At 38.3% G+C, this 144,179-nt stretch overlaps 2 protein-coding genes across 6 annotated transcripts; one reads left to right on the forward strand and one right to left on the reverse strand.

The window, feature by feature from the left end:
* Window positions 1–16,173: 16,173 nt before the first annotated feature.
* LOC135652685 (protein CHUP1, chloroplastic-like) lies at window positions 16,174–20,882 on the reverse strand. Of its 2 annotated transcripts, XM_065173821.1 has the most exons (10): window positions 20,743–20,882; window positions 20,518–20,664; window positions 20,365–20,435; window positions 19,519–20,286; window positions 17,413–18,750; window positions 17,205–17,336; window positions 16,950–17,131; window positions 16,757–16,868; window positions 16,505–16,648; window positions 16,174–16,389 (listed from the first exon to the last, which is right to left on the reverse strand). In XM_065173821.1, exons 2-10 carry the CDS (start codon window positions 20,612–20,614, stop codon window positions 16,291–16,293), a joined length of 2,943 nt encoding a protein of 980 aa, XP_065029893.1. In that variant the 5' UTR covers window positions 20,615–20,664; window positions 20,743–20,882; the 3' UTR covers window positions 16,174–16,290. The 2 variants fall into 2 exon arrangements, with proteins under 2 accessions (XP_065029893.1, XP_065029894.1); XM_065173822.1 differs by lacking the exon at window positions 20,743–20,882 and having other exon boundaries at window positions 19,519–20,283; window positions 20,518–20,731.
* Window positions 20,883–22,403: 1,521 nt separating this feature from the next.
* Window positions 22,404–58,415, forward strand: LOC103972783 (uncharacterized). Of its 4 annotated transcripts, none has more exons than XM_018821117.2 (12): window positions 22,404–22,576; window positions 22,661–22,723; window positions 23,015–23,149; window positions 23,996–24,098; window positions 25,343–25,413; window positions 25,487–25,591; window positions 46,257–46,290; window positions 54,443–54,543; window positions 55,637–55,696; window positions 55,832–56,029; window positions 56,124–56,216; window positions 58,220–58,415. In XM_018821117.2, exons 1-11 carry the CDS (start codon window positions 22,439–22,441, stop codon window positions 56,211–56,213), a joined length of 1,098 nt encoding a protein of 365 aa, XP_018676662.2. In that variant the 5' UTR covers window positions 22,404–22,438; the 3' UTR covers window positions 56,214–56,216; window positions 58,220–58,415. The 4 variants fall into 4 exon arrangements, with proteins under 4 accessions (XP_018676662.2, XP_009385422.2, XP_009385421.2 ...); XM_009387147.3 differs by lacking the exon at window positions 58,220–58,415 and adding an exon at window positions 57,349–57,981; XM_009387146.3 differs by lacking the exon at window positions 58,220–58,415 and having other exon boundaries at window positions 56,124–56,632.
* Window positions 58,416–144,179: the final 85,764 nt, after the last annotated feature.

Here is a 144,179-nt window from a genome sequence, read left to right on the forward strand (position 1 = left end):
TAGCTTTTGATATCGTAACGCAACTATTTCAAGTGTTTATCAATTGTAGCATTTCATCATATTGCATGATATCGACATGTAAAGCTATGAAGCAAGATTTTGATATCATTTCATGATGTACACATTTCGAATATTTTAACAAGTGTAGCATTGCATCACATGGTAAGATATCAGCTCGTACGATGCAAATTTTTGTTTGATATCTTGATACAGGGCATATAGCAATGATAGCAATCATATATTCCTTGGTGATGCAAGTATGGCCTAATCATAGCAATGATAGCAATCATATATTTCTTGGTGATGCAAGTATGGCCTAATCACAGCATCAGTGATAGCAACCATATCAACATCAGTGATAGCAAACATATCAACATCAGTGATAGCAAACATATCAGCATCAGTGATAGCAAACATATCAACATCAGTGATAGCAACCATTAGTGATAGTAAACATATCAATTCATATATTTCTCCCCCTTTGTCATCAACAACAAGGAGAACGATATAAGCAAATTTTAAATATAAGTGCGATGCCATAAGTTGGTTCATGTCATTTTCCAACAGTGAGTGATAGGATACCAGTAATGCAAACATCTCGAGGAAAACATGACATGGAGATAGCTTTTATTGCTTCTTCCTTTTTATTTGTTATCTTTTTCCATGAAGGAGGAAAGCCATATGTGAAGTTCAAATCGATAAGATATTAAAGCACACTTCATTTTTGCAAGGATTAAGATATGTAAGTGAGTCAAATCCTTGTATATAAAAATATCATCCTTTTATAAGAGGGAATCATCAAATATGTTTCTCGAAAAATATTTTTCCCATGATAAGTGCATTTGCTAGATGATTCCATATGTCAAAAATCAATGATGTGAATTAAACTAGATATGACATATGCTTGTTAAGTTCGGAAGAGGATAATGTATCAAGAAAATCCGAAAATAAAATTTGACACTTTCATACATTCGGACAGGGTTTTACTAGAGATATTCAATTACAAATCATGAAGGTAAAACATGCTTATTATCATGGAAATTTTTATATTCAAGCACATAATTTTCAACATGTAATCATGGCAAGTAATTGTGTAAAATTATTATGGCAATCAAGTGATTTGATCATTTAATCAAAAAAGTCCGAAAAATAATTTTAACAGGTTTAATCATTCGGACAGATTTTTGCCATAGTTTTTCAGATATAATCATGAAGATAAGGCATGCTCATCATCATGGTAGTATGATAGCAAGTTTACCATATTCAAGCTAGCAAAAAATTTCTACATTTTAAGGCCCGCAAGCTAGCAATTTTGAGATGTTCAAGAAAGCAACTCTTGCTTCTTGAAATATAAGTTTTGCTAAATGTGCAAGTTAACTTTTTGCTTCTTGAGATAGGCAAGATAGCATTCCTTGGTGATGTTCAATATAGCTAAGTTCTACATCATGCAAGCTAGTGAATTTTATAACATTTTAGAACATGCATAATCACCAAAGCATCATAAATTTTAATGATGTGCAAAATTACAAATTTTGCATGATTGCATTTGTGTGTCTTGAGATTTGCAAGATAGCACTTCTTGGTGATGTTCAAGATAGCAATTTCTTCTCTTTTGAGAAGTGTAATTTTTGCTTTCTTCTTGAATTGTGCAAGCTAGCTATCTCCCCTTTTGTCATTGTCAAAAAGAAGGGAAAAACCCTTTACATCAATTTTTAAATCATGACAAAGGTTAGTATCAATCTCATTTGTGCATCATTATATTTTCAAATTAAAACATGCACATTTTTTAAAACATATAAACTCATTATTATATGCATGATTCCAAATCATCATTCATATTATTTCAATCATTATTTCACTTATCACTATAGCTTATCATGCATAATATGTAAAACCATCTAACATGATATAAACATTTATTTATTTAATTTTTTTTAAGCATTCATGATACACATCATACATTATCATAATAAAAAGCATATGCATCATTCCAAATCATAAATATTTCAAATCATCATGGTATTAATTTGTCACGTTGCATCCTACCATGCATGATCGAAAAAATAAATTCATGAATATCTCATGCATTCATATCATCACTTGAGGAATATTGAAAAGAAATAATTGAGTGATGAGATAAATGTTTCATGAATACAAGGAATTGCATAAAAATCATATCATGAATACAAGGAATACAAGTCACAATCATTCAAGAGAAAAATCATTATTCATTTTCAATTCATTCAATTTGATAAATCAAGATCATGATTTTGATAAAACTCATTTCAATTTTAAGTCATAAAAATCATTTCTATGGCTCACAAAACATAAATAGATTCATGATTTCATTGATAATATATTTTTTCCCTTTTTAAGTGTTTCATTTTAAGTGATCGATTTCATGTTAGCATGCCTTTTCATTTATGAAAACATGCATCAATTTTTTTTTTTTTAAAGCCACTATTATTATCATGAAAATCGATAATCAGGAATCACCATAATTTCAAAAATATATACTCATTAATCATAACTTCAAATTGAACATGATTTCATATACTCAAAATCGAGAAATAACAATGGAAATCAACATGATACACATTATTACTTCTCAACCACATATAGCATGATTTCATAATGTATTTTTAATCAAAATCATTTTGTTTATCATAAACAAGCAATTTTCATGATTATTTTCAAAATTACTAGAATGATAAGCATGATTCCTAATTTTTTGTATAAAATTATTAAACATGCAATTTTCAATAAAAAAGAAAAATGCATTATGAAAAGCATTATGTAATTTCAAAGTAAATTAAAGGCATTTTGATTACCTCAGCGTCGAAAGGCGTAAAGGCGTAGTTTGCCACCTCGCCTTTGTTGATTTTCTCCTCGTCTTCGGAGGAGCTCGATTCATCCCAATTTTTGTTCTTCTTCTTGCGTTCAAAGCAAGTAGTTCCGTTCTTTTTACTTTTTAATTTTTGTTTCATTTGTAGTTTAAGTTCACCATCACTTGAGCTTATGCTCGAGTGGTCTTCAAATGTTCTATGTCCCAAATCCTTCCTGTTCTTTGGAAGGTGGTTCTCAAGTTCTTCACGTGCATTGCACGTCATTTCATATGTGATCAATGAACCAATTAGTTCTTCAAGTGGAAATTGGTTCAAGTTTTTCGATTCTTGAATAGCAGTTACTTTTGAATCCCAAGTTTTAGAAAGTGAGCGCAAAACTTTGTTAACGAGTTCAAAGTCCGAAAAGCTTTTACCAAGTGATTTTAAACCATTGACGACATCCGTAAAACGGGTGTACATGTCAACAACGGTTTCGCTTGGTTTCATATGAAAAAGCTCGAAATCATGCAGTAAAATATTAACTTTCGAGTCTTTGACTCTACTAGTTCCCTCGTGCGTGATTTCAAGAGTGCACCAAATAGCGAAAGCCGTTTCGCACAAAGAAACCCGATTGAACTCATTTTTGTCCAAAGCGCAAAATAAGGCATTCATAGCCTTTGCGTTTAAAGAAAAATACTTCTTCTCTAAATCCGACCATTCGTTCATCGGTTTAGTGGGAAGTTGAAAACCGTTTTCAACAATATTCCATAAATCCAGATTTAGAGAGATCAAGAAAACTCTCATTCGAGTTTTCCAATAAGTGTAGTCCAATCCGTTAAAGAACGGTGGATGAAAGACCGAAAAGCCCTCTTGAAGAGCCATTTCTCTCGGGTGTAAATCCGAAATGAGAAATACCCTGCTCTGATACCAATTGTTAGGATCGAGAGCACTAAGAGGGGGGGGGGGGGTGAATTAGTGCAGCGGAAATCTTTCAGCGATTAAAAACGAAAGCTGCGTTCGTTCGATAAAAACTATTTTGATGCAAAAGCCGATTCTAAGATTACTTATGATTAAGTGCAGTTTATGTCTAAACACAGTTTGCGTCTAAGCGCAGTTTGCGTCTAAATGCAGTTTGCGTCTAAATGCAGATTGCGTCTAAGCTCAGATTGCGTCTAAGCGCAGTTTACGTCTAAGCGCAGATTGCGTCTAAGCGCAGTTTGCGTCTAAATGGAATCAAAACGTAAACGTAAACTGCAAAGAAACTCGTTCGTAAAAGCGCAGAAGACAGTTTGCAGTTATAAATAGAATCAAAACGTAAATGTAAACTGCAATTTAAAGATCGTACAAAAACACCGATTTACGTCTGAATGCAGATTCGGAAAGATCAGAACTTAGAAACTTGTTCGTAAAAGCGCAGAGAGCAGTAGCTATGTAGGAGGTTTGCAGTAATGATAAAGTGCTCAAAATAAAAGCAAACCAGAGATTTAGAGTGGTTCGGTCAGTCTTGACCTACTCCACTTTTGGTTTCCTCCACCGACGAGGTCACCGACGTCAACTAGAGGCCTTCCTTCAATAGGCGAAGGCCAACTGCCCTTTTACAGTTTCACTCCTTTTGACAGGCTCAGAAGATAACCCTTACAGAACCTTTCTCTCCTCTCTTTACAACTCAAGACTTGAAGAACAGAAAGAGGAGAACTTTTGGACTTTACACAAATTTGAGCTCTTAGAATCACAAAAAAGATCAAGAATTCGGTGTAGGTCTATATCTTTTCAGTGCTGAATGGGTGGGGTATTTATAGGCCCCAACCCAGTTCAAATTTGGAGCTCAAAACGATCAAATCCCGGAATTCCGGGATCAGGCGGTTGCACCTCCTGACTGGGGCGGTTGCACCGCCTGGCAGAGCTCGAAGACTGAGCCTCTTGGCGGTGCTACCTCTGTCAGGGGCGGTTGCACCTCTCTGCCAGAGCTCGAAGACCGAGCTCAGGCGGTTGCACCTCTCTGCCAGAGCTCGAAGACCGAGCTCAGGCGGTTGCACCGCCTGACTGGAGAGGTTGCACCGCCTGGCAGAGCTCGAAACTTGAGCTCTGGCGGTGCTACCTCCTGACAGAGGAGGTTGCACCGCCCAGTCTCGCTCGGAGACTGAGCCCTGGGCGGTTGCACCTCTTGGCTGGGGCGGTTACACCACCCAGTCTCGCTGGGAGACATAGCCTGGGCGGTGCTACCTCCCTGCCTGGGCGGTTGCACCTCCCACAGCAACCTGGGTCCGAATGGGTTGAACCATTCGACCCAATTTGAGTTCTTCAGGGGCCCAATTGCCCCAGGATTAAGCTAATGGGATCACCTCCCATTTCTAACTTAATCAAAGTGCTAACTACGATTATTTCCTAAGACATATTCTGCAGCTTGCTTCGGTGCGTCACTTGCTTCTTCCGGCGACTTTCCGACGAACTTCCGTCGATCATCCGATGAACCCTTGGTGATGCTCCTGCGGACTTCCGGCAAACTCCTAGACTGCAACGATCCACTTGGCAAGTTTCGTCGAGCTCCTTTGGCAAGCTTCTGGACTTCTCGGATTTGTTCCCGCAGAACCTCCGATGACTGTCCGAACTTCCGTCGAGCTCTCGAACTCCCAACGTGATCATTGTCATGACTCCGGCGCAACTCCTGTTGCATGTCTTACTTTCATCGTAGTTAATCCTGCACACTCAAAACAAAAACTTCGATCGAGACAATTAATCCTAAGCAATTAACCAAGTTGTCCGGCATGTCATTGGTCCTTCGACGCTTCGTCCGATTCTTCGGCGCATCGTCCTTTCCTGTAGCCTATTGCCCAATCGGCCAGTTGACTCCGCAACTCCGATATCCTTGGCACAATACCCGCTCTTCTTGGCCCGATGCCCGAGTCCACGGCCCGAAGCCTTCTGTCGATACGTCGACCGATCCACCAGTCCGACGTCCAATCTTCTGACATGTTCCTCCGGCACAACATGATTTTCCTGCTTTAATTGTCTCATCCTGATCGAGGCATCCTGCGTCACTCAAAATGCAGATTAAATCATAAACATATATCAAGTAGTTTCATCATCAAAATACGAGATTCAACAGAATATCCCATGTGTTCTCGCTCAGACAAATCCCTAGCCAGGGTCATTTGGGTTGAGAGAGAAAGAGTTCTCCGGGAGAATCCGATTAGAGCGAGACTCAAGTAGAAACCGTATGGGTCTGACAGCACCATGCTCGATATACGGTCTTTGGGATATTAGATGGATGAGGGACTATAGGTACACGGTAACTGAGGACAGACAGGTCCAATGGATTGGATTCCCCTGTATCGTCTGGGGACTACGGCGTAGTGGCATAGTACATCCGTAGTCGATGAGTCAAGTGAATTATTACAAAGATAATAATTCACAGAGTTAGAAGGAGTTCTGACGGGTATGACTCACGGCCAGCTCGATATTGGGCCTAGAGGGTCACACACATATGGTAGGCATTGCGATGAGTAGAGGTTCGGATATGAGATATCTGACGGAGCCCTTGTCTTATTGGATGCAGATCCAATACCCACTAGGGGAGGACCCATTAGGGTTTTGATAGGGGACCTCTATAAATATGAGGGATTCATAGCCTCATAGGCTAGAGTCTTTGCTTGTCTTTCCTATTCTCCTCTCCCTCTCCACCTCAGAGCAGGCCTGGAGTTTTGAGGAGCGTCGTTGCAACCCTGCTGTGTGGATCACCGCTAAAGAGGAGGACGCTTGACCTCCTTCACCCTCTCCTAAGGATCTGCAAGGAAACAGGGATATACGATCTCCCTAGGTAACACAATCTACTCTATACGCAGTTTTAAGTTTCGCAGATTTTGCGTACCAATCTTCGCCCGACGACGAACATCTCTTTGGGAATCGGGGATTTTGTTTTCTTGTTCTTCCGCTGCGCATATGATGTCGCCCCCAAGATTTCCAAACAATTCTTCCTTCTATTTGCAAAGGAAGAGCCTTGATTGATAGATCTTTGGATTAATAACTTGATCTTTTATGCGATAATCAATTCCTATGAATTATTCTTCTTTCTATTTACAAAAAAAGAGATTTGGTATGCACATTTTAATCTTTTTGATGAATCCTTTCTCTTTGCTATAGTAGAAGCTTGATTCAATGAAACTTATTTTTCATGAATTTGGTTCTTATAACTTGATGTTTCTTATGATGAATGAATTCCTCTCTTCTTCTTCTTCCTCTTTTTTTTATTTTTCTGATAAAAGGAAGAAAGAAACTTACACATCTCAAGAAGAACCAAAAAGTGTATGCATATCTAAAGCGATAATGCTAGCTTGCACATTTCAAAAAACAATAGAAGTTATCTTACAAGCTTAACTTCTCATTTCACAAATTTGCTAGCTTGCATAAATTAGTGTAAAACTTACTTGAATAATTTAAAATATTTGTATAAATTATTGGATGATTTTTTTTTTTTTATGACAAAGGGAGAGAAATGATAAATTAATGGTATCATGACCAAAATGTTAATTTAATTTTGGTATCATGCATGAAGTGATAAATGCTTAAAATTTTAATGTATTAGCATTATGTATGTTATGTCCAAAATAATGTTAATTTTGGTATCATGAATGCTTTAGCATCATGTATGGTATGTCCAAATGATGTTGATTTTGGTATCATGAATACTTTAGTATCATGTGTGTTATGCCCAAAATGATGTTGATTTATTTTTAGTATCATGCATGAAGTGATGATGAAATATAATGTTTTGAAATTGTGCATGTTACATTTTTGATAATTTGAAACTATAATGATGCACAACATATGAAAATTTTGATTTGATTTATTACATTTGATCATAGTGATCGAAATTATTTCACTTGAATTCAAAGGTCATAATTCCTTTTGAATTCAAGTTTGCTTTTATCTCAATATAGATAGGGAGAGTTAAGGTTAACTCCGTCATCAATTGATTGTCATCATAAAAAAAAGAAAAAATTATTGAATCTTGGATTTTGATGATGAAATCAATTGATAAATTATTGATCTAATCCATATGTTGAGAAGAGTGTTGCATGATTAACTACGATAATGAATAAGATATAAAGCAGATGTTGGGCCAGAGTCAAAGATCGAACGATATATCAAAGATTTGGATAATATGCCAGAAGCTCACTAAGAGTTCACAAGAGCTCGCCGATAGTTCGTCTGGAGTTTGCTAAGAGTTCATCGGGAGTTCACCAATAATTCATCTAGAGTTCGCCAAAAGCTTACCGAGAGTTCACCGAAAGTTAGTCAAGATTTTGCCAGAAGAACAATTGACATACCAGACAAAGATTACTTAGTTAATGCATTAATTGTCATAGTTAGAACTTAGATTGAGTTAGTATTGGGAGGAAATCTCATTAACTCAATTAGGGGCCAATTGAGTGACCTAGGCTGGACTGATGGCCCAAATAGTGACCTGGAGCCCAGTCAAGCGGTGGCATCGCCAAAGCTGGCGACGGAACCGCCTAAGGCCCAACCTCATAAGTGGTCTGGGCGGTGGCACCGTCGGCCATAAAATGGTTGTCAAGCGATGGTATTACCAGAGCCCAGCCTTCGAGGCTCTATCAAGATGTAGTACCGTCAGACTGAGCGGTGGTACTGTCTAGTGTCAAAGTGTCATACGGTAGTACCGCCACTACCCTAGAAACATAAGATGAGACACTTTTTGGCTCCATTTTTGAAGTCATCGGGGCCTATAAATATCTCACTCTTTCCTGCATAAAAGAGTAACAAAGTGTGAACGAAAATCTTGAAGTGTTGGGGTGTGAAAGTGTTGTAAAAGTACTAAGTGTCCTCCTCTTCCCTTTCTAAGTCTTGTGATCATTCAAGTGAGATACGAGGCTTGTAAGAGTTTTCTCCTAAACCTGTGAAAATGAAAAAGTATTATAAGAGGGTGGTTGGTCTTCATCCATTTAAGGAAGACCATTGGTGGATGCCGATGACCTTGACATAGGAGGAATCAAAAGTGGACGTAGGTCACAACGATTGAACCACTATAAATCTAGTGTGTTCTTTCCTTACTGCTTACTTTCATTACTTAGCTGCACTCTGTATTGTATATTTACTTCATGTCGACATCTTCTTGATACAATTTCTTCATTACATTTTTATCAACTCGAAAAGATTTAGAATCACAACCATCATTTTTATCGCTGCACTAATTCACCCCCCTCTTAGTGTCATATTGATTCTAACAATCGAGAGTGGTAGCCAACCTTACGAGGGCCATTGAGTGTCGATAGAGGATCATCCACTCTCAGTGTCATGAAAGGAATATCCTATATATTCTTGCTCAGACAAATCCTTAGCTAAGGTCATTCGGATTGAGAGAGAAAGAGTTCTTTGGGAGAATCTAATTAGAGCGAGACTTAAGTAGAAATCGTATGGTCTGACAACACCATATCTAGTATACGATCTTTGGGATATTAGATGGATAAGAGACTATAGATATACGATAATTGAGGATAGACATGTTTCATGGATTGGATTCTCCTATATTGTCTAGGAACTACGATGTAGTGGCCTAGTACATTCGCAGTCGATGAGTCGAGCGAATTATTATAGAGATAATAATTCACTAAGCTAGAAGGAGTTCTGACAAGTATGACTCACGGTCAGCTCGATATTGGACCTAGAGAGTCACACATATATGTTTAGCATTGCAATAAGTAGAGGTTCGAATATGAGATATCCGTTAGAGCCCTTATCGTATTAGATATCCAATAAGCTCATGAATTATTGGATCCTATGAATGAGATCTGATAAGGGCTATTAAGAGATTATTAGATAGAGATATACTAATTTAGGAGGCTTGGGTAGTTGGATGGAGATCCAATACCCAATAAGGTAGGATCCATTAGGGTTAAGTTGACAAGGGATCTCTATAAATATGAGGGAACTAAATGTTCATAGGCTAGAGCATCTCTGGGTTATCATCTCCTATTCTCCTCCCCTTCTCCTCCTCAGATAGCAGGTCTGGAGATTTGAGGAGCATCGTCGCAGCCCTATTATGTGGATCACCGCTAGAGAGGAGGGTGTTTAACTTCATTCATTCTCTCCTACAAATCTATAAGAATTTAGGGATATACGATCTCCCTAGGTAACACAATCTATCTCACACATGACTTTTAAGTTTTATGAATTTTACGCACCAATCTTCGCACGATGACGAACACATCTTTGGAAATTTTGAAGATTTTATTTTAATATTTTTCTACTGTGCATGTGATGTCGCCCCCCAGATTTCTCTATACCTCATCCATCTAATATCCTATAGATTGTATACCGGATATGGTGCTGTCAGACCCATATAGTTTCTACTCGAGTCTCACTCTAATCGGATTCTTTTGGAGAACTTTCTCTCTCAATCCGAATGACCCTAGCCAAGGGTTTGTATGTGCAAGAACACTTGAGATATTCTTCTCATGACACCGAGAGCGGATGATCCTCTATCGATACTCAATAGCCCTCGTAAGGTTAGATGTCACTCCCGATGACCGATTGTGCTAGATCTGGAACGTTCATGCTTATAAGTTCGGTATCAAAGAGTGAAGTTCTCATACATGACATCATTGGTGTCTCAAGTCTAAGGACCAGGTACATCATTGGGACAACGGAATCACTATCTAACAATGATGTATCATTAACTATTTAGCATTCCGTAAGTGGATCAATCAGTGAACTCATTCTCCAATGAGCACTTGCACTGTAGCTATAATGTCCCCACACGAGCAACTATGAGACTAACTGCCTCCATCATATGGACGGGTATACAACACACCAATCTGTCCGGTTATCTCGATGTTCTTCTTGAGTAATCTATGACCAGGATTATTTAGGGTCTATGTTTAAAGGTGAATCAATCTCATTATCGTGTTCTCATTACGATCCGATTCTCATTGCACCGATCCATAAACATCACAATATATATGTGCATATATGTAACAAGTAATATAAAGTGATAAAATATCAAATAATATAATGAAAAAAAAAATATCATGTCACATGTATCATCACTTACGTGAGTGACTTATAGTGAACATCATAATATATATGTGTATATATGTAACAAGTAATATAAAATAATAAAATATCAAATAATATAATAAAAAAAATATATCATGTTACATATATCATCACTCACGTGAGTGACTTATAGGGTATCTATGACTAGTAGATTCAAACAATCAACGGAGAAATTATGGTTGAGATTTGTTCCAAAATGGGATAAGTTATATACCAGTCAACTTTGACTTCAAATAACAAAAATCTGATGGAACCAATTTAATTGGTCTACTCAAATTTTCACAAAAAAATAAAAAATAAAAGCATATCAATCAATATTTTTTTTTTCATTTTAAAAATATAAAATTTTATAGATAATTTGAAAAACAAGTGATACTATTTGAAAATCAGATTTTTCTTAAAAAATAATCATAAGAATTAAATTATTTAAAAAAATATTAATTAACCTAGCTGGTAAATATTTTGATAATATATCTTTTAAAAAAAATCCGATTCTAGAGGTCGCATGCGGAAAAAATTATATGTAGAAGGGCAAATCGGCAGAAGTATTTTAGAAGATCACTATTTAGGCGGGTTGTCCGTTGCGTTCGTTCCGCTCTCGCTCTCGCTCTCGGCCGTTCCGAAGAGACGACGCTGGCAGGGAGCAAAGAGACAGAAGCGACCGCAAGATCCTGGGCGCCGGCCGACTAGCTCTACCGCCTCCGTGACACCTATTTACTTCGAGACCCGAAGGAGAAGACCTCCAAGCTGAAGACCCTAGCCGACGCGGCTCTCGCCCTCGTCGATTCACTCTATTCGAGTATGATAACCCTTCTCCCATCGCTCTACGTCGATCTATTCTCGTTCGTGTCGGTTTCAATGAACAATTGGAAATTTCACGCTTGAAATGGAGGTAAATCAATGTTTTGAGGTTGCTATTTAACAGATTGCCATGAATGTTGTACATGATCCACTTCTAGTCCATACTGCCACTTTAGTAATTAAGATCTTAGGTGCGATTTGCTTGAAAGATTTCTTTATTGAACTTTTCCTAGTATTGATAACGTGTGTGAAGACGCACAGGACCAGCTCTTAATCTGCAGGTGTCAGTAACAAGAGCAATGAGAAATATATAAGCAGATTGTCACATTTTAATACATTTCAATTTAACTTCGAACTTAAGTTTTTAGACTAGAAGTTGTTAAATTATTAAGTAGTAATCTTTAGACATATATGTACTTCAAGAACATGAAGATTATTAGTCCACAAGTTTCTCATTCTGGACAGCTATCATTGTGAGGGTAAGTCCTGAATAATGATTTATTTGGCATGTGAAACTTATCATATTTTGGTAAATAGTATTATTATGTTGATGTAATTCTTCTACCTGGTATTATGAAGGGAACGACAGGAAACCAACATGACTACTAACTACAGTGCATATTTTAACACATGGTCCTGCCTTGTATATCTGGAAATATGTTACAATGATTGTGGTAGTTCTATATGGTCATATGGGAAAATATTGTCTGTGGAATTCTGTTTTCCTATATGACTTCCTCATGAAAAAAAAAATCTTAGGTGATTATTTACTAATGCGTTTTAGTGAAAGCTTTATCATCTATTTGGATCAGCATGCCATTTTCATTTTGATAATAATGTCTTTCATTCCTTCAAATCACACACACAAGAGGAAGTCACCATTGCACAAGCCACAAAATATGAATATTTGAAGGGAAAAATACTAGATGTCTTTCCTGACTACAGAAAAGAAGCAGCAGCTCATTTGTTGAAAGCTTTATGCAATAATGAAGATTTTCATGTTGATATAATGAATTTAAAAGTCAGGCTTTGTGTAAAATTTGTGTTGTGTGCTTCACATTATTTTGAATCCATCTCTTGCAGATGTTTGGTTATGCTTGGGCAATTGCATTGGGAAGAAAGGGGATTTGCCATCAGCAGAAAACTGCTCTTCTTTAGCACTAAGCAAGATGTGCAGGCTCTAGACATAATTCACTAGGTCGCTGAATTCCTATTGTTCGTAGTACTCAATCAAATAGCTTGGCCTTCCAGTATATATTTATTCAAGACCAAACTCATTTCATGCAGAGCCCTAACATTGTCAACTATTAATGCTCAAAGGAAGTATGGCCCAAGGCAAGCAAATCATCCTGTCTGTGCACATTTTACTTGCAATTTAATATGCTAATCAATGTTGCATAATATGAGCATATGACAAAGTTACTAAAAGGAGATTTATGACAGATAAGGGAAACATGACTTTAATAGATTATGTTTTATTGGAAAATTATTGGAACATGAAGTTTTTGAAGTCGAGTTAAGAAGCCTCAAATATCTGAATCTAGTTGGGTAGTTTATTATTTTATTATATATATATCCAAACATACAATACAATAAGATACTCGATTTGTCTACTACATTATGTGTCACTTGTAAATCATGGTATATCTTCAGTTTCTAAATTTCATATGTAATGTGAACTTTGACTTCAAATCTGTGTATTGTAAGTTTTGACTTCTTAATTAAAGATCTCCATGGTTCCAGTTTTGGGGTTATAACAAGTCAAATAATGTCCAATACACCTATCCAATACAAATTGTGCTTGTCTCTATGTTGGTGCTTTTCTCGTCTACTTCCTGAAAATTTCTTTCGTTTAATTCTTGATCCTTGATTTGAGTTCTTACCTTATTTAGATTGTATCCTCATGTTTGTGCCATATGACCCAATATCTGGTTCGTCATAGATCATACTAAACTTAAAGCAATTCTGTAAGTATTTGTGTAGTCAAATGCTCCCCATTTTTGTCTAGACTATGCATGATGGAATATTTGTTTTATTTATTTAGTTCTTTCCAAAATATTAGCTAAGGTTTGTGCTAAGAGATCTTTACTCTATCTATTTGAGGATTAATGTCCAATACAATTACATGTAGATACAGAGAATAAAACAGTCTTGATTGTTGAAAGCATCAAACATGCTGGATGTCGAGATGGAAATTCTTAGTGTAAGTTCTTTTTCACAAAAGAAGTATGATTGAGATTATATTTGAGTGTCCACATTAACATTTACAAATTGCCATCATGGTGCAAAATGTTTAATATGGTGGGTATGAAAAGACATGACTATGACAGAGACTGGTAGGAACTGATTAGCATTAAACAAGTTTATAGCCAACGGTAATACGAAACATACAAATTTCACTTCATATTTTGTTATTCTAGTTGTGGTTTGTGTCACTGATTTTCATATTTTTATTTATCTCTCTGTGTTTCTGCCTTTCTTTCTTTTCTTTTTTCTTCCTTTTTCAATTGACTTCTGTTTTTGCCTTTTCACTTTTCTTCTTTTTTCCTTTGCTTCTGTGATGGTAAGCATTTGTTTAGTTGTCCCTCCTTCTTAGTTTTATACTACTGCTGTTTTAAAAGTTTTAACTTACTCTCTAACTGCCGCCTCCCTTTTTTTCTTCTTATTTCACTTCTTACACGACTGTTTTCTGCAGCTGCTTTTACACTGGATAATACTATTTAGGGGTAGTAAATCTTCTTATTGATTGACACTCCCTTTATATAAAACATGACAACAAATACCCGTCACTTCTCTAAGGTATTTGCCTTGTGCCTCATGTATCATGTGTCATCCCTCGTGCATCGCAGTTAGTCTTCAGTAGAGCTTTTAGCTCCTTAGTACTCCTTGCGCCCTTGGTAACTTTAATGTGGCTCCTTATATGATAGGCTTGCTTTAATAGAATAGATCATGCTTTATGATTAAGCAAGTATGTAGATGGTGATTATGTTAGCAATCTAAGTATACTGCAGTTAGATGCACTTGAAAGTGACACCAGTTGAAGTTATTGTGTATGAAGTTGATGGACCAGTTTATCGTTGCTCACATCACTTATGGTTCTCTAGTTAAGCTTTTGACACTTCCCTTTGTTTATTCTTGATGTCCCTATGCTCGGTTTTTCAAGTCGCTTCTTTCTTTGCTAATCCAACAGGACAAATGAATTTGTATGTCTTGTATACTAAATGAATTAACCTATCTGATGATTGATTATTTGCATTTCAGTGAACTGCTGATTTTAGATTAAATTTTAAGTTCTGAGTTCAGACTGGTTATGGGAAATATTAGTTCAAAGTTCCTTTTGAGTTTTGACCACTATTTTTTGCTTCATTTACTATTTTGATATTCCTATTCTATAGATTTTCAACAAGTTGCATCTCTCTGTCATGGTTTGGTAAGTCATATCCAAGATACTGGAACAGACTGATTCATTGATCTCCTTCAATAAAATGTGGCTTGTGCATGTAGGTTTTAGATCCCCACTTGTATTATTAAAGATTCATCACTATCATAACTGATCTTGTACCATCTACAGCCTGTATAGTAGGATAACGCAGGACTTATTCATATCGAGAAGGGAGCAGATCCTTGTTGCATTCAGCCTCAGCTTGTATTTGTTAACATAACATTAAATTGCATGCACTTCTGGCAGCAATTCTTATCTGTTCTCTGATAGTTTGTTTGATATGAATCAGCACTGTCACTTCCAGTCTATTCAATATTCATGTTGATTTTGTGGAACAAATTCTTGTTAATGACAAAGTCCTAGTACCTCATCATTTTGCGGGCCTGCATATGTGCACAGCATGAAGCTTGAAGGTGAAACCCACTGCAAAATTTTGTTTACATAAGAGTGTCTGTTGTAGTTTGATATCTGTTGATGTTTGCAGCATGTAACTGGAATAACCATGATGGATTTTTGTTCATCGTCTTTCTTTACCAAGGTAACATTTTGATGTCTAACGTTAATGTGCTCCTTGTCTCTTGAAGTATTAAGCATAAATTTTCAGTATTTATATTCCTTGTGCTTTGTTTCCAGTCATAATATGGACTTGTTTTATGGAAGATTGGTTGGGTATAATATTGATTATCTCAACTAGTTAAAATTTTAAATCTTGATAGCCTCAAATCCTACCAAGAAATAAAAACTTTTTGCTTATTGTTTAGACCGTCCTATCTTAATTGATCAACTTGAACCTGAGATAGTTATGTGATGGTTCTTGTTTATGTCCTCGACTTGAAGGTGGAGTTGAGCTCAAAGAACCACTTCTCGGCATTGTACTTCCCCGTAGATGATTTTTCTGTGAATCAGTAACAGTATCAGCTTATGGCTGTTTCTTTAATTGCAATTGCAACAAGTATAATCCTGTAGATAATTCCTTTTTTGTGAAGGTTTTTGTAGTATGTATTGACTGAACTGGTGATTTACATAAACAAATAGACCTTAATATCATGTTTGTTTTTCTTAGTGACCATTGACATTGTTCAGATCATTATCTCCAGAATAATATTACAGCACGAGAAGTCAACAAAGTAGAGACATGTAAAACTCCCCTCAAGCATCAGACTTCTCAGCCACTTCTGTTTGCTTGTTGACCCTGCTTCTGAGTTCTTCAAAAGCACGCATGCTTTCTGCATCAAATCCTCCAGCAAACTGCAAGTTCACACAAAATGAGTCATGACATGAAAGAAACAGGTGTGTTTTACCTTGTGAATTATCAGCTCTTCTAGTTGACGTTTTTATCATGAGACAAGCATGAGAACTTTACCTGATGGACCCGGAATGCAAATCTTACACCTTGCAGAACCAAAAACTCTCTGTTTGGCTCTTTGTCGCTGCCACTGAGAGCATCAAGTTCTGAAGAAACCCTCTTCATGTACTTCCTTGCCAGCTGAACTGTTGACAGTTTGATCTGCCAAAACATCCGTATGTCTTTGAGCTTATTCTTATTTCCAGCTCTTCAAGATCATAATTGAAGCACAAAGTATGTTGTTAGATTAATCTTTATATGGTTCACTACCTTGCCCACCACACCAGAGTCCAGCAGCCAATCAGTTGGAATCCCGAACTCCCTGTAACGAGCAATTGCCATGTCTCGAGTTCGCAGCAGTGCATACACACTTTGCTCCATTCTGCAACATCAAGGTCACAAGCTCTGAGAAGGCGGCCCAAAAGTATCACCTAAACCACTCTGCATACCCCGATGTACTTACTTCTCGAGCAGAGAGTACATCTTCTTGACAGCAGCCTCGCAGGGCAGTTTGGGGTCGTCTTCGAAGGACGAAACCTGTTTCTCCAACTTCATCAGGTCTTGGTACTCGAAAGCTGCTTCTCTCAGAGCATCAGCTTTGCTCTCTGGCCAGTCGAAGTGCTTCAGAACGGCTCTCTCGTCCACCTGCGAATCCAATCGATCATGACAACAGAAGATGAACAGCGTCAGGTATTTGAGCTCAGTGGATGTTGCCTACCAAGAAGGAGAGTTCTTCATCTAGCCAGTTGACGAACGCAACAAGATCCTCGATGTTGGTGAACCTTGCAGCTCTGACCTCGGCGGCCAAGGATTCAACAAAGTCGCCCTGTGTCTCGACATCAGCTTTCACCTGCATCAGCACCAAGTAGATATCGTCATTGAGTCCAACAGATGATGTGAGTAGCGAAGGGAATCGATGTGCTTACAGCCAACAGGAACGTTGATCGGTTGGCGATCTCGCCCAGCATGTTGTTCCTGGCATCTGCTACGTTGGATGCAGTGACGAAAACTGTTGATGGCTCCTTCTTGGCCTCGCGTTTCATGAGAGACTGGTAGAACTCAACCAGCTCAGGTGCTCGATGGACCTTGTCGCCGCCGGGCGTCTTCGATAGCCCACCGGGGGGAGGAGGAGGCCGCGGTGGAGGAGGCGGCGCGCCAGGACGTGGTGGCAACGGTGGAGGTGGTGGCACACCACTTGAACTGTTGGTGGAGCTCGGAGCACCACCACCAGATGATGGCTTCGGAGGCGGTCGGGGCACCCTCGGCGCCCTCTTCTCGATCTGTGCAAGCTGCATCTTGCTCACCACTGAGCTATCGATTTTGCTGCCGTTAGGTTGCTCACCTGGTTCAGTGGCTGCAGGTACCTTCTCCTTTATCAGGGCAAGCTTTGGAGGCAATGCTGCCTTCGTCCTCGACTCTGTGCATGGATTCAGAGCCGAGTTGTGGCTGAAACGTTCTGCTCGAGCTTGCTCGGCTTTCTCCTTGATTTGCTTCTCTCTTTCCATTGCCAGCTTATGCCGGTCTTTGAACGCAGGATACTTCTCTTCAGCCACTCCCTCCACCGACTTTGACATCAAGTGGAAGGACGCAGCGACATTGTTCAGCTGCTCATCCGAGGAGACCTGCGTCCTAATGCGCGGAAGATTGGCTTCCTCCAAGAACTCATTCGGGTCCTGCTCCTTCTTCCCGTAGGTGGTGATGGCGACGCCATCTCCGGCGTTTCTGAGCATGAGCGTCTCCAATGGCCCTCTCGATCTCTGGCTGCTCCTCATCGGGGAGCGGTCGCCCAGCGAGCGCGTCGGGGAGGAGGAGACGCTAGCGTCATCCTTGCTCTTCCCCCACCTCCTCAGCTTCTGGATCAGACCTTGCTTCTTGCTCACGGAGCTGAGCCTACTGGAGAAGCTGTCCACCGAGGCGTTGTCGAAGTCTTCACTTCCCGGAGAAGAAGGCATGGAAGAGACGCTCTCCATGTCAGTGTCGCCTTGTCCGCGCTCCGATCCGGCGTACTCCATCAGCAGCCGCTTGGCTTTCTCCTGAGACTTGGGGCTGAGGCTCTTGTTGAGATCTCGAGCTGAGACTTTGCCGGAAGGTGTTTGGTGGTTCCGGAGCTCGTACCTCAGGCATGCATTGACCCACCTCAGGTAGACCAACTCCTCCACTTCACTGAACCTGTTCATCTGTAGGCCTTCTACTTGCTTGGATAAATCTTCATTCGCATGCCTTAGATTATTAATCTCCTGCCTGGCCTGAGCCACCAGTTCGGTCTGCACATGCAAGAGGCAACATGATCATAGTTTGAGGAGGATATCATGACTTGAAATAATCTGCTTCTGATAAATCTTTCTTTTGAGAAATACTAGTGTGATATCAACTCATAAAACTTTGAGATCAAAAGAACAATCAAGAGAATCAACAATTAAACATGAATAATTATGTAAGATTTGTTTTTGGCATATTTTAATATGACTCCATTTAATAAAAAAACTTCTACATAAACTGAATCCAAGCACAAACTTTCTATACACCATTTTATAAAAATAATAATAATAATAATTTTCTCTTTTAGTCTCTCTAAATCAGATATATAAATCCTCCTCCTACACAAAACTTGACATGCCTAAATTATTTTATAGAGCATCCAATCTTTAATTTTCAAATATTTCTTTCATTTATATAGAAATATTTTTTATATTTGTATATATTTCCTCCAAAAAGCCTGATTCTAATTAAGAAATAAAAAGATGCTTTTCAAACCTAACAAATCATAACCTTTCAACACCAGCCACCTGCATTATTATTTGCTCATTGTAAAGATTTTGAACTTTATCAATAGCAGAAAGTATAAATAATAGTTCCAGGACCCACTTACAAAAGACAAATCCAAGATAAGTTTGTCGTAGCAAAACATAGAATGTGGATAAAGCATAGCCACAGGCATGGCACTCCTACAGCCACAACGTTTCTTCCATCTCATGAACACAAGAAGGAGCACAAAGAGCAATCTTTTGAAGCCAGCATTGAATCCAACATACCTCTGTCATGTTGGAAAGAGCAGCCGCTTTGGCTTCAGCTGCATCCAGCTTCACGACCAGCTCTCTCTTCTCATGTTGCAGTTCCTTGTTCTTCCTCCTCAGTTCCAGAACCTCCACCTCCAAATCCTTCACAGCCTTGAGCCTCTTCTCCACTTCCACCTCCTTCTTCGCAGCCTCCTCCTCCTTCGCCTGGAGGCTGGTCACCTGCTGCTTCAGCAGCAGCAGCTGCCCCTTGGTCTGGCTTGCAGCCTGCTGAATCTGCCGCTGCAGTTCCCTGATCTTGCTCCTCGCCACCTCCAGTTCCTTCTTTGCCGAGACGCCCTGCGCGACCTCGTCTTGGAGCTTCTTCCTCTCGGCTTGCAGAGAGTTGATGGTGATGTTGAGCATATCGATCTCTACTGTCTTGATCTTGAGCTGCTTCTGCAGCTCGACCACGTCCGATTCTTGCTCCTTGAGGCCGTAGTACTCCAGCAATTCGCCTTCCAGCTTCACCTCTCGCTCCTCCAACTCCTTCACCAGTCTGCGAAGCCTCTCCAGCTCGGAGGCATTGATTTCCATGTCGATGTCGTACTGGGATCGATCCTTGACGTCGAATTTGTCACTGGTTAATGGCAGCTCAACCTCTCCAGATAGAAGGTCTTCGAATTCTGGCAGGATCTCTTCATCTTCCAGGTCATGGAGAGGAAGAGCGATCGGCGCCGGGCTTATCACGCTGCTGATCGTTTTAACCTTCTCTTCCTCTTCTTCTTCCTCCTCCTCCTCATGCTGCTACAGCAAGAACAGTATGCTACCATCAAAAAGAAGATGAAAGCTATCAAAGAAAGAAAAAGAAGGAAATTAACTAACATGAATCTTTCTATCGGTAGCGTCGTAATCTCCTTCTTCTGAGTCATGCTTTGTGGTCTCCTCAGCTTTCTCTGAACTCACAGTTCATGGCAGTTGTCCAAGATTGTTAGTTCTCATGATAGGCCATCAAAACACAGGTGATGCACGTACTACCTGATGGCTTCAGGCGAGGAGGTCTGGATGTGTTAGCCTGCTTGACTGCATACGCTGCAACGGAGGCAGCAACCAGGAAGCTAAGTCTAGCAAGCATGAAGAATCCTTATCTGAAGTCCTCTCCTTCATTCATCACCTCCTCACAGCCTGCTAATACAGCAATCATCAGACCAGACTCAGTTGAATATGAGAAGAAGAAGAAGAAGAAGAGCTATGTGCTCTTACCAAGCCAACGACCAGCACATATCTGATAAATAGAAGCGGTTCAGATGGATAGCCAACCAGAAGTCATCATGTTGGAGCAAGGGAGCACCACCAGTTCATGTGGCTACCTTTCTCTATCCAGATTTACTTCAAGGTCACAGATGCGTGTGACATGAGAATTGCTTTTCCAAGGAGAGAGAGTTGGGGAACAGACAAAGAATATATTTGATGGAGGTTAAAATCCATCATGCGCTGTTTTGATAGGCCTTTGATGCACTGTTTGGCTATAGGTGCTTCTTATACAAAAGCATGGAGGAGGTGGGCTGTTCCCCTTCACACGGTTAGATAGAACAGTTGTGCTGGTGATAAAAGGTCGGAATTGTCTTTTAATTCTCAGCCAGTTACTAGTTTGAGAGAGAGAGAGAGAGAGAGAGAGAGTAATGAACCAATCTCATGGGTTGATTGATAAATCCTTAAATTCCAATTAATGATATACCCATTAATCCCTTATAAGTAGTTTTACTCACTCCCTGATAAAATTTGGGGTATTTACACACTACTCATGTTTTGATTAAATTTGGAGGTATTGATCTTTCTATAATCAAATTCTTACATAGTAGTGCTCGTGAGGTTTAGCTTATTAGAGACTTCATATTACTCAAGTCTTTTAATATCGAGTCAATGACCCTAATATTATTATATTTAATACCGAGTCGACGAACCTAATAAAATTATTTAATCATAATAAAATAATTTATTTATTAAATTTATTTAGTATGAATCACTGATCCAAATTATTTAATCCAATCTTAATAATAATATGCTTATCAAATTCTTTTTAAGACATAATCAATTCAATTATACTCTGCACATGTCCAAAATTATATTTCTAATTAAGTTAGGAGGGTTTAGCCTAATGAGATATATAGTCCAATTCTAAGACCATATCGAATCAGTAGTAGATATTAAGAAAATGTACATTCAATCTTGTAGATCTCACATTATCGGAAGTTGATCTTCTCATTTCACAATTAGGGTTATGATGCAAAACCTTTTTTTTTTTACACGACAAAATTATTTTGGTTATTTTTTTCAGAAAAATAAAATAAACTTCTGTTACATCAAATAACATGACATTAATATGTGCAACGTGAAATCTATGACTTATGTAATAATATATAAACTTATTCAGATATCTCAAAAGAGATAAAATTATCTTAAATTCAGTATAACTGAAGAAATATCGGTCCAACAAAACAAAGAAAACATGTTAGACTAAAAGAAAACTTACTAAGTACAAATAGAGTTCATATATATTCTCTTCGTTATTCTCTGCTCCATCTCCATGTATATTTTCGTTTACGAATTTAAGATTTTTTAGTCGTTTAAAACATTTTAATAACATAGAGTGATTTTTCTTAAATATTTTGAAATTTGAGACAAATTGTTGACCTAAATATTCTCTTAGCTCCGTCAATAAAATATATAAGTGATACAACATATATTAAGAATCGTACTATTCAATTGCTATGTTCAATTATATAATACATACAGTATCAAGCCTGTAAAAGTACACCGAAGTGGATAGTAAATATGTAGCAGATAATATACCGTATCCGATATGTCGACCGATATGAATGATGTAACGGTTTCTAACCCTCCCTACAAAACCCGATCCGACCGACGGGTAAACAACGGGCGAGAAGAGAAGTGAGAAATGCGAATCGATATGCTGCCTCCTCCGCTCTCTCTTCGCCGCTTCTGCTGCTGTTGTAGCGCTCTTGAGGCCGCCGCCGCCGCCGCCGCCACCGTCACCACCACCAAGAGGAACCTCGTCTTCCTGGGCTCCCCACAGGTCTCCTCCCCCTCACGCCTTCTTTTTTCTTTCTTTGGATTCTATAGCTTGCATCTCGTTTGACTGGCATCTACTGCTGCGCAGGTGTCTGCTTCCGTTCTTGATGCGTTACTCGACTCGTCTCAAGCTCCCAATTCGATCTTTCAGGTATTTGATAATCCCGAACAAGTCCCGACCTATTAATGTATATTACCTCTGTAGTGATTTCCTTGTGTTCAGACTTTCCAAGTAGCCACATTTGGTATTTTAGCTGGTTATTGTTAGTGCAGTTTGGTTGTAGTGCTCGAATATGGTATTGAATATTGTTTGTTTGATCCAATCTCAGAAGTTCTTGATTCTGAACTTCTCAGAGATGCCCCTTTTAGTGCCGGTTTGTAATTTTGTTCAAAGTGGTTTTTTTTAGTTGATAATATCATTGATAAACAACCTTTTTTTTAGCTCGCAGCAATTGTCACCCAACCACCGTCTGGAAGGGGTAGAGGGAGGAAGTTGATGCCGTCCCCTGTCGCGCAACATGCCATAGACAGAGGATTCCCTCAAGACCGCATACTCACACCTGAACGAGCTGGGGAGGTATTGGCTGATTGGAATGATTGTTTGTGTTCTGTTGCAAAGAATATCCATGCTATGTCATTTGCATGTCTGGCTATCTCAGTCTAGGACTGACTTCGATACATGTGTTTGTGCTTCTGTGCAGAATGCACGTGACATTGCCTTATTTTGAAATACTTTTTGGTTTGACTGTCTGATCCTTAACTATCATGGCTTTTGGCAAATCTATTAGAAACTGTGTTGGACCATGGACATGTTTGCTGAAAGGGGCATTTTTGCCCAGGTATATCTTATCATAGATATAAACTGGGAAGTAAAAGATTTTATCTGATCATTTTAACTGAATATATCATTCTGTAATATTTTTCTTGAATATTTGGTAAACCCATTTGGCCATCTTGGTTTATCATTTTAGTCATTTTTAATCCACAATCATCTCAATCATTTGTTTGACTATTGAAAAATAAGTAAATCAACATAGTGTTGATATCAAATCCGGTGCTTTTCACAGTCATGCATTTGAGATAGGAATATTTTACTGAATTTAAAGTTTGATGAGAATGCACCAATTTCATTTTGAATATGTGCAGATAAATTTAGTCATGCACCAATTTCCTTCACTTTCATATTAAATAAAATTGTCATTCCATTATGATTCTTCAGAGTTATGATATTAAATGGACTTCTTTTATACATGGATTTACCTATTTACATTTTAGATGTGTTTCATTGTCTGTATTAGAAAGTGGTGCTTTAATATTTTATCATTGTTTGAATTATCTGCTGTCAAATCCAAATGCATACATTTACATATGACAAAAGAATAGTATACATGGAAGGTCCTTTACAGTTTTGTCGTTCCTGCAGGAGACTTTCTTGTCTGATTTAAGGGCTCTAAATCCTGAACTTTGTGTTACTGCAGCATACGGAAATATATTACCTAACAAATTTCTGGAGATTCCACCATGTGGTAAGCAAATAGTTTGAGTCACGAATTGGGTGGAGTTTCAGTTTATATTCTTAAGAATATTTCCAATGTCTAGTGATATTCATGATGCCTGCAAGTTTATTCTAAATTTATGAATTTGAAATTGAATAATTGATCTATCTCTTGTTACTTAACATTGATAGAAAGTGGTGAATTTATAATGGTGTGTGGATTTATATACCTTTCTTTTCCATGAGCGTGTGCCTGTTGTCTTTAAGTTGTATTTGAGAACCAGAAACTATGCATTTTCAAGTAATTATAAAAGTAGTAATATTAGTTGAAGTAATATAACAACAAGCCAAAATGCCTTCATATTAGTGGAAGCAGTATTGCTTCAATAGATATTACAGTGGAGCAGCAATAGAAGCAGCACATAGCAGTATCCAAACAAATATATATATTTTCTCTATATATAGCAGTAGCAGAGACAATGACAAATGATATAGCTACAAAGCAGCAGTAGTAGCAAGCAAAGTGGCGAAGCAGAATAGAATAGAAATAAGAACTGGGAAGTGCTGAGGACATATAATTTAAGGTAGTGTGACAGATCAGAGGACTATGCTTTGATTTGGGAGTGGTGGAATTGACACAGGAGAGAGGTAAACACTGGTTGGTATGCACCATAATGACCAGTATTTTAAAAAATGCTTATCCACAACCATATATAAGTTGGTACTTCTGTTTTGATCTGCTGAATTGAATGTTAGGTAGGTAGCTGCCTGAGGATCTAGGGTGCATTTCTGGTATAATGTATCTATCTGATTTTATTTGTTAATGGCTCAAATCCATACATAGCAGTTATATGAGAACCTGTTTTGCATGGCTATACATGCGAATTGCAAGAATGTGAAATATTGGGAGTTTTTAAAATTCTATAATTATATACTTCATGTTTTGTATATTGTTTGATATTGAAGTAGTATGATTGAAGAGTAAAGCATTTGACTTGTGCATGAGTTCATGGATAGAAATACCACATTTTGGCTGTATGGATAAAATGTTCTCCTTCTGTTTTATTCTGTTGTTCTTCTAAAATAGGTATAAATAAAACTGCAGATTCTTCTTTTACCAAAAGTTTTAGAAGTTATCATTCATGAAAAGGAAAGAATTAGCTTGAGTTCACTTTCCTCTACTGTACCTTTGCTTCTTGAAATCTAATTAGGTAGGTGCTTAAAGATTAGATGTCTTTGACTTTCATGTTCATGGATTTCTGTTTTACTTGTTAGGTACTGTTAATATACACCCAAGTCTGCTGCCCCTTTATCGTGGTGCTGCTCCTGTTCAAAGAGCATTGCAGGTTAACTAGTCCCCTATGTGATTTTGGCTGTCATTTATTTTTGCATGTACCAATATGTTCATTGTCCGGACAGGATGGTATCGCTGAAACAGGAGTATCACTTGCATATACTGTTCGAGAATTGGACTCTGGACCAGTCATTGCTTATGAAAGAGTGGTGGTTGATGACATTATTAAGGTACTATATTCTTTGAAATGTGTCATCTAAGTTGCACAGTTGGTGTCTTAATTTTCTTAAGACCTCTTTGGGAGTTGGATACTTTTTCAGTGATAGGCGAACTAGTGCAACAACGTAGGTTGTCCTTTAAGTCATAACAGATTGTAATTTGCAGTTGTCATTAGATCATCACCATATTTTAAGGATGCAGACACCATGTTCTTGGTTAATTAACTTAATTCAAGATAATTTTTCAGTGATAGGCAAACTAGTGCAACAACGTAGGTTGTCCTTTAAGTCATAACAGATTGTAATTTGCAGTTGTCATTAGATCATCACCATATTTTAAGGATGCAGACACCATGTTCTTGGTTAATTAACTTAATTCAAGAACTTGTGACTTAGCTATACTTGGGTTTCCGTCTTGATAAATTTTAAGGGGAAATGCAGAAACATAGGTTAAGGCTTTTGAACCTCTCTAAACATTATGGTGGCAGGAACCTCATGCTCTTATTTATTTTTTGCGTTTTCTTTGAAATCCTAAAGATATAAGAAGAGAGTTAAATGGTTTGTTAAATAGGTTCTCTCTCTTTCTCTTCTTGTCAATAAGTGAGTGACTCAAGGAAACAGAGATGTCCCTGACCTTTGATGATGGAAATCTATTGTGTACCCAGGTGCTCTAGTATGTAACCTCTGTATGGCTAGTACCTCAACGAGACACTCATTGATTTGAGCTTTCATTTATGCTGGATATACCACAAGGATCTATAGTCATGTGAAGCAAGGTTTGCGATTTCGAATTGTACTGCCCGCTACCGGGCGATCCGCCCGATACGACTTGGCTGCAGAAAGGCTGAGGGAGAAGTGTCGAAGAAGGAAGAAGAAGGAGAGGGCGTTTGATGAAGAGGGAGAATTGGGAGAACCTCGACGCGAACTTGTTTCCATGCCCTTTCTCGATCTCGATTCGTCGTCGCCCTCTCTCGACGATCCCGATCCAAGAGGTAACGACAAGGAGAGTTGTAAATATGAGGATCTGGAGGCACGGGGATAAGGGTAGGAGGTGGCTAGAGTAGTGGAAGAGGTGGTCTCCTTCATCGCCTCGTTTGTGGCCATCGACGTCTTCGCCGCCTTCTTCGTCGAATGCCGCAGACAAGGCGACGAGGAGAAGAGGAGGAGGCGATGCCGTCGAGGCCGTGTACGCCTTTTTAAAAAAAATATTTTTAATATTATTTTTTTTATTTTTTATATATTAATTTTTATATTATATATATATAGAGAGAGCAAGGTTCGTAATTTCGTACCGTACTGGTATATTGAGCTTTCTTCGATACAGTATGATACAAGTGTATCGCTCGGTACGTATATATTAAAATATAAAAATTATTATATAAAAATATAAAAATAATATAAAAAAGGAGGCGTACATTGCCTCCATGATGTCACCTCCTTTTCTTCTCCTTGTTGAGTTAGACGAGGAGAAGAATGTGTCTTCTCCTCATCTATGGCATTCGACGAAGACATTGAAGGTCGCAGACATCTCTGACCTTTGGCAAAGAAGAAGTCGAGCTGTCGCCTTTTCGTTACCTCCTGGATTGGGATCGTCGAGGGCGGGTGGCGCCGGATCGGAAAGCATCGAGGTTCTCCCTCTTCTTCGAGCGCCTTCTCCCTCTTCTCCCTCGACGCTTCTTCTTCCCTCGTTGCAGCTAGACTGATACCGCCTAGTGGCGGGCGGCGACAATCGAAATCGACTGTTACCGAATAGGTCGGTAACGGTCGAAATATCGACCGCTACTGCTAGATACAACCTCGTATCGTTCGATATGGGGCTAGATCAACGGTATACCGGGCGGTATCATTCGGTATTGTAATATTTGATATATAGGCACAACAGACTGGTACGTGGACCGCCCGCTACCAGACTGTCATGAACGATCATTGCGCACTCGCAACAACTTTGTTCAACAAACCGTTCGTTGCTTTTGCATGCTTGTACAGATACATGGTGCATGTTTTGCCTTGGTTTTGTGTTTTTACTTGAAAAATGTAAGCAATGATAGTTCGCAGCGCTGTAGTGCGATCGCTCATCGTGTCGGGCCAAACTGCTCCAAAATGGCTCCGTTTTCGCGTGTCACAGCTTGTTTTCTGTAGACCGCAGCCTCACGCAAAACGTCAGCCATCTCAGCACTCTGGAACCCCTCGGGTGGCACTAGAGGGGATGGGCTTCGGGGTAGTGTCAGGCGTTGAACAATCTTCATAAGTTCACACGTTAACTTGACGGGAACTTGTCTTTGTGCCTGACACCCGGTGAGCAGTTGTTTGCGGACTTGCAACTGTTCGTTTAACCCTCTAAAGTCCTTGTTTTCTCCTTCCTTTCTTTTCTCTCTTGCTCTCAAGGTGCTCGCTGAATTGCTTGTAAAGCTTCCCTCTTCGCGAGACGTCGGGACTTGTTCGTCGCTCGTTTTCAAACTAATCAACATTTTGTTTTATAGGTCCTTCGGGACTTGTACGAGGTTGCAACTAGGCTGACCCTTTGCGGACGCATATGTCGTAAGGGTACCTCATGACGTAGGCAATCCCAGCTAAGTCCGAGGAGTTGGCGCAAGGGTGCTTCACGACTTAGGCAACTCCAGCTAAGTTCGTGACTTTGTCGTAAGGGTGTCTCACGACTTAGGCAATTCCAGCTAAGTCCGTGACATTGTGGTATCAGAGCGGGCAAGCAATTCGAGCAAACAACGAAGAAACATCGCAATCTCGCCATGTCAAAGCATCGTGACAAATCGAGTAAGACGGGGCAAGCTTGACCATTGCCCCAAGCAGTCGTAGGTGGGCTGCAAGTGCAAACTCGCTCTCATGTTGTTGGAGCCGCTCTGGAGGAGTGTGGTAGCGAACATGACGAGCGAGAAGTTGACTACTCTCTGCGAGCGGAAGAGGCGCAATCTGGAGGGCCAACCGGGAAAACGAGCCACGAGGAGAGACTCACGGCAGCGGAAATCCGTCTGGATGTTCTTAAAGCTAGCTTGGAAGAACTCTACTAAGGCCAAAGAAGGCTTCTTGGGGTGGAGAGCTCGCAAGAAGCGAAATCTCGAATCGACAAGGTCGAGTCCTAAGTCGATCGATTGACGGAAGACACTAAAGACACTGTACAACATCTGCACGAAGTCGTGGCAGAACTCACTTCTAGAGTGACAATGCTCACAAGGGCACTAAATGCGGGAGGGAGCAACACTCACATTGCGTCGCCACAAAACTTGATGGCACCTGAGCCTCATTGCTATGGAGGTGCTAGGGACACAAAGGAGCTCGAGAATTTCTTGTTTGACATAGAACAGTACTTTTGAGCTATAAGGCTCGATTATGAAGATACCAAAGTTTTAATAACAACTATATATCCGAATGGGAATGCAAAACTTTGGTGGCGAACATGTTGGGAGGAGATCCAACAAGATTGGTGTCGAGTGGACACAAGGGAGGACTTGAAGCGAGAGTTGAGAACTCAGTTCCTACCTGAGAACACAGAGTTCGTCGCAAGGAGGAAGCTGAGATAACTCCGCCAAAGTACTTTGTTAGGACTCTAGCTAGGAGAGCTAGAGTCCTAATAGAGAGGGGCATTCATGTAAAACCTATGTAAGCCGACCCCTATTAAAGAGGTGAAGAGGCCGGCTAGGGTTAGGAGGTTGTTTCTTAGAGAAGAATTAGGAGTTGTAAAGGAATATGAGTCTTGAGTAGGAGTCATATTAGGAGTTGGTTAGAAGTAGAAGTCTTGAGTAGAAGTCCTACTAGGAGTTAGGGTTTAGAAGCCCTATAAATAGCCATATATTCCTCATCTTTTGATAAGCAATAGATGAATCTTTTCTGCAGACTTTGAGCAGCAACTTGGAGGGAGCAACCCCTAAAGAGTTCCAAGGAGGCCGATCCTCTAAAGAGATCAACCCCAAATTTAGAATCTGCAAGGGTTCTATCACCTGGTATCAGAGCAGTATTCTTGGCGTCTCGTTGCCCTTCCACAGCCATCCATCAACCCTCCACATTCGCCTAAAGCAATTCCCATAATTGCTTAAAAGATCGTTGCCGAATTCCGCCGTCATCTCCACCATCGCGGATCATCCTTTGATCTCCTCGTGAATTGCAACAGGTTATGGTTTCCTACCTTATTGCTGTTGCAATTTAGTTATCCTTATTCGAAAAAAAAAAAAAATTGTTCCTATATTACTGTATAAACTTTTTGTCACAAAGTTTTTATTTCTACGACGAAAGATACATTGCAGAATTCCAGCCGCATAACACAATCTGTTTGATCTTGCTACTGTGTTTTTTCTGTCCAAATCCCTACAAAATTTTTTATGACAGCTTTGACATTTCCTAACAGCGGATTTCTCTTTGGTTTCGTCAAAAAATTCTCAATATAAACTACTGATCTTTTACGTCCAATCTGCTACACTTGAAAATCTGTGCCGCAGAAAATTGCAGCCGCATATTGTTGCCTTAACCAATCTATTTGTAATCCATTTTGAACGAAATTTCTTATACACTTCATAGATCATCTTGGCTTCCATCTAAGATTGATCTATTGAGGAATTCATCTCTAAAAACGTTCTTGTGTTGCTGCAAATTTTCATCGCAAACCGCTAATATTTTTCGACGAGAATTCTGCTATCGCAACTTGCACCAATTTCCTTGTCGTTATACTACCGAAATTTTCTTGATTAAATTGGTCATCCTTGCTGTCATATAAACTGAGATTTTGCTGTAAATTCCCTCCTTAAATCTCTCGGTTTTTTTTGAAAATTTCATCGAGAAACCGCTATTTCTTCGACGACAATTCTGCTCTTACAAGACAACATATACCTGCAGCAACTTCCACTGATTTTTATCAAACCTTTGCTGTCATCTACCACAGATCTAAACTTTTTTCCCTAACCTTCATCCACTATCATCGCAGCCCTAAAACTCCACCAAACCACACCCTCAAACTGCACCCAAAACAGCCACAAAACAAGCCTAAACCGCAGCCTACATCCACCAATCCACCAACCCTTTCGACCATCACTTCTCTCAACCTATACATGCCTTTAACCCGACAACAAAAGAGAGATCTTAACATCACAGATTTGGAGACATATACTATGGCATTTGAGGAGGCAATCATTACTAAATTCGAAGCCTTCGAGGTGCGAATGGAGGATAAGATTCAGACGCTCTTTACCGAACTCAAATTGGGCCAACCACCAAGCTCGAAGAAATCATATCAAGGAGAGAGCTCTGCCCAATCACACTAAGCCCGAAGAGATGACTTCCAAGAGACGAGAGGCTCTATGACCAACCCCAACTATTCACGCATGAGGGTGGACTTCCCTAGATGGGAAGAAGGAGACCTGATTGGTTGGATCTCGTGCGCAGAGCGATATTTTCGGTACCATAAAACCACGGACGCATTTATGGTGGAAATTGCGGCTATACATTTTGAAGGGGATGTCATACGGTGGTTTGACTGGTTTAAACACACTCATGGAGTCCTCTCATGGCAACAATTCAAAGAAGGACTGCTGATCCGCTTCGGACCAACCGATTACGAGAACACTAACGGACAACTAGCAAAGATCTGACAAACCTCCACCATTCAGGAGTACTAAACCAGGTTTGAAAGGTTATCTAATCAAACTCATGATTGGTATGAAAAATAGCTATTGGGGATCTTCATTGAGGGCTTGAAGCTGGAGATTCGGGGAGAAGTTAAAGCGCGACAACCGTACACGCTTATGGCAGCCATCTCTTTCGCACGATTTCAAGAGGAGCGATTGAACCATGAAGCCCGGATGACTAGGGTTGCTCCTCGACTAGCAATACTAAAGCCCTCAGCCCCCCCTACTGTCAACCAAGTCCCTGCACCAAAAAGGTTGACAAGAGAAGAGCTTCGGGAGCGATCTGCGAAGGGGTTATGTTGGCACTACGACGAGCCGTGGAGCCGCAAGCATCGTTGTAGAAAAGGGAGACTTCTTATGATTGAACCAGTAGAAGAAGAGGTCATTGAACATCCAGAAGAGAGCCTTGAACATGAAGAAGAAGATGCAGAAGAAGATCCACAACCGATCGACGTTACGGTACACGCACTAGCCGGCTACTCAAACTCGCAAACGATGAAAGTTGGAAGCCTTCTCAAACAACAACCGATCACTGTTCTCATCGACACGGGCAACACTAATAACTTCATAAATAGTAAGCTTGCTGCTCGGATGGCGCTCCACATCGAAGGTTGCAGCAAGTTCGACGTAAAGGTCATCGACGGAAGAATCCTAAAGTGCGACCAAAGATGTCCGCAGGTGAAACTATTACTGCAAGACCAAGAAATTATCATCGACTTTTGCCTCCTACCAATTGGTGACTATGAGGCCGTGCTTGACATAGAACGATTGACGACGCTAGGTGATGTCTCTTGGAACTTCTCCAAATTAATTATGAAATTCTACTGCAAAGGCAAACAAATCATCCTACGCGGAAAGTGCGGAAGCAACGTAACCACCGTTTCGACCCAACAAATGGAGAAAGTTTTGCACAAGGTAAATGGTGGCTTTTTGATGCATCTCCAGCATCAACTAGAGGGGAAGAAAATAGAAATTGAAGATCAAAATCTTGCCCAATTGCTTGCTGAATTTGTCGACATTTATGCTGAGTCGCGCGGTCTTCCTCCTACGCGGCAACATGACTATCGGATTCCAATCCTTCAGGGCAAGCCACCAGCGAACACTCAGTCGTACCGATATTCTCACCTCCAGAAGGATGAAATTGAAAAGATCGTAAAGGAGATGCTTGAAACAGGGGTGGTTCGGTCAAGATGCAGCCCCTATTCCTCACCGGTGCTACTTGTACGCAAGAAGGATGAAACTTGGCAGATGTGCATCGACTACCGAGCTTTAAATGACATCACCGTCAAGGACAAATACACTATTCCAGTAGTATATGAATTGCTAGATGGAAGGGAACACGAATCTTCACAAAGCTGGACCTTCGATCCAGGTATCATCAAATACGAGTGTGCGAAGAAGACATACCGAAAACCACCTTTCAAACACACAACGACCACTACGAATTTTTGCTTTCTTTAACAGAAGGTGGAATATCTTGGGCATATTATATCAGAAGAAGGTGTGGCAGTGGACCCCTTCATAATTGAAGCAATGCAGAACTGGCCGACCCCGAGGAACATAAAATTGCCACATGACTTTCTGGGTTTAACAGGCTACTACCGTAAGTTCATGAAAAACTATAGAAAGATCAGTGCACCACTTACTTCCTTGTTAGAAAAAAATGCTTTACAATGGTTGGACAAAGCCACCACCGCCTTAGACGAACTTAAAGCCGCAATGACGACAGCGCCCGACTTCGGCAAGATTTTTGTTATTGAAGTTGGTGCCTCCGGAGTCGGAATTTGACACGGGAGTGTCTAATTTACTACAATATGATCATATGATCCTTGATTATGATATGGTATTTTTTTCAGCCAACAATGATGCCTCATAATCTTTAACTCAGCCCACTCAAATATGATAGTTCATCAGTATATTCCCTGTACAAATTTAAAGCTGTTTCAAGGTGGTTTTCTTCATGACAAAGGAATGCATTAAAGGAGTTGGTTAGCAGTTGTGAACATATCTTCGTGACCAAGGAATGCATTAAAGGAGTTGGTTAGCAGCTGTAAACACTTAATTTCGAAATTTCCTATGCATGAAGGGTTGTTTCATGCATTAGTATTTATTTTGTTGTTTAAGACCTAGAAAGAACTTTAGAAACTGATAATATCTTGGCAGAAGCTCTCTTGGAGAACTCCCTTAAACTCTGTATCTCTTGGATGCGTCCTTGAGTGGTGAGTCTTTTGATTTCTGTTCTGTATCCTTGTTTATAATCCTTGGGGTGGTGAATTTTTGTATCCCTTTGTGATTTTAACTTGGTGGTGAACTATTTTTTGATATTCTTTAAGTTTTATCGTGAGTTCGTACTTTTTTCTATTCAAAACACTCATTCCAGCAAATATAACTGTACTGCGACTTTTTTTCAAGAGTTCGTTCTTAGTATACTGTGACATTTTCTATCTGAGAAACTATTGCATTGGTTTTCTTTCGAAATCCATTCTGCATTTTACCCTCCTCGGTATCAGTTTGATATCAGAGCTAAAGGGTAGAGATCATGCCAAGGCGGAATGGAAAAGATATAGTTGGAGAAGGTAGCGACCATGAAAATGATGCTGAGTCGTTGAGACTACAGCTACGAAGATTGCTGCGTAGTCTACAAGAAAAAAATGAAATAATCGAAGAACTTTAAAGTAGACAAAACCAACATGAAAATGATGTCTATGAATATACTTCTGATGAAGATACACCTCCTCTCCTAAGGGAGTCGAGAAGATGTCAGACAAGAAATGAAATCCAAGACGAGTGACAGAATAAATATAACCCAAGATTGGAGATTCCAGAGTTTGAAGGTAAAATAAATGTTGATGACTTTATCGATTGGCTTAATATAGTAGAAAGAATTTTCGATTTTCATGAACCACCAGAACAAAAGAAGGTCAAACTTGTGGCACTCAAACTCAGATGGAATGCATCTTTTTGATGGAAAAATATGAAAAAACAAAGAGAATGTGAGGGGAAGAGTAAAATCGTGACATGGAAAAAAATGAAAAGGGAGCTGAAGAGAAAATATTTACCTCACAGTTATAGGCAGGAGATATTTCTCAAAATCCATGATTTCAAGCAAAAAGATCTTAGTATGGAGGAGTACACTGCAGAATTTGATAATTTGATATTAAAAGGAGAGTTTGTGGAATCGGAAGAGTAAACCATTGCAAGATACTTAGGAGGTCTGAAGTATGAGATTGCTAAAGTTGTTCAACTGCAGCCATATTGGTCTTTAAATTATGTGAGCAAGCTAGCATTAAAAGTTGAAAAGCAACAGAAGTTTGAAAAGAGTTCTCGGTACGGCTCAAAAGAAGGCTATACAAAAGGAGGAAGTTCCAAGCTTACTGTCCAAAGCAAGGTGATATCGAAGGTGCAAGAAAAGGGTGAAGAATCTGCTGGCAGCAAAAAAACACCTAATTCTTCTACCCCAAGTGATCGAAAATGCTTCAAATGTCATGGTTTTGGGCATATTGCTTCAGATTGTCTAAATAGGAGGATTGTAACTTTGGTTGAAGATCATAGTGATGGAGGAGAAGACGAAGCTGACGACGAACCAAAATATGATGAAGATGAGGAAGATGTTACTTATGTAGATCATGGTTTGTCTATTGTATTGCAACGTAGCTTGCAAGTGTCTTATGTGGCCGATGATGAAAGTTGGGTGCAAAAAAATGTGTTTCACACTAAATGCACTTCTCTTGTTAAGGTGTGCTTGGTGATCATCAACAGCGGCAGTTTTGAGAACGTGGTTTCTTTGGAGATGGTGTAGAAGCTGAAGTTGGACACAATCCCTCATCCACATCCATATCAATTATGTTGGTTGCAAAAAGAAAATGACATTGAGGTAACTAAAAGATGTTTAGTTTCATTTTCTATTGGCAAGTATTATAAAGACAAAGTGTGGTGTGATGTTGCTCCTATGGATGCTTGTCATTTGCTGTTGGAAAGACCTTGGCATTATGATAGAAGGGTGTTGTATGATGGTTATAAACATACTTATTCTTTTAAGGTGAATGAAAAGAAGATTATCTTAGCTCCATTACAACCTTCCGAAATCAGTGCACCAAAGAAGGAAGTTAGTGCTTTTATGTCTTATAATGAATGCAAATGTGAATTAGACAAGGGTGGTCATGTTTTGGCCCTAATGGTAGTAGAGGAGAACGAACAACATAAGGAGACACCGGAAATCATGCAACCGATCATAGAGGAATTTCAAGATGTTATACCGGAAGAGATTCCACATGGCCTTCTACCTTTGAGAGACATTCAACATCACATTGATCTTTTTCCGAGAGCTGTTCTATCTAATAAGGCTGCGTACAGAATGAGTCCCAAGGAACATGAAGAACTTCAAAGGCAAGTTGATGAATTAGTGAAAAATGGGTTAATACGGGAGAGTATGAGTCCTTGTGCAGTTCTCGCCTTGTTGGTGCCTAAGAAGGATGGTTCTTGGAGAATGTGCGTGGACAGTCGCACCATCAACAAAATCACAGTGGACTATCGTTTTCCTATTCCAAGGTTAGATGATTTACTTGATCAATTATGTTGTGCTTTTATTTTCTCTAAAATTGATTTGAGGAATGACTATCACCAAATAAGAATGAATCTCGGAGATGAGTGGAAAACATTATTTAAAACTAGAGAAGGCTTATATGAATGATTGGTTATGCCATTTGGGCTATCTAATGCTCCTAGCACTTTTATGAGATTTATGAATCACATACTTAACCCATGCATTGGAATATTTATTGTAGTTTACTTTGATGATATATTGATGTATAGTAAGAACAAAGAGGAGCATATGAATCATTTGAAAGAAATCTTTCTTATTTTGAGGCAGCAAAAGCTTTATGTTAATCTAATGAAGTGTGATTTCTTTACATCTAGTGTTGTGTTTTTAGGGTATGTTGTTTCAAAAGATGGAATTATAATGGATCAACGTAAGGTAAAAGCAATTCTCAATTGGCTAACACCTACTTCATTGCATGATGTGAGGAGTTTCCATGGCTTAACTTCTTTTTACAAAAGATTCATCAAGAATTTCAGCTCTATTGTCGCTCTAATCACCGAATGTCTGAAATGTGATAAATTCAAATGGACTAATGAGGCTAATGATGTTTTTAAGCTTTTAAAAAGAAAGATGACTGAAGCTCCTATTTTAGTTCTACCAAATTTTGACAATGTGTTTGAGATTGAATGTGATGCATATAATGTGGGAATTGGTGCTGTTTTGAGTCAAGACGGAAAGCCGATTGCATTTTTTAGTGAGAAGCTGAATGATACAAGAAGGAAATATTCTACCTATGATAAGGAGTTCTATGCCATATATCGAGCTTTATCTCATTGGAGTCAGTACCTTCATGCCAAGCCATTTGTGCTATATTCAGATCATGAAGCATTAAAGTTCATAAATCACCAACACAGCTAAACAAGAGGCATGCAGCTTGGGTGGAGTTTTTGCAATCTTATAACTTTACAAATAAGCACAAATCTAGTGTTCAAAATGTGGTTGCTGACGCATTGAGCAGAAAGTATTCTTTATTATTAACAATGGAAGTCAAAGTTGTTGGATTTGAGACGTTCAAAGATCTCTATGAGAATGATGTGGATTTCGGCTCAATATGGTAAAATTGCAAATCAGGTTCCTTTCAATAATTTTTTATCCTTGATGGTTTTCTTTTTCGAGCTAATGCTTTATGTGTTCCATCTTGTTCTTTGAGACAAGTAATTCTAACTGAAGCTCATGGTGGTGTTTTGGGTGGACATTTCGGTAGAGATAAGACTTTAGCTCTTATTCAATCAAACTTCTATTGGCCTAAGATGTTTAGAGATGTGGAAAGACATGTAAAGCAATGTCGAGTGTGTCATTTGGTAAAAACAAGAAGTCAAAATTCTAGATTGTACACTCCATTGCCTGTGCCAAATGCTCCATGGGAGGAAGTGAGTCTTGATTTCGTTTTGGGATTGCCAAGAACTCAAAGGAACAAGGATTCTATCATGGTTGTTGTTGACATATTTTAAAAAATGTCTCACTTTGTTCCTTACAATAAATCGAATGATGCATCTTATATTGCTGATTTGTATTTTAAGGAGATTGTTAAATTGCATGGTATTCTAAGAACTATGGTGTCTGATCAAGATTCAAAATTTGTTAGTCATTTTTGGAGAACTCTTTGGAGGAAGCTGGGTACTTCTTTGAATTTCAGCAGCTCTCATCATCCACAAACCGATGGGCAAACTGAGGTAACTAACAGAAGCTTGAGAAATTTGCTTAGAAGCTATGTTGGTAATAATATTAAGCAGTGGGATGTCATTCTTCCACAAATTGAGTTTGCCTAGAATCGTTCTATCCATCATAGTATCGGTAAGAGTCCTTTTGAGGTTGTTTATGGTGCTAATCCTGTTAGTCGTTTGGACTTAATCTCTCATTCTACAACAAAGCAATTTAATGGAGATGTTGATGAAAGAGCTAAGCAGATAAAGAAGCTGCATGAGGGTGTGAAAGCAACCATTGAGAAGCAAAATGAGAAGTACATGCATGCTGCCAACAAACACAGAAATCATGTGGAGTTTAATGCAGGTGATTTGGTCTGGATTCATCTAAGGAAGGAGAGGTTTCCACCGGGCAAATTTGAAAAACTAAAACCAAAGGCTGATGGTCCATTCAAGGTGCTTAAGAGAATTGTCAAAAATGCTTATGAAATTGAGCTACCTGAAGATTACGGAGTATCCCCAACATTTAATATGGATGATTTAAGTCCTTTTTATAATCATGTTGATGAATCAAACAAGGACTTGAGGACAAGTCTTTTTCAACCTGGAGAGATTGACATGAGAGTGTCTAATTTACTACAATCTGATCATATGAACCTTGATTAAGATATGATATTGTTTTCAGCCAACAATGATGCCTCATAATCTTTAACTCAGCCCACTCAAATATGATAGCTCATCAGCATATTCCCTGCACAAAGTTAAAGCTGTTTCAAGGTGCTTTTCTTCATGACAAAGGAATGCATTAAAGGAGTTGGTTAGTAGCTGTGAACATGCCTTCATGACCAAGGAATGCATTAAAGGAGTTGGTTAGCAGTTGTAAACACTTAATTTCGAAATTTCCTATGCATGAATGGTTGTTTCATGCACTAGTATTTATTTTGGTGTTTAGGACTTAGAAAGAACTTTAGAAACTGATAATATCTTGGCAGAAGCTCTTTTGGAGAACTCTCTTAAACTCTGTATCTCTTGGATGCGTCCTTGAGTGGTGAGTCTTTTGATTTCTGTTTTGTATCCTCGTTTATAATCCTTGGGGTGGTGAATTTCTTTATCCCTTTGTGATTTTAACTTGGTGGTGAACTATTTTTTGATCTTCTTTAAGTTTTATCGTGAGTTCGTGCTTTTTCTATTTAAAACACTCATTCCAGCAAATACAATTGTACTGCGACTTTTCTTCAAGAGTTCGTTCTTTGTATACTGTGACATTTTCTATCTGAGAAACTGTTGCATTGGTTTTCTTTCGAAATCCATTCTGCATTTTATCCTCCCCGGTATTAGAATTGGTGCTGTACTAATACAAGATGGCCGCCCCCTCACTTATACCAGTAAGACGTTATCTCCTTCCCATCTCAAGATGCTTATTTACGACAAGGAAATGCTCGCGATTGTGCATGCGATGGCCAAGTGGAGACCGTGCTTGATCGGGCGACGCTTTTAAATCAAGGCCGACCATTAAAGCCTAAAATATTTCTTGGAGCAGAAGATATCTTCCCCCGAGCGGCAAAAATGGATAATAAAGCTTTTTGGATATGATTATGAAATAATTTACAAAAAGACGAAAGAGAATGTTGTTGCAGATACACTTTCGCGGCTACCCGAGCAAACTGAATTTTCGATCGTTTCACTTCCGACTAGCGACTTCCTTGATTATGATATAGTATTTTTTTCAGCCAACAATGATGCCTCATAATTTTTAACTCAGTCCACTCAAATATGACAGCTCATCAGCATATTCCCTGCACAAAGTTAAAGCTGTTTCAAGGTACTTTTCTTCATGACAAAAGAATGCATTAAAGGAGTTGGTTAGCAGCTGTGAACATGTCTTCGTGACCAAGGAATGCATTAAAGGAGTTGGTTAGCAGTTGTAAACACTTAATTTCGAAATTCCCTATGCATGAAGGGTTGTTTCATGCACTAGTATTTATTTTGGTGTTTAGGACTTAGAAAGAACTTTAGAAACTGATAATATCTTGGCAGAAGCTCTCTTGGAGAACTCCCTTAAACTCTGTATCTTTTGGATGCATCCTTGAGTGGTGAGTCTTTTGATTTCTGTTCTGTATCCTCGTTTATAATCCTTGGGGTGGTGAATTTCTATATCCCTTTGTGATTTTAACTTGGTGGTGAATTATTTTTTGATATTCTTTAAGTTTTATCGTGAGTTCGTGTTTTTTTCTATTCAAAACACTCATTCCAGCAAATACAACTGTACTGCGACTTTTCTTCAAGAGTTCGTTCTTTGTATACTATGACATTTTCTATCTGAGAAACTATTACATCAGTTTTCTTTCGAAATCCATTCTGCATTTTACCCTTCCCGGTATCAGAATTGGTGCTGTACTAATGCAAGATGGCCGGCCCCTCACCAGTAAGGCGTTATCTCCTTCATATCTCAAGATGCTTATTTACGACAAGGAAATGCTCGCGATTGTGCATGCGGTGGCCAAGTGGAGACTGTACTTGATCGGGCGACGCTTTCAAATCAAGGCCGACCATAAAAGCCTAAAATATTTCTTGAAGCAGAAGATATCTTCCCCCGAGCGGCAAAAATGGATAAGAAAGCTTCTTGGATATGATTATGAAATAACTTACAAAAAGACGAAAGAGAATGTTGTAGTAGTTACGCTTTCGCGGCTACCCGAGCAAGCTGAATTTTCGGTCGTTTCACTTCCGACCAGCGACTTCCTTGAGGATATTAAGATGGAATGACAAGAAGATCCGGAGACTAGTAAGATCATAACAAAATTGGAGGAAGCACCAAGCTTCGTGGCTCATTACAGTTGGGATTCAAAAGAATTGCGCTATAAGGGATGCATTGTGCTTGTGCCAAATTCTACTTGCATCTTCACGAGCAGGTTTTGGACAGAGTTATTCCAGATATAGGGCACTAAATTGAAAAGGAGTACGGCGTATCACCCACAAATCGATGGCCAGACGGAAGTGGTGAACAGGTGCTTGGAGACAACCCAAAGCCATCCACCAAATATGACTACCTAAGGAGAACTCCAAACCTAGTCAAGTGCCATTATTGATTGACCCACTACTGAAGCGCTAATACAGTGGGCGAACTTACCAGCAGAAGGTGTCACTTGGGAGAACTATGATGACTTGAAGATTAAATTCCCAGAGTTCATGGAATCTTAGCCTCGAAGACAAGTCTGATTTAAAGAGGGCGGGACTGTTAGGACTCTAGCTAGGAGAGTCCTAATAGAGAGGGGCATTCATGTAAAACCTACCTAAGCCGACCCCTATTAAAAAGGTGAGGAGGCTGGTTAGGGTTAGGAGGTTGTTTCTTAGAGAATAATTAGGAGTTGTAAAGGAATAAGAGTCTTGAGTAAGAGTCCTATTTGGAGTTGGTTAGAAGTAGGAGTCTTGAGTAGGAGTCCTATTAGGAGTTAGGGTTTAGAAGCCCTATAAATAGCTATGTATTCCTCCTCTTTTGATAAGCAATAGATGAATCTTTTCTGCAGACTTTGAGCAACAACTTGGAGGGAGGAACCCCTAAAGAGTTCCAAGGAGGCCGATCCCCTAAAGAGATCAACCCCAAGTTTAGAATCTGCAAGGGTTCTAACATACTTTTATTCGAGATTACATGAAGTAATTTTCTGCACTAATGCTGGACATACAGGATATGTCCGAGAAGGATAAGCTGTTTAGCTTCCTCGATGGCCTGAAGCCATGGGCTCAATAGGAACTGCATCGAAGGCATGTCACTGATGTGATCAGGGCAGTTGCGGCCACAGAAATGCTTACTGGCTTTGTTTCCTCGGAGGACTCAGGGAAACGAAAATAATCTTCAAGAAATCACCCTCCAAAATATTCTCGAGGGAAGGAGCCTAAGGGTAAGCAAAGGAAGAAGAGTTCCTATAAAGGGCCAAGTTCAAAAGGCAAGGCCCCAAAACTTGGCGGATGCTTATTGTGTGGAGGGCCGCACATGATGAGGGAGTGCCTATAGAAACATACACTCAATGCCTTAACAACTTCAATTTATCCCCCTAAATCAGACAAGGGCAAGGCTGACCCCGGATTGCCTAATTTATTATAATCTACTCATATGGACCTTGTTGATGCTATGGTATATTTTTCAGTTCACAATGTTACCTCATAGTTTTCAACTCAGCCCACTTAAGTATGACCGCTCATGAGCACATTCTTTGGATAAAGTTACAGCTATTTTAAGTTGCTTTACTTTATGACCAAGGAATGCATTAAAAAAGTTAGATACCAACTATAAAACATTTAATTTCAAAATTCCCTATAAAAGGTTGTTTCATGCACTAGTACTTATTTTGGCGTTTAGGGGTTAGAAAGAACTTTAGAAACTGATGATATTGGCAGAAGGTCTCTTGGAGTGCTCTCTTAAACTCTGTATGGATGCATCCTTAAGTGGTGAGTTTTTTGTTTTTAGTTCTGTATCTTTGTTTATTATCCTTGGGGTGGTGATCTATCTGTATCCCTTTGTGATTTTAAATTTGGTAGTGAGCTTTCTTTTCAATCTTATTAAAGTTTTATTATGAGTTTGTTTCTTTCCACTAACGGCTTTCTTCCGAAATCCATTCTGCATTACCCCCTGATATCAGTTTGGTATTAGAGCTAAAGCTTAGAGATCATGACAAGATGGAATGGAAAAGATATAGTTGGTGAAGGTAGTGGCCATGAAAATGATGTTGAGTCGTTGAGGCTGCAGCTACGAAGATTGCTGCATAGTCTACAAGAAAAAAATGAAATAATTGAAGAACTTCGAAATAGAAACAACCAGCATGAAATTGATGACCATGAGTTTACTTCTGATGATGATAGACCTTTGCATCTAAGGGAGTCGAGAAGATTTCGTAGTCTAATGTCTACGAGTTTGGCGGCACTACCTTCTCAGATCGCGATTTGTGCTGAGGATGGAGAACATCGCTTTGAGTTACTTCCAAACTCAAAAGAAACTCTTTCCAAAGCAAGCACGATAGCAGGACTTCCTAGCTGAATTTGATGACAATGGAGTACAAGCCCGGAAGAGCAAATGTCGTAGCCGATGCGTTGAGCCAGAAAGTAGAGTGGGTGAATGCCATGCGGTTGGAGGGCGGAGGCCAAGCAAGTCAGCTGCACTGCAACTTCCTTTCCAGGATCAGAGATGGACTGTATAGTGATCCCCAAGCAAAAACCCTGATGCACCTAATCAAAGAAGACAAGACACGACGATTTCGGGTCCAGGAGGGACTCGTCTACACAAAAGGGAATAGAGTTTATGTTCCTTGCGTGAACTCTTGAGAGAGTGTCACGATTCCCTTTGGGCAGGACATCCGGGCATTCATCGAACATTGGCTCTCATGGAGAGGGTCTTCTATTGGCCGAAGATGGGGACCGATGTGGAGGAATATGTTCGAATATGCCTTACTTGCCAACTAGATAAGGTGGAGCAGCGGAAGCTAGTGGGAGTTTTGGAGCTGTTGCCCGTATCAGAAAGGCCGTGGGAGAGCATTTCCTTGGACTTCATATCGAGCTTGTCGGTAGTAGGGGGACTCGGATCGATACTCGTGGTGGTCGATCGATTTTCAAAATATGCAACTTTCATTGCTGCACCTCTACACTATTCAGCAGAGGAGGCGGCCAAGCTGATGGTGAAGAATGTGGTAAAGTATTGGGGAGTCTCGCACAATATCATCAGTGATCGAGACGCTCGGTTCCTGGGACGATTCTGGACCGAGCTATTTAAATTATTGGGGTCTAAGTTATACTTCTCCACAAGCCTCAACCCTCAAACGGATGGCCAAACTAAAAGGATAAACTCGCTCCTTGAGCAATATCTTCGGCACTACGTGAGTGCCAACCAACGAGATTGGGTGAAGCTGTTGGACATAGTCCAATTCTCCTACAACTTGTAGCGGAGCTCTACGTCCAACAAGAGCCCCTTCGAGATCATTATAGGACAACCGTCGACTCCTCACACCTTGGCTATCGGGTATACTGGGAGTAGTCCATTAACATATCACTTTGCAAAATAATGGCACCGAAATGCAGATATTGCGTGGGCTTACTTAGAGAAGGCGACCAAAAAATTGAAGAAGTGGGCAGACTTAGAAAGGCGACTGCAAGAGTTCAAAGTCGGCGATTTGGTGTTGGTGAAGCTCCAACCAGCATCACTCCAATTCTTTAGGCACAAAGTACACAAAGGATTGGTGCGCAAGTATGAATGACCCTTCCCAATTATCAATAGGGTGGGCAACATCTCCTATAAGTTGCAACTACTGGCATGGCTCAAAATTCATAATGTTTTTCACGCTAGCAATTTAAAAGTCTCTCACTCAGATCCGCAAGATGCTTCCCGAAGTGTTCCAACTCGGCTACCCCCAACCAGAGCCTCCTACGAGAAGTGAGTTGAAACCATTTTAGCAGATCGCAAGATAAAGCTACCAAATGGAGTTGAGCTGATCGAGTACTTGGTGAAGTGGCGAAAGCTTCCCTGAACCGAAGCCAGTTGGGAGCTCGAAGATGCCCTACGACATGAAGCAGTAGTCATAAAAAACTATCAACAAGCGTCGATGAGGGCATCGATAGTAAGTGAGGGAGACTGTCACGAACGGTCATCACGCACCCGCAACAACTTTGTTCAACGAACCGTTCATCGCTTTTGCATGCTTGTACATATACATGACAGCATGTTTTGCTTTGGTTTTGTGTTTTGCTTGAAAAATGTAAGCAACGATAGGTAGTGCTGCAATGCGATCGCTCGTCGCGTCGGGCCAAACTGCCCCAAAATGGCTTAGTTTTCGCGTTCCATGACCTGTTTTCTGTAGACCGCACCCTCACGCAAAACGTTAGCCATCTCAGCACCCTGGAAACCCCCGGGTGGCACCAGGGGTAATGGGGCTTCGGGGTAGTGTTGGGCGTTAAACAATCTTCACAAGTTCGCACGTTAACTTAATGGGAACTTACCTTTGTACCCGACACCCGGTGAGCAGTTGTTTGCGGACTTGCAACTGTTCGTGCAACCCTCTATAGTCCCTGTTTTCTCCTTCCTCTCTTTTCTCTCTTGCACTCAAGGTGCTCGCTAAATTGCTTGTAAAGCTTCCCTCTTCGCGAGATGTCGGGACTTGTCCGTCGCTCGTTTTCAAACTAATCATCTTTTTGTTTTACAGGTCCTTTGGGACTTGTATGAGGTTTGCAATTAAGCTGACCCTTTACGGACGTATATGTTGCAAAGGCGTCTCATGACTTAGGCAATATCAGCTAAGTCCGAGGAGTTGGCACAAGGGTGCTTTACGACTTAGGCAACTCCAGCTAAGTTCGTGACTTTGCCCCAAGGGTGCCTTACGACTCAGGCAATTCTAGCTATGTCCGTGACAAGGCGGTATCATTCGGTATTGTAATATGTGATATATAGGCGTACCGCTCGGTACACCTGGCGTACCACTTGGTACGATGTACTATAAATAGCAAAGCTTGATACACTGGTACGGTACGAAATTTTAAACATTGATGTGAAGAATGCTATACTAAGCTAGCATGTTATTGGCATGGCATGTGCCAGCCAAATTTAAGTCATGATCATTTATCATAGGAGGTTTATTTAAATTGGTATGTGGTGAATTAACATATTGTTATCTTGGGGATGTGCTGTTGTTGCATCTTACCAATTTGAGAACATCATTGTGATTAATTTGGATAATATAGCAGGTGCAAAAGATATAAGGGTTATGAGGGAGGACTACAGTTTGAGCCAAAGGCTTATGAGAGTACAGATTTCATTTTACTGTAGATTATGGTAGTAACCATGAGCAATGACTTCAGTTTGAGTCAAATGTTTATTAAGTTAGGGATCTTTGATTTACAAAAGATCATGGTATAAACAAATTTTTTTTTCTCATGACTTCTTAGTATTGACCTTGACAATGTTCAAAGGAAGAACTTAACAATAATGATGTATTTTCAAATAAGAAGGGTCATATGAAATTATAGCTCAAAGGGTCATTATTCGTTAAGTTAAAGAAATTATTGCTCAAATGTTTTGCACTTGCATAGTCTTATTAAGTTGAAAGACATTATTGCTCAAATGAAATGCTAGTTTCAAAAGGAACCTATTGCTCAAATATAATTCTAGTATGATAAGCAGTTTCTGATTCAGTAAAAGCAACTGTTGATTAAAATAAAATAATAAAGCTTGTGCTTGTAAATCCTAATAAATAATACTATGATCCATTCTACCATCTTGTGCATTTTTATGCTGTAGGTCTGACTTGCTACAAGACTGTTATCATGCAAGATTTTTATACTATATAAGAGTTATTGGAGAGCAAAAGTTATGCACAGCTGTTAAGAGATGATTAAATTGTCATGTGAATCCTTTAAGAAGTTGAATTAAGCTAGGTGTCAAAGTCGGTCAATTTAATTCTCACATGAGGTATATAAACAGTAGTCGTTGATGGCAATGTGAATTTAGGGGAGAAGTGTTTAGATGATATGGAAGTTGGCATCATGTCTATAAAAAAAAGAAACATTATATTTATGAGATATAACAAATCCAATTTAAGGAAGAAATTCTTGGGAAGAAAAACAGAATAATATTTTATTTCAATCTGTAAAATTGATTGGACCAATGCACAGAAACACTGCTGGTTCATAATATTATTATTTAATGACATGCATGTTTCAGATACTTTAGATTTATATTCAAGATCATGTTGATTGGGTATCTAGTGTCGAAGTTCTTATGGAAATTTTTCAAAATTTCAATCAAAGTTATTTTGTCTTGACTGTAGGCACCAGAGTTGCTTGCAACGTTATTTAACATAGGTACACATGTCTGCCCTAACTTTTGTTTCCATTTCAGAATTTAATATGAACTTCTTTCTTTTGGTTATTTCTGTACTCTATCGTATTAAAATTGCTTTGTCTGGAAGATCCGGTGTTATTGTATGGTCATGGCATGCAAGCTCATCGATTTGGCAAATCCTGAAATTGGAAAATCAGGATGCAATGGCTTCTTGAGTTTTAATTGCATTTAGAGAACATGAACTCATGGTAATTAAGCAGCATCACTAACTTATCGATCCCAAACTACATTTGTTTAATAACTAAACATAATAAAGAATGATGACGATTTAATGTTAAAGAAAATGGAAGGTACTAGTACGAATTCGTGAACCACATTTGTTGTTTAATACAAAGGATAAAGAGTAAGAAGTATAAGTTAACTATGTCTTCTTTAATCAACATTTGTACGAGCCAATTGTATCTACATGATTTAGCCAGATATTTTTATTTTAAATTGTTGAATCTCGGATTTTGATGATGAAACCAATTGATAGTGTTTATGATTTGATTTGCGTTTTGAGTGACGCAGGATGCTTCGATCAGGGTGAGACAATTAAAGCAGGAAGAATCATGTAGGGCCGGAGGAAAACATGTCAGAAGATTGGACGTCGAGCCGAAGGATCGGTCGACATATCGGCAGAAGGCTTCGAGCCATGAGTTCGGGCATCGGGCCAAGAAGAGCGAAAATTGCGCCAAGTAAATCGGAGTTGCGGAGGTCAACTGGTTGATTGAGCAATAGGCTGCAAGAGAGGGCGATGCGTCGAAGATTCGGACGAAGCGCCGATAAACCAATGACATGCCGGACAAAACTTGATTTGCTTTGTAATAATTGTCTAGATCGAAGTAGGTTTTATATGTGCAGGATTAACTACGATAGAAAGACATAAAGCAAAATGAAGTCCCGGAGTCAAGAACGCGATTTCCTTGGGAGTTCGAGAGTTCGTCGGAAGTCCGGATGTTCGTCGGAAGTTCTGCTGGAATTGACCGAGAAGTCCAGGAGCTTGCCAAAAAAGCTCGTTGGAACTCGTCAAGAAGATCGTCGTGAAGTCTAGGAGCTTGTCGGGAGTCCGCTGGAACATTGCCGAGAGATCATCGGAAGTTCGCCGAAAGATTGTCGGAAGCTCGCTGGAAGAAACCTAGACTTACGGACTTGTTTAGCTTAGTAAATGTCTTAAATTTCGTAGTTAGCACATAATTAGGATTGGAATTGGGCCAACCCAATTAGGGACCAGTTGGGCTCATGTATAGACTGTGTTGGGCCCAATGAAAGGCCCAAACAATGACCCAACAGGTGGCACCGTCGTGGCACAGTCTCCAAGACTGTGTCAGGCGGTGGTATCACCAGTCTGGGCGGTGGTACCGCCCAGACATAGTCTCCTAGGCGATGGTACTGCCCAGCGATAGTGCTGCAAGCGGTGGTACCGCCAGGACCTGGGAAACCCGGGATGAGACAGTTTTAGGTTCCAAGTTTGAATCAACTTAAGGCCTATAAATATCCCTCTCATCCCTGGTTAACTTACACAAGCACATAGAGCTTAAAAGTGGGAAAACACTGTTGCAATCACTTGAGAGATACCCTCCTCTAGTCTAAGTTTAGAATTTTGTTTAGGAGGAGTGAGTGCTTGTAAAGGTTGTCTCCTAAACTTGTGAAAAGAAGAAGAGAGGTGTAAAAGGTGGTTGGTCTTCGCCTATTGAAGGAAGACTGATAGTGGATGCCGGTGGCTTCGACGGAAGAGGAATCAGTGGAGTGGATGTAGGTCACGACGACCGAACCACTATAAATCGGTTTGCATTCTGTTTTTAATTCTCATATTGCAAATTGATTTACTTATTTTGCTCATTACATTCTTGCAAACGTTTTAAAGTTAAACACCTTCCGAGATCGATTTTAATCGTACGAAGATTTTATGAAACCGACGTTTTTACCGCTGCACTAATTCAGCCCCCCTGTAAGTGCCGACTCGTTCTTAACAATTGGTATCAGAGCCATGTTTTTCTCGTTTGGTTTAACACCTAAAGAGAAATGACTCTTTTCGGTTTTCAAAAGGGTCACTCTCTCATTCGTTCTCCCATGTTCAATGAGACGGACTTCAAATATTGAAAAACTCGAATGAGAGTTTTCTTTCTTTGTTGAATCTCGATTTATGAAATATAAACAAATTTAGTTTTCAAAATTCTTCTCTTCCAATGAACGATTGGAATAAGTTGGAGAAGAAGACTTTTTCTTTAAATGCAAAGGCTATGAATGTCTTATTTTGCACTTTAGACAAAAATGAATTTAATCGAATTTCTATGTGTGAAATGACTTTAGATATTTGGCACACTCTTGAAATCACACACGAAGGCACGAATATAGTAAAAGAGTCTAAAGTCAATCTGTTAATGCATGATTTTGAACTTTTTCGAATGAAGCCAAGCGAAACCGTTGTTGACATGTACACCCATTTTACGGATGTCGTCAATGGTTTAAAAGCTCTTGGTAAAAGTTTTTCGAATTTTGAACTCGTTAATAAGATCTTAATATCTCTTTCTAAAAATTGGGAATCAAAAGTAACAGCAATACAAGAATAAAGGATTTAAATAAATTTTCACTTGAAGAATTTATCGGGTCCTTCATGACTTATGAAATAACTCATGATGCACTTGACGAACATGAGAACCACCTTCCAAAGAACAGGAAGGATTTGACACTTCGAACAATAGAATACCACTCGAGTGATGACTCAAGTGATGATGATGACATTGAACTTCTCACAATAAATCTTAAAAAACTCTTAAAACAAGAATCAAAGAATAAAAACAAACTTAAAAAGAATGCAACTACTTGCTATGAACGCAAGAAGAAGAAAGCACTTTAGGACGAAACGAGTACCTCCGAAGAAGAGGAGCAAACCGATGAAGACGAAACAACAAACTTCGCTTTGGTGACTCTCGACAATGAGGTAAAATACTCAAACAAAACCCCCTCAGTTTATTTTGAAATTACTTGATGCATTTCATATGTTGCTTTTAAATTAGTATATAAAATATAAAATATAAATAAATAAATAAAAGGGGATCATGCTTTTTCTTTTCTAGCTAATTTTGAAAATGAGAATGATAATTGCATGCTTTATGAAAATACGACAAAATATTAGATTTAAATCTAATCCTATGTATGTTTTTAAGAAAAAATAATGTGTATCTAAATTGATGATTTTCGATTTTGATTGAAAATACTTTATGAAATCATGTTTGATGATATCATGCTTAATGAGTTTATAATTTGAAATTATGAATGTTATACCTTGAAAACTTGAAACCATGTTTTGATTTCATGCCCAAAGTAGTGATGCATAATGATCATGCTTAATAAGTTTAAATTTCGAAATTATGCATGATGATTTTTATGATTTATGGATTATCGATCTTTGCCGTAATGAAAGTTCCTTTTCGGTTTTAAACGTTGATGCATGTTTTTATTTGGCATAAATGAAAAAGACATGCTTCTATAAAATAAATCACATGAATTGAAACAACTAAAAAGAGAAGCATTTTTCTTGAAAATTTTTTTTTCTCTATCTTATCGATTTTTCACTAAGAGATTGATAAAATTGTTTATGTTATTTTGAATATCTTAAAAGTAATTTTGATGATTTAACGATTTGAATTTGAATGAGCTTTATCTTGATTTTAAGAGATTTATAACTTGAGATTTCTTATGCATGAATCAAGATATTATATCATTTGATCTCCTATGTTTCTTTTTGCCATTTATAAAAGGAAGAGATTTGTTGAAATAAATCATGCCTTGTGATATTTATGATTTGATATTAATATCTTTCATGTCATGATTTTCATATGACACCTTTGTATTTTTATGATGACTTAAACATTTACACCATTATGTTCTTCCCTTTTTTTTGCTTATTTACAATGATAAAAGGGGGAAAGAAAATAGCTAGCATCTCAAGAGAATCAAATTTGCTAGCTTGAATGATAAACTTAGACATGTTATAGCTCCCAAATGCATAAATTATTTTTATACATTTTTTGGGTCATGATCTTGATTTCTCGAATTTTGGACTTGATCTCTTATTTTTTATGATTGAAATAATGATTGGAATATTGATGTAATTATGAATGATGATTTGTGCATGCAATGATGAAATATTCATGATGAAAAATTGTTTTGACATTTATGACTTGATTTTTCATCTTTGTTATTTATCCTTGTCATGATTTGAAGATTGTAGTAAAGGGAAATGAATTATACTATTGTATTATTATTCCCCTCTTTTTGCCAATGATAAAGGGGGAGAAAGAATTGCTAGCGTGCACATCATGAAAAGGCAAACTTGCTAGCTTGCTGCTCATCTCAAAAGAGAAGCAAGAAGTACTATCTTGTAAATCTCAAGAGAAATAATGTTTGCTAAGTTACATTTCAAGAAGATGCAAAAATAGTCTATCTTTCGCTTCTTAAAAGATGTAAAATTTTGCTAACTTTCATATGTGTAAAATTGCTAGCTTGCATAATCTAAAATGATATAAATTTGCTAGTTTGCATGTTCTAAAATATTGTAAAATTCACTAGCTTGTATGATATAGAACTTGCTATCTTGAACATCACTAAGAAGTGATATCTTGCCTATCTCAAGAAGCAAAACATACTAACTTGTACATCTAACAAAATTTACAAACTTGCAAAACTCAAAATTTTTGCTAGTTTTCATGTAAAATGATGTAAAATTTTGCTAGCTTGCGCTTTGCCAAGGAAGCAAAAAATTGCACTTCTCAAAAGAGAAGAAAATTACTAGCTTGCATGATGATAAAACTGGAGATTATATTTATTTTGCAATGATTTGAACTTGTATGTCTAAAAACTTGATAGTTGCATTTCTCCTTTTTGTTGATGACAAAAGGGGAGAAGTATAATGTTATGCATAAGTTTATGATAACATGTTGCTTGGATTTTTGAATCCAAGAGTTCTATCAATATGACATATTGATAGGGGGAGTTTGTTTAAACTCCGTCATCAATTGATTGTCATCATAAAAAAGGGAGAGATTGTTGAATCTCGAATTTTGATAATGAAACCAATTGATAGTGTTTATGATTTGATCTGCGTTTTGAGTGACGTAGGATGCTTCGATCAGGGTGAGACAATTAAAGCAGGAAGAATCATGTTGGGCCGGAGAAAAACATGTCAGAAGATTAGACGTCGAGCCGAAGGATCGGTCGACGTATCTACAGAAGGCTTCGGGCCAAGAAGAGCGGAAATTACGCTAAGTAAATCGAAGTTGCGGAGGTCAACTGGCCGATTGGGCAATAGGCCGTAAGAGAGGGCGATACGCCGAAGATTCGGACGAAGCGCCGATAAACCAATGACATGCCGGACAACACTTGATTTGCTTTGTAATAATTGTCTAGATCGAAGTAGGTTTTATGTGTGCAAGATTAACTACGATAGCAAGACATAAAGCAAAATGAAGTCTCGGAGTCAAGAACGAGATTTCCTTGGGAGTTCGAGAGTTCGTTGGAAGTCCGGACGTTCGTCGGAAGTTCTGTCGGAATTGATCGAGAAGTCCAGGAGCTTGCCAAAGAAACTCGTTGGAACACGCTAAGAAGATCATCGTGAAGTCCAGGAGCTTACCGGGAGTCTGTTGGAACATTGCCGAGAGATCGTCGGAAGTTCGCCGGAAGATCGCCGGAAGCTCGCAGGAAGAAACCTAGACTTACGGACTTGTTTAGCTTAGTAAATGTCTTAAATTTCGTAGTTAGCACATAATTAGGATTGGAATTGGGCCAACCCAATTAAGGACCAGTTGGGCCCATGTATGGATTGTGTTGGGCCCAATGAAAGGCCCAAATAGTGACCCAACAGGTGGCACCGTCATGGCACAGTCTCCGAGACTGTGTCAGGCGATGGTACCGTCAATCTGGGTGGTGGTATCGCCCAGACATAGTCTACTAAGCGGTGGTACCGCCGGACTGGGCGGTGGTACCGCCCAGTGACAGTGCTACAGGCGATGGTACCTCCCAGCACAGGCGGTGGTACCGCTAGGACTCGGGAAACCCGAGATGAGACATTTTTAGGCTCTAAGTTTGAATCAACTTGAGGCCTATAAATATCCCTCTCATCCCTGGTGCACAGAGAGCTTAAAAGTGGGAAAACGCTATTGCAATTACTTGAGAGATCCCCTCCTCTAGTTTAAGTTTAGAATTCTGTTTAGGAGGAGTGAGTGCTTGTAAAGGTTGTCTCCTAAACCTGTGAAAACGAGAAGAGGGGTGTAAAAGGTGGTTGGTCTTCGCCTATTGAAGGAAGACCGATAGTGGATGCCGGTGGCCTCGACGGAAGAGGAATCAGTGGAGTGGATGTAGGTCACGACAACCGAACCACTATAAATCGGTTTGCATTCTTGTTCTGCTTTTAATTCTCATATTGTAAACTGATTTACTTACTTTGCTCATTACATTCTTGCAAACGTTTTAAAGTTAAACACCTTCCGAGATCAGTTTAAATCGTACGAAGATTTTACGAAACCGACGTTTTATCTTATTGTTTTCTTTTTCATTACATTCTTATTGTTTTCTTTTTCTTTTTCAATTTACCTCTATCTCTCTCAACATGTCTTAATCAACTCATCTCATTTATTCATGACACTTATAGGTTTTGTTTGAACACATCTATTACAACTAGAACAATTTTCTGTCATTTTATCTTCTATCAGGAATATATCTAATTGTTTGCAAATGTAGAAATTTCATATTCCTTCTTCCTAGTGCGTTTACAGAGCAGCCTCATGTCTATTCTATCTTCTAAAGCTAAACAAGTTATTAAAACTAAAATCTTTCTATCTTCTTTTCTTCTCTTTCTTTTATTTACTAGCTAATGCCTCATATGTGTACTCGTAAGGTGTAATTTAGTGCAGAGGAATAGAGGATCCATCTAGTTATGAAATCCTAGATCAAGGGTATTCATACCCATCTTTTCTCTTGGTCTCTCTCAGCATAACAAGCAACTGGTGGTTAGCATCAACAGGATGGAAGCTTCTCCATCTCTTCTTCACTGGACTAGCTGATTCCAGTTTAAATCATCTGAGCCCAGCCTATTTTTTCTGAGTTCAATACATTCCCCCTACCAACACCCATGTACAATTGTGTGAACACGAGTCCAATAGGGTGATCGGATAATTCAAATATCATAGGTACTAGCACTGACCAGTACTATGCTACTCAGTACCCACTAAAAAAAGGGGAACCAAGTAGAGTAGGAAAGAGGCATACCCACTGTCTGGTTTCTTGTTGACTTGGACTGAGAATCTTCGAGAGAAGCCTGCCTTTTCTTTATCCCTGTGAGACAAACCTTAAATCCTGCATTTCAAGGCCTTGAGCCTTAAAATCTTAAATGTAAAAAATAGCTGTCAATGGTATATTACCAAATGGTGTCTGATTTATTGTTCTGGGATGCCATTTGAGTCTAGAATAGCCTAATTTCTAAACTAATAATAGCTTTCTTTAAATGTAACTATCTTTCTCTTGCGCTGATATTGTTGATTGCACTACATAGCAAAACTTCAAATGCTCTCTGTCTTTCCTGTCCATTTTTTCATTTCTTATTTCTTTGTCCTGTTAACATTGCTTATTTAATTTGTTTTAGATGCTTTATCATGTCTGATTGAGTAGCAGTTCCTTTTTTCAATAGTTGTTCTGATGAGACATCATCTACCTTAAAGTCAAACTCTATATTGATCCGTAATTTATTATTATTTTATACACGATCTGCTTTGTTATCTCTAAAATATTGGATCTTTGTCCATAAGTCCCAAACACTACAATATGCATGCAAGGAGTCTTCAATGACAACAAGAAAAGGTCCTAGCATGCTTTATATTTCTTGTCTGTAATGTCTCCTTTCATAAATTATTATGTTTAAGCTGTTAACAGATTAAAATCCAAATTTCTTTTGTGTTTTAGTTGGTTTTGTGACACTAAATCTTGTATCTTAACTTCTCTCTTGCATAGATGCACTTCTACCGAGTCATAGTATGAAAAACCACATGAAAGCTTAACAGCTTGCATTTAAGTTCTACAAACTTGGTAATTCCTTTTCAACATTTTAAGGCATTTGCATTTTCTTGGCTTTTATAGGTTCAACAATTCTTCTTCGCAAACTTCCATCTATATTTGATGGAACTGCAAGATTGAAAGCACAACCACAAGTTCACACTAAAGCTACTATGGCTCCAAAGGTAATGAAGGGTGGAAATGAAAGTTGATGGCTTAAGCAATCAAATTGCTTTTTTTTATTTTGTTTCAGATTTGATTTTTGGTTGATTTTTAGCAAGCCTTTGGAATAGGAAATGGAAAGTTGATTTTGTTTCAAAAGGTTCATTTTGGGTCAGCTTATTAGGCTTGGATCTGCATGTAATATTCATCAATGATGTTTCCAGGGAAGAAAATTTTTCTGATAAATAGCACATCAGAAAACCCTGTTGATGGGTAAACATCATGGTCAATAATTTGAATATAGAGGAGGTGCAGCAAATCTATGGAGCCATATATACATTCAGATACAAATCTTGGTGTTAAAATCAATGTTGATATACAAATTTATAAAAGTGACATTTTCCTGAATTATTACATGCAAAAGCTGCAGAAGATTATGACCAATACAAATACCAAACTGCGACATGTTTAGATGCAAAAACTGCAATGTCAGAAGTTTGAAGGTGCTTTGTCAGCAAAAAGAAGACTGTAAGGAAGGCTCCCATAAGTGAATCTAAGGTTCAGAAAGCTTAATTGAGGGGGATAATTGGTAAGAGATGAAAGTATTTGAATGAAATAAAGAAGAAGACACGAAAAGTGGATATCATCATCCATCTTGGTTAACATGGTTCTATGTTAGATACAATTAGGTCAAAGAGTCAAACAAGCCACGAAGAGGCTAAAAGATAAATGTATAAGGAACTGTTATAGATAGTAGCTGTTGATACTTACCCAGTATGCTGAAGCAAGTAAACCAACTTTGTGCTGGCAACCATAAATTAATTTTTATAAAGATCTAGGTTACCTTATATTATCTTCAGATCATCTGAAATAAATTTTCAAAAAGCTTTGGTTGGTTATTTATGAAGTTTAAGAAATAAAAATGCAAAAGCTGTTTGACATTAGTTTTTGGTTCTCTTTTGAGATAATAAATAGTCAAGCTTGATATTAATTGAAGGCTTAACTCTTTAGTTTCTGTTTAATACCTTTGCTGAGGTATCTCTATTGAAGTTAGTAATTTTAGAATGTCCTTACATTACACACAGTGATACCTCATCCTTTATTTCCTTTTTATAGTTAAGCAATGATGAATCATGGCTATCATTTGACCAAGAAGCTAAAGTGATACATAACAAGGTAAAGTTGATGTGTACATATTTATAAGTGATTATGAATCCACTTCTCATGGATTTCATTCACAGGTAAACATGGCAAGGTAAATATGATGAGTTTCAGTACATCTGTATTAGTGACTACGATACACTTCTCCAGGTACGGGCATTTGCAGGGTGGCCAGGAACTCGGGCCAAATTTCAAGTCATTGACATGAATGGTCATCCCAATGTTCTTGAGATAAAAATCATCACCACAAGGGTTTCTGATGCTTCTGGCTCAAAGGAAAGCAGAGATGAGATAACTTTTGTTGGAAGTGCATTGTTGGTTCCATGTGCCGGACATTCTTGGCTTGAGGTCTCTCTCTCTCTATTACACGTTCACACTTCACATTTGAACCTTTGTTTGGTAAACCATTATCTGATGATCCTTTTGCTGTTAACTTTACCAGATACTGGAGCTCCAGCCTCCAGGAAAGAAGGCAATGAGCGCTCGTGATTTTTGGAATGGCTTGCGGGGTCAGAAGCTGAAGCTACTGTAGGAGGTTATTCCAAAACTTTGCTATTACATGCAAAAGTTTCTCACTTTTTCTTTATTTCCGTTGGCCAACTGCATTTTCAGTTGTTTTCATTGGTCAGAAATTAGAAATGTGCAGCTCTTCTCATGACATGGCCTGACCTCATATCCAAGTTCCAATTTGTTATTGTCCCTAGCTTGTTAAAATAACCTTGCTTGAGGCTTCGTTGAAGGCTTCATATCTGAACAAAATTTCGTTCATCTCTTCCATATTCTTTTACTGAAGAAAGTTCAACCTCCATGACTGCAGAGCTGGAGTTTTTTTAGATGTTATCGATGGTTCTTGTGCTTTTGATATCCGATGTTTCAAATTCTCTTTCTTTTTGGTGGACCAATGTTTTCTATGTTGCTGAAACAAAAAAGAAAAAAAAACTGTTATACTCTTGTTCTATGATCTTCACATCTATTCAGCACTTCAATGTTCACAACATTGGTACGACTTTCCAGCACAAGGGTCTCTTTTACTTTTAAATTTGAAACTACTATCAGTCTACCTGCTCTAAATTTTTATCTGCATTTTGTATAAACAACAAGTTCATTTTGGTGTTGTATGTCAAGGTTTACAAAACCGTTCGCTCTGGTTTGGTATAGGAGGATTTTATCAGTTTGACAGCTTCCTGACATGTAAATCAGGATAAACCAAATAGTATGCTCTGTATAGGACATGTACCAACTGATACGGGACTTCTACTGTTCAATACACTCAGTGCAGCATTTGCATCGCTCGGTATAGGACTTGTATCAGATAGTAACTTTATAATTTTTCAGTTTCTTTTCAGTTTTTTTTTTAACTCGTCGTGCACTGGTACATTGACACATGGTATGCCTATACCTGAAACTAAAAACCTTATTAGATATGCTCACAAGCACACATCAAATATAGATCTTATCTTTAATGGTAGTTTGGTTTTCCATCTTCTGTTGGTTGTTCCATTCAAGATTTTTAATTTTGAATCATATCGCTCGTATCTAGCGGTACGTATCGATTCGCCAGTAGACTAGTATGCAGACCGCTCGCTACTTGGTGATACCGTCGATTGGGACTGTTTTCGTCTTATTACCACACGAAATTGATTAGTGAGATCGTCGCTGTCTCGTAGGTATTAACCGAGGGAGAAGGAAGAAGAGGGAGAAGGAGAAGAAAAGGGAAAATATGGAGATTCGACGTCGCTCTCCCTCAACGATATCGATCCGTCGTCGTCCTCTATCGCCAGGCGTCGTAGATGAGATGTTGCCTTCTCCTTGTCTGAGGCAACGACTTTTCCTCATCCGTGTGGAGAGAAGCCTCGACGATTTTGCGGGAAGAAGAAATGAGGCGACGTTGCGGGAAGCCTCGACGACTTTTCCTCATCTTGTTTTGGATCAAGCATAACTTGGGCCCCTTCATGTGCTAAGTAAGAATATGGAACTGATTGAAGTTTGTTATAATGATTTGTGGACTCCCTACCATCATTCTTACAGAAAGAGAAGACGGGCAATATGGTTGTTCTCTTGGGATGAGAAGCCACACTTATCTTGGCACCTTCAACACCTGCCCACAGTTCATGCAATCAATTCTCTGCTCCATGAGGCCAAACCCCTGGAGAACTTGAGATTGGAGGCAAATTCTTCATGTGGGTGTTTTTACCATGATTAGTTCCACATTTGGTGTCTGCTATGTTCTCGTTTTTTGCTTTCTGCAAAAAGGAAAACTACAATTTACCAGAGCTGGTGGAAAACTCTCCCCCATCCCATGTTTATTGTTTAGAATAAAGTCTTCTTCAATCTTAATTATGTTACCTAATTTAACCACAATTCTGTGAGGAACAACAAGAACATGATTCAAGAAAAAGAGTGGCCTAAATACATTGCTAGAATATTCTATATAACATGAGATTATAAGAAACTGATGGTTGCTATAGACTGAATGCTCTTATGCTTGCTTCTTAACTGCCTTCAGTTGCTCTCTCTATTACATCCCTTCTTTTGTAGGTCGACACCATGGGACACTAAACATGACAAGCATTCCAGAAGTTTCATGGTAGTGGAAGTTTACATTTATCTCTTGTTTCAGATATAAAGAAGGAAACCAACTCTTGTCATAAGTAAACATGACAAACCTTTCCACAAGTTTCATGGTAGAGGAAGTTTAGAAGACCATTCATCTTTTGTTTGAAATATAAAGAAGCAAAACAAGACGCAAGATTTTATTTGTTGATGAACACAAGAGTATAGCTAAGTCTTGATGTCAATTGTTAAACATATTGCAGTAGTGAAGTGGATTTTGAGATATCTCAAAGGGAGCTTTACGGTTTGTTTAAGCTTTGGAGGTGGACCACTTGTGTTGACAGGTTACACAGATGCAAGTATAACAAGAGATATAGATACGAGGAAGTCCACTTCAGGTTATGTACTTATTTTTGTAGGGGGAGCTGTGTCATGACAATCCAGGTTGTAAAGGTGTATTGCTCTCTCCACCACAAAAGCAGAATATATTGCTGCTATAGAGGTATGCAAAGAAATGTTATGGATGAAAGAATTCTTACAAGAATTGGGGCTGAAACAAAAAAATTATGTGGTGCATTTTGACAACCAAAGTACCATCCATTTGTGTAAGAACCCAATGTTTCATTCCAAGTCAGAGCATATAGATGTCAGATACTACTGGATTCGAAATGTATTTGAAAAGAAACAGTTGCAGCTTCAGAAAATTCACACAGATGACAACGGAGCAGACATGTTGACAAAGACCTTACCAAAAGAAAGACAGGAGATATGCCAATAGTTGGTTGGCATGACTTCACATTGAGGAGTCTTGGGACAGCCTCCCTTATGGGCTGAAGGGGGAGGTTGTTGGGTTGACAGCCCACATTCATCCCAAGGTGGGCTTTATCAGCCCACAGCTCATCCTCTCTTAACTTAACCCTAATCATATTAAGGGGGGTATGGTGGCTACGAAAATAAGCATAAAAGGGTAGCAACGAGGGCAGCAGGGTATATCTTGGCAACAGCAAAAAAGAGGAGAAAAAGACAAAAATCCAAGGAGAAAGAAAAGGAAGAAAATAAGGACAACGTAGAGAGACTGTTCTAAATCATCCAACAGTGTTCTCATCTCAAGTTAGATCAAATCTACAATAGATTCTTACTGTTATTACTTAGAGAGAATTAGGGAGGATTTAGAATTTTGAGCATAGTGACGTGATCCTTGTATCCCTCTCTTGTGATTGTTGCTAGGATTTTCGGCAAGAATTGAGATTTGTATATTCATTATTCTTATAGTGGACTATCTCTAGTTTACCTAATGGTTTTTACCGTTCACATTGGAGGGGTTTTCCACGTATATCTTGGTGTTTTATTTGATTGTGCTTCTATTTAATTCTGCTGCGTGTTATAATCTATTAGTATTTATTCATATATAAAAATTTATTCCTTTTTATATCCCATCGATATACTCTTAATGCAAATGAGCAAAACATCAATTAAAACACCACGATTAAAGGCCGATTGAGAATAGAATACTTTACGTAAGAGGGGAGGATCACATGGAACTCGATTTATTTTGTTGACTTTGACCAGCTATTGGTCTTTGTTTGTTTGTTCGTTTGGTGGAATCCTCCTCCATTGATGACGTTGCGAGGTGAACGTCATGGCATTATAGTTTCTTAAACAATATATTGTTTCTTAATAAACCTTGCGAGGTGGTGGACATATTTCATATTTTTATGTCTTCTTAAACAATAAATTAAGCCATCCTTAAAAAACATAATTGCATCAATATATATATATATATATATATATATATATATATATATATATATATATATATATATATATATATATATATATATATATATATATAATCTTAATTTAACATGACAAATAGGGTGGAGACATGGCTTAGTCAACATTGTTCATTCCTTGTTAGCTTCTCTCTCTCTCTCTCTCTATCTATCTCTGTTTGAGAATAATGGACCAAGGCTTTCAGCAGAACCACCACCACCGCCACCTTCGTCGATAAAATCAATCTGTCTTCAATGGGGATGGAGAAGAGGAAAAGGACAGGAGAGGACGGAGGCGATGTGTGCGACGCAGAGGCAGACCGAAAAGGGGAGGAAGAGCACTAGGCGGTGACTGACGAAGAGGTGGTGGAGTTCTTCACCATCCTTCGGCGTCTGCATGCGGCGTCCAAGAGCCTCACCGGAAGAGGAAGCCACGGAGACAAGAAGAAGAAGAAGAAGAGGGAGGAGGAGGAAGCCAAGTAGAAGGTGAAGAGAGAGGAGGAGGAAGCCAAGTAGGCGACGAGGTGGCCTCCGCCGTTCACTTTGGAGGACTTCGATGCCGTCGGAGAGGGCAGTGTCAGCTCCGACGGAGTGGGAAATGATGGTAGGAGGGTGGCGGAGGAATCGATCCATTGTGTTTTTCTCCGATTTTTGTTAATTTTATTTCTTAAAATTAAGAAATAAAAGACTGTTGAGAAAAAAATTACATGCAAATCAATGATTGTACAATTATTGATGAACTTGTAATTTGTTTCCGACTTCTTTGGAACATCTCGTGAAACATTCTCTTCATTTCCAAAGCTGTGATTACTGTCTTTTAATTATTGAAGATTCAATCAAAATCTTTAACATCTTGGTTTGATAATCATTATTAGTTAGAAAAGAAACCTTTTGGTGTCCAAGGATGATCAAGATTAAATCTGTCATCCCCAAAATGTCCGGTCAACCTTGAACGTATCAATTGAAACATTAATAGGAATAGATGGGTTGGGGTTCATGTTCATCCTTGACTCTACTACCAAATTTAACATGATTTTTGTATTTTAAAATATCTAAAGCTGATGATGTTTATCTAAAATTAAATTATAATGTAAAAAACTTTAATACCAAAATTGAGATAAAAATTATAATATAAGAAATCTCGATGATAAGATAAAAATTATATATAAGTGAGAGTAGAGAGTAAAATAAAAATAATAATTATAAGACTCATCAAAGGTTATCTCTTAAGATTTTGAATTTTGATTGATATCTAAGTAAAATCTTTAGTATGTTATCGGGGCCACATAATCTAATAGTTTTTTTTTTTCATTTTGCTTTTTTGAGTTTTGAGTTGAATCTTTTGAATTTTAGTTCTTTTCAGGCTAGTATTACAGATTAATTTGTATTTAATTTTGTGCTCAAATAATTTTTTAGACATAAAACTCTGACATTTTAATCAAAAGAAGAGCAGATTTAAGATGAATTGTGAGCTTAAGTCTCTTCCATTGAGCTCGACAAAATTTGTATGAAGCATTTAAGTAGCTGATTCAAATGAAGATGCCGATCCTTTCCTTATGATGAACCAAAGCATGCAATACAAAGCTTGGATTCAGAAATGGTGTTTGCGGTCTAACTATTTCACATTTAAGTTGGCGATAAGAGATGATACACAATAATCAAACAGAAGAGAAAATCGAAAGACTTCTCCCCTACTGTAGGATCATGATCGAGACGACAAAGAAGACATTTGGGTTCAAACAGATCTACATAGAGAATCCTACTTCCAATGGTTTCTCTCTCAGCATCAAACAGATCAAAAGCTCTGTATGCCAAGAATCTCCTGTTACGAAGAAATCAAGAACAAGCTTCAGGTGATTCGATCAATACAAAGCCTTCTCTCCTCTTCTCCTCATAACCTAGACACCAAGAACAAAGCTCTCTCTCTCTCTCTCTCTCTCTCTCTCTCTCTCTCATCCTAGTATGCACAACCCACTTATTCAATGAACACTAAGGAACCGTAATATATATATGCTGGGAAGACCGACTCGGTTCATCTTCATCATCTGTTGTGGAGGGGGTCGGAGGAACTCGGTACCCTCCTTTTGCTATCTTCCATGCCTGCCGTCGGAAAAGGCCGGGGAGGTAGCGGTCTCCGCCAGATGAAAAACGCCTGGCCTCCACTGTGGCTCCCGGAGCTCGCCAGAAACAACTGAGGGCCAGCAGCTGCAGGAGTATTCTGGAAGTACAGCCAGAAGCTCAGCAGTAGCTGCAGCGTCAGCAACAGCCCAACTCCTCCCTTCCTCCTCCTCGTACAACCGGCCGTCGACATCCACGCGATCGCACCGTTATCATTCCCGAGTGAGTCTCTTCGCCTGAGCTCCACCTGCAAGACGACGACGAAGGTCCTATGTTTGAAATGAGAGGAGACGTGCAGTATATAGCTTGTCATGGGATGTGCGACGGATCTAACAGTTTCTTCGTTGCCATTGACGTTAGTATTAATATCAGGAATGCCATCCCAGGTTATCACTTTCATGCCATCAAATGCATAAAGCTTCAGTTTAATTTTCCTAAATGTCAATACCAGAATTTTCAGTAATCCCTTTTAAATCTTTGCAGAAAGATTGATAGGATTTAAATGTTGAATAAATACTTAAAGAAACATGATGTTTAATGTGTCCGTTTTCAGGATAATGTAATGACAATTTCGTATTTGATGAATATTATATGTTAACCAAAAACTTAGTTATAAATCAAAAGAAAACATTAAAGGTTTAAATTAAGATTCTAATGCATTAATTAGCTTCTCAGCTTCAAATGTAATATGTCGATAAGATATCATATCTTGATTTGCATATCAAATAAATGTTTCTTTTTATATTATGTATTTTCTTGTTGTTTTGTCAACTCATAATTAACCTGATCGACTTGACCTCATTTCTACCAGACCTGAACATATTGACTAGGGTTAGGTTTTCAAGCAAAGCGAATCAATCCTAAGCATCCTCACTAACATATCTTCAGAAATAAATGCATCAACTACTAGATATAGAACAATTGAATGCTTGTCCTTGTATACACATTCTGATAATACACACTGTGACTGTCATTGCACACTGTCCTTGGCATGGCAGAAGCCTGAGCTAAACCCAGCACTAAAGCTGATGGGTATCATGTATTGATATAGCCTGTTCCATGAAGAGTTTCTAGGGTTGAAGCTCTTGACGCAACAATGGAGTGTCAGGAGGACTCACATGAAGCATCCTAAATTCATCACTCATGCTCATGTGATGGGGCTGCAATCAATCATGGCTTCTATTGCAGCTAAAAAGCATGGAATACGTGAAACCTGGACCTGAAGACAATGAGCTGGTGGTACCTTCATGCTCTGGCTAACTATCGTAACAGTGGTGTGTAGCTGTGAGTGAGAATTAAATGAGTTTGATTCCAATTGTGCCTTTGATTCCGGATCTGGTTGTCTCCTAAGAACACCTGGTTTTAATTACTCATGTTTGGTGCTGCTAAGGATAATGAATGCCTCTGGTAGTTATGTTTTATGAATGATCTTGGGATTTATTTACTATTTATAACCTTGATATAGGGCAACTTGAGTTCCATGTTTGATTATAAGGATCAAATTGATTTCAAAGTATGAATTGAAGAACAACACTCAATGTGACCAATATTTTTTGTCAATAAAAACAACAAGCTTTTCATGTTTGCATGAACTAAAGAGAAAAATATTCTTTAAAGTATTTCTTATTTTATGAATTAGGAGTCTCCGAGGTATGATAAGGAACCCTTGATATTTTCTTTTCTTAGCTCACACCACACTTTAGAATTCTTATTGACTTATCATAGTAACCATGCTAGGTATATAAGATATCGGTTTTACAAATGAATTGTCATGACGTAATAATATTTATACATCGAACCAAGTTAGATCAACTCCGTGGCATGAATCGAGAGCTAATTTTGACCCAACAAAACCTCTATAGACTACCTGAGAGAAGCAAAGTAGTTTTCCAACCAATAAACTAGGTTTAATCTTTGGGTACGTCTTCGTGGAAAAGCTTTTCTTGCGCACCCAAGAAATTAGGGGCACAATTCAGCGTGTGAGATCCTAGTGCGATACGTGTCTATAAATCACATTATACGAGAAAGATTTGTGAGAGGATCCTATTGGCCAAAATAGCATGATCCTTCCCGTCGATCGATTCAATGCTCAAAAACCAATCATGGAGTCCGGTTAATGCACAGGGAGGACAACGAGTAGCCCACACCGAAATCCATGAAGAATGAACATTAATGTTGTGCAGTTTTGGCGATTATTTCGCTGAGAACCCATTCATTACGGGCACCAAATAATGATGATGAATCAACAGCCAAAAGAATAAAATAATATTTTCTCTTGAATATATATATATATATATATATATATATATATATATATATATATATATATATATATATATATATATATATATATATATATATATATATCTATCTATATTAGGTTCATTTTATTTTCAGAGCTTTGAATAATATTTTATTTAAGTTGATCTAGTTTAGTAAAAATCAGATAGAGGTTTATTTGATATTTATTTATTTATTTATGAAGAGTCCAAGTCCTGATAATTCTAGGTGGAACTCTATAAATAGGAATATATCTATTTTTTTTGTAAATCAAGAAAATTTTATTTAGTCTTTTGACAAACCCTAGGAGGCCGATCCTTTCGAAGTAATCAAGGAGGTCGATTCCCTTAAAGTGATCATTCATTTTTTCTCTCTTCTTCTATTACAAAACCCTAGGAGTCTTGTCATTTGATAATAGAGCAATAATCCTCGGCGTTCTTATTGTAATTTCTCACAACACCTGGCCGCGGCTATCATCATCATCTAAAAACTAAAATAAAATGAAGCCAGTGGTCACGCCCATCCTCCTCGCAGCGAGAATGGGCCATTGCTTCCCGGCCAGCAACCACCGCCATCGTTGTTTCCCGACTAGCGACCACCATCGATGTTTCTTCCCAGCCAACGACCACCCCCCTCATTGTTGCCCACGTTGACGCCGCCGTTGTTTCCCGGCCAACGGACCACCCGCATCCTACTAGAGCAAGAAGGGCTGCCGTCGTTGTTTCTCGACCAACAGACCATCCCCCTCGTCGATCTCAACCCTCAACGACCCTTGGTGATGCTGGTCCCAACCGCGCCATCACCGTTGCGTCTTGACGTCGGGCAACAACTCCCCTCCTTGCGGTGACCGAAATAGGGCAACTCTGCATCTTCTACCGCAATCGTCGGTCACCGCTGTTTCCTCCCTTTTTGCTACTACTTCTCGGCCAACGACCATCACCACCACTGCTTCCCAGCCATGCAACCACTATTGTCTCTCAACCTTGGCAGCAACCTCCCCTCATTGCGGTGACTAAAATAGGGCAACTCTGCATCTTCTACTACGGCCTTAACCTCGGCTGCTCGGCGATAGCTCTCCTTGGGTTGCAGCAACCGTAGCCACACATGCAGCTACCCTCAGTCGCTACCACGCTGATGTCGTCACCTTCCAACCCCTGCAGCCTCTCCCCTAGCCGCTCGATGATCGCTCCCCATAGGTCGTAGCAACCGCAGCCATAAGCATAACCACCCTCAGTTGCTCCCCATGCTGATGCTGCCGCCTTCCAGCCCTCATAGCCTCACCCCATGTAGCGATAAAAATGGGGCAGCAACCTTTCCTCCTCGCAACGACTGCAACAAGCCTTTATGCTGCCCTCGGTGTCCGCTTCTTTGGTAGCTTCACGTTCCCTTACACCCTTAACGTTGCCCCAGGCCAAACTTCACATCAGCCACATCGAATAGCGTAGTACTGATGCCCTTGACCCGACATCAGAAACAAGAGTTGGAGATTATAGATCTATAGTCTTACGCAATGGCTCCCGACAACTCAATGAAAGCCTAATTAGAAGCTTTAGAAACCAGAATTGAGAATCGACTACAAGATGTTGAATCTCAGATTTTGATGATGAAATCAATTGATGAGTTTGTGATCTAATCTATATTTTGAGTGAGATAGGACTAGCTTCGATCAAAGAGAGGCAAATTGATTGAAGTAGGAGGAATATGACGTTAGGCTAGAGTTGAACATGTTAGGAGATTGGACGTCGGGCTGAAGGATCGATCGACGTGCCGGCAGAAGGACTTCGTGCCATGAGTTCGGGTATCAAGCCAAAGGATCAGATAGTGCGGTAAGGAGATCGGAAGTTACGGGAGTCAACATGCCGATTAGGCAATTTGCTGAAGGAGAAGATGAAACATCGAAGGATCGGACGAAGTGCCGGAAGAACCAATGACATGTTGGACAACATAGGATTCATGCTTTGTAATAATTTGTCTAGATCGAGTTTAGGTCTAATTGAGTCGATATTGGAGTGAAACAATGCCAACTCAATTAGGGGCCAATTGGGCTTGAATCAGAGCTGAATTGAGCATGTTGTTTGACCCATTTAGTGTCCTATAACAAGGTCTAGCGGTGGTACCACCCAGACTGGACGGTGGTACTATCCAATGTTAGGGTGTCAGGTGGTAATAATGCTAGACTGGGCGGTGGTACCACCTAGTGTCAGAAAGTACTAGCGGTGGAACCACCCAATACTAGCGGTGGCACCGCTAGTACCCCGAAATCTTAGGGATTTAAATTTTTAGCTCCAAATTTGAATCTATTTGGGGCCTATAAAAACTCCACTATCCCTACTCAGTTTACATAAGAATAGAGAGAAAAAAAAAGAAAGAAAATACTATTGTAATATTGTGAGAACTCCTCTCAAGCTTTAAGTGTTGGGTGAAGTTTGAGAGAGGGGTGAGTGGTTGTAAAGGTTATCTCCTAAACCTATGAAAAGGAGAAAAAGGGGTGTAAAAGGGTAATTGATCTTCCCCTATTGAAAGAAGATCGGTTGTGGAAGCCAGTGGCCTCGAGTGTAAGGATGTTTATAACTTGGGCCCCCTAGGTAAGGATATTTCAAAAGAAGATATGTCCAAGTTGCTAGATAGAGAGAAAGGGTTTTATTTAAATCCAAAGCATCAAAATTAAGATTATCATCAAAATCATTTTTCTTAACTCGGGAAACTTCATTAAAAACAACATGAATAGATTCTTTTATAACCAAAGTTCTTTTGTTAAAAATACGAAATTCTTTAGAAATAGAAGAATAGTCAAGAAAAATTCCTTCATCGGATTTTGCATCAAACTTTCTTAAGGCATCTTTTTCATTCAAGATAAAACATTTATACCCGAAAACTTTAAAATATGAAACATTGGGTTTTTTGTTGTTCCACAACTCATAAGGAGTTTTGGAGAGTAATGGTCTTACTAGAATCCTATTCGTGACATAGCATACCGCATTTACGGCTTGGCCCAAAAGTATTTGGGAAGACTATGTTCATTTAACATGGTTCTAGCCATTTCTTATAAGTTTCTATTTTTTCTTTCTACTACTCCATTTTGTTGAGAATTTCTTTGAGTAGCGAAATTGTGGTTGTATCCATTATATTCACAAAATTCTTGGAAATCACAGTTTTGAAATTCACCACTATGATCACTTCGAATCGATGAAATCATAAAACCTTTTTCATTTTGAACAAGTTTACAAAACTTAGAAAAATGTCTAAAGCAATCACTTTTGTGTGCCCAAAAGTAAGTCGAAGTATATCTACTATAATCATTGATGATGATAAAGGCGTATTTGCTACCTCCTAAGCTTGATGTAGCAATTGGTCCGTGTTAGGATCAAGAGCACTAAGAGGAGGGGGGGCGGGGGGGGCGGGGGAGGGGGGTTTGAATTAGTGCAGCGGAAAAACTTTCGTCAATTTCAAACGACGTTCCTACGATGAAATCATTTCTGACGTAAAACCGTTTTCGGAAACTTAACTTGAAAGTGAGTTCGTAAAGGAGTGCAACAAAAGTAATGAGGAAGTAAAGCATATATGGAGGTTTGCAGTAAGGTAAACAACAAGAATAAATGCAAACCAGAGAGCACTGTAATTTTAGAGTGGTTCGGTCAAACTTGACCTACATCCACTTTTGGCTTCCTCCTCCGACGAGGTCACTGACATCCACTAGAGGCCTTCCTTCAATAGGTGACAATCCTTATATAATTTTCTCTCCTCTCTTGAATGATCAAAACTTGGAAGAAAAGAGAGAGGAGAACTTTTGGCCTTTATAACACTTTTGAGCTCTAAAATCATAGAGTAAGATCAAGCTTTCAGTTACCCTTTAATGTAGAAAGGGTGGGGTTTATATAAGCCCCAATCAGTTTGAATTTGGAGCTGAAAAGTGTCATCTCCTAGTTTTTCGGGGTCCTGGCGGTACTACCACCATAACTGGATGGTACTACTGCTTGTCATATGTCATTGAGTGGTACTACCGCTCAGTCTGGGTGGTACTATCGCCTGACATTGCTCGGAGACCGAGCTCAGGTGGTACCACCGCCTGACAGGGGCGGTACTACCACCCAGAATTCCTGGGAGACCAAGTCTCCTGGGCGCCACCGCCGGCCAAGAATTCTGGGTCCGAATGGGTTGATCCATTCGGCCCAACTTTGGTCTGTCAAGGGCCCAATTGCCCTCAGATTAAGTTAATGGGATCACCTCCCATTCCTAACTTAATCTACATGCTAACTATGATATTTAAGACATTAATACTGTAACTTGCTCCGGTGCGTCAATCGCTTCTTCCGGCGAGCTTCTAGCGAACTTCCGGCGAACATTTGACGAACCCTCGACGATGCTCCGGCAGACTTCCGGCAAACTCCTGGACTTGCAACGATCCACTTGGTGAGTTCCGACGAGCTTTTTTGGTAAGCTTCTGGACTTCTTGGATTTGTTCCCGTAGAACCTCCGATGACTGTCCGGACTTCCGTCGAACTCTCGAACCCCCAACGTGATCATGGTCTTGACTCCGGCGCAACTCCTGTTGCATGTCTTACTTCCATCGTAGTTAATCCTGCACAGTTATTTCAACATATGGATTAGATAACAAATGACAATTGACTTCATCATCAAAATCCGAGATTCAACAATCTCTCCCTTTTTTATGATGACAATCAATTGATAATAGAGTTAATCTTAACTCCCCCTATCTATATGCCATACTTGAGATAAGTCATTCTTGAATTCAAAGCCTTTGAATTCAAGAGACATATTGATAAGTTAAGATCATTTAACCTTATCAATACTCCCATCATGATTCCTATCATGATGTATTTCTCTGAAAATGATGTCAAAGCTTGACATCCATTTTTAGGTTTTACATTTCAATTGTGAAAGATAGCAATCGTAGCAATTCATCATATGGTAAGATATCAACATGTAAAACTGCGATGTAAGTTTTTGATATCTTAACATAATACAAACATTTCAAGTGTTTAGCAATCATAGCATTTCATCACATGACAAGATATCAATTTGTAGAATTGCGATGTAAGTTCTAGATATCTTAACACATTGCAAATATGGCAATAACATAGTTCAAATATGGCATAGTGCAAATATGGCAATCATAGTAATTCTATCACCAATTTATCATATATTTTGATGTAAGCTTTTGATATCTTAACATAATTCAAATTCAAATATGGCACTCATAGCATTAATTTATATAGCATTAAATTCAAATATGGCACTCATAGCATCAATTCATATATTTCTCATTCAAATATGGTACTCATAGTATCAATTCATATATTTCTCCCCCTTTGTTATCAACAAAAAGGAGAACGATATTAGCAAATTTTAACTAGGTGTATGTCATTTTTCAATAATGAGTGATAGGATACCAATTATACAAACATATCAAGGAAAACATGACATGGAGATGACTTTCATTACTTCTTTCTCTTTATTTGTTTTTATCTTTTTGCATGAAGGAGGAAAGCCATTTGTGAGCTTACTTGAATGAAGTTAAAATTGATAAGATATTAAAGCATGCTTTATTTTTACAAGAATCAAGATATGTGTGTGAATCAAATCCTTGCAAGTAAAACTATTTCTCAAAAGATATAAGAAGGAATCGTCAAATCCATTTCTCGAAAGATATTTTTCACATGATAAGTCTATGAGAGATGCATTTGCTAGTTGATTCCATATGTCAAAAATCAATGATGTGAATCAAAAAACTCGATATAACATATGTTTATTAAGTCCGGAAGAGAATAATGTATCGAGAAAATCTGATTATTAGGATCAAGATCCGAAAATGAAATTTAACACTTTCATGCATTCGGACATGGTTTTGCTATAGATTTTCAAACATAATCATAAAGATAAAACATGCTTATCATCATGGAGTTTTTTTGTATCCAAAGCACATAATTTCCAACATGTTACTAAGACATGTAATCGTATAAAATCATCGTGGCAATTAAGTGATTTAATCATTAAATCAAGAAAGTCCGAAAAATAATCTTAACAAGTTCATGTATTCGGACACATTAACATTCCTAATTCTCTTCTAATGAAATCAAATTGTTCTTCACTTAGAGGTTTTGTAAAAATATCAGCTAGTTGATGCTTAGTATCAATGAACTCTATGATTACATCATGATTAGTCACATAATCTCAGATAAAGTGATGTCTAATATCAATATGTTTTGTTCTTGAGTGTTGAATGGGATTCTTTGTTAAACATATTGCACTTGTGTTATCACATTTAATGAGAATGTTTTTAAGATGGACTTTATAATCTTCTAAGGTGTTTTTCATCCACACAACTTGTGCACAGCATGCACTAGCTGCAATATACTCAACTTCGGTTATTGATAGTGCAACTGAGTTTTGTTTCTTAGATGACCAGGAAACAAGGGAATGTCCTAAAAATTGACATGTTCCTAATGTGCTTTTTCTATCTAGTCTACACCTAGCAAAATCCGCATTAGCATAAGCAATTAACTCAAAATTCTCGGATTTTGGATACCATAATCCTAGATTTATAGTATCTTTAATATATCTAAGTATTATTTTAATTGCTTTGAGATGAGATATCTTAGGGTTCGATTGAAACCTAGCACAAAGTCCTACACTGAACATGATATCTGGTCTAGTGGCAATGAAGTAAAGTAAACTTCCTATCATACCCCTATAAGTTTTTTGATCGAAGCTTTCTCCACTTTCATCAACTTCTAACTTAGTGGAGGTGCTCATAGGAGTGTTGATAGCTTTTGATCTATCCATATTAAATCTTTTTAGCAAATCTAAAGCATATTTAGTTTGACTAATAAAGATGCCATTGCTTAGTTGCTTAATTTGTAAGCCTAAGAAGAAGGTTAATTCTCCCATCAAACTCATTTCAAATTCGAGATTCATAGTTTTAGCAAAAGATTCACAAAGAGATTCATTCGTAGAACTGAAGATAATATCATCAACATAAATCTGAACAATGAGAAAATTATTTTCAAAATTCTTGATAAACAATGTAGTATCGACCTTGCCTTTTGTGAAATTATTTTCAATAAGAAAAGAACTAAGTCTCTCATATCAAGCCTTTGGGGCTTGTTTTAAACCATAGAGAGCTTTAGTTAATTTAAACACATGATTAGGGAGGCTATTATTTTCAAATCCAGGAGGTTGTTTAACATAAACTTCTTCGGAAATAAAGCCATTAAGAAAAGCACTTTTAACATCCATTTGAAACAACTTAAAATTGTTATTACTAGCATAGGCAAGGAGTATCCTTATGGCTTCTAATCGAGCCACAAGAGCGAAGGTTTCTTCATAATCAATACCTTCTTCTTAGTTGAAACCTTTGGCCATTAATCTAGCCTTGTTTCTAACCACGATACCATATTCATCTTGCTTGTTTCTAAAGACTCATTTAGTACAAATAACTAAATGGTCATTTGGTCTAGGAACAAGCTTCCACACCTCATTTCTCTCAAATTGATTTAACTCATCTTGCATTGCGATAATCCATAAATCATCTTTTAATGGTTTTGTCAATACATTTCGGTTCAATTTGGGAGAGAAAAGTAGCGTTGGCACAAAAATTTTTAAGAGAAGAACGTATTTGAACCCCCTTAGATGTGTCTCCTAGGATTAGCTCCTTAGAATGAGCATCTACATACTTTCAATCCTTGGGTAAGGATGTTTCCGAAGTGGATGCATCCAAGTTGCTAGTTGGAGAAGGGGTTTCATTTAAATTCAAAGAATCGAAATTAACATCATTATCAAAATTATTTTTCTTGATTTTGGAAATCTCATTGAAAACAACATGAATGAATTCTTCTATAATTAAAGTTCTTTTATTGAAGATACGAAAAACTTTAGAAACCGAAGAATAACCAACAAAAATTCCTTCATCGGATTTAGCATCAAATTTTCCTAAGGCATATTTTTCATTCAAGATAAAACACTTACACCCAAAAACTTTAAAATATGAAACATTGGGTTTTTTATTGTTTCACAACTCATAGGGAGTTTTGGTGAGTAAGGGTCTTACTAGAATTCTATTCAAAATATAGCATGCAGTGTTTACGGCTTCGGCCCAAAAATATTTGGGTAGGCTATGTTCATTCAACATGGTTCTTGCCATTTCTTGTAAAATTCTATTCTTTCTTTCTACTACTCCATTTTGTTGAGGATTTCTTGGAGTAAGATTCACAAAATTTTTGGAAATCACGGTTTTGAAATTCACCATCATGATCACTTCGAATTGATGAAATCATAAAACCCTTTTCATTTTGAACAAGTTTACAAAACTTGGTGAAATATCTAAAGCATTCATTTTTGTGTTTCAAGAAATAAGTCCATGTGTATCTACTATAGTCATCTACAATGACGAAGGCATATTTGCTACCTCCTAGGCTTGATGTTGAGATTGGTTCGAACAAGTCCATATGGATTAATTGTAAGGGCCTAGAGGTGCTTATTTGATTCTTAGATTTGAAACTACCATTAATTTGTTTTCCTAATTAACAAGCATCACACACATTATCTTTGATGAATTGATATGAGAAATTCCTCGTACAAGTTCTTTGGATGATATTTGAGTGATTAGTTTCATGCTAGCATGACCTAATCTTCTATGCCAAAGCCAAGCATCCTCATTCAAAACCGAGAAACACATTTCATTACAAAGATCATTGATGTCAATGGTGTATACGTTATTTTGTTTTAATGCAATTATTGATGTGTTTTTGTGTGGTTTTTCAATGATACAAGCATTATATTCGAATTTGATAATATATCCTTTATCACATAGTTGACTAATGCTAAGAGGTTATGTTTTAAACCATCAACTAACAAAACATCTTCAATAAAGAAGTTGGATTTGTTACATATGGTTCCTTTGCCAATGATTTTACCCTTGTTGTTGTCTCCGAAGGTGATATAGCCTTCGTCTATGCTAGTGAGCTTAGAGAATTGAGATGGATCTCCGGTCATATGCCTTGAGCATCCACTATCAAGGTACCATCTCTTGCTCCTAGCTTGTGATGGTATATGTTTCTACATAAAAGGATGATTTTTAGGTACCCATTTACTTTTGGGTGCCTAAAAAACTTATCTAAATTGTTTATCATGTTGCATAGAATTTATCATGGTTCCTTTAGGAACCCAAATTAGTTTGTTCGGACTAACATTCTTGAATTGACACTAATAAGTTCTATGTCCATGTTTGTAACAAAAGTTGCATTTGCTTTGGTGCCGAATATGTAAGATAGGGCCTTTAATGAAGGTGGTTGGATTTTGGTGAGGACTTCTCACAAATCCGATTCCACTTCTTTTTGGAATGTGACCCTTATTTGTAAGGATCATATTCAAAGACTTGCTACCAACCTCGAATTTCTTCAAGGTATCCTTAAGTAGTAAGTTCTCCTTTTGGAGAGTTTCTAGATCATGATATTTTATACATGGAGCTAAACTATTATGATATTCAGTTTTTAATTTATCAAAATTACTAATAAAACTATCATGCTCCTTGTTTAACAATTTATATTTTTTACTAATTATTTTATATTTATCAAATAAGTCATGGAAAGCATTTAATAATTCATCAAATGATAAATCTGCATCAATTAAATTCATTACCTCCTCTCCGATGGCCATTAGGGCGTAGTGAGCAACTTGCTCGGTGTTGGAATCCTCTTCTTCGGACGCACTTGAGTTATCCCATGTTGCTTTGAGTGCCTTCTTCTTTGATGTTCTCTTCTTGGCTTGGGGACAATCACTTTTGTAGTGTCCCAGGTTTTGCACTCGTAGCAAATAATTTGGTCCTTTTTGGGTTCAAATTTATTTTTTGTGTCATTTTAAAACTTGTTTCTCTTAATGAATTTTTTGAATTTCCTTGTTAAAAGTGCCAAGTTATCGTCACAGTCCTCATCACTTAAGTTTTCTCTCAAGTGGTCATCTAAAGTTCTAAGTGCCATGTCCTTTCTGTTCTTTGGAAGGATGTCTTCTTGCTCTTCATGAGCCTTGCAAGTCATTTCATAGATCATTAATGACTCAATTAGTTCTTCAAGAGGGAAGTTGTTTAAATCTTTAGCCTCTTGAATAGCAGTGACTTTAGGGTCCCAACTCTTAGGAAGGGATCTTAGAATCTTATTTACGAGCTCAAAATCCGAAAAACTTTTGCCGAGTCCTTTTAGACCATTGACGACATCCATGAAATGGGTGTACATGTCGCCAATAGTCTCGCTCGGTTTCATTCGGAAAAGTTCAAAAGAATGTATCAAAAGATTGATTTTTGACTCTTTCACTATACTTGTGCCTTTGTGAGTCACTTCGAGTGTATGCCAAATATCAAACGTGGTTTCAAAAATCGAAACACGATTGAACTCATTTTTATCAAGCGCACAAAATAAGGCATTCATAGCCTTTGCATTAAGAGCGAAAGTCTTCTTCTCTAATTCATTCCAATCGATCGTTGGAAGAGAAGACTTTGAAAATTCATTTTCGACAAGATTCCAAAGTTCAAAATCCATTGAAATAAGGAAGATCCTCATTCGGGTCTTCCAATAGGTGTAGTCCATCCCATTGAACATGGGTGGACGTGTAATTGAGTGGCCCTCTTGGTTTTCGGCGTATGCCATCTCTCTTGGGTTTTAATTTGATTGAGAGTTAACCTTGCTCTGATACCAATTGCTAGGATCAAGAGCACTAAGAGGGTGGGGAGGGGGGGGGTGTGAATTAGTGCAGCGGAAAAACTTTCGTGGATTTCAAACGACGTTCGTATGATGAAATTGTTTCCGACATAAAACTGTTTTCGGAAACTTAACTTGAAAGCGAGTTCATAAAGGAGTGCAGCAAAAGTAATGAGGAAGTAAAGAATATATGGAGGTTTGTAGTAATGGAAACAACACGAATAAATGTAAACCAGAGAGCACCGTAATTTTAGAGTGGTTCGGTCAATCTTGACTTACATCCACTTTTGGCTTCCTCCTCCGATGAGGTCACCGACGTCCACTAGAGGCCTTCCTTCAATAGGCAAAGGCCAACCACCCTTTTATAGTTTCACTCCTTTTAACAGGCTTAGGAGACAACTTATAGAATTTTCTCTCCTCTCTTGAATGATCAAAACTTGGAAGAAACGAGGGAGAACTTTTCGCCTTTACAACACTTTTGAGCTCTAAAATCACAGAGTAAGATCAAGCTTTCAGTTATCCTTTTATGCAGAAAGGGTGGGGTTTATATAGGCCCCAATCAGTTTGAATTTGGCGCTGAATAGTGTCATATCCCGGTTTTTCGGGGTCCTGACGGTACTACCGCCATAACTGGGCAGTACTACCACCTGTCATCTGTCACTGAGCGGTACTACCACTCAGTCTGGGTGGTACTACCGCCTGACATCGCTCGGAGACCGAGCTCAGGCGGTACCACCGCTTGACAAGGGTGGTACCACTACTAGCAGTAATAACTGCCGGCGGTACCACCGCCAGACAAGGGCGGTACTACCGCCTAGACCCCGAAAAACATACACATGATCATTATTAGATTTAAATCTAACATTTTATTCCATTATAAAATATGTAATTTTCATTATCATTTTCAAAATTACTAGCATGATCATAATTTTTGCATTTCCATTTTTAAACATGTAATTTTCAAGAAAAATAGTTATTCTAAACAAAAAATAAAATAAATGCATCATGAAAAGCATCATGTAATTTCGAAGTAAATTAATGGGGTTTCAATTATCTCATCGTCGAAAGTCGTTAAGGCGTAGTTTGCCACCTCGCTTTTCTTGATTTTCTCCTCATCTTCGGAGGAGCTCGATTCATCCCAATTTTTGTTCTTGCGTTAAAAGTAAGTAGTTACGTTCTTTTTGTTCTTTAATTTTTGTTTTATAAAAATTTTAAATTTCTTAGTGAGTTCAAGTTCACCATTACTTGAGCTTATACTTGAGTGGTCTTCAATTGTTTTAAGTACCAAATCCTTCCTATTCTTTGGAAGGTGGTTTTGTTCATTATATTCATCATGTGCATTATGCACTATTTCATATGTCATCAATGAATCGATAAGTTCTTCAAGTCGAAAGTTACTTAAATCTTTTGTTTCTTGTACTGCCGTTACTTTTGATTCCCAATTCTTAGAAAGTGAGCGAAAAACTTTACTAACAAGTTCAAGGTTCGAAAAAGTTTTACCAAGAGCTTTTAAACCATTGACGACATCTGTAAAACGGGTGTACATGTCAATAACAGTTTCACTTGGTTTCATATTAAAAAATTCAAAATAGTGCATTAAGAGATTGACTTTAGAATCTTTTACACTACTCGTGCCTTCGTGTGTGGTTTCGAGAGTGTGCCATATATCGAAAGTTGTTTCGTACAAAGAAATCCGATTGAATTCGTTTTTATCTAAGGTGCAAAATAAGACATTCATAGCCTTTGTATTTAGAGAAAAAGTCTTCTTCTCTAAATCATTCCAATCTTTCATTAGAAGATAAGACCTTTTAAAACTTGATTCGACAATGTTCCATAACTTTAAATCCAAAGAAAGCAAGAAAACTCTCATTCGAGTTTTCCAATATGTGTAGTCCATCCTATTGAAAAAGGGAGGACGAATGAGAGAGTGACCCTCTTGAAAGCCGTAAAGAGCCATTTCTCTTAGGTGTTAAACCAACTGAGAAATTACGAGGCTCTGATACCAATTGTTAGGATCGGGGTCGGCACTAAGAGGGGGGGGGGGGGGTGAATCATTGCAGTGGTAAAAATCACATCTTCAAAAACTTCGTTGCGATAAAACCATTTCCGACAAACAATCGATTTCGTACGTTGAAAACCGAACTCAAAAACTTAACTTGAAAGCATGTTCGTAAAAGTATTGAAGGCAGTTTGCAGTAAGGTAAATAGCAAGAATAAAACGTAAACCGGATTTTAGAGTGGTTCGATCATCATGACCTACATCCACTTCGCCGATTCCTCTTCCGTCGTGGCCACCGGCATCCACTATCGGTCTTCCTTCAATAGGCGAAGACCAACCACCTTTTACAACTCAAGTCTCCTTTTATCGGGTTTAGGAGATAACCCTTACACCCCCACTCACTCCTCTCTCAAACTATTCGAATACTTAGAACTTTGAGAGGAGCTCACACAAGATTGCAGTAGCGTTTCTATACTTTTTTACTCTCATTACTTGTATGCTTTAACTAGGGATGAGAGGGGTATTTATAGGCTTCAAGTTGATTCAAACTTGAAGCCTAAAACTTTCTCATCCCGGGTTCCCTGGGCACGGGCGGTACCACCACCTGCGCTGGGCGGTACCATCGCCCAATGTCAGTCTGACGCTGACACTGTCCTGGGTAGTACCACCGCCCAGGTTTGGCGGTACCACCGCCTGGGGGGCAATGCTGGGTGGTACCATCACCCAAACTGGCGGTACCACTGCCTGGCACCCTGCTAGGGGCGGTACAACTGCCCAGACTGGTGGTACCACCTCTTGACATAGTATCAAAGATTATGCCATGATGGTGAGACTTCTTGGGGCACTGTTTGGGCTTCTTATTGGGCCTAACACAGTTCTTATATGGACCTAGCCGGCCCCTAATTGGGTTGGCCCAAATCCAATCCCAATTACGTACTAACTACGAAATCCTAAGACATTTGCTAAGCTAAACAAGTCCCTATGTCTATTCTTCCGACAAGTTTCCGACGATCTTCTAGCGAACTTCCGATGATCTCTTGGAAATGTTCCGGCGGACTCCCGGCAAGCTCCTGGACTTCATAATGATATTCTTGGCGAGTTCCGATGAGCTTCTCTAGTAAGCTCTGAGACTTCTCGGCTAGTTCCTCCAGAACTTCTAACGAACGTTCGGACTTCCAACAAGCTCTCGAACTCCCAACGAAGTTGCATCCTTGACTCCGGGACTTCAATTTGCTTCATGCCTTACTATCATAGTTAATCCTGCACATGTAAAACACACTTCGATCTAGATAATTAATACTAAGCATTAATTAAGTTGTCCGGCATGTCATTGGTCCCTCGACGCTTCGTCAGATTCTTCGGCGCATCGCCCTCTCTTACGACCTATTGCCCAATCGGTCAATTGACTTAGCAACTATGATATTCTTGGTGCAATATCTGCTCTTCTTAGCCCGATGCCCGAATCCATGGCCCGAAGCCTTCTATTGATACGTTGACCGTTCCTCCGGCCTAACGTCTAATCTTCTGACATGTTTTCCTCTGACACAACATGATTTTTCCTGCTTTAATTGTCTCATCCTGATCGAAGCATCCTGCATCACTCAAAACGCAGATTGAAACATAAACACATATTGATTAGTTTGATCATTAAAATCCGAGATTCAACACTTATAGTGTGCGCAATGAGCCATATGCATTTTTCCATACGAGTTTTTACTATGTTTGCGTACAAATGATGAATCATGAACTTATGGTAGGCATTTTACAATACGAGTTCAATATAACGTTTGAGTATGGTGTGCATTTTATATGATGAATCATGAATGTAGAGTCTTCAATACAAATTTTTTTTTCTTATGATGCGATTTTTATATGATAAGATTGTGTGGTTACATGCAACCAGTTCACACTGCATTATAAGGTTGATGTCACCCCCCTTCTCCCACACAACTATGTGAGTAGTGCTCATTGCCTGTAGGCGGTGGCACCGCCCAGCTGGCGGTAGCACCACCAGTTGTCACGGGTGGCAGCGGTAGCACTGCCTAGCTGGTGGTGGCACCGCTAGTTGTCACGGGTGGCAGGTGGTAGCACCGCCCAGCTAGCGGTGCCATCGCCTGCAACCTGCCCCTTATAAACCCCAAGTTAGGGCCGGTGGTAGAACCGACCCCAACTCATTTTGCACTCCTCCAAACAGCTCCAAACCCATTGCTCTCCCTCTAGCAACCCAAAAATGTTGAATCTCATATTTTGATGATGAAACCACTTGATATGTGTTTATGATTTAATTTATGTTTTGAGTGACGTAGGATGCTATGATAAGAATGAGACAATTAAAGCAGGAAAATCATGTTGTGCTGGAGGAACATGTCAGAAGATTGGACGTCGAGCTAGTGGATCGGTCAACATATCGACAGAAGGCTTCGAGCCGTGGATTCGGGCATTGAGCCAAGAAGAGTAGGTATTGCTCCAAGGATATCGGAGTTGCGGAGTCAACTGACCGATTGGGCAATAGGCCGCAAGAGAGGACGATGCACCGAAAAATCGGATGAAGCGTCGTAGGACCAATGACATGACAGACAACTTGATTATTGCTTTGTATTAATTGTCTCGATCGAAGTTTTATTTTACATGTGCAGGATTAACTACGATAGCTTGAAGACATAAAGCAAGTCTACTGGAGTCCAGTTCGATGGGTGTTCGAGAGTCTTAAGATTCGTCGGAGATGCTACCGAAACCAACCGAGAAGAAATCGGGGACTTGTCGGAGTTTTCAGAAGTCCGCCGAAGAGATCGTCAGAGGTTTGCGGAGATCACCGAGAAGGCTCGGCTACTCGCCGAACTCGCCACAAGATCGGGAGCCTACTGGAAGAAATCCGAGGGTGTATCAGAAGTCCGCCAGAAGATCGCCGGAAAGAGACTCGACATTTGTCGATTGAAAGCTTGCTTAGGACTATGTTTTCAGTTGCGTAGTTTGCATGTAATTAGGGTTAGGATTAAGAGATAATCTTATATCCTAGTTAGGGGCCAACTGGGCCTGATATTACCTAGTTTGGGCTAGATTTGAAGCCCATCTAGTGACCCGTAGGACCGGGCGGTGGAATTGCCGAACTGGGTCTTCTTCAATCTTAATTATGTTACCTAATTTAACCACAATTCTGTGAGGAACAACAAGAACATGATTCAAGAAAAAGAGTGGCCTAAATACATTGCTAGAATATTCTATATAACATGAGATTATAAGAAACTGATGGTTGCTATAGACTGAATGCTCTTATGCTTGCTTCTTAACTGCCTTCAGTTGCTCTCTCTATTACATCCCTTCTTTTGTAGGTCGACACCATGGGACACTAAACATGACAAGCATTCCAGAAGTTTCATGGTAGTGGAAGTTTACATTTATCTCTTGTTTCAGATATAAAGAAGGAAACCAACTCTTGTCATAAGTAAACATGACAAACCTTTCCACAAGTTTCATGGTAGAGGAAGTTTAGAAGACCATTCATCTTTTGTTTGAAATATAAAGAAGCAAAACAAGACGCAAGATTTTATTTGTTGATGAACACAAGAGTATAGCTAAGTCTTGATGTCAATTGTTAAACATATTGCAGTAGTGAAGTGGATTTTGAGATATCTCAAAGGGAGCTTTACGGTTTGTTTAAGCTTTGGAGGTGGACCACTTGTGTTGACAGGTTACACAGATGCAAGTATAACAAGAGATATAGATACGAGGAAGTCCACTTCAGGTTATGTACTTATTTTTGTAGGGGGAGCTGTGTCATGACAATCCAGGTTGTAAAGGTGTATTGCTCTCTCCACCACAAAAGCAGAATATATTGCTGCTATAGAGGTATGCAAAGAAATGTTATGGATGAAAGAATTCTTACAAGAATTGGGGCTGAAACAAAAAAATTATGTGGTGCATTTTGACAACCAAAGTACCATCCATTTGTGTAAGAACCCAATGTTTCATTCCAAGTCAGAGCATATAGATGTCAGATACTACTGGATTCGAAATGTATTTGAAAAGAAACAGTTGCAGCTTCAGAAAATTCACACAGATGACAACGGAGCAGACATGTTGACAAAGACCTTACCAAAAGAAAGACAGGAGATATGCCAATAGTTGGTTGGCATGACTTCACATTGAGGAGTCTTGGGACAGCCTCCCTTATGGGCTGAAGGGGGAGGTTGTTGGGTTGACAGCCCACATTCATCCCAAGGTGGGCTTTATCAGCCCACAGCTCATCCTCTCTTAACTTAACCCTAATCATATTAAGGGGGGTATGGTGGCTACGAAAATAAGCATAAAAGGGTAGCAACGAGGGCAGCAGGGTATATCTTGGCAACAGCAAAAAAGAGGAGAAAAAGACAAAAATCCAAGGAGAAAGAAAAGGAAGAAAATAAGGACAACGTAGAGAGACTGTTCTAAATCATCCAACAGTGTTCTCATCTCAAGTTAGATCAAATCTACAATAGATTCTTACTGTTATTACTTAGAGAGAATTAGGGAGGATTTAGAATTTTGAGCATAGTGACGTGATCCTTGTATCCCTCTCTTGTGATTGTTGCTAGGATTTTCGGCAAGAATTGAGATTTGTATATTCATTATTCTTATAGTGGACTATCTCTAGTTTACCTAATGGTTTTTACCGTTCACATTGGAGGGGTTTTCCACGTATATCTTGGTGTTTTATTTGATTGTGCTTCTATTTAATTCTGCTGCGTGTTATAATCTATTAGTATTTATTCATATATAAAAATTTATTCCTTTTTATATCCCATCGATATACTCTTAATGCAAATGAGCAAAACATCAATTAAAACACCACGATTAAAGGCCGATTGAGAATAGAATACTTTACGTAAGAGGGGAGGATCACATGGAACTCGATTTATTTTGTTGACTTTGACCAGCTATTGGTCTTTGTTTGTTTGTTCGTTTGGTGGAATCCTCCTCCATTGATGACGTTGCGAGGTGAACGTCATGGCATTATAGTTTCTTAAACAATATATTGTTTCTTAATAAACCTTGCGAGGTGGTGGACATATTTCATATTTTTATGTCTTCTTAAACAATAAATTAAGCCATCCTTAAAAAACATAATTGCATCAATATATATATATATATATATATATATATATATATATATATATATATATATATATATATATATATATATATATATATATATATATAATCTTAATTTAACATGACAAATAGGGTGGAGACATGGCTTAGTCAACATTGTTCATTCCTTGTTAGCTTCTCTCTCTCTCTCTCTCTATCTATCTCTGTTTGAGAATAATGGACCAAGGCTTTCAGCAGAACCACCACCACCGCCACCTTCGTCGATAAAATCAATCTGTCTTCAATGGGGATGGAGAAGAGGAAAAGGACAGGAGAGGACGGAGGCGATGTGTGCGACGCAGAGGCAGACCGAAAAGGGGAGGAAGAGCACTAGGCGGTGACTGACGAAGAGGTGGTGGAGTTCTTCACCATCCTTCGGCGTCTGCATGCGGCGTCCAAGAGCCTCACCGGAAGAGGAAGCCACGGAGACAAGAAGAAGAAGAAGAAGAGGGAGGAGGAGGAAGCCAAGTAGAAGGTGAAGAGAGAGGAGGAGGAAGCCAAGTAGGCGACGAGGTGGCCTCCGCCGTTCACTTTGGAGGACTTCGATGCCGTCGGAGAGGGCAGTGTCAGCTCCGACGGAGTGGGAAATGATGGTAGGAGGGTGGCGGAGGAATCGATCCATTGTGTTTTTCTCCGATTTTTGTTAATTTTATTTCTTAAAATTAAGAAATAAAAGACTGTTGAGAAAAAAATTACATGCAAATCAATGATTGTACAATTATTGATGAACTTGTAATTTGTTTCCGACTTCTTTGGAACATCTCGTGAAACATTCTCTTCATTTCCAAAGCTGTGATTACTGTCTTTTAATTATTGAAGATTCAATCAAAATCTTTAACATCTTGGTTTGATAATCATTATTAGTTAGAAAAGAAACCTTTTGGTGTCCAAGGATGATCAAGATTAAATCTGTCATCCCCAAAATGTCCGGTCAACCTTGAACGTATCAATTGAAACATTAATAGGAATAGATGGGTTGGGGTTCATGTTCATCCTTGACTCTACTACCAAATTTAACATGATTTTTGTATTTTAAAATATCTAAAGCTGATGATGTTTATCTAAAATTAAATTATAATGTAAAAAACTTTAATACCAAAATTGAGATAAAAATTATAATATAAGAAATCTCGATGATAAGATAAAAATTATATATAAGTGAGAGTAGAGAGTAAAATAAAAATAATAATTATAAGACTCATCAAAGGTTATCTCTTAAGATTTTGAATTTTGATTGATATCTAAGTAAAATCTTTAGTATGTTATCGGGGCCACATAATCTAATAGTTTTTTTTTTTCATTTTGCTTTTTTGAGTTTTGAGTTGAATCTTTTGAATTTTAGTTCTTTTCAGGCTAGTATTACAGATTAATTTGTATTTAATTTTGTGCTCAAATAATTTTTTAGACATAAAACTCTGACATTTTAATCAAAAGAAGAGCAGATTTAAGATGAATTGTGAGCTTAAGTCTCTTCCATTGAGCTCGACAAAATTTGTATGAAGCATTTAAGTAGCTGATTCAAATGAAGATGCCGATCCTTTCCTTATGATGAACCAAAGCATGCAATACAAAGCTTGGATTCAGAAATGGTGTTTGCGGTCTAACTATTTCACATTTAAGTTGGCGATAAGAGATGATACACAATAATCAAACAGAAGAGAAAATCGAAAGACTTCTCCCCTACTGTAGGATCATGATCGAGACGACAAAGAAGACATTTGGGTTCAAACAGATCTACATAGAGAATCCTACTTCCAATGGTTTCTCTCTCAGCATCAAACAGATCAAAAGCTCTGTATGCCAAGAATCTCCTGTTACGAAGAAATCAAGAACAAGCTTCAGGTGATTCGATCAATACAAAGCCTTCTCTCCTCTTCTCCTCATAACCTAGACACCAAGAACAAAGCTCTCTCTCTCTCTCTCTCTCTCTCTCTCTCTCTCTCATCCTAGTATGCACAACCCACTTATTCAATGAACACTAAGGAACCGTAATATATATATGCTGGGAAGACCGACTCGGTTCATCTTCATCATCTGTTGTGGAGGGGGTCGGAGGAACTCGGTACCCTCCTTTTGCTATCTTCCATGCCTGCCGTCGGAAAAGGCCGGGGAGGTAGCGGTCTCCGCCAGATGAAAAACGCCTGGCCTCCACTGTGGCTCCCGGAGCTCGCCAGAAACAACTGAGGGCCAGCAGCTGCAGGAGTATTCTGGAAGTACAGCCAGAAGCTCAGCAGTAGCTGCAGCGTCAGCAACAGCCCAACTCCTCCCTTCCTCCTCCTCGTACAACCGGCCGTCGACATCCACGCGATCGCACCGTTATCATTCCCGAGTGAGTCTCTTCGCCTGAGCTCCACCTGCAAGACGACGACGAAGGTCCTATGTTTGAAATGAGAGGAGACGTGCAGTATATAGCTTGTCATGGGATGTGCGACGGATCTAACAGTTTCTTCGTTGCCATTGACGTTAGTATTAATATCAGGAATGCCATCCCAGGTTATCACTTTCATGCCATCAAATGCATAAAGCTTCAGTTTAATTTTCCTAAATGTCAATACCAGAATTTTCAGTAATCCCTTTTAAATCTTTGCAGAAAGATTGATAGGATTTAAATGTTGAATAAATACTTAAAGAAACATGATGTTTAATGTGTCCGTTTTCAGGATAATGTAATGACAATTTCGTATTTGATGAATATTATATGTTAACCAAAAACTTAGTTATAAATCAAAAGAAAACATTAAAGGTTTAAATTAAGATTCTAATGCATTAATTAGCTTCTCAGCTTCAAATGTAATATGTCGATAAGATATCATATCTTGATTTGCATATCAAATAAATGTTTCTTTTTATATTATGTATTTTCTTGTTGTTTTGTCAACTCATAATTAACCTGATCGACTTGACCTCATTTCTACCAGACCTGAACATATTGACTAGGGTTAGGTTTTCAAGCAAAGCGAATCAATCCTAAGCATCCTCACTAACATATCTTCAGAAATAAATGCATCAACTACTAGATATAGAACAATTGAATGCTTGTCCTTGTATACACATTCTGATAATACACACTGTGACTGTCATTGCACACTGTCCTTGGCATGGCAGAAGCCTGAGCTAAACCCAGCACTAAAGCTGATGGGTATCATGTATTGATATAGCCTGTTCCATGAAGAGTTTCTAGGGTTGAAGCTCTTGACGCAACAATGGAGTGTCAGGAGGACTCACATGAAGCATCCTAAATTCATCACTCATGCTCATGTGATGGGGCTGCAATCAATCATGGCTTCTATTGCAGCTAAAAAGCATGGAATACGTGAAACCTGGACCTGAAGACAATGAGCTGGTGGTACCTTCATGCTCTGGCTAACTATCGTAACAGTGGTGTGTAGCTGTGAGTGAGAATTAAATGAGTTTGATTCCAATTGTGCCTTTGATTCCGGATCTGGTTGTCTCCTAAGAACACCTGGTTTTAATTACTCATGTTTGGTGCTGCTAAGGATAATGAATGCCTCTGGTAGTTATGTTTTATGAATGATCTTGGGATTTATTTACTATTTATAACCTTGATATAGGGCAACTTGAGTTCCATGTTTGATTATAAGGATCAAATTGATTTCAAAGTATGAATTGAAGAACAACACTCAATGTGACCAATATTTTTTGTCAATAAAAACAACAAGCTTTTCATGTTTGCATGAACTAAAGAGAAAAATATTCTTTAAAGTATTTCTTATTTTATGAATTAGGAGTCTCCGAGGTATGATAAGGAACCCTTGATATTTTCTTTTCTTAGCTCACACCACACTTTAGAATTCTTATTGACTTATCATAGTAACCATGCTAGGTATATAAGATATCGGTTTTACAAATGAATTGTCATGACGTAATAATATTTATACATCGAACCAAGTTAGATCAACTCCGTGGCATGAATCGAGAGCTAATTTTGACCCAACAAAACCTCTATAGACTACCTGAGAGAAGCAAAGTAGTTTTCCAACCAATAAACTAGGTTTAATCTTTGGGTACGTCTTCGTGGAAAAGCTTTTCTTGCGCACCCAAGAAATTAGGGGCACAATTCAGCGTGTGAGATCCTAGTGCGATACGTGTCTATAAATCACATTATACGAGAAAGATTTGTGAGAGGATCCTATTGGCCAAAATAGCATGATCCTTCCCGTCGATCGATTCAATGCTCAAAAACCAATCATGGAGTCCGGTTAATGCACAGGGAGGACAACGAGTAGCCCACACCGAAATCCATGAAGAATGAACATTAATGTTGTGCAGTTTTGGCGATTATTTCGCTGAGAACCCATTCATTACGGGCACCAAATAATGATGATGAATCAACAGCCAAAAGAATAAAATAATATTTTCTCTTGAATATATATATATATATATATATATATATATATATATATATATATTATATATATATATATATATATATATATATATATATATATATATCTATCTATATTAGGTTCATTTTATTTTCAGAGCTTTGAATAATATTTTATTTAAGTTGATCTAGTTTAGTAAAAATCAGATAGAGGTTTATTTGATATTTATTTATTTATTTATGAAGAGTCCAAGTCCTGATAATTCTAGGTGGAACTCTATAAATAGGAATATATCTATTTTTTTTGTAAATCAAGAAAATTTTATTTAGTCTTTTGACAAACCCTAGGAGGCCGATCCTTTCGAAGTAATCAAGGAGGTCGATTCCCTTAAAGTGATCATTCATTTTTTCTCTCTTCTTCTATTACAAAACCCTAGGAGTCTTGTCATTTGATAATAGAGCAATAATCCTCGGCGTTCTTATTGTAATTTCTCACAACACCTGGCCGCGGCTATCATCATCATCTAAAAACTAAAATAAAATGAAGCCAGTGGTCACGCCCATCCTCCTCGCAGCGAGAATGGGCCATTGCTTCCCGGCCAGCAACCACCGCCATCGTTGTTTCCCGACTAGCGACCACCATCGATGTTTCTTCCCAGCCAACGACCACCCCCCTCATTGTTGCCCACGTTGACGCCGCCGTTGTTTCCCGGCCAACGGACCACCCGCATCCTACTAGAGCAAGAAGGGCTGCCGTCGTTGTTTCTCGACCAACAGACCATCCCCCTCGTCGATCTCAACCCTCAACGACCCTTGGTGATGCTGGTCCCAACCGCGCCATCACCGTTGCGTCTTGACGTCGGGCAACAACTCCCCTCCTTGCGGTGACCGAAATAGGGCAACTCTGCATCTTCTACCGCAATCGTCGGTCACCGCTGTTTCCTCCCTTTTTGCTACTACTTCTCGGCCAACGACCATCACCACCACTGCTTCCCAGCCATGCAACCACTATTGTCTCTCAACCTTGGCAGCAACCTCCCCTCATTGCGGTGACTAAAATAGGGCAACTCTGCATCTTCTACTACGGCCTTAACCTCGGCTGCTCGGCGATAGCTCTCCTTGGGTTGCAGCAACCGTAGCCACACATGCAGCTACCCTCAGTCGCTACCACGCTGATGTCGTCACCTTCCAACCCCTGCAGCCTCTCCCCTAGCCGCTCGATGATCGCTCCCCATAGGTCGTAGCAACCGCAGCCATAAGCATAACCACCCTCAGTTGCTCCCCATGCTGATGCTGCCGCCTTCCAGCCCTCATAGCCTCACCCCATGTAGCGATAAAAATGGGGCAGCAACCTTTCCTCCTCGCAACGACTGCAACAAGCCTTTATGCTGCCCTCGGTGTCCGCTTCTTTGGTAGCTTCACGTTCCCTTACACCCTTAACGTTGCCCCAGGCCAAACTTCACATCAGCCACATCGAATAGCGTAGTACTGATGCCCTTGACCCGACATCAGAAACAAGAGTTGGAGATTATAGATCTATAGTCTTACGCAATGGCTCCCGACAACTCAATGAAAGCCTAATTAGAAGCTTTAGAAACCAGAATTGAGAATCGACTACAAGATGTTGAATCTCAGATTTTGATGATGAAATCAATTGATGAGTTTGTGATCTAATCTATATTTTGAGTGAGATAGGACTAGCTTCGATCAAAGAGAGGCAAATTGATTGAAGTAGGAGGAATATGACGTTAGGCTAGAGTTGAACATGTTAGGAGATTGGACGTCGGGCTGAAGGATCGATCGACGTGCCGGCAGAAGGACTTCGTGCCATGAGTTCGGGTATCAAGCCAAAGGATCAGATAGTGCGGTAAGGAGATCGGAAGTTACGGGAGTCAACATGCCGATTAGGCAATTTGCTGAAGGAGAAGATGAAACATCGAAGGATCGGACGAAGTGCCGGAAGAACCAATGACATGTTGGACAACATAGGATTCATGCTTTGTAATAATTTGTCTAGATCGAGTTTAGGTCTAATTGAGTCGATATTGGAGTGAAACAATGCCAACTCAATTAGGGGCCAATTGGGCTTGAATCAGAGCTGAATTGAGCATGTTGTTTGACCCATTTAGTGTCCTATAACAAGGTCTAGCGGTGGTACCACCCAGACTGGACGGTGGTACTATCCAATGTTAGGGTGTCAGGTGGTAATAATGCTAGACTGGGCGGTGGTACCACCTAGTGTCAGAAAGTACTAGCGGTGGAACCACCCAATACTAGCGGTGGCACCGCTAGTACCCCGAAATCTTAGGGATTTAAATTTTTAGCTCCAAATTTGAATCTATTTGGGGCCTATAAAAACTCCACTATCCCTACTCAGTTTACATAAGAATAGAGAGAAAAAAAAAGAAAGAAAATACTATTGTAATATTGTGAGAACTCCTCTCAAGCTTTAAGTGTTGGGTGAAGTTTGAGAGAGGGGTGAGTGGTTGTAAAGGTTATCTCCTAAACCTATGAAAAGGAGAAAAAGGGGTGTAAAAGGGTAATTGATCTTCCCCTATTGAAAGAAGATCGGTTGTGGAAGCCAGTGGCCTCGAGTGTAAGGATGTTTATAACTTGGGCCCCCTAGGTAAGGATATTTCAAAAGAAGATATGTCCAAGTTGCTAGATAGAGAGAAAGGGTTTTATTTAAATCCAAAGCATCAAAATTAAGATTATCATCAAAATCATTTTTCTTAACTCGGGAAACTTCATTAAAAACAACATGAATAGATTCTTTTATAACCAAAGTTCTTTTGTTAAAAATACGAAATTCTTTAGAAATAGAAGAATAGTCAAGAAAAATTCCTTCATCGGATTTTGCATCAAACTTTCTTAAGGCATCTTTTTCATTCAAGATAAAACATTTATACCCGAAAACTTTAAAATATGAAACATTGGGTTTTTTGTTGTTCCACAACTCATAAGGAGTTTTGGAGAGTAATGGTCTTACTAGAATCCTATTCGTGACATAGCATACCGCATTTACGGCTTGGCCCAAAAGTATTTGGGAAGACTATGTTCATTTAACATGGTTCTAGCCATTTCTTATAAGTTTCTATTTTTTCTTTCTACTACTCCATTTTGTTGAGAATTTCTTTGAGTAGCGAAATTGTGGTTGTATCCATTATATTCACAAAATTCTTGGAAATCACAGTTTTGAAATTCACCACTATGATCACTTCGAATCGATGAAATCATAAAACCTTTTTCATTTTGAACAAGTTTACAAAACTTAGAAAAATGTCTAAAGCAATCACTTTTGTGTGCCCAAAAGTAAGTCGAAGTATATCTACTATAATCATTGATGATGATAAAGGCGTATTTGCTACCTCCTAAGCTTGATGTAGCAATTGGTCCGTGTTAGGATCAAGAGCACTAAGAGGAGGGGGGGCGGGGGGGGCGGGGGAGGGGGGTTTGAATTAGTGCAGCGGAAAAACTTTCGTCAATTTCAAACGACGTTCCTACGATGAAATCATTTCTGACGTAAAACCGTTTTCGGAAACTTAACTTGAAAGTGAGTTCGTAAAGGAGTGCAACAAAAGTAATGAGGAAGTAAAGCATATATGGAGGTTTGCAGTAAGGTAAACAACAAGAATAAATGCAAACCAGAGAGCACTGTAATTTTAGAGTGGTTCGGTCAAACTTGACCTACATCCACTTTTGGCTTCCTCCTCCGACGAGGTCACTGACATCCACTAGAGGCCTTCCTTCAATAGGTGACAATCCTTATATAATTTTCTCTCCTCTCTTGAATGATCAAAACTTGGAAGAAAAGAGAGAGGAGAACTTTTGGCCTTTATAACACTTTTGAGCTCTAAAATCATAGAGTAAGATCAAGCTTTCAGTTACCCTTTAATGTAGAAAGGGTGGGGTTTATATAAGCCCCAATCAGTTTGAATTTGGAGCTGAAAAGTGTCATCTCCTAGTTTTTCGGGGTCCTGGCGGTACTACCACCATAACTGGATGGTACTACTGCTTGTCATATGTCATTGAGTGGTACTACCGCTCAGTCTGGGTGGTACTATCGCCTGACATTGCTCGGAGACCGAGCTCAGGTGGTACCACCGCCTGACAGGGGCGGTACTACCACCCAGAATTCCTGGGAGACCAAGTCTCCTGGGCGCCACCGCCGGCCAAGAATTCTGGGTCCGAATGGGTTGATCCATTCGGCCCAACTTTGGTCTGTCAAGGGCCCAATTGCCCTCAGATTAAGTTAATGGGATCACCTCCCATTCCTAACTTAATCTACATGCTAACTATGATATTTAAGACATTAATACTGTAACTTGCTCCGGTGCGTCAATCGCTTCTTCCGGCGAGCTTCTAGCGAACTTCCGGCGAACATTTGACGAACCCTCGACGATGCTCCGGCAGACTTCCGGCAAACTCCTGGACTTGCAACGATCCACTTGGTGAGTTCCGACGAGCTTTTTTGGTAAGCTTCTGGACTTCTTGGATTTGTTCCCGTAGAACCTCCGATGACTGTCCGGACTTCCGTCGAACTCTCGAACCCCCAACGTGATCATGGTCTTGACTCCGGCGCAACTCCTGTTGCATGTCTTACTTCCATCGTAGTTAATCCTGCACAGTTATTTCAACATATGGATTAGATAACAAATGACAATTGACTTCATCATCAAAATCCGAGATTCAACAATCTCTCCCTTTTTTATGATGACAATCAATTGATAATAGAGTTAATCTTAACTCCCCCTATCTATATGCCATACTTGAGATAAGTCATTCTTGAATTCAAAGCCTTTGAATTCAAGAGACATATTGATAAGTTAAGATCATTTAACCTTATCAATACTCCCATCATGATTCCTATCATGATGTATTTCTCTGAAAATGATGTCAAAGCTTGACATCCATTTTTAGGTTTTACATTTCAATTGTGAAAGATAGCAATCGTAGCAATTCATCATATGGTAAGATATCAACATGTAAAACTGCGATGTAAGTTTTTGATATCTTAACATAATACAAACATTTCAAGTGTTTAGCAATCATAGCATTTCATCACATGACAAGATATCAATTTGTAGAATTGCGATGTAAGTTCTAGATATCTTAACACATTGCAAATATGGCAATAACATAGTTCAAATATGGCATAGTGCAAATATGGCAATCATAGTAATTCTATCACCAATTTATCATATATTTTGATGTAAGCTTTTGATATCTTAACATAATTCAAATTCAAATATGGCACTCATAGCATTAATTTATATAGCATTAAATTCAAATATGGCACTCATAGCATCAATTCATATATTTCTCATTCAAATATGGTACTCATAGTATCAATTCATATATTTCTCCCCCTTTGTTATCAACAAAAAGGAGAACGATATTAGCAAATTTTAACTAGGTGTATGTCATTTTTCAATAATGAGTGATAGGATACCAATTATACAAACATATCAAGGAAAACATGACATGGAGATGACTTTCATTACTTCTTTCTCTTTATTTGTTTTTATCTTTTTGCATGAAGGAGGAAAGCCATTTGTGAGCTTACTTGAATGAAGTTAAAATTGATAAGATATTAAAGCATGCTTTATTTTTACAAGAATCAAGATATGTGTGTGAATCAAATCCTTGCAAGTAAAACTATTTCTCAAAAGATATAAGAAGGAATCGTCAAATCCATTTCTCGAAAGATATTTTTCACATGATAAGTCTATGAGAGATGCATTTGCTAGTTGATTCCATATGTCAAAAATCAATGATGTGAATCAAAAAACTCGATATAACATATGTTTATTAAGTCCGGAAGAGAATAATGTATCGAGAAAATCTGATTATTAGGATCAAGATCCGAAAATGAAATTTAACACTTTCATGCATTCGGACATGGTTTTGCTATAGATTTTCAAACATAATCATAAAGATAAAACATGCTTATCATCATGGAGTTTTTTTGTATCCAAAGCACATAATTTCCAACATGTTACTAAGACATGTAATCGTATAAAATCATCGTGGCAATTAAGTGATTTAATCATTAAATCAAGAAAGTCCGAAAAATAATCTTAACAAGTTCATGTATTCGGACACATTAACATTCCTAATTCTCTTCTAATGAAATCAAATTGTTCTTCACTTAGAGGTTTTGTAAAAATATCAGCTAGTTGATGCTTAGTATCAATGAACTCTATGATTACATCATGATTAGTCACATAATCTCAGATAAAGTGATGTCTAATATCAATATGTTTTGTTCTTGAGTGTTGAATGGGATTCTTTGTTAAACATATTGCACTTGTGTTATCACATTTAATGAGAATGTTTTTAAGATGGACTTTATAATCTTCTAAGGTGTTTTTCATCCACACAACTTGTGCACAGCATGCACTAGCTGCAATATACTCAACTTCGGTTATTGATAGTGCAACTGAGTTTTGTTTCTTAGATGACCAGGAAACAAGGGAATGTCCTAAAAATTGACATGTTCCTAATGTGCTTTTTCTATCTAGTCTACACCTAGCAAAATCCGCATTAGCATAAGCAATTAACTCAAAATTCTCGGATTTTGGATACCATAATCCTAGATTTATAGTATCTTTAATATATCTAAGTATTATTTTAATTGCTTTGAGATGAGATATCTTAGGGTTCGATTGAAACCTAGCACAAAGTCCTACACTGAACATGATATCTGGTCTAGTGGCAATGAAGTAAAGTAAACTTCCTATCATACCCCTATAAGTTTTTTGATCGAAGCTTTCTCCACTTTCATCAACTTCTAACTTAGTGGAGGTGCTCATAGGAGTGTTGATAGCTTTTGATCTATCCATATTAAATCTTTTTAGCAAATCTAAAGCATATTTAGTTTGACTAATAAAGATGCCATTGCTTAGTTGCTTAATTTGTAAGCCTAAGAAGAAGGTTAATTCTCCCATCAAACTCATTTCAAATTCGAGATTCATAGTTTTAGCAAAAGATTCACAAAGAGATTCATTCGTAGAACTGAAGATAATATCATCAACATAAATCTGAACAATGAGAAAATTATTTTCAAAATTCTTGATAAACAATGTAGTATCGACCTTGCCTTTTGTGAAATTATTTTCAATAAGAAAAGAACTAAGTCTCTCATATCAAGCCTTTGGGGCTTGTTTTAAACCATAGAGAGCTTTAGTTAATTTAAACACATGATTAGGGAGGCTATTATTTTCAAATCCAGGAGGTTGTTTAACATAAACTTCTTCGGAAATAAAGCCATTAAGAAAAGCACTTTTAACATCCATTTGAAACAACTTAAAATTGTTATTACTAGCATAGGCAAGGAGTATCCTTATGGCTTCTAATCGAGCCACAAGAGCGAAGGTTTCTTCATAATCAATACCTTCTTCTTAGTTGAAACCTTTGGCCATTAATCTAGCCTTGTTTCTAACCACGATACCATATTCATCTTGCTTGTTTCTAAAGACTCATTTAGTACAAATAACTAAATGGTCATTTGGTCTAGGAACAAGCTTCCACACCTCATTTCTCTCAAATTGATTTAACTCATCTTGCATTGCGATAATCCATAAATCATCTTTTAATGGTTTTGTCAATACATTTCGGTTCAATTTGGGAGAGAAAAGTAGCGTTGGCACAAAAATTTTTAAGAGAAGAACGTATTTGAACCCCCTTAGATGTGTCTCCTAGGATTAGCTCCTTAGAATGAGCATCTACATACTTTCAATCCTTGGGTAAGGATGTTTCCGAAGTGGATGCATCCAAGTTGCTAGTTGGAGAAGGGGTTTCATTTAAATTCAAAGAATCGAAATTAACATCATTATCAAAATTATTTTTCTTGATTTTGGAAATCTCATTGAAAACAACATGAATGAATTCTTCTATAATTAAAGTTCTTTTATTGAAGATACGAAAAACTTTAGAAACCGAAGAATAACCAACAAAAATTCCTTCATCGGATTTAGCATCAAATTTTCCTAAGGCATATTTTTCATTCAAGATAAAACACTTACACCCAAAAACTTTAAAATATGAAACATTGGGTTTTTTATTGTTTCACAACTCATAGGGAGTTTTGGTGAGTAAGGGTCTTACTAGAATTCTATTCAAAATATAGCATGCAGTGTTTACGGCTTCGGCCCAAAAATATTTGGGTAGGCTATGTTCATTCAACATGGTTCTTGCCATTTCTTGTAAAATTCTATTCTTTCTTTCTACTACTCCATTTTGTTGAGGATTTCTTGGAGTAAGATTCACAAAATTTTTGGAAATCACGGTTTTGAAATTCACCATCATGATCACTTCGAATTGATGAAATCATAAAACCCTTTTCATTTTGAACAAGTTTACAAAACTTGGTGAAATATCTAAAGCATTCATTTTTGTGTTTCAAGAAATAAGTCCATGTGTATCTACTATAGTCATCTACAATGACGAAGGCATATTTGCTACCTCCTAGGCTTGATGTTGAGATTGGTTCGAACAAGTCCATATGGATTAATTGTAAGGGCCTAGAGGTGCTTATTTGATTCTTAGATTTGAAACTACCATTAATTTGTTTTCCTAATTAACAAGCATCACACACATTATCTTTGATGAATTGATATGAGAAATTCCTCGTACAAGTTCTTTGGATGATATTTGAGTGATTAGTTTCATGCTAGCATGACCTAATCTTCTATGCCAAAGCCAAGCATCCTCATTCAAAACCGAGAAACACATTTCATTACAAAGATCATTGATGTCAATGGTGTATACGTTATTTTGTTTTAATGCAATTATTGATGTGTTTTTGTGTGGTTTTTCAATGATACAAGCATTATATTCGAATTTGATAATATATCCTTTATCACATAGTTGACTAATGCTAAGAGGTTATGTTTTAAACCATCAACTAACAAAACATCTTCAATAAAGAAGTTGGATTTGTTACATATGGTTCCTTTGCCAATGATTTTACCCTTGTTGTTGTCTCCGAAGGTGATATAGCCTTCGTCTATGCTAGTGAGCTTAGAGAATTGAGATGGATCTCCGGTCATATGCCTTGAGCATCCACTATCAAGGTACCATCTCTTGCTCCTAGCTTGTGATGGTATATGTTTCTACATAAAAGGATGATTTTTAGGTACCCATTTACTTTTGGGTGCCTAAAAAACTTATCTAAATTGTTTATCATGTTGCATAGAATTTATCATGGTTCCTTTAGGAACCCAAATTAGTTTGTTCGGACTAACATTCTTGAATTGACACTAATAAGTTCTATGTCCATGTTTGTAACAAAAGTTGCATTTGCTTTGGTGCCGAATATGTAAGATAGGGCCTTTAATGAAGGTGGTTGGATTTTGGTGAGGACTTCTCACAAATCCGATTCCACTTCTTTTTGGAATGTGACCCTTATTTGTAAGGATCATATTCAAAGACTTGCTACCAACCTCGAATTTCTTCAAGGTATCCTTAAGTAGTAAGTTCTCCTTTTGGAGAGTTTCTAGATCATGATATTTTATACATGGAGCTAAACTATTATGATATTCAGTTTTTAATTTATCAAAATTACTAATAAAACTATCATGCTCCTTGTTTAACAATTTATATTTTTTACTAATTATTTTATATTTATCAAATAAGTCATGGAAAGCATTTAATAATTCATCAAATGATAAATCTGCATCAATTAAATTCATTACCTCCTCTCCGATGGCCATTAGGGCGTAGTGAGCAACTTGCTCGGTGTTGGAATCCTCTTCTTCGGACGCACTTGAGTTATCCCATGTTGCTTTGAGTGCCTTCTTCTTTGATGTTCTCTTCTTGGCTTGGGGACAATCACTTTTGTAGTGTCCCAGGTTTTGCACTCGTAGCAAATAATTTGGTCCTTTTTGGGTTCAAATTTATTTTTTGTGTCATTTTAAAACTTGTTTCTCTTAATGAATTTTTTGAATTTCCTTGTTAAAAGTGCCAAGTTATCGTCACAGTCCTCATCACTTAAGTTTTCTCTCAAGTGGTCATCTAAAGTTCTAAGTGCCATGTCCTTTCTGTTCTTTGGAAGGATGTCTTCTTGCTCTTCATGAGCCTTGCAAGTCATTTCATAGATCATTAATGACTCAATTAGTTCTTCAAGAGGGAAGTTGTTTAAATCTTTAGCCTCTTGAATAGCAGTGACTTTAGGGTCCCAACTCTTAGGAAGGGATCTTAGAATCTTATTTACGAGCTCAAAATCCGAAAAACTTTTGCCGAGTCCTTTTAGACCATTGACGACATCCATGAAATGGGTGTACATGTCGCCAATAGTCTCGCTCGGTTTCATTCGGAAAAGTTCAAAAGAATGTATCAAAAGATTGATTTTTGACTCTTTCACTATACTTGTGCCTTTGTGAGTCACTTCGAGTGTATGCCAAATATCAAACGTGGTTTCAAAAATCGAAACACGATTGAACTCATTTTTATCAAGCGCACAAAATAAGGCATTCATAGCCTTTGCATTAAGAGCGAAAGTCTTCTTCTCTAATTCATTCCAATCGATCGTTGGAAGAGAAGACTTTGAAAATTCATTTTCGACAAGATTCCAAAGTTCAAAATCCATTGAAATAAGGAAGATCCTCATTCGGGTCTTCCAATAGGTGTAGTCCATCCCATTGAACATGGGTGGACGTGTAATTGAGTGGCCCTCTTGGTTTTCGGCGTATGCCATCTCTCTTGGGTTTTAATTTGATTGAGAGTTAACCTTGCTCTGATACCAATTGCTAGGATCAAGAGCACTAAGAGGGTGGGGAGGGGGGGGGTGTGAATTAGTGCAGCGGAAAAACTTTCGTGGATTTCAAACGACGTTCGTATGATGAAATTGTTTCCGACATAAAACTGTTTTCGGAAACTTAACTTGAAAGCGAGTTCATAAAGGAGTGCAGCAAAAGTAATGAGGAAGTAAAGAATATATGGAGGTTTGTAGTAATGGAAACAACACGAATAAATGTAAACCAGAGAGCACCGTAATTTTAGAGTGGTTCGGTCAATCTTGACTTACATCCACTTTTGGCTTCCTCCTCCGATGAGGTCACCGACGTCCACTAGAGGCCTTCCTTCAATAGGCAAAGGCCAACCACCCTTTTATAGTTTCACTCCTTTTAACAGGCTTAGGAGACAACTTATAGAATTTTCTCTCCTCTCTTGAATGATCAAAACTTGGAAGAAACGAGGGAGAACTTTTCGCCTTTACAACACTTTTGAGCTCTAAAATCACAGAGTAAGATCAAGCTTTCAGTTATCCTTTTATGCAGAAAGGGTGGGGTTTATATAGGCCCCAATCAGTTTGAATTTGGCGCTGAATAGTGTCATATCCCGGTTTTTCGGGGTCCTGACGGTACTACCGCCATAACTGGGCAGTACTACCACCTGTCATCTGTCACTGAGCGGTACTACCACTCAGTCTGGGTGGTACTACCGCCTGACATCGCTCGGAGACCGAGCTCAGGCGGTACCACCGCTTGACAAGGGTGGTACCACTACTAGCAGTAATAACTGCCGGCGGTACCACCGCCAGACAAGGGCGGTACTACCGCCTAGACCCCGAAAAACATACACATGATCATTATTAGATTTAAATCTAACATTTTATTCCATTATAAAATATGTAATTTTCATTATCATTTTCAAAATTACTAGCATGATCATAATTTTTGCATTTCCATTTTTAAACATGTAATTTTCAAGAAAAATAGTTATTCTAAACAAAAAATAAAATAAATGCATCATGAAAAGCATCATGTAATTTCGAAGTAAATTAATGGGGTTTCAATTATCTCATCGTCGAAAGTCGTTAAGGCGTAGTTTGCCACCTCGCTTTTCTTGATTTTCTCCTCATCTTCGGAGGAGCTCGATTCATCCCAATTTTTGTTCTTGCGTTAAAAGTAAGTAGTTACGTTCTTTTTGTTCTTTAATTTTTGTTTTATAAAAATTTTAAATTTCTTAGTGAGTTCAAGTTCACCATTACTTGAGCTTATACTTGAGTGGTCTTCAATTGTTTTAAGTACCAAATCCTTCCTATTCTTTGGAAGGTGGTTTTGTTCATTATATTCATCATGTGCATTATGCACTATTTCATATGTCATCAATGAATCGATAAGTTCTTCAAGTCGAAAGTTACTTAAATCTTTTGTTTCTTGTACTGCCGTTACTTTTGATTCCCAATTCTTAGAAAGTGAGCGAAAAACTTTACTAACAAGTTCAAGGTTCGAAAAAGTTTTACCAAGAGCTTTTAAACCATTGACGACATCTGTAAAACGGGTGTACATGTCAATAACAGTTTCACTTGGTTTCATATTAAAAAATTCAAAATAGTGCATTAAGAGATTGACTTTAGAATCTTTTACACTACTCGTGCCTTCGTGTGTGGTTTCGAGAGTGTGCCATATATCGAAAGTTGTTTCGTACAAAGAAATCCGATTGAATTCGTTTTTATCTAAGGTGCAAAATAAGACATTCATAGCCTTTGTATTTAGAGAAAAAGTCTTCTTCTCTAAATCATTCCAATCTTTCATTAGAAGATAAGACCTTTTAAAACTTGATTCGACAATGTTCCATAACTTTAAATCCAAAGAAAGCAAGAAAACTCTCATTCGAGTTTTCCAATATGTGTAGTCCATCCTATTGAAAAAGGGAGGACGAATGAGAGAGTGACCCTCTTGAAAGCCGTAAAGAGCCATTTCTCTTAGGTGTTAAACCAACTGAGAAATTACGAGGCTCTGATACCAATTGTTAGGATCGGGGTCGGCACTAAGAGGGGGGGGGGGGGGTGAATCATTGCAGTGGTAAAAATCACATCTTCAAAAACTTCGTTGCGATAAAACCATTTCCGACAAACAATCGATTTCGTACGTTGAAAACCGAACTCAAAAACTTAACTTGAAAGCATGTTCGTAAAAGTATTGAAGGCAGTTTGCAGTAAGGTAAATAGCAAGAATAAAACGTAAACCGGATTTTAGAGTGGTTCGATCATCATGACCTACATCCACTTCGCCGATTCCTCTTCCGTCGTGGCCACCGGCATCCACTATCGGTCTTCCTTCAATAGGCGAAGACCAACCACCTTTTACAACTCAAGTCTCCTTTTATCGGGTTTAGGAGATAACCCTTACACCCCCACTCACTCCTCTCTCAAACTATTCGAATACTTAGAACTTTGAGAGGAGCTCACACAAGATTGCAGTAGCGTTTCTATACTTTTTTACTCTCATTACTTGTATGCTTTAACTAGGGATGAGAGGGGTATTTATAGGCTTCAAGTTGATTCAAACTTGAAGCCTAAAACTTTCTCATCCCGGGTTCCCTGGGCACGGGCGGTACCACCACCTGCGCTGGGCGGTACCATCGCCCAATGTCAGTCTGACGCTGACACTGTCCTGGGTAGTACCACCGCCCAGGTTTGGCGGTACCACCGCCTGGGGGGCAATGCTGGGTGGTACCATCACCCAAACTGGCGGTACCACTGCCTGGCACCCTGCTAGGGGCGGTACAACTGCCCAGACTGGTGGTACCACCTCTTGACATAGTATCAAAGATTATGCCATGATGGTGAGACTTCTTGGGGCACTGTTTGGGCTTCTTATTGGGCCTAACACAGTTCTTATATGGACCTAGCCGGCCCCTAATTGGGTTGGCCCAAATCCAATCCCAATTACGTACTAACTACGAAATCCTAAGACATTTGCTAAGCTAAACAAGTCCCTATGTCTATTCTTCCGACAAGTTTCCGACGATCTTCTAGCGAACTTCCGATGATCTCTTGGAAATGTTCCGGCGGACTCCCGGCAAGCTCCTGGACTTCATAATGATATTCTTGGCGAGTTCCGATGAGCTTCTCTAGTAAGCTCTGAGACTTCTCGGCTAGTTCCTCCAGAACTTCTAACGAACGTTCGGACTTCCAACAAGCTCTCGAACTCCCAACGAAGTTGCATCCTTGACTCCGGGACTTCAATTTGCTTCATGCCTTACTATCATAGTTAATCCTGCACATGTAAAACACACTTCGATCTAGATAATTAATACTAAGCATTAATTAAGTTGTCCGGCATGTCATTGGTCCCTCGACGCTTCGTCAGATTCTTCGGCGCATCGCCCTCTCTTACGACCTATTGCCCAATCGGTCAATTGACTTAGCAACTATGATATTCTTGGTGCAATATCTGCTCTTCTTAGCCCGATGCCCGAATCCATGGCCCGAAGCCTTCTATTGATACGTTGACCGTTCCTCCGGCCTAACGTCTAATCTTCTGACATGTTTTCCTCTGACACAACATGATTTTTCCTGCTTTAATTGTCTCATCCTGATCGAAGCATCCTGCATCACTCAAAACGCAGATTGAAACATAAACACATATTGATTAGTTTGATCATTAAAATCCGAGATTCAACACTTATAGTGTGCGCAATGAGCCATATGCATTTTTCCATACGAGTTTTTACTATGTTTGCGTACAAATGATGAATCATGAACTTATGGTAGGCATTTTACAATACGAGTTCAATATAACGTTTGAGTATGGTGTGCATTTTATATGATGAATCATGAATGTAGAGTCTTCAATACAAATTTTTTTTTCTTATGATGCGATTTTTATATGATAAGATTGTGTGGTTACATGCAACCAGTTCACACTGCATTATAAGGTTGATGTCACCCCCCTTCTCCCACACAACTATGTGAGTAGTGCTCATTGCCTGTAGGCGGTGGCACCGCCCAGCTGGCGGTAGCACCACCAGTTGTCACGGGTGGCAGCGGTAGCACTGCCTAGCTGGTGGTGGCACCGCTAGTTGTCACGGGTGGCAGGTGGTAGCACCGCCCAGCTAGCGGTGCCATCGCCTGCAACCTGCCCCTTATAAACCCCAAGTTAGGGCCGGTGGTAGAACCGACCCCAACTCATTTTGCACTCCTCCAAACAGCTCCAAACCCATTGCTCTCCCTCTAGCAACCCAAAAATGTTGAATCTCATATTTTGATGATGAAACCACTTGATATGTGTTTATGATTTAATTTATGTTTTGAGTGACGTAGGATGCTATGATAAGAATGAGACAATTAAAGCAGGAAAATCATGTTGTGCTGGAGGAACATGTCAGAAGATTGGACGTCGAGCTAGTGGATCGGTCAACATATCGACAGAAGGCTTCGAGCCGTGGATTCGGGCATTGAGCCAAGAAGAGTAGGTATTGCTCCAAGGATATCGGAGTTGCGGAGTCAACTGACCGATTGGGCAATAGGCCGCAAGAGAGGACGATGCACCGAAAAATCGGATGAAGCGTCGTAGGACCAATGACATGACAGACAACTTGATTATTGCTTTGTATTAATTGTCTCGATCGAAGTTTTATTTTACATGTGCAGGATTAACTACGATAGCTTGAAGACATAAAGCAAGTCTACTGGAGTCCAGTTCGATGGGTGTTCGAGAGTCTTAAGATTCGTCGGAGATGCTACCGAAACCAACCGAGAAGAAATCGGGGACTTGTCGGAGTTTTCAGAAGTCCGCCGAAGAGATCGTCAGAGGTTTGCGGAGATCACCGAGAAGGCTCGGCTACTCGCCGAACTCGCCACAAGATCGGGAGCCTACTGGAAGAAATCCGAGGGTGTATCAGAAGTCCGCCAGAAGATCGCCGGAAAGAGACTCGACATTTGTCGATTGAAAGCTTGCTTAGGACTATGTTTTCAGTTGCGTAGTTTGCATGTAATTAGGGTTAGGATTAAGAGATAATCTTATATCCTAGTTAGGGGCCAACTGGGCCTGATATTACCTAGTTTGGGCTAGATTTGAAGCCCATCTAGTGACCCGTAGGACCGGGCGGTGGAATTGCCGAACTGGGTGGTGGCACCGCCCAAAACCCGAGGATCGGGCGGTGGTACCGCCCAGCACCCGAAAGGTCGGGCGGTGGCACCACCACCGACAGGCGGTGGCACCGCTAGTTAATGATCAATATGATATTGACAAGCGGTGGCACCGCCAGCTTCGGGAACCCAAGAGAATTCAAATTTGGAGCTCAAATTTGAATCCTCTTGGGGTCTATAAATACCCCTTAATTCTCAGCAGAGAAAACAACCTTTGAGAAGCAAGAGATTGAGATAAAAGTCTCAGCAAAGTCTTTAGCAAGTTTTTATTTTCAATAGCTTGAGTGTTCACCTCCCTCTTTCTCTTTGAAAATTTGTAAGAGTGTGAACCACTTGTAAAAGGTTGTAAGAGGGGCATTTGTCCTTCCCCTTCAAAGTGATTTGCTAGTGGAAGTTGAGAGCCTCATTGAAGAAGGCTTCGCAAGTGGATGTAGGTCATTTTAACCGAACCACTTTAAATTGGTGTGTTCCTTGAATGTGTGAGTATTTACTTTTCTGAAACCATTATTTATATAGTAGCAAGCTTTCGGTTTTCATCTTCTCACTTTACTCGAGCTACTTTCTCCAAGTCATTGACGAATTGAAATCTCTACGTATTTACGAAATCATTTTCAAACTTATGAATTTTAATCTACTGCACTAATTCACCCCCGCCCCCTCTTAGTGCCGCTCCAATCCTAACAAAAAATCCCCACTTCCCACTAGATCAAGGATCAATCTCTGACATTCTTTTAAAGATCACTAGAAAGGAGAACTACTAAGGCAATCTCTACACCAAATTTATTCTCCTTTGTATTGAAGGAAGACCTTTAGTAGTCGCCGGTGACCTCGTCGGAGGATGAATCCGAAAGTAGATGTAGGTCACACCTATTAAAGGAAGGCCTTTAGTGGACGCCGGTGACCTCATCCGAAGATGAATCCGAAAGTAGATGTAGGTCACATTGACTAAACCACTCTAAAACTCGGTTTACATTTACTTTGAGCCATTACTTTTATAGCAAACTACCTCTCCTCCTTACTGTGCTTTTACTATGCTTACATATGATTTTAAGTAAACACCTTCCGAGATCGGCTTTAATTTTACGAAAGCTTTCAAGTTCAAATTCTCTCCGAAACGGATTGAATCGAAATCATTTTCATCGGAATCAGTTTTAATCGAAATAAGTCTTTTGAAATCGTGAAAGTTTTTCACTGCACTAATTCACCCCCTCTTAGTGCCGCTCTTGATCCTAACAATCATAAAATCATGCAAAATCAAATTTACAATACATCATTCCATGCATGATTATTATCATAACTTCTCCCCCTTTGTCATCAACAAAAAGGAGAAGTATATTTAGCATGTTTAAAATCATTGCATTATAAGTATAATATCAAGTTTTATCATCATGCAAGCTAGCAATAAATTTGAGTTTTGAAAATTTATAAATTTTGCTAGATTAGCATGTTTCGCTTCTTGAGATAGGCAAGATAGCACTTTTGCTTCTCTTGAGATTGCAAGCTAGCAATTCTTGGTGATGTTCAAGATAGCAAGTTCTACATCATGCAATCTAGCAAATTTTTACATCATTTTTTTTAAATGTAAGCTAACAATATTTGAGATATTCAAGAAAGCAACTTTTGCTTCTTGAAATATACAAGTTAGCAATCTTTGCTTCTCTTTTGAGATGAGCAAGCTAGTATGTTTTTGCATCTTCTTGAATTGTGCAAGCTAGCAAATCTTTCTCTTTTAAGATGTGCACACTAGCAAATCTTTCTCCCCCTTTGTCATTGGCAAAAAGAGGGGAATAATAAAACAATGGTGTAATTTATTTTTCTTTATATCAATTTTTAAATTATGATAAAGATAAAGTGTCATTCTTATTGCAATATGCCATAATTGAGATAAACCTTGAATTTAAATTGAATTCAAGTCAAAGCAATTTTAATCATGATTCACATCTTGTCAATTTGTCAAATCAACATTTCTTTGTATGCATGATACCAAAACATGATTTCAAATCTTCAACATATAACATACATAATTTTAAAATTTGAAAGGAGAAGGGAAGAATTCAAAGGTATAAAGATTTCAACCATCTCATAAACAAATGAAAGATCAAGTCATGAATCCAAAATTCCATGAATCATTTCGACAAATCTCCTTTTAAATAATCAAAATAATCATCAAAATTACTTTTCGGAAAATTCAATGAAGGCAACGTAGATAGATTCACACGAGAACTTGATTCATGCATAATCTCTCAATTTTTCATGAATTATAAAAAAATTAGAGTATCAAGTGAAGGAGTCATGATTCATGTGACAAAAAAAAATATCGATTCATGCATTCAAACCATTATTACTTCAAATCATTATGCATAGTTTAAAAAATGTAAAATCATCAAATATGATATAAACATTTATTTTCAAAATGCATTCCCTTTTAGTTGTTTCATTTTAAGTTGTTTGTTTCATAGAAGCATGCCTTTTTCATTTATGCCAAATCGAAGCATATATCATCATATAAACCAAAAAATAAATTTCCTCATCATGACAAAAAATATAACACATTAAACATAATGCTTCTTTAAACAAGTGATTTGGTTTATCATTTTGATTCTATTGATAATACAACTTTCTTTTTATGTGTTTCATTTTGTATGATTGATTTCATATTAGGATGCTCAAGTTTTTCGTATGAAAATCATATATCATAGTTTAAAATCGAAAGAGCAAGAAAAATCATAGAAATCATCAAGATCAATAAAAATCATTATGATACACATTCATGCTTCTTAAACACATACATAAGATTAATCTTACTAGGTCTACAAGCATTAGATTAATATTTTGTTGTATTTTCATAAAACATGCAAATGTAATTATCATTTTCAAAATTACAAGCATGATCCACTTTTATTTATTTATTTAATTTAATTTTTTAAATTTTTTTTAATTTTTTAATTTTTGAATTTTATAAACTAATTAAGAAAAGTACTAAGTAATTTCATGGTAAGGAAAAAGAGATTCAATTAAGTCACTTAACTTGTTGATGAAAGTCGTCAAAACATAGTTCGCCACCTTGTCTTTATTGGTTTGCTCCTTTTCTTCGGATATACTCGATTTGTCCCAAGTCACCTACTTCTTCTTTGACAACTTCTTCTTTTTAAGTTCAATTTTATTCTTAGATTCTTGTTTTAATAATTTTTTAAACTTTATTGTGAGAAGTTCAAGGTCATCATCACTTGAGCTTTTGCTCGAGTAGTCTTCTATTGTTCGAAGTGTCAAATCCCTCATGTTCTTTGGAAGGTTGTTCTCATGTTCGTTTTGTTCATCATGTTCATCATGTGTATTGAGTGTCATTTCATATATCATCAATGAACCAAAAAGTTCTTCAAGTGAAAAATTATTAAGATCTTTTGCCTCTTGTATTGCGGTTATTTTCGGATCTCAACTCTTTGGAAGGGATCTTAATATTTTGTTAACAAGTTCAATATTTGAAAAATATTTGCCAAGAGCTTTTAAACTATTGATGACATCCATAAAGCGGGTGTACATATCAACAATAGTTTCACTCAGCTTCATTCGGAACAACTCGAAATCAAGCATTAAAAGATTAATCTTTGAATCTTTTACTCTACTAGTGCCTTCGTGTGTGATTTCGAGAATGTGCCAAATATCGAAAGTCATTTTGCGAGTAGAAACCCAATTGAATTCATTTTTGTCTCCTTTGCATTTAAAGAGAAAGTCTTCTTCTCCAACTCATTCCAATTGTTCATTGGAAGAGAAGACTTTTGAAAATCAAATTCGACTATATTCCATAAATCGAGATTCAACGAAAGCAAGAAAACTCTCATTTGAGTTTTCCAATATGTGTAGTGCGTCCCATTGAACATGGGAGAATGAATGAGAAAGTGACCCTCTTGAAAGCCGAAAAGAGCCAATTCTCTTTGGGTGTTAAACCAAATGAGAAAAACATGGCTCTGATACCAACTGTTAGGAATAAGTCGAGACTATAAGGGGGGGAGGGGGGGGGGGGGATGAATTAATGCAACGGTAAAAATTATGTCGGTTCAAAATCTCGTTGCGATTAATCCCGTTTTGGAAGATGTTAACTTGAAAGTATACGGAAGAGTGTAGTGGATGTAAAGCAAGTAAAGAATGGCAGTTTGCAGTAAATGTAAATTGCAAGAAGTAAATGCAAACCGAGTTATAGTGGTTCGGTTGTCATGACCTACATCCACTCCACCGATTCCTCTTTAGGCCATCGGCATCCACTAACGATTTTCCTTTAATAGGCGAAGATCAACCTCCTTCTTACAACTCTATTATCCTTTTGTAAGCTTAGGAGAGAACCTTTACACCCCCACTTACTCATCTCTCAAACTATACTAACACTTAAATCTTTGAGAGGAGTTCACACAAGATTACAACAGCATTTTCTTTCTTTTTCACTATCAATTCTTGTGTCTATTAACTTGGGATGAGAAGGGTATTTATAGGCTTTAAGTTGATTCAAACTTGAAGCTTAAAAATGTCTCATCCTGGGTTTCCCGGGTACGGGCGGTACCACCACCTGCAGCATTGACACTGGGCGGTACCACCGCTTGACACCCTGACACTAGGTGGTACCACCACCCAGTCTGACGGTACCACCGCTTGATAGTCTCTCGGAGACTGTGTCTGGGTGATACCACCGTCCAAACTAGGGTACCGCCCAGACTAGCTGTACCACCGCTTGACACAATCTCGAAGATTATGCCATGACGATTTCACCTGTTTGGTCACTATTTGGGCCTTTTGCTTGGCCCAACACATCCCAAAAATGGATCACTGAATGGGCCTTTCTCTTGGCCCAAAACAACCCTATTTTGGGCCTAGTTGGCCCCTAACTGAGTTGGTCTAATTACATTTTAAACTGACTCAATTAGACTCTAAGCTAACTCAATCTCGATATAATTGATTACAAGTGAATCCTATGTTGTCCGGCATATCATTGGATCTTTCGGCGCTTCGTCCGATCCTTCAGCGCATCGTCCTCTCCTTCGGTGTATTGCCCAATCAGTATATTGTCTTCTCGCAACATCCGATCTTCTTTGTGCAATGTCCGATCTTCTTGGTCTGATACTCAAATTCACAGCCTGAAGCCTTATGCCGATACGTCGATCGTTCCTCTAGCCCGACGTCTAATCTTCTGACATGTTTGCTCCGGCCCAATGTCTAATTCCTTCTACTTTAATCAATTTGCCTTTTCTAATTGTTGTTAGCTCTATGTCACATAAACGCACATTAGATCACAAAAACTATTAATTAGTTTCATTATCAAAATCCGAGATTTAACACTAACATCTAATTCCTCCTGCTTTAATAAATTTGCCTCTCCTAAACGAAGCTAGTCTTGTGTCGCTCAAAACATAAATTAGATCATAACATTATCAATTGATTTTATCATCAAAATTCGAGATTCAACATAAACAAGTGTTAGGATCAAGAGTCGACACTAAGAGTCATGAATTAGTGCAGCGAAAAAATCACGTCTTCAAAAACTTCGTTGTGATAAAAACCGATTCCGACGAAAATCTTTTCGTAAAGATCTTAACTTGAAACCCATTTGTAAATGTATTGAAAGCAGTAAGCAATTAAAGAGATTTGCAGTAAAGATAAATTGCACAAATAAAATGCAAACCAGATTTTAGAGTGGTTCGGTCAATGTGACCTACATCCACTTTCAGCTTCCTCCTCCGATGAGGTCACCGGCATTCACTAGAGGCCTTTCTTCAATAGGCGAAGGCCAATCACCTTTTACACCCATCTTCTTCTTTTACTAGGTTTAGGAGATAATCCTTACAAGCACTCACTCTCCTCTCTTAAACAGAATTCTAACACTTAGACTTGGAGGAGGGAATTTCTAAAAAGATTGTAGCAGCGTTTCTTTGCTTTTAGACTCTCTATGCTTGTGTGCTTTAACCAAGGATGAGAGGGGTATTTATAGGCTTCAAGTTGATTTAAACTTGGAGCCTAAAACTTTCCCATCCTGGGTTCCTCGGGCACGGCCTGTACCACCGCCTGCGTTGGGCGGTACCACCGCCTAGGGTTAGTCTGACGCTAGCACTGCCCTGGGCGGTACCATAGCCCAGGTCTAGCAGTACCACCACCTGGGAGGTAGTGCTGGGTGGTACCACCACCCAGACTGGCGGTACCACCACCCAGACTGGCGGTACCACCGCTTGGCACCCTGCCAGGTGCGGTACAACCGCCCAGACTGGCGATACCACTACCTGACATAGTCTCGAAGACTGTGTACCGACGGTGAGACTTCTTGGGGCACTATTTGGGCTTTTTATTGAGCCCAACACAGTCCTTACATGGGCCTAGCTGGCCCCTAATTGGGTTGGCCCAAATCCAAACCCAATTATGTGCTAACTACGAAATCTAAGATATAATATGAGCTAAACAAGTCCGTAAGTTTATTCTTCCGGCGAGCTTCCAGCGATCTTCTGGTGAACTTCCGACGATCTCTCAGTAATGTTCCGACAGACTCCAGGCAAGCTCCTTGACTTCACAACGATCTTCTTGGCGAGTTCTGATGAGCTTCTCTGGCAAGCTTCGAGACTTCTCGGCTGGTTCCGCCAGAACTTCCGACGAACGTCCGGACTTCCGACGAACTCTCGAACTCCCAACGAAATCACATCCTTGACTTCAGGACTTCATTTTGCTATATACCTTGCTATCATAGTTAATCCTGAACATATAAAACACACTTCGATCTAGACAATTAATACTAAGCATTAATCAAGTTGTCTCGCATGTCATTGGTCCCTCGACTCTTTGTCCGATTCTTCGGCACATCGCCCTCTCTTGTGGCCTATTGTCTAATCGGCCATTTGACTCTGAACTCCGATATCCTTAGCACAATATCCACTCTTCTTGGCCCGATACTCGAATCCACGGGCCAAAGCCTTCTACCGATACGTTGACCGTTCCTTCAGCCCAACGTCTAATCTTCTGACATGTTTTCCTCCGACACAACATGATTTTTCCTACTTTACTTGTCTTATCCTAATCGAAGTATCCTACGTTACTCAAAATTCAAATTAAAACATAAACACATATCGATTGGTTTAAATATCAAAATTCGAGATTCAACAATCTCCTCCTTTTTTATGATAATAACCAATCGATGATGAAGTTAACCAAACTCCCAGAGTTTAAAGAAACTCCCCCTATCAATATGCATATTGATAGAAACTCTTGGATTCAAAAATCCAAGCAACATGTCATGATCAAATCTTGCATGACATCAACATACTTCTCCCCCTTTATCATCAACAAAAAGGAGAAGTGTAACTTTCAACTGTTTGGAAATATAAATTCAACTCATTGCATGAAAAACATAATATCAAGTTTTATCATCATGCATTTTGAAGCTAGAAAATTTAGCAAGTGTTACATTATGCTTAGAACATTCATGCTATCAAGTTTTAGATATGCAAGTTTTATAACATACAAGCTAGCAAATTTAAAGATGTACAAATTGGCATATTTGCTTTTCTTTGCAATGTTCAAAATAGCATATTTTTGCATCTTCTTGAGATTTCAAGCTAGCAATTCTTGATGATGTTCAAGATGGCAATTTCTTCTCTTTTGAGAAGTGCAATTTTTGCTTTCTTCTTGAATTGTACGAGCTAGCATCTTTTATCTCCCCCTTTGTCTTTGTCAAAAAGAATGAAAGACCCTTTATATCAATTTTTAGATTATGACAAAGGTAAGTACCAAACTTATTTGTGCATCATTATCGTTTCAACTTGAAATATGCACAATTTCAAAACCTTACATTTCATTTTTCATGCACGATATCGAAAAATAAATCAATCATCATTATGAGCATATCATACATGATACTAAAATATTAAAATTTTTAAGCATTTATCAATATTTTGATCATGATACCAAACATTCATTATTTAAAGTATTCGTGATATATGCATCATATCATCATAATAAAGAGCATAAGTATTACTTTCATTATTCTAAATCATAAATATTTCACATCATGATGGTATCAATTTGTCAAATTTCATCCTACCATGCATGATCATAGCTTTTCTCTCTTTTATCATTTGTATGTATCAAAATAAATTCATGAATATTTCATGTATTCATATCATCACATAAGAATATCAAGAAGAACTTGGTGATGAGATATTACTTCATGAATACAAGAAATTTTACATAATAAAATTCAAGTCATAAACCATAAAAGATGTTAAATAGCATATCATGGTTTATTAGAATTAGTCTTCTTTTTAGTGAATAGCAAAAAGAATAGTAGGAGAGAAAGAACTCAATTTATGCATATCAAATCTTCAATCATCAAAATCATGATTCATGCGGAAAATTCTTCTCTTTAAATATTCAAAGAGAGATCCTAGGAGATCAAATAATAAAAGATATTCAAATGAAATTTTAAGTCACTAATTTTGAAAAAGATATTCTCTTTGGTAAATCATAAAAGGAAACGTAGGAGAAAGAGATTTCAATTAATGCATAAGAACTCTTATGATTCATATTGAAAATTTTCTCAAAATGCAAGAGAATAAAGAGTAAGAAATCTTGATTCATTAAATATTTCAAGTTATAAATCTCTAGAAATCAAGATCGTGATTTCGATAAAACCCATTAAATTCAAACCATCAAAATCAATTTCATGGTTCACAAAATTCATAACAGAAATAGATTCATGATTTTAAATCCAATAATATATTTTCCTTTTTATGTGATACATTTTAAGTGATTGATTTCTTATAAGCATGTTCTTTTCTTGCAAATCGATGCATCATTCATTAACACTAAACAAAAAGAACTTTCAAAGATCGCACAAAGCATCATGCATAAGTTCGAAATATAAACTCGTTAAGCATGCTTTCAAATCATCATTATATTTTCATTAAGACATCAAGGTTTCATTGAATATAATGTTGAATTATTCTTAAAGATATCTAAACTTCTTTAGTTTCAATTTGTGTGATAGATTTTATATTAGCATGCTCAAATATTTGTTCTTATATTAAAACAATGCATAAACATTTAAAACGGAAAGATAAAAAATCATCAAGATTAAAAAGTGTAAGACAATTCGAAGACATGATTTCAAATTATTAATTCAAGTCCTCATTCATAAAAATCATCAAGCATGATACAAACATTCATTATAATAAGGCATACAAGCCAAAGAAATCATTAAACATAAAGCATATTCATCAATCATAGTTTCATTGAGCATAAGGCATTTTCAACTAAAATCATTTTGTTATTAAACATACAATTTTTATGATTATTTTCAAAATTACTAGAATGATAAGCATGATTCCTAATTTTTATATTTTCATTATTAAACAAGTAATTTTCAAGAAAATTAATTCTCATCAAAATAAAAAGGAAATGCATTATAAAAAGCATCATGTAATTTCGAAATAAATTAAGGGAGTTTCGATTACCTCATCGTTGAAAGTCGTTGAGGCATAGTTTGCCACCATGCCTTTGTTGATTTTCTCCTCGTCTTTGGAGGAGCTCGATTCATCCTAATTTGTATTTTTCTTCTTGTGTTCAAAGTAAGTAGTTACATTCTTTTTGTTCTTTAATTTTTGTTTCATTAACTTTTTAAATTTTTTTTGTAGTTCAAGTTCACCATCACTTGTGCTTATGCTCGAGTGATCTTCATGTGTTCTATGTCCCAAATTCTTCCTATTCTTTGGAAGGTGGTTCTCTAGTTCTTCATGTGCATTTCACGTCATTTCATATTTGATCAATGACCCGATAAGTTCTTCGAGAGGGAAATGGTTCAAATCTTTTGATTCTTGTAAAGTCGTTACTTTTGAATCCCAAGTTTTAGAAAGTGAGCATAAAAATTTACTAACAAGTTCAAAATTTGAAAATGTTCTACCAAGTGCTTTTAGACTATTGACGATATCCATAAAACGGGTGTACATGTCTCCAATAGTCTCTCTTGGTTCCATACAAAACATCTCAAAATTGTGCATCAAAAAATTTACTTTAGAATCTTTTACTATATTCGTGCCTTCATGTGTTACTTCTAGTGTGTGCCAAATCTCATGTGCAGTTTCGCCTAAAGAAACACGATTAAACTTATTTTTGCTCAAAGCACAAAATAAGACATCCATAGCCTTTACATTTATAGAAAAAGCCTTCTTCTCTAAATTATTCCAATGGTTCATTAGAAGAGAAGACCTTTTAAAATCGGATTTGACTATGTGCCATAAATCGAGATTCAATGAAAGCAAGAAAACTCTCATTCTAGTTTTCCAATAAGTGTAGTCTATCCCATTGAAAAAGGAAGGACGAATGAGAGAGTGACCCTCTTGAAAGCCGTAAAGAGCTATTTCTCTTGGGTGTTAAACTAACTGAGAAATCACGAGGCTTTGATACCAATTTTTAGGATCGAGAGTCGTTACTAAGAAGGGGGGTGAATTAGTGCAGCGAAAAAATCACGTCTTCAAAAACTTCGTTGCGATAAAAACCGATTCCGATGAAAACCTTTTCATAATGATCTTAACTTGAAACCCATTTGTAAATGTCTTGAAAGCAGTAGCCAATTAAAGAGGTTTGCAGTAAAGATAAATTACACAAATAAAACGCAAACTAGATTTTAGAGTGGTTCGGTCAACGTGACCTACATCCACTTTCGGCTTCCTCCTCCGACGAGGTCACCGGTGTCTACTAGAGGCCTTTAACAGGCAAAGGCCAATCACCTTTTATGCCCCTCTTCTTCTTTTACCAGATTTAGGAGATAACCCTTACAAGCACTCACTCTCCTCTCTTAAACAGAATTCTAACACTTAGACTTGGAGGAGGGAATTTCTAAAGAGATTGCAGCAACGTTTCTTTACTTTTAGACTCTCTGTGCTTGTGTGCTTTAACCAGAGATGAGAGGAGTCTTTATAGGCTTCAAGTTGATTCAAACTTGGAGCCTAAAACTTTCCCATCCCGAGTTCCTCAGGCACGGTGGTACCACCGCCTACGTCGGGCAGTACCACCGCCTAGTGCCAGTTTGACACTATCACTGCCTTGGGCGGTACCACTGCCCAGGTCTGGCGGTACCATCGCCTGGGGAGTAGTGCTAGGCGGTACCACCATCCAGACTGGCGGTAGCACCGCCTGACATAGTCTCGAAGACTATGCCACGATGGTGAGACTTTTGTTGAATCTCGGATTTTGATGATGAAGTCAATTGTCATTTGTTATCTAATCTATATGTTGAGATAAGTGTGCAGGATTAACTACGATGAAAGTAAGACATGTAGCAGGAGTTGCGCCGGAGTCAAGACAATGATCACGTTGGGAGTTCGAGAGTTCGACGGAAGTTCGGACAGTCGTCGGAGGTTCTGCGGGAACAAATCCGAGAAGTCCATGAGCTTGCCAAAGAAGCTCGTCGGAACTTGCCAAGTGGATCGTCGCAAGTCCAGGAGTTTGCCGGAAGTCTGCGGGAGCATCATCGAGGGTTCATCGGATGATCGACGGAAGTTCGTCGGAAGCTCGCCGGAAGAAGCGATTGACGCACCGAAGCAAGTTGCAGTAAATGTCTTAGGAAATATCGTAGTTAGCACAATGATTAAGTTGAAAATGGGAGGTGATCCCATTAACTTAATCTTGGGGCAATTGGGCCCCTGAAAAACCCAAATTGGGCCGAATGGATCAACCCATTCGGACCCTGATTTCTACCAAGCGGTTGAACCGCCCAAGGCAGGAGGTTGCACCGCCTGGGCTCAGTCTCCGAGCGAGACTGGGAGGTGCAACCGCTCTAGTCAGGAGGTGCAACCGCCTGATCCCGGAATTCCGGGAATTGACAGTTTTGAGCTCCAAATTTGAACTAGGTTGGGGCCTATAAATACCCCACCCATTCAGCACTGAAAGAGCACTGAACTAACACTGAAATCTTGATCTTGTTCTGTGATTTTTAGAGCTCAAAATTGTTGTAAAGGTCAAAAGTTCTTCTCCCTCTTTTCTTCCAAGTTCTGAGCTGTAAAGAGAGGAGAGAAAATTCTGTAAGGGTTGTCTTCTAAGCCCGTCAAAAGGAGTGAAACTGTAAAACGGTGGTTGGCCTTCGCCTATTGAAGGAAGGCCTCTAGTTGACGTCGGTGACCTCGTCGGTGGAGGAAGCCAAAAGTGGAGTAGGTCAAGATTGACCGAACCACTCTAAATCTCGATTTGCATTTACTTTGAGCATATTATCTTTATTGCAAACCTCCTCTAAAGCTTACTGCTTTCTGCGCATATATGATCGGGTTTCAAGCTTTGCACTTTTCGAATCAGCGTTTAGACGTAAATATGTTTTTTCATAAGATCATCATATTTTAGTTTGCGTTTACGTTTTGATTTCTATCATAACTGCAAACTGCCTTTATATCCTTGCTTAAACTGCATCTCGCCTAATCAAGTGATTTACGAATCAGCATTTAGACATAAATTAGTTTCTTCGTTCGAATATCATATTTCAGTTTGCGCCTACTATCGTATTTGAATCATAAATGCAAACTGCAATTATATCTTTGCTGCATCTCTTTTAAACAAAAGTTAAAGTGATTTACGAATCGACTTTCTTACCGAAATCACTTTTAACGAACGAACGCAGTTTTTATCGTAGAAGGTTTTTCGCTGCACTAATTCACCCCCCCTCTTAGTGCTCTTGATCCTAACAATTGGTATCAGAGCGGGGTTAACTCTAAAATGGATTAAAACCCTAGAGAGATGGCATATGTCGAAAACCAAGAGGGCCATTCTATTACACGTCCACCCATGTTCAATGGGACGGACTATACCTATTGGAAGACCCGAATGAGGATCTTTCTTATTTCTATGGATTTTGAACTTTGGAATCTTGTCGAAAATGGATTTTCGAAGTCTTCTCTTCCAATGATCGATTGGAATGAATTGGAGAAGAAGGCTTTCACTCTTAATGCAAAGGCTATGAATGCCTTATTTTGTGCACTTGATAAAAATGAGTTCAACCGTGTTTCGGTTTGTAAAACCGCATTTGATATTTGACACACACTCGAAGTGAATCACGAAGGCACAAGTAGAGTGAAAGAGTCAAAAATCAATCTTTTGTTATATTCTTTCGAACTTTTCCGGATGAAATCGAGTGAGACTATTGGCGACATGTTTACCCGTTTCACGGATGTCGTCAACGGTCTAAAAGGACTCGGAAAAAGTTTTTCAAATTTTGAGCTCGTAAATAAGATTCTAAGATCCCTTCCTAAGAGTTGGGATCCTAAAGTCACTACTATTCAAGAGATAAAAGATCTAAACAACTTCCCTCTTGAAGAACTAATCGGGTCATTAATGACCTACGAGATGACTTGCAAAGCTCATGAAGAGCAAGAAGACATCCTTCCAAAGAACAGGAAGGATATGGCACTTAGAACTTCAGAAGACCACTTGAGAGAAAACTCAAGTGATGAGGACTATAACGATGACTTGGCACTTCTAACAAGAAAATTTAAAAAATTCATTAAAAGAAACAAGTTTATAAATGACACAAAAAATAAACTTGAACCCAAGAAGGACCAAGTTATTTGCTATGAGTGCAAGAAGCCGGGACACTACAAGAGTGATTGTCCCTAAGTCAAGAAGAGAACATCAAAGAAGAAGGCGCTCAAAGCAACGTGGGATGACTCGAGCGCGTCCGAAGAAGAGGAGTCCAACACCGAGCAAGTTGCTCATTACGCCTTAATGGCCATCGGAGAGGAGGTAACGAATTTAATAGATACATATTTATCATTTGATGAATTATTAAATGTCTTCCATGACTTATTTGATGAATGCAAGATTGTTAGTAGAAAATATAAATTGCTAAAAAAGGAGCATGATAGTCTTACTTGTAATTTTGATAAGTTAAAAACTGAATATCATGATAGTTTAAGTTCATGCATAAAATTCCATGATATAGAAACTCTCCAAAAGGAAAACTTGCTACTTAAGGATACCTTGAAGAAATTCGAGGTTGGTAGCAAGTCATTGAACATGATCCTTGCAAACAAGGGTCACGTTCCCAAAAGAAGTGGAATCAGATTTGTGAGAAGTCCTCACCAAAATCCAACCACCTTCATAAAAGACCCCATCTTACATGTTCGACACCAAAGCAAATGCAACTTTTGTTGCAAACTTGGACACAAAACGCATTATTGTCCATTCAAGAAAATTAGTCCGAACAAATTAATTTGGGTTCCTAAAGGAACCATGATAAATTCTATGCAACATGATAAACAGTGTAGATCTATTTTTGAGGCACCCAAAAGCAAATGGGTACCTAAAAATCATCCTCTCTTGTAGAAACCTATACCATCGCAAGCAAGGAGCAAGAGATGGTACCTTGATAGTGGATGCTCAAGGCATATGACCGGAGATCCATCTCAATTCTCTAAGCTCACTAGCATAGACGAAGGCTATGTCACCTTCGGAGACAACAACAAGGGTAAAATCATTGGCAAAGGAACCATAGGTAACAAATCCAACTTCTTTATCGAAGATGTTTTGTTAGTTGATGGTTTAAAACATAACCTCTTGAGCATTAGTCAATTATGTGATAAAGGATATATTGTCAGATTCGAATCTAATGCTTGCATCATTGAAAAACCACATAAAAACACGTCTATGATTGCATTAAAAACAAAATAATGTATACACTATTGACATCAATGATTTGTGTAATGAAATGTGTTTTTCGGTTTCGAATGAAGATACTTGGCTATGGCATATAAGATTAGGTCATGCTAGCATGAAACTAATCACTCAAATATCATCTAAAGAACTTGTAAGAGGAATTCCTCATATCAAGTTCATCAAAGATAATGTATGTGATGCTTGCCAATTAGATAAACAAATTAAGGGCAGTTTCAAATCTAAGAATCAAATAAGCACCTCTAGGCCCTTACAATTGATCCATATGGACTTGTTCGGACCAATCGCTACATCAAGCCTAGGAGGTAGCAAATACGCCTTCGTCATTGTGGATGACTATAGCAGATACACATGGATTTACTTCTTAAAACAGAAAAATGAATGCTTTAGATATTTTACCAAGTTTTGTAAACTTGTTTAGAATGAGAAGGGTTCTATGATTTCGTCAATTAGAAGTGATCACGGTGGTGAATTTCAAAACCATGATTTTCAAGAATTTTGTGAACTTAATGGATACAACCATAATTTCTCTACTCCTAGAAATCCTCAACAAAATGGAGTAGTAGAAAGAAAAAATCGAAATTTATAAGAAATGGCAAGAACCATGTTGAATGAACATAGTCTACCCAAATATTTTTGGGCCGAAGCCGTAAATACTGCATGCTATATTTTGAATAGAGTTCTAGTAAGACCCTTACTCACCAAAACTCCCTATAAGTTATGGAACAACAAAAAACCCAATGTTTCATATTTTAAAGTCTTTGGGTGTAAGTGCTTTATCTTGAATGAAAAAGATAACTTAGGAAAATTTGATGCTAAATCCGATGAAGGAATCTTTCTTGGTTATTCTTCGGTTTCTAAAGCTTTTTGTATCTTCAACAAAAGAACTTTAATTATTGAAGAATCCATTCATGTTGTCTTTAATGAGATTTCCGAAATCAGGAAAAGCGATTTTGATGATGATGTTAATTTTGATTCGTTGAATTTAAATGAAACCCCGTCTCCAACTAGCAACTTGAATGCATCCACTTCCGAAACATCCTTACCCAAGGATTGGAAGTATGTAGATGCTCATCCTAAGGAGCTAATCTTATGAGACACATCAAAGGGGGTTCAAACACGTTCTTCTCTTAAAAATTTTTGTTCCAACGCCGCTTTTCTCTCCCAAATTGAACTCAAATGTGTTGACGAAGTCATGAAAGATGATTCATGGATTATCGTAATGCAAGATGAATTAAATCAATTTGAGAGAAATGGGTGTGGAAGCTTGTTCCTAGACCAAATGACCATTTAGTTATTGGTACTAAATGGGTTTTTAGAAACAAGCAAGATGAATATGGTATCGTGGTTAGAAACAAGGCTAGATTAGTGGCCAAAGGTTTCAACCAAGAAGAAGGTATCGATTACGAAGAAACCTTCGCTCCTGTGGCTCGATTAGAAGCCATAAGGATGCTCCTTGCCTACGCTAGTAGTAATAATTTTAAGTTGTTTCAAATGGATGTTAAAAGCGCTTTTCTTAATGGCTTTATTTCCGAAGAAGTCTATGTTGAACAATCTCCTGGATTTGAAAATAATAGCCTCCCTAATCATGTGTTTAGATTAACTAAAGCTCTCTATTGTTTAAAACAAGCTCCGAGGGCTTGGTATGAGAGACTTAGTTCTTTTCTTATTGAAAATAATTTCACAAAAGGCAAGGTTGATACTACATTGTTCATCAAGAATTTTGAAAATAATTTTCTCATTGTTCAGATTTATGTTGATGATATTATCTTTTGTTCTACGAATGAATCTCTTTGTGAATCTTTTGCTAAAACTATGAGTCTTGAATTCAAAATGAGTTTAATGGGAGAATTAACATTCTTCTTAGGCTTACAAATCAAACAACTAAGCAATGACATCTTTATTAATCAAACTAAATATGTTATGAATTTGCTGAAAAAGTTTAATATGAATAACTCAAAAGCTATTAACACTCCTATGAGCACCTCCACTAAGTTAGAAATTGATGAAAGTGGAGAAAGCTTCGATCAAAAAACTTATAGGGATATGATAGGAAGTTTACTTTACCTCACTGCAACTAGACCAGATATCATGTTCAGTGTAGGACTTTGTGCTAGATTTCAATCAAACCCTAAGCTATCTCATCTCAAAGCAGTTAAAAGAATACTTATATATCTTAATGGTACCACAAATCTAGGATTATGGTACCCAAAATCAGAGAATCTTGAGTTAATTGCTTATGCTGATATGAACTTTGCTGGCTGTAGACTAGATAGAAAAAGCACATCAGGAACATGTCAATTTTTAGGACATACCCTTGTTTTTTGGTCATCTAAGAAACAAAACTCGGTTGCACTATCAACAACCGAAGCTGAATATATTACAGCAAGTGCATGTTGTGCACAAGTTGTATGGATGAAAAACACCTTAGAAGATTATAAAGTTCATCTTAAAAATATTTCCATTAAATGTGATAACACAAGTGCAATATGCCTAACAAAGAATCCTATACAACACTCAAGAACAAAACATATTGATATTAGACATCACTTTATACGAGATCATGTTACTAATCATGATGTAATCATAGAGTTCATTGATACTAAACATCAATTAGCTGATATTTTTACAAAACCTCTAAGTGAAGAACAATTTGATTTCATAAGAAGAGAATTAGGAATGTTGATGTGTCCGAATACATAAACTAGTTAAAATTATTTTTCGGACTTAATTGAATGATCAAATCACTTGATTGCCATTACATGCCAAAATAACATGTTGGAAATTATGTGCTTAATACAAAAATTTCCATAACAATAAGCATGTTTTGTCTTCATGATTGTATTTGAAAATCTGTAGCATAGTCTTGTCCGAATGCATGAAAGTGTTCATTTCATGTTTGGATTCGCTTAACAATTGGTATCCTAAAAATCAGATTTTCTCATACACTTATATGTGAAAAATATTTTTCTGAAATGGATTTGATGAAATGATTCCTACTTATGAATTCCATCTTGAAATATGGATGATTGTGTTTTTACTTGCAAAGAGTTGTTTCACACACATATCTTGATACCTGAAGCATGATTTAATCTCTCATCGGTTTTTAACTTTACTCAAAGTAAACTCACAAATAGTTGGTATCACAAATGGCTTTCCTCCTTCATGCAAAAAGATTATAACAAATAAAAAGGAAGAAGTATTCAAAGTGATCTACATATCATGCTTTCCTTTATATGCTTGTATAATTGATTTCCTATCACTTACTATTGGAAAATAACATGAACCGAGTAAAGGCATGAACAATTATCACACTTATGCTCAAAATTTGCTTATATTGTCCTCCTGGTATCACAATTACCATGCTTTTTGTTGATGACAAAGGGGGAGAAATATATGAGTATTAATGCCATGCTTGCATCACCAAGAGATGCTATGATAATTTGCATTATGCCTTGTTTGTATCAGGTCAAGATATCAAACAAAAACTTGCATCGTAATTTTACGTATTGATATCTTACCATGTGATGAAATGCAATAATTGCTAAAACTTTTGAAATGTGTGCATCATGTAATGATATCAAAATCTTACTTCGCAGATTTACATGTTGATATCTTACAATATGATAAATTGCTACTATTACCATCATTCAAACTTGTAATGTAAAATTTGAAAATGAATGTCAAGCCTTGACATCATCTTCAGTAAGATACATCATGATGAGAGTATTGATAAGTTTAAATGATTTTAACTTATCAATATGTCTCTTGAATTCAAAAGTTTTGAATTCTAAAATGACTTATCTCAAGTATGGCATATAGACAGGGGGAGTTAAGGTTAACTCCATTGTCAATTGATTGTCATCATCAAAAAGGGGGAGATTGTTGAATTTCGGATTTTGATGATGAAGTCAATTGTCATTTGTTATCTAATCTATATGTTGAGATAATTGTGTAGGATTAACTATGATGAAAGTAAGACATGCAGCAGGAGTTGCACCGGAGTCAAGACAATGATCACATTGGGAGTTCGAGAGTTCGACGGAAGTTTGGACAGTCGTCGGAGGTTCTGCGGGAACAAATCTGAGAAGTCCATGAGCTTGCCAAAGAAGCTCGTCAGAACTCGCCAAGTGGATCATCGCAAGTCCAGGAGTTTGCCGGAAGTCCGCAGAAGCATCACCGAGGGTTCATCGGATGATCGACGGAAGTTCGCCGGAAGCTCGCTGGAAGAAGCGATTGACGCACCGGAGCAAGTTGCAGTAAATGTCTTAGGAAATATCGTAGTTAGCACAATGATTAAGTTGGAAATGGGAGGTGATCCCATTAACTTAATTTTGGGGCAATTGGGCCCCTGAAAAACCCAAATTGGGCCAAATGGATCAACCCATTCGGACACTGATTTCTGCCAGGCGGTTGAACCGCCCAAGGCAGGAGGTTGCACCGCCTGGGCTCAGTCTCCGAGCGAGACTGGGAGGTGCAACCACTCCAGTCAGGAGGTGCAACCGCCTGATCCCGGAATTCCGGGAATTGACAGTTTTAAGCTCTAAATTTGAACTGGGTTGGGGCCTATAAATACCCCACCCATTCAGCACTGAAAGAGCACTGAACTAACACCGAAATCTTGATCTTGTTCTGTGATTTTTAGAGCTCAAAATTATTGTAAAGGCCAAAAGTTCTTCTCCCTCTTTTCTTCCAAGTTCTGAGCTGTAAAGAGAGGAGAGAAAATTCTGTAAGGGTTTTCTCCTAAGCCCGTCAAAAGGAGTGAAACTGTAAAAGGGTGGTTGGCCTTCGCTTACTGAATGAAGGCCTCTAGTTGACGTCGGTGACCTCGTCGGTGGAGGAAGCCAAAAGTGGAGTAGGTCAAGATTGACTGAACCACTCTAAATCTCGGTTTGCATTTACTTTGAGCATATTATCTTTACTGCAAACCTCCTCTAAAGCTTACTGCTTTCTGCGCATATACGATCGGGTTTCAAGCTTTGCACTTTTCGAATCAGCGTTTAGACGTAAATATGTTTTTTTGTACGATCATCATATTTCAGTTTGCGTTTACGTTTTGATTTCTATCATAACTGCAAATTACCTTTATATCCTTGCTTAAACTGCATCTCACCTAATCAAGTGATTTACGAATCAGCATTTAGACGTAAATCAGTTTCTTTGTGCGAATATCATATTTCAATTTGCGCCTACTATCGGATTTGAATCATAACTGCAAACTGCATTTATATCTTTGCTGCATCTCGCTTAAACAAAAGTTAAAGTGATTTATGAATCGGCTTTCTTACCGAAATCACTTTTAACGAACGAACGCAGTTTTTATCGTAGAAGGTTTTCCACTGCACTAATTCACCCCCCCTCTTAGTGCTCTTGATCCTAACAACTTCTTGGGGCACTATTTGGGCCTCTTATTAGGCCCAACACAGTCCTTACATGGGCCTAGCTGGCTCCTAATTGGGTTGGCTCAAATCCAAACCCAATTACGTGCTAACTACAAAAATCTAAAACATAATTTGAGCTAACAAGTCCGTAAGTCTATTCTTCTGGCGATCTTCTGGCAAACTTCCGACGATCTCTCGGTAATGTTCTGGCGGACTCCCGGCAAGCTCCTAGATGTCACGACGATCTTCTTGGCGAGTTCCGATGAGCTTCTCTGGCATGCTCCGAGACTTCTCAACTGGTTCCTCCAGAACTTCTGATGAACGTCCGGACTCCCGACGAAATCTCAAACTCCCGACGAAATCACATCCTTGACTTCAGGACTTCATTTTACTACATGTCTTGCTATCGTAGTTAATCCTGCACATGTAAAACACACTTTGATCTAGACAATTAATACTAAGCATTAATCAAGTTGTCCGGCATGTCATTGGTCCCTCGATGCTTCGTCCGATTCTTCGGCACATCGTCCTCACTGGCGATCGATTGTCCAATCAGCTAGTTTACTCCTCAACTCTGATATCCTTGGCGCAATATCAGCTCTTCTTCGCCCGATGCCCTAATCCATGACCTGAAGCATTCTGTCGATACGTCGACCTTTCCTTTGGCCTGACATCCAATCTTCTGACATATTTTCCTCCGGCATAACATGATTTTTCCCGCTTTAATTGTCTCATCCTGATCGAAGAATCTTATGTCACTCAAAACACAGATTAAAACATAAATACATATCGATTGGTTTCAATATCAAAATCTGAGATTCAACAATCTTCCCCTTTTTGATGATGACGACCAATCGATGACGAAGTTAACCAAACTCCCGGAGTTTAAACAAACTCCGCCTATCAATATGCCATATTGATATAAACTCTTGGATTCAAAAATCCAAGCAACATATCATGATCAAATCATGCATGACATCAACATACTTCTACCCCTTTGTCATCAACAAAAAGGAGAAGTGTAACTTTCAACTGTTTGGAAATATAAGTTCAACTCATTGCATTAAAAACATAATATCAAGTTTTATCATCATGCAATTTGAAGCTAGAAAATTTAGCAAGTGTTACATCATGCTTAAAACATTCATGCTATCAAGTTTTAGATATGCAAGTTTTATAACATACAAGCTAGCAAATTTAAAGATGTGCAAATTGACATATTTGCTTTTCTCTACGATGTGCAAGATAGCATATTTTTGCATCTTCTTGAGATTTCAAGCTAGCAATTCTTGCTGATGTTCAAGATGGTAATTTTTTTCTTTTGAGAAGTACAATTTTTGCTTTCTTCTTGAATTGTGCGAGCTAGCATCTTTTATCTCCCCCTTTATCATTGTCAAAAAGAATGAAAGACCCTTTATATCAATTTTCAGATTATGTCAGTATCGTTATCGTTTTGTGTATCATTATCGTTTCAACTTGAAATATGCATAATTTCAAAACCTTACATTTCATTTTTTATGCACGATATCGAAAAATAAATCAATCATCATTATGAGCATATCATACATGATACTAAAATATTAAAATTTTTAAGCATTTATCAACATTTTGATCATGATACCAAACATTCATCATTTAAAGCATTCATGATATGCATCATATCATCATAATAAAGAGCATAAGTATTGCTTTCATCATTCCAAATCATAAATATTTCACATCATGATGGTATCAATTTATGCATATCAAAAAGCATATCATGTCATAAACCTTAAAAGATGTCAAATAGCATATCATGGTTTATTAGAATTAGTCATCTTTTTAGTGAATAACAAAAAGAATAGTAGGAGAGCAAGATCTCAATTTATGCATATCAAATCTTCAATCATCAAAATCATGATTTTTCTGGAAAATTCTCCTCTTTAAATATTCAAAGTGAGATCTTAGGAGATCAAATAATAAAAGATATTCAAATAAAATTTTAAGTCATTAATTTTGAAAAAGATATTCTCTTTAGTAAATCATAAAAGGAAACATAGAATAAAAAGATTTCAATTCATGCATAAAAACTCTTATGATTCATATTGAAAATTTTCTCAAAATGTAAGAGAATAAATAGTAAGAAATCTTGATTCATTAAATATTTCAAGTTATAAATCTTGAGAAATCAAGATCGTGATTTCGATAAAACCCATTAAATTCAAACCATCAAAATCAATTTCATAGTTCACAAAATTCATAACATAAATAGATTTATGATTTTAAATCCAATAATATATTTTTCTTTTTATGTGATACATTTTAAGTGATTGATTTCATATAAGCATGTTCTTTTCTTTCAAATCCATGCATCATTCATTAACACCAAACAAAAAGAACTTTCAAAGATCGCAAAAACTATCATGCATAAGTTCGAAATATAAACTCGTTAAGCATGCTTTCAAATCATCATTATATATTCATTAAGATATCAAGCTTGGTTTCGTTGAATATAATGTTGAATGAATCTTAAAGATATCTAAATTTCTTTAGTTTCAATTTGTGTGATAGATTTTATATTAGCATGCTCAAATATTTGTTCTTTATTTTAAAACCATGCATCAACGTTTAAAACGGAAAGATAAAAAATCATCAAGATCAAAAAGTGTAACACAATTCCAAGACATGATTTCAAATTATTACTTCAAGTCCTCACGCATAAAAATCATAAAGCATGATACAAACATTCATTATAATAAGGCATACAAGCCAAAGAAATCATTAAATATAAAGCATATTCATCAATCATAGTTTCATTAAGCATAAGGCATTTTTAACTAAAATCATTTTGTTATTAAACATGTAATTTTTATGATTAATTTTAAAATTACTAGAATGATAAGCATGATTCCTAATTTTTGTATTTTCATTATCAAACAAGTAATTTTCAAGAAAATTAATTCTCAATAAAATAAAAAGGAAATGCATCATGAAAAGCATTATGTAATTTCGAAATAAATTAAGGGAGTTTCGATTACCTCAATCTTGAACGCTGTTAAGGCATAGTTTGCCACCATGCCTTTGTTGATTTTCTCCTTATCTTCGGAGGAGCTCAATTCATCCTAATCTGTGTTCTTCTTCTTGCGATCAAAACAAGTAGTTGTGTTCTTTTTGTTCTTTAATTTTTATTTTATTAACTTTTTAAATTTCTTTTGTAGTTTAAGTTCACTATCACTTGAGCTTATGCTCGAGTGGTCTTCATGTGTTCTATGTCCCAAATCCTTTTTGTTCTTTGGAAGGTGATTCTCAAGTTCTTCACGTGCATTGCATGTCATTTCATATGTGATCAATGACCCGATAAGTTCTTCGAGAGGGAAATGGTTCAAATCTTTTGATTCTTGAAAAGCCGTTACTTTTGAATCCCAAGTTTTAGAAAGTGAGCATAAAAATTTACTAACAAGTTCAAAATTTGAAAAAGTTCTACCAAGTGCTTTTAGACTATTGACGACATCCGTAAAATTGGTGTACATGTATGCAATAATCTCACTTGGTTCCATACAAAAAATCTCAAAATCGTGCATCAAAAAAATTACTTTAGGATCTTTTACTCTATTCGTGCCTTCATGAGTTATTTCTAGTGTATGCTAAATCTTATGTACAGTTTCGCATATAGAAACTGTTGAATCTCGGATTTTGATGATATAATCAATTGGTGGGTTAATTGATCTAATCCATATTATTGAGTTAAGTGTGCAGGATTAACTACGATAACCAGAAAACATAAAGCAAGGATACCGGAGTCGAGCTCGATGGACGTTTAAGAGACCGAAGAATCATCGGAGATGCTGCCGGAACCAACCGAGAAGAAATCGGGAACGTGTCGGAAGTTCGCCGAAGAAATCGTCGGAGGCTCACGGAGATCACCGAGAAGACTTGGCTACTCGTTAAAGTCATCACAAAGATTGGGAGCTTGCAGGGAGTCCGTCGGAAGAAGTTCGTCGGAAAGCTCGCCGGAACAAGACTCGACGTTCGCGGTTAAAAAACTTGCTTAGGATGTTTTTTTTTTGTGTTATGTAGTTCACCTGTAATTAGGATTAGGATTAAGAGATAATCCTATATCCTGGTTAGGGGCCAACTGGGCCCAAAGTCAGATTTGGTTTGGGCTAAAATTATGCCAAACAAATGAATTGGAGAGCTAGGCGGTGGCACCGCCTGGCTGGGCGGTGACACCTCCTTGGCTGGGTGGCTGCACCGTCCAGCACCCGAGCGCTGGGCGGTGGCACCGCCTGGCTGGGCGGTGGCACCACCAGCACTAGGAACCCTAAGAGAATTCAAATTTTGGAGCCCAAAATTTGAATCCTCTTGAGGCCTATAAATACCCCTCAAATCTCAGCTGAGGTTACAACTTTTGAGAAGCATTTTGATTGAGAGAAAAGTCTTAGAAAGTCTTAGCAAGTCTTGTTTTCAATTTGCTAGAGAGTTCTCCTCCTTCTTTCTTATTGAAAATTTGTAAGAGGTTGAGCTGCTTGTAAAAGGTTATAAGAGGGGTGTTTACCCTTCCATTTCAAGAGATTTGCTAGTGGAAGGTGGGAGCCTCATCGAAGGGGGGCATCGCAAGTGGAGTAGGTCATTTGACCGAACCACTCTAAAAATCGGCGTAATCTCTGGTTTGCATTTTATTATTGTCATTTACATTACTGCAAATCTTCTTACTGCTTTAGTTCCTTATTACCCTTGCTGCGCAATTTTAAGAATACGCTTTCAAGTTAAACTTTTCAAGTTAAACTTTTCAAGTTCCGTTCTTATCGTACGAAAGATTTTGTTAAAATCGAAGTTTTAATCCGCTGCACTAATTCACCCCCCCTCTTAGTGCCGCTCCGATCCTAACAAGTGGTATCAGAGCAAGGTTATCTCTCATATTTGGTTTAATACCCAAGAGAGATGGCTTACTCCGGCATGCAAGAGGGCCATTCTATTGCACGACCACCTTTGTTTAATGGGTCGGATTACACATATTGGAAGACTCGCATGAGGATCTTCCTCATTTCTATGGACTTTGAGCTTTAGTCTATTGTCGAGAATGGATTTCAAAAATCTTCTCTTCCGATTAGCGAATGGGATGAATCGGAGAAGAAGGTTTTTGCTTTAAATGCAAAGGCTATGAATGCCTTGTTTTGTGCACTAGACAAAAACGAATTTAATCGTGTTTCAATGTGTGATTCAGCTTTTGATATTTGGAGAACTTTTGAGGTCACTCATGAAGGCACTAGCCGAGTGAAAGAGTCCAAAATCAACATCCTTGTGCACTCTTACGAACTTTTCCGAATGAAACCAAGTGAGTCCATCGGAGACATGTACACCCGGTTTACGGATGTCATCAATGGACTCAAAGCTCTTGGTAAAGATTTTACTAACTTTGAACTAGTAACTAAAATCTTAAGATCCCTCCCTAAAAGTTGGGATCCAAAAGTTACGGCCATTCAAGAGGCCAAAGACCTTAAAGCATTCCCTCTTGAAGAACTCATTGGGTCTCTAATGACCTACGAAATGACATATCAAGCTCATGACGAGCTCGAGAACCCCCTTCCAAAGAACAGGAAGGATATGACACTCCAATCACAAGAAGACCACTTGAAAGGAACATCAAGTGATGAGGACAATGACAATGACATTGCACTTTTGACTCAAAAATTTAAAAAATATTTAAGAAAGAAAAAATTTAAAAATAATATAAAAAATAAATTTGAACAAAAGAAGGACCAAGTGATTTGCTATGAATGCAAAAAACCGGGACACTATAAGAACGATTGTCCTCAAGCCAAAAAGAGAACATCAAAGAAGAAGGCGTTCAAGGCAATGTGGGATGATTCAAGCGCATCAGAAGAAGAGGAGTCCAACACCGAGCAAGTTGCTCATTACGCACTAATGGCGTTAGGAGAAGAGGTATGTGATTTATTTAATGAAGATTTATCTTTTGAAGAACTATCTATCGCTTTTCATGAATTATTTGATGAATGCAGAACTGTTAGCAAGAAGTTAAGTATCTTAAAGAAAGAGCATGCTTTTCTACAAGATAAGTTTAATAGTCTTCAAACTCCCCCATGCTCTAAGTGTGAGCACTTAGAAGCAATTAAAAATAAAAATTTACTTCTTAAGGAAACCTTAAACAAGTTTAAGATTGGTAGCAAAGGATTAGATATGATCCTTGCACACAAGGGTCACATCGCAAATAGAAATGGAATTGGATTTGTAAAAGGATTACATCAAAATCCTACCACTTTCATAAAAGGACCTACATTACATGTTTCCTCTTATATGAAATGCAACTTTTGTTGCAAATCCGGACATATTGCCTACAAATACCCATTTAGGAAAATTAGTTCACAAAAATTAATATGGGTTCCTAAAGGAACTATAAAGAATTCAATAATAAATAACAAAGTTAGTGGGTCAATTTTTGAGGCACCCAAAATCAAATGGGTACCTAAAAATCATCCTCTTTTGTAGACAAACCCACAAGCTAGGAGCAAGAGATGGTATCTCGATAGTGGATGCTCAAGACATATGACTGGAGATCCATCTCATTTCTCTATGCTCACTAGCAAAGAAGAAGGGTACGTTGCCTTCGGAGACAACAACAAGGGCAAAATCATTGGCAAGGGAACTATTGGTAACAAATTTAATTTTTCCATTGATGATGTCTTACTAGTTGATGGATTGAAACATAATCTCTTGAGTATTAGTCAACTATGCGATAAAGGTTACATCGTTAGATTTGAATCAAATATGTGCATTATTGAAAAACCAAATCATAACATGACTCTGCTTTAAAACAAAATAATGTCTATACCAAATATTTTTGGGCCGAAGCCGTAAATACGGCTTGCTACATCATGAATAGGGTTCTAATAAGACCATCTCTATCAAAAACTCCCTATGAATTATGGAATAACAAAAAACCAAATATTTCTTATTTTAAAGTGTTCGGTTGTAAATGCTTTATTTTAAATGAAAAGGATGCCTTAGGTAAATTTGATGCTAAATCCGATGAAGGCATCTTTCTTGGCTACTCTTCCGTTTCTAAGGCTTTTCGGATTTTTAATAAAAGAACCTTAGTAATAGAAGAGTCTATTCATGTAGTTTTTAATGAAATTTTCGATTTAAAGAAAAGTGATTTTGATGATGATTTTGGTTTTGATAATTTGAATTTAAATGAACCCTCTCCTCAAAATAGCCATTTGAATGCATCTTCTTCTGAAATTTCTTTACCAAAAGAATGGAAGTATGTAGATGCTCATCCAAAAGAGCAAATTATAGGAGATACATCAAAAGGGGTTCAAACTCATTCTTCTTTCAAAAATTTCTATGCTAACGCCGCTTTCCTTTCTCAAATTGAACCTAAATGCATTGACGAAGCCTTAAAAGATGATTTTTGGGTCATTGCAATGCAAGAAGAATTGAACCAATTTGAGAGGAATGAGGTATGGAAGCTTGTTCCTAGACCAAGTGACCACTTAGTCATAGGTACTAAGTGGGTCTTTAGAAACAAGCAAGACGAAAATGTTGAATCTCGTATTTTGATGATGAAACTACTTGATATATGTTTATGATTTAATATGCGTTTTGAGTGACGCAGGATGCTTTGATCAGGATGAGACAATTAAAGCAGGAACATCATGTTGTACCGGAGGAACATGTCAGAAGATTGGACGTCGGGCCGATGGATCGGTCGACGTATCGACAGAAGGCTTCAGGCCGTGGACTCGGGCATCGGGCCAAGAAGAGCGGTTATTGTGCCAAGGATATCGGAGTTGCGGAGTCAACTGGCCGATTGGGCAATAGGCCGCAAGAGAGGACGATGCGCCGAAGAATCAGACGAAGCGTCGAGGGACCAATGACATGCCGGACAACTTGGTTAATTGCTTACGATTAATTGTCTCGATCAAAGTTTTGTTTTAATTGTGCAGGATTAACTATGATAATGATGAAGACATAAAGCGAAACAAAGTGTCGGAGTCAAGCGCGAAGGATTTGTTGCGAGTTCGAGAGTTCGACGGAAGTCCGAAGGTTCGTCGGGAATGCTACCGGAACTAGCCAAGAATGAGTTGGGAGCTTGCCGAAGGGTTTTTCGGAAGCTCGCCGGAAGGTTCATTGGGAGTTCGCGGAGCTCGCCGAGAAAGATCGGAGCTTGCCGAAGAAGCTTGTTGGAACTCGCTAAGAACAAATCGTGAAGTCTAGGAGCTTGCCGGGAGTCCGTAGAATGGTTTCCGAGAGTTCATCGGAAGATCGCCGGAAGTTTGTCGGAAGCTCGCCAGAAGAAGTCTTGACTTGCGGACTTTGTAATAGCTTAGAAAATGTCTTTAAAATCATAGTTAGCACATTAATTAGGGTTAGGATTAGGTGTTAATCCTATAACCCAAGTAGGGGCCAATTTGGCCCAAGTTCGGACTAGTTTGGGCCAAGTTTGGAGCCAAACCAAGTGAGCTGAAATAGTGAAAGAGGTGGCACCGCCCCAGCCAGGAGGTAGCACCGCCCAGGCTAAGCCTCCCAGCGAGACTGGGCGGTGCAACCTCTCCAGCCGGGAGGTGGCACCGCCTGAGCTCAGTCTTCGAGCAAGACTGGGCGGTGCAACCTCCCTGACAGAGAGGTGGCACCGCCTGAGCTCAGTCTTCGAGCAAGACTGGGCGGTGCAACCTCCCTGGCAGAGAGGTGGCACCGCCTGAGCTCAGTCTTCGAGCAAGACTGGGCGGTGCAACCTCCCTGGCAGAGAGGTGGCACCGCCTGAGCTCAGTCTTCGAGCTCTGCCAGGCGGTGCAACCTCTCTAGTCAGGAGGTGCAACTGCCTGATCCCGGAATTCCGGGATTTGATCGTTTTGAGCTCCAAATTTGAATTGGGTTGGGGCCTATAAATACCCCACCCATTCAGCACTGAGAGAGGAAGAACTCAAGCCGAAATCTTGATCTTTTCAGTGGTTCTTAGAGCTCAAAACTGTAGTTTTCCTCCTCCTTCTGTTCTTCAAGTTTGAGTTGTAAAGAGAGGAGAGAAAACATTTGTAAGGGTTGTCTCCTAAGCCCGTCAAAAGGAGTGAATCTGTAAGAGGGTAGTTGGTCTTCGCCTATTGAAGGAAGGCTCCTAGTTGACGTCGGCGACCTCGTCGGTGGAGGAAGCCAAAAGTGGAGTAGGTCAAGGCTGACCGAACCACTCTAAATCTCTGGTTTGCGTTTATTTTTGAGCACTTTATCATTACTGCAAACCTCCTTCATTACTACTGCTCTCTGCGCTTTCACGAACAAGTTCTAAGTGCTGTTCTTCCGAATCTGCATTCAGACGTAAATTCGTATTTTCGTACATTACAGTTTACGTTTACGTTTGATTCTGCAGAACTGTCTTCCGTGCTTTTACGAACGAGTTTCTTTGCAGTTTACACTTACATTTTGATCCTAGTGATAACTGCAAACTGTCCTCTGTAATTTTACGAACGAGTTTCAACATTTAGACGTAAAACTGCATTTAGACGTAAATCGGCTTTCCTCGCACAATCATCAGATCTCAGTTCTCGTTTACGTCTTGATTTCAACTGCATACTGCCTTCTGCGAGTATACAAACAAGTTTCAAAGTTCAGACGCAAATCTGCGTTTAAGACGTAAATCTGCGTTTAGACGTAAATCTGCGTCTAGACGTAAATCTGCGTTTAGACGTAAATCTGTTTTTTTGCAGATTACTTTTTGAGCTGTACAACAGCAGCACATTGTCTTTATACTTCTGCTTAAACTGCTCCTAGACGCAAACTGTGTTTAGACGTAATCTGCGGTTAGACGCAATCTGCGTTTAGACGCAATCTGCGCTTAGACGCAATCTGCGCTAAGACGCAAACTGCGCTAAGACGCAAACTGTGCTTAGACGCAATCTGAGTTTAGACGCAATCTGCATTTAGACGCAAATTGCGTTTAGACGCTAACTGTGTTTAAACGTAAACTGCAGTAATCTTAGAATCGGCTTTTGCATCAAAATAGTCTTTATCGAACGAACGCAGCTTTTGGTTTTAATCGCTGAAAAATATCCGCTGCACTAATTCACCCCCCCCTCCCCTCTTAGTGCTCTCGATCCTAACAGAAAATGGTATCGTGGTTAGAAACAAGGCTAGATTAGTGGTCAAAGGTTTCAACCAAGAAGAAGGTATCGATTACGAAGAAACCTTCGCTCCCGTGGCTCGATTAGAAGCCATAAGGATGCTCCTTGCCTATGCTAGTAGTAATAATTTTAAACTATTTCAAATAGATGTTAAAAGTGCTTTCTTGAATGGTTTTATTTCCGAAGAAGTATTTGTCGAACAATCTCCCGGATTTGAAAATTCTCTTCTTCCTAATCATGTATTCAAATTGACTAAAGCTCTCTATGGCTTAAAACAAGCTCCTAGAGCTTGGTATGAAAGGCTTAGTTTCTTTCTTATTTTAAATAATTTTACCAAAGGCAAGGTTGATACTACATTATTTATTAAACATTTTGAAAATAATTTTCTTATTGTGCAAATTTATGTTGACGATATTATTTTTGGCTCTTCGGATGAATCACTATGTGAATCATTTGCCAAATGTATGAGTCTTGAATTTGAAATGAGTTTAATGGGTGAATTAACTTTCTTTTTGGGATTACAAATCAAATAACTTAGTGATGGTATATTTCTTAACCAATCTAAATATACATTAGAATTGTTAAAACGATTTAACATGGATAATTCAAAAGCAATAAACACCCCTATGAGTACTGCGACTAAGTTAGATATGGATGAAAATAGTGAAAGTTTCGATCAAAAAACATATAGGGGAATGATAGGTAGTCTACTCTACCTCACTGCGACTAGACCGGATATTATGTTTAGTGTAGGACTTTGCGCTAGGTTTCAATCTAATCCTAAATTATCTCATCTTAAGAGTGTTAAAAGAATATTTAGGTATCTTAAAGGAACTCCAAATTTAGGATTGTGGTATCCAAAATCTGAAAAATTCGATCTAATAGCTTATGCAAATGCCGATTTTGGCGGATGCAGGATAGATAGAAAAAGTACATCTGGAACATGCCAATTTTTAAGACATGCACTTGTTTCTTGGACTTCCAAGAAACAAAATTCAGTTGCACTATCTACGACGGAAGCCGAATACATTGCTGCAAGTGCATGTTGTGCACAAGTAATTTAGATGAAAAATACATTAGAAGACTATGGAATTCACCTTGAAAATATTCCCATAAAATGCGATAATACTAGTGCCATATGCCTTACTAAAAATCCAATTCAGCACTCTAGAACTAAGCACATCGACGTTAGGCATCATTTCATACGCAATCATGTTCTTAACAATGATGTTGTTCTAGAATTCATTGACACAAAGCATCAATTAGCAGATATATTTATAAAAGCTTTGAATGAAGACCAATTTGAATTCATCCGAAGGGAATTAGGCATGCTAAATTGTCCCTAAAATGAACTTCACAAAAAGGACTCGTTCTTTTCCATTCGTTTATGAATTTGAATTCTTCCTTCTTCTTCAATTCAAAATGATCCATTAAAGTATAAATTATGATCTTGAGGGAAGAAGCTAAACAAAAGGAAGGAAGAAAATTTTTTTCTTTCCTCCGCGTGATGCCAGCGGTGGCACCGCCAGATCCGGCGGTTGCACCGACTGGCGCTCGGGCGCCAGGCGGTGACACTGACCAGTTTGGCGGTGACACCGACCGAGTAACCCTTTTAACCCGAGGGGTTAGGGCCGGCGGTGACACCGCCCCCAACCCGAAGAAAAACCTCTCAAAAAACCTCTCCCATTCCCTCTAACCCTCATTCTAACTCTTAGAAACATTGGAGAAGGATTCTTGGTGGTCCAAGCTTTCCATCTCTCAACATAATCTCCACAAGGTAACACTTGAAATCCCTCTTTTCTTTCCTCTTTCCCTTGCTTATTTTTCATAATTTCATCATCATCTTGTCTAGATAATGGCTCCTAAGAGATCAAAAGGAAAAAGGATTGAAGGAGATTCATTTGACCATGATCTTTTTAGATCAAAAGAGGTAGCCCTTAGCTTTCCAAAATTTGAAACACGATGTATCCATAAGGGAAAATACGTTGATCTGGATGAACTAGAGGACTTAGAACCCATTAGGTGGTTTGCACACCTAGAAGCTCTACCTCTACTACAAATAGATGAACCAATCTATCCGCGATTAGTTAGATTGTTCTATGCCAACCTATATGAGGACAACGATAGCCTAAGCACTTACCTTCTTGGAACACCCATTAGAATATTTGACAACACTATCTGTGAGCTAATTGGCATAACTGAAAAAGATAGGGGATGTTATTTTAAAGGTAAATGGGACGTCAAAAAAATAGGAGCAACCTATACCGAAGCCGTGAAAACAATTTTTGCAAATCCAAACCTTGACTTCTTACCGAAGAGCTGTGAACACTTAATGCCTTTCAACTCTAAAATTCTTCATCACATTATCACAAGCATCATATTCCCCAAACAATTTCATCTTGACGAAATAAGTCAAATAGAGATAGGAACCATGTATTGGATTATGACCGGTCAGCATAATTGTTTTGGGTACTTAATTCGCCAATACATGCAGGATATTATGACTAAAGATACTATATTGCCATATGGGAGGTTAATCACTAGAATTCATCATGCCTATGACATTTGCATTCCACCCGATGAAGAATCTATTCAAAATGATCGATATAACATAATAAATAAAAACCTGCTGAAAAGACTTAGGTGCACTTTTAGCAATGGCATATGGGTTAGGCAGCCTAGAAGGATGGATCCAATTCCTACACCAATAGAACAACCCGAAACACCAATTCTTATGGGAAATGAATCTCCTCCTCCTAGTCCCTTTGGCGCAGCACCTTCAGCTCCTGTTTCCTCCTCTGAAGATATCATTATGACGGAGCTATCTCAGATCAAATCACAGCAAGAACAAATTCAGAATCAACAAGTTGAAATTTTGAAGACACTACGACAGATGAATGAAAAAATAGATATCATGTATCAGCACTGTGGATTACCTCCTAAGGATTAAATTGATGTATCTTTTTATTCTGTTCTGTTTGCTTTTAACAACAAGTTCAAGTTTGTCATCGATTGAACGATAACTGATCTTTCCTTTTAGATAACTACTGTCTTAATCTGCATAGATGCTGATGTCTTTTGGATAAACTATTTCTGGCAAATTTGAATGATGAACTTTGATAAATGCTAAACCTTTTTCTATGATCATCAATTAGCTGGCTTGTCTCTTTTTGTTGATGACAAAGGGGGAGAAGTGATGACTTACACCAGAACGATAGCATGACTAATATGAATTACAAAAACTTGTGTGATATGAATGTCTTATATGACTTGCAAATCCTTGAAAATATCACAAGATTGATATCATGAAATTTATATTGAAAATCTTTATCTTCTGTCGTAGCAAAATTCATCCCTTATCATTTAACTTATGATTTTCATCGAAGTTTCGTACTTACTATTGTTTAATGAGGATAACGATAAGTTCTACGATTAGAACTTATCGGGTTATGCTTGAATCCAATGGGATGGAATTCAAGTGGTTTTTATCTTCTCATAATATGGCATATAGATAGGGGGAGTTATGTTTAACTCCGTCATCAATTGATTGTCATCATCAAAAAGGGGGAGATTGTTGAATCTCGGATTTTGATGATATAATCAATTGGTGGGTTAATTGATCTAATCCATATTATTGAGTTAAGTGTGCAGGATTAACTACGATAACCAGAAAACATAAAGCAAGGATACCGGAGTCGAGCTCGATGGACGTTTAAGAGACCGAAGAATCATCGGAGATGCTGCCGGAACCAAACGAGAAGAAATCGGGAACGTGTCGGAAGTTCACCGAAGAAATCGTCGAAGGCTCGCGGAGATCACCGAGAAGGCTCGGCTACTCGTTAAAGTCATCACAAAGATTGGGAGCTTGCAGGGAGTCCGTCGGAAGAAGTTCGTCGGAAAGCTCGCCGGAACAAGACTCGACGTTCGCGGTTAAAAAGCTTGCTTAGGATATTTTTTTTTGTGTTATGTAGTTCACCTGTAATTAGGATTAGGATTAAGAGATAATCCTATATCCTGGTTAGGGGCCAACTGGGCCCAAAGTCAGATTTGGTTTGGGCTAAAATTAAGCCAAACAAATGAATTGGAGAGCCAGGCGGTGGCACCGCCTGGCTGGGCGGTGACACCTCCTTGGCTGGGCGGTTGCACCGTCCAGCACCCGAGCGCTGGGCGGTGGCACCGCCTGGCTGGGCGGTGGCACCACCAGCACCAGGAACCCTAAGAGAATTCAAATTTTGGAGCCCAAAATTTGAATCCTCTTGAGGCCTATAAATACCCCTCAAATCTCAGCTGAGGTTACAACTTTTGAGAAGCATTTTGATTGAGAGAAAAGTCTTAGAAAGTCTTAGCAAGTCTTGTTTTCAATTTGCTAGAGAGTTCTCCTCCTTCTTTCTTATTGAAAATTTGTAAGAGGTTGAGTTGCTTGTAAAAGGTTGTAAGAGGGGTGTTTACCCTTCCATTTCAAGAGATTTGCTAGTGGAAGGTGGGAGCCTCATCGAAGGGGGGCATCGCAAGTGGAGTAGGTCATTTGACCGAACCACTCTAAAAATCGGCGTAATCTCTGGTTTGAATTTTATTATTGTCATTTACATTACTGCAAATCTTCTTACTGCTTTAGTTCCTTATTACCCTTGCTGCGCAATTTTAAGAATACGCTTTCAAGTTAAACTTTTCAAGTTCCGTTCTTATCGTACGAAAGATTTTGTTAAAATCGAAGTTTTAATCCGCTGCACTAATTCACCCCCCCCCCTCTTAGTGCCGCTCCGATCCTAACAGAAACACGATTAAACTCATTTTTGCTCAAAGCACAAAAGAAGGCATTCATTGCCTTTGCATTTAAAGAAAAAGCCTTCTTCTCCAAATCATTCCAATGGTTCATTGGAAGAGAAGACCTTTGAAATCCGGATTCGACTATATGCCATAAATCAAGAATCAATTAAAGCAAGAAAACTCTCACTCGAGATTTCCAATAAGTGTAGCCTATCCGATTGAAAAAGGGAGGACGAATGAGAGAGTGACCCTCTTGAAAGCCATAAAGAGCCATTTCTCTTGGGTGTTAAATCAACTGAGAAATCATGAGGCTCTGATAGCAATTGTTAGGATCGAGAGTTAGCACTAAGGGGGGGTGAATTAGTGCAGCGGAAAAATCATGTCTTCAAAAACTTCGTTGCGATAAAAACCAATTCCGACGAAAACCTTTTCGTAAAGATCTTAACTTGAAACCCATTTGTAAATGTATTAAAAGCAGTAAGCAATTAAAGAGGTTTGCAGTAAAGATAAATTACACAAATAAAATGCAAATCAGATTTTAGAGTGGTTCGGTCAACGTGACCTACATCCACTTTCGGCTTCCTCCTTCGACGAGGTCACCGGCATCCACTTGAGTCCTTCCTTTAATAGGCGAAGGCCAATCATCTTTTACACCCCTCTTCTTCTTTTATCGTGTTTAGGAGATAACCCTTACAAGCACTCACTCTCCTCTCTTAAATAGAATTCTAACACTTAGACTTGGAGGAGGGAATTTCTAAAGAGATTGCAGCAACGTTTCTTTGCTTTTAGACTCTCTGTGCTTATGTGCTTTAACCAGGGATGAGAGGGGTATTTATAGGCTTCAAGTTGATTTAAACATGGAGCCTAAAACTTTCCCATCCCGGGTTCACTGGGCATGGGCGGTACCACTACCTCCGCTGGGCGGTACCACCACCCAATGTCAGTCTGACGCTGACACTACCTTGGGCGGTACGACCGCCTAGGTCTGGCGGTACCATCACTTGGGGGGATGTGCTTGGCGGTACCACTGCCCAAACTAGCGGTACCACCGCCTAGCACCCTGCTAGGTGCGGCATAATCGCCCAGACTGGCGGTACCATCGCCTGACATAGTCTCGAAGACTATGCCATGACAATGGGACTTCTTAGGGTACTGTTTAGGCCTCTTATTGGGCCCAACACAGTACTTACATGGGCCTAGCTGGCCCTAATTGGGTTGGCTCAAATCCAAACCCAATTATGTGCTAACTATGAAATCTAAGACATAATCTGAGCTAAACAAGTCAGTAAGTCTATTCTTCTGGCGATCTTCTAGCGAACTTCCGACGATCTCTCGGCAATGTTCCGGCGGACTCCCGGCAAGCTTATGGACTTCACGACAATCTTCTTGGCGAGTTCCAACGAGCTTCTTTGGCAATCTCCGAGACTTCTCGGCTGGTTCCGCTAGAACTTCCGATGAACGTCCGGACTTCCGACGAACTCTCGAACTCTCAACGAAATCGCGTCCTTGACTCCGGGACTTCATTTTGCTACATGCCTTGCTACCATAGTTAATCCTGCACATGTAAAACATACTTCGATCTAGACAATTAATACTAAGCATTAATCAAGTTGTCCGGCATGTCATTGGTCCATCGACGCTTCGTCCGATTCTTCAACCCATCGTCTTCTCTTGCGGCCTATTACCCAATCGGCTAGTTGACTCTACAACTCCGATATCCTTGGCGCAATATCCGCTCTTCTTGACCCGATGTCCGAATCCACGGCCCGAAGCCTTCTGTCGATATGTCAACCGTTTCTCTGGCCCGACGTCCAATCTTCTTACATGTTTTCCTTTGGCACAACAAGATTTTTCCTACTTTAATTGTCTTATCCTGATCGAAGCATCCTACGTCACTCAAAACGCAGATTAAAACATAAACACATATCGATTGGTTTCATTATCAAAATCCGAGATTCAACAAGTTTAGTAGAAGACGAGGAGCAAAACAACAAAGACAAAGTGACAAACTATGCCTTGGCAACTTCGACAACAAGGTAAGTGATTCAACCAAAACCCCTTTACTTTACTATGAAATTACTTGATACTTTTAATGAGTTATTTTTAAATTAGTATATAAAATACAAAAAAAGGGGGGATCATGCTTCTTTTTCTAGTGATTTTAAAAAATTAAAAAAATTGAGCATGACAATTGTATGTTAACTCCTAGCACTAAGTATGAAGAGTTAGATTCACTTAAGAAGAAAAATACATTACTATAACAAACAAAATGATTTTGATTAAAAATGATTTATGTTTAATGAAATAATGCTTGATAATTTAATGATGCATGATAATTTAAAGTAATGATGATTTTTATGATTTATGGTTTATTGATCTTGATGACTCGTGATAAATCTTGGTTTTCGGTTTTAAATGATGATCCATATTTTTGTTTGCCATAAAATACAAAGGCATATTTGTATAAAATAAATCATATAAATTGAAACACATAAAAAATAAGGAATCCATTATTCTTGTAAATGTCTCTATTCCTAAAATCTTATCGAGTTTTCAATAATAGATTAATCAATCTATTCATGTCATTTTGAATCTCTTGAAAGTGATTTTGATGATTTGACGATTTGAATTTGAATGAGTTTTATCTATATCATGATCTTGAATTCTCAGAATTGTTGAATCTCGGATTTTGATGATGAAATCAATTGATGAGTTTGTGATCTAATTTGCATTTTGAGTAACGCATGACTAGCTTCAATCAAGGAGAGGCAAATTGATTAAAGCAAGAGGAATCAGATAGTGGGCCAGAGTGAACATGTCAGAAGATTGGACATCGGGCTAGAGGATCAGTCGATGTGCTAGCAGAAGTCTCATGCCATGAATTCGGGAATCAGACTAAAGGATTGGACATTGCGCCAAGGAGATCAGAACTTACGGGAGTCAACATGCCGATTGGGCAATATGCCGAAGGAGTGGACGATGTGCCGAAGGATCAGACGAGCGCCGGATGAACTAATGACATGCCGAACAAAGGATTTATACTTTGTAATCATTTGTCTAAGATCGAAGTAGTTTATGGGGCTAATTGAGTTAGCTTTTGGTGTAATCATGCTAACTCAATTAGAGACCAATTGGACCTTAATTGGGACTGATTTTGGTTCATTGGGAGGCCCATTCAATGACCCAAAAGTTAGGTCAGGCGGTGGCACCGCCAGAACAGGCAGTGGCATCGCCAGAACAGGCAGTGGCACCGCCAAAACAGGCAATGGCACCGCCAGAACAGGCCGTGGAACGTCCTGTGTGTTGAAAAACTCAAAAAACTCGGTCTCCGAGGCTGTCAGGCGGTGGTACCGCCCATACCCCGAAATCTCAAGGACTTGAATTTTGGGCTCCAAATTTGAATCCATTTGGGGCCTATAAATACCCCACTCTTTCCTGTTTAGTATAACAAGAAAGTGAGTTTAAAAGGGGGAAAGAATTCTTGAGTAAAAAATTGTAATCCCTCTTGAAGTGTAGAGTCCCTTCTTCCTAGTATTTAGAAAGTTCTTCTAAAGGGAGAAGAGATGTCTGTTAGGATCGGAGCGGCGCTAAGAGGGGGGGGGGGTGAATTAGTGCAGCGGATTAAAACTTGTAAGTTCGAAAATGATTCCGTAAAATGTAAGGAGATTTTGCTTTGATTGTAACTTGAGTAGAGTAAAAACCGGAAACTTGCTGTTGTGTAGATAACGATTGCAGAAAAGTAAGTACTCACACATTCAATGAACACGCCAATTTAAAGTGGTTTAGTCAAATGACCTACATCCACTTGCGAAGCCTTCTTCAATGAGGCTCCCAACTTCCACTAGCAAATCTCTTTGAAGGGGAAGGACAAATACCCCTCTTACAACCTTTTATAAGTGGTTCACACTCTTACAATTTTTGAAGAGGAAGACAGAGGTGAACACTCAAGCAATTTAAGACAAGACTTGCTAAAGACTTTTCTAAGACCTTTTTCTCAATCTATTGCTTTCACAAAAGTTGTAATCTCAGTTGAGAATTGAGGGGTATTTATAGGCCCTAAGAGGATTCAAATTTGGGATCCAAATTTTAAATTCTCTTGGGTTTCTGAGGCTGGCGGTGCCACCGCCTGTTAGTGTCTAACACTGACAGTGTACTGGCGGTGCCACCGCCGGACCTCTCGGGTGCTGGGCGGTGCCACCACTCAGTCTAACGGTGCCACCGCTTAGTCTAGCAGTGCCACCGCTCAGTTCTCCGGTTCTGGGCGGTGCCACCGCCTATACTATTTCAACTCACTGGTTGGGCTCCAAACTTGGCCCAAACCAGTCCGAACTCGAGCCCAATTGGATACTTGGGTTATAGGATTAACACTTAATACAAAAATGCTTTCAAGTTAACATCTCTCCAAAATAGTTTTCGCCAAATCGATTTTAATCGAACGAAATATTTTCAAAACCAACGTTTTTATCCGCTACACTAATTCACCCCCCCCCCCCCCCCCACCTAGTGCCGACTCGATCCTAACAGGAATTATAACTTGAGATTTTCTTTATGGTAATCAAAATCCCCTACTCTTTATTCTCAATATGACTCTTGTATTTTATTAAAGAGAATACTTATCCATATTTTTATCTTGATTTCTCAGTTTTCAATGACTTGCATTTTTCATTTGAATCAAGATTGTTTATTACGATTCTTCCTTTTGCTATTCACCAAAAAGGAGATTTCTTTTAAACATAATCCTTCTCTTGATTTCTCGATATTTTTGAAATTCTCTATGATATTTTTATTTAAGAGGATATTTATACAAATTATAATATTAATTTCTCAACTTGAGATTCATTATTACTCCTTTGCATTGATCATCAAATTGATATCTTATGTTTTGAAGTTTTTCTTGATAATACAAAAGACTGATGATCTTTTGTATTCATCTTTCATGATCATTGATATAAATTTTTTACCTCCCCTCTTCTTCTTTCTTGTTTGCACTGGCATAAGGGGAGAAAGAAAATTGCTAGCATCTCAAGAGATTAGTCAAAATGAATAATGTCTTTTGGTATTCATATGATCTTTGATATTATCTTTCATGATATGATTTTTATTATGTATAACTCCTTTGTATTTGTGTTATGATTAGAACATTGATGCAAAAGAAAGCAAAAAGTGCAAGCTTGAATGTTAAATTTAGGCATGTTAAATTCTTGGTATCTTGAAATTTGATACTTGATATCTTTTATGAATCAAGATCCTTGTTCTCCTATGTTTCCTTTTGTTAAAGAGAATAGTTATGAATTATGATTTTTCTCTTAATTTCTCAAAATTCATGACTTAAAATTTCCTATCAAGATTGCCTAGTATTTGATCTCCTAAGATTTCTTTTTGCTATTTACAAAAGAAGAGACTTATCAAAATGAATCATGACTTGATCCTTCATGATCTTTGATATTGATATATTTTCAATATGTTTGCAATTGGTTGTATACCTTATGTCATGTTTAAAAATTAATGAAAAGAAAAAATATTTATAATATTGTATTATTCCCTTCCTTTGGACAATGACAAACGGGGAGAAAGATTGCTAATTGGCACATTACAAAAGGAAGAAAAATTGCTAGCTTACAATCTCAAGCAAAAGTGCTATCTTGTCCATCTCAAGAAATAAAACTTACAAAATTACATATTGCAAAAGGAAGGAAGAATTGCTAGCTTGCACATTTCAAAGAGAAGAAAACTTGCTAGCTTGCATGTTCTAAAATGATGTGAAATTTGCTAGCTTGCATGTTATAAAATGATGTAAAATTTGCTAGCTTGCATGATGTAAAACTTGCATATCTCGAAAACTTGCTAGATGCACTTTTCCTTTTTGTTGATGACAAAGGGAGAAAAGATATGATGATGAGTTGAACCATGCATAGTATGATGTACTTTTATGTTTTAAAACATTGCATGATTTTTTGAATTCAAAGTTTCTATCAATATGACATATTGATAGGGGAGTTTAGTTTAAACTCCATCATCAATTGATTGTCATCTTCAAAAAGGGAGAGATTGTTGAATATTAAATTTTGATGATGAAATCAATTGATGACTTTGTAATCTAATCTGTGTTTTGAGTGATGCAGGATTAGCTTCGATCAAGGAGAGGCAAATTAATTGAAGCAGGAGGAATCAGATGTTAGGTTGGAGTTGAACATGTCGGGAGATTGGATGTCGGGCCGGAGAATCGATTGACATGCCGATAGAAGGATTTTGTACCGTGAGTTCGGGCATCGGGCTGAAGGATCAGATATTGCGCTAAGGAGATCGAAAGTTGCGGGAGTCAACATGTCAATTGGGCAATATGCCGAAGGAGAGGACGATGCGCAGGATCGGACAATGCGTAGGATTAGACGAAGCACCGGAAGAACCAATGACATGCCGAACAACATATGATTAGTGCTTTATAATAATTTGTCTATATTGAGTTAGTTTAGGTCTAATTGAGTCAATCTTGAAGTGAAACAATGGCAACTCAATTAGGGGCCAATTGGGCCTAAATCAGGGCTGAATTAGACATGTTGTTTGGCTTATTCAATGTCCTATAGAAAGGTCTAGCGGTGGTACCACCCAAACTAGGTGGTGGTACTGCCTAATGTTAGGGTGTCAAGCGATAGTACTTACAGTGGTACCGCCTAGTGTCAAAAAGTATTGGCGGTGGTACCACTAGTATCCCGAAATCCCGGGGATTCAAATTTTTGCCTCTAAATTTGAATCCATTTGGCGTTGTGGCCTAT

Source organism: Musa acuminata, chromosome BXJ3-11 (assembly GCF_036884655.1).
Source record: "Musa acuminata AAA Group cultivar baxijiao chromosome BXJ3-11, Cavendish_Baxijiao_AAA, whole genome shotgun sequence".
NCBI classification, from domain to species: domain Eukaryota; kingdom Viridiplantae; phylum Streptophyta; class Magnoliopsida; order Zingiberales; family Musaceae; genus Musa; species Musa acuminata.

Bases quoted from the DNA above. Each gene is read 5' to 3' on its own strand.
- LOC135652685 (XM_065173821.1), bottom strand. From the start codon at position 20,614: ATGCTTGCTAGACTTAGCTTCCTGGTTGCTGCCTCCGTTGCAGCGTAT. The intron at 20,436-20,517 runs GTAGTACGTGCA...CTGTGAGTTCAG, and splicing joins TCCTCGCCTGAAGCCATCAG to AGAAAGCTGAGGAGACCACA. The intron at 16,649-16,756 runs GTAGTGAACCAT...ATGTTTTGGCAG, and splicing joins ACTCTGGTGTGGTGGGCAAG to ATCAAACTGTCAACAGTTCA.
- LOC103972783 (XM_018821117.2), top strand. From the start codon at position 22,439: ATGCGAATCGATATGCTGCCTCCTCCGCTCTCTCTTCGCCGCTTCTGC. The intron at 22,724-23,014 runs GTATTTGATAAT...CCTTTTTTTTAG, and splicing joins CTCCCAATTCGATCTTTCAG to CTCGCAGCAATTGTCACCCA. The intron at 25,414-25,486 runs GTTAACTAGTCC...TTGTCCGGACAG, and splicing joins CTGTTCAAAGAGCATTGCAG to GATGGTATCGCTGAAACAGG.